This window comes from Molothrus aeneus, chromosome 11 (genome assembly GCF_037042795.1).
Source record: "Molothrus aeneus isolate 106 chromosome 11, BPBGC_Maene_1.0, whole genome shotgun sequence".
Classification (NCBI taxonomy): Eukaryota; Metazoa; Chordata; class Aves; order Passeriformes; family Icteridae; genus Molothrus; species Molothrus aeneus.
The window spans coordinates 8,909,868-9,012,500 of NC_089656.1; the positions used below are offsets into that span (position 1 = coordinate 8,909,868).

General features: G+C 39.8%; 2 protein-coding genes across 4 annotated transcripts; one reads left to right on the forward strand and one right to left on the reverse strand.

Annotated features, from left to right (window-relative positions):
- Positions 1-6,352: 6,352 nt before the first annotated feature.
- ADCY7 (adenylate cyclase 7) lies at positions 6,353-66,619 on the forward strand. 2 transcript variants are annotated; one of them, XM_066557349.1, is made up of 28 exons: positions 6,353-6,453; positions 24,190-24,341; positions 33,273-33,817; positions 35,600-35,800; positions 37,851-38,012; positions 38,781-38,930; positions 41,189-41,337; positions 41,658-41,769; positions 44,043-44,170; positions 44,388-44,546; positions 48,016-48,148; positions 49,420-49,605; positions 50,732-50,775; positions 51,341-51,421; positions 52,320-52,392; positions 53,190-53,287; positions 53,915-53,999; positions 55,562-55,699; positions 56,816-56,878; positions 57,523-57,561; positions 58,779-58,936; positions 60,080-60,161; positions 60,726-60,881; positions 61,542-61,688; positions 62,128-62,235; positions 62,995-63,109; positions 63,600-63,724; positions 63,842-66,619. In XM_066557349.1, exons 3-28 carry the CDS (start codon positions 33,647-33,649, stop codon positions 63,986-63,988), a joined length of 3,210 nt encoding a protein of 1,069 aa, XP_066413446.1. In that variant the 5' UTR covers positions 6,353-6,453; positions 24,190-24,341; positions 33,273-33,646; the 3' UTR covers positions 63,989-66,619. The 2 variants fall into 2 exon arrangements, with proteins under 2 accessions (XP_066413446.1, XP_066413447.1); XM_066557350.1 differs by lacking the exon at positions 6,353-6,453 and adding an exon at positions 7,853-8,066.
- A 1,184-nt stretch (positions 66,620-67,803) lies between these two features.
- BRD7 (bromodomain containing 7) lies at positions 67,804-81,266 on the reverse strand. Of its 2 annotated transcripts, none has more exons than XM_066557194.1 (17): positions 81,150-81,266; positions 80,589-80,797; positions 80,013-80,142; positions 79,577-79,634; positions 78,314-78,458; positions 77,062-77,172; positions 76,552-76,736; positions 75,672-75,795; positions 74,986-75,061; positions 74,362-74,469; positions 73,619-73,751; positions 72,752-72,863; positions 71,548-71,604; positions 70,630-70,741; positions 70,342-70,485; positions 69,134-69,277; positions 67,804-68,317 (listed from the first exon to the last, which is right to left on the reverse strand). In XM_066557194.1, the coding sequence occupies exons 1-17, from the start codon at positions 81,196-81,198 to the stop codon at positions 68,253-68,255; spliced, it is 1,962 nt and encodes a 653-aa protein (XP_066413291.1). In that variant the 5' UTR covers positions 81,199-81,266; the 3' UTR covers positions 67,804-68,252. The 2 variants fall into 2 exon arrangements, with proteins under 2 accessions (XP_066413291.1, XP_066413292.1); XM_066557195.1 differs by having other exon boundaries at positions 80,589-80,788; positions 81,150-81,260.
- Positions 81,267-102,633: the final 21,367 nt, after the last annotated feature.

The following is a 102,633-nucleotide window of genomic DNA, read 5'->3' on the forward strand; positions in this document are numbered from 1 at the left end:
ATTAATTTTCATTTCTTCATTAGGGTCTTCATCAGTGTCTCAGTTTTTACAGGCCTTTTCTACCATGGTGCCTCATCTGGCCTGCACAGCACAGCACATCACAGCTGTCCTCTATCCCAAACTGGCTGCTGGCCTCGTGGAGATTAAACTGCGTGGATTCTTTTTAAAGAACAAAGAGTATCCATTTTGGATACAGTCCTGTTAGAAGCTAGCCAGGTTTTTTTCCCAGTTCAGTAGTTTATCCACATTGAAAAAATTTATTGTAATGCCAGTACAACCAACTATCATGTGGACATTCTTAAGCACCAGACAATCCTTACCTCCTGAAATTAATCACTGCCCAGCTGATTTCAGTTAATAATATGCTGTACTGAAAACAAATGTAGTGAAGATGTAGAATGAACAATTTTAATGTTACTATATCAATAAATTCTAAGATTTTATTGCAAAGGAGAGAAACCTTTGCTGTTGGAAATTTGAGGTTACTCTTCTGCCTTACTCTCAGAATTACCACAGCCTGGTTTTGTTGAATTTAAGGGGAGTTCTTGCACTGATTTCACTGATAGCAAGCAGGAATCTGTGATTTCAGGATTTTAAGAAAGTATTTTCCAATTTAGCCCCTCTCAGGTTTGGGGCAGTTATTATATTGGTTTGTTTGAAAATACCAACTACTTTGAGGAAAACACACTCTGTTTCTCAGCATAGAGGAAAATAAAGGGAGGGCTATGTTTTTCTTTGTATTCTCTCTTTTAAAATCCCCATTGTGAACTAAATAAACTAATCTTCAAGAAGTAAGCTACTTCTGAAAGGTCAATGAGATAATATGAAAGGCTACATCCTCAGGTAATAGAAATAAATTTTATTTCATTCTCACTGTAATAGGGCTACATTGATTTAATCACATGAAGTTTGTCCACACACTTTTAAAATTGATTCGTAGCAGGGATGGGTAGGTTTGGGTTTGTTGGGTTGTTTTGGTTATTTTTTTTTTTGGTAAATCCATGTTTCCTAGTGGATTCTTTTAGAACTTTGTGTTCTACAATTGTATTACAATTTACATAAGAGCATTTTCTCCTAATAATAGGCATGGTCCATTTGTTCCTTACTGATTTTTTCCAAAGTATTGTCCTTTTCTTTCCAGTGTAGAAGTTATAGAAATGCAGGTTACTAATGCAGAGATACTGAAAGTGCAAATTGAAAACAGTTAGCTAAATAGTTTTATCATTTGCTGTGAACATAAAACGATCTGTTCTTTTCTGTGTTCTTCCAATCAATAACATCTTCCATTTTGTGACAAGATCCACCTGCAGCGTTAGGGCCCCTAATAGGGAAATGGCCTTCTTTTCATTTATTTTCCTTTCTTGTGTAACTTACCAATTAATAAAAAGAGTGACTCCTCAATAAAGACCATCTAACAGTTTTCTAGGAAGCCACAGATCAGGTCCTCTGTCGTTGTTGAGAGTAATTAAATTTCTAGAAGAAAATGTTCCATTTTATTACAGGTCAGCTTGAGTATACAGAAAGATTTAAAGCTCAGGCTGATGTATAGCCCTTGGTTCAGTACAAATCACACCTGCAAGTCAGGTAAAAAGGTTAAAGCAATTAACCAGCCACAGATTTTTCAAGGAATAGTGTATTTTCTTGTTCTGGAGATAGAATCTTAAGCATGAACAGGAGAGGAGATGCAAGTGGTTTTTTGGTTGTTTGTCCAAGAATTCAAACAAAACTTCCTAGCCCAGGTTCTGGAGCTGCAAGTGGTGGGACTTGTATTCCTAAGTCCTTCAGTTCCTCTAGGAAACTCTGCATAGGCTCCTCAGTCACACATTTTTTGCACTCTTGGTACCTTCCCTAATTAGCATTTCCCAGTGCTGTGAGCTTGAGCTAAACTGTTAGCTTGAGTCTTTCTCTCTTTGTTGTCCCACTAACTTTAATGAAGGCTGGAGTCTAGAAAGCATGATCATCTTTCCAAGTCAGCCAAGAGTCTTTGACAACTTTAAAACAAACAAAAGGGAGCTCAATAGCTTTTCACATCCCCAGAGAAATATGTATGACATCTATTGCTCTGCTTAGAGAAAGCAGCAAATTATTCCCCAAAGTTTGGTCAATTAATCCAAAAGCCAAAAGTGCAAACCACATAACAGCAGTGAAACTCTGCCTTCTCTTTGGCCAGGCTGATGCAGTGAGATGCTCATGCATTTAGCAGCATAAACCTTAGAGTCTTTAGCAATTGATTCTAATATTGCCCTGAAAATAAGGGTGACAGCAATGTAGCAGCTCAAAACAGTGTCTTGCTACATCCTTCCTAAGCATGTCGTGTCTAGCAGGTTGGGATTGTTCTATTATTAGATATCTTTACAGGAAATAGCAAATTATTTACTCAAGTTGTTTGTCTCATTCTCTAAATTGATCAGTAGCCAGAGAGTGGAGTGTGTGTGGATGCATACTGGTAAATAGATGCTAAATCTCATCCAAAACAAACAAACAAACAATACTCTAATAAATACTTCCTACTGTAGAGTTCATTTAAAACATTTCATTTTTGTCTTTCTGAATCAGAATCATAAAACTAGTGATGAAAAGCAGAAATTATGGTTGTCTTGGTCACTGTTTCTGGGTATTTGAGGAACTACAAAAAGGCAGCATGGTAAAAGCATGCTACCCTACCCATGCTGCAGTGTTGCAGGACCTCAAAGGAATATTTAAAAGGAGTGAATATATTAAAAGTCTACCTGCTAATTTTACAAGTACAACTCCAGATATTGTGATTTTCTATATAATGTCTAACCCACAAAAGAATCTGCTCTATATTAATTTTCAAATTTTTCCTAAAGGTTTAAAAGAATACTTTCTGAGCTTATAAATATATTTCTGATTTGCTTTTTTCACATATTTATTTGGTCAGCAACCCCTTTATGAGTCCTAACTGACTCATTTATGGGAACTTCTGAAAATCTGAGTGTTGAAACATTTTGCAAATAAAATTATTTAGAATCAAATAAATAATGAACACACAAACTGAAGGCAGGTTCAATCCACGGAGACTTACTAAGAAAAATGTAAACCCCTCACATGAGAATTATACTTGAAGTTTACTATGTTTTTCTATCTCTGCTTCTTTTTAAACTAGTGATCTTTCTCTGTCTCATAATGATTCATGACCCTGAATATTGTAGCAATTTACACTGAAGCACACATCTGAATTGTACAAAACAGGCTCCTGTGATGCTCTATAACTCACTTTGCAGCTACATTTGTTTTAAACATCCTATCTACAAATAGCATACGCAGAAAACTAAAAATTTTGTTTGATTAGATTTTTATCAGCAAATGTGTTGCATTTTAACAAAATCTCTAAAACTATTTATGATATTGCTATCCAGTTCAATCTTGAGAAAGATTAGACTTGTGTGTTTAATACTCTGACTTCATCCACTCAATATGTACATATCATTGTAGAGCTGTTGGATATTTTTCTAAGCAAGAGCTTGAAAATAATAATGGTTGCTTGTCTGTGAAGAAAACTTTCACAGAAGCAAATACAACCCTTTGCTGTACTCAAATTTGGACGTTTCAGAAGGACCTCCAATGAAGGGCTAAATATCCACAGTATCAGACATTTACAGCTACCACATATGCATAGGAAATTTATTTTGGATTAGTTTACAAGGGTAAAAAGTTAAGGCACTAAAAGCACAGGTGAGATGCTGTCACTGTGCTCACCCAGGACAGAGCCCTGTTCCTGGGTGGTGGCGTTAGCAGGCTCCCAGCAGTGCCAGCTGCTCTCCAGTAAGGGGTGGTAGCATCTGCTTGTGAGAGCCAGCCCTGGCTGTGCCTCGGCTGCCGGCGCTGAGAGAAACCTCAGCAGCACTAAAAAGAACGGGGAAAGTATGTATGTAACACGTGCAGGAGGCAGTGAGTTGGATATTAATTTCCATATATTGGGGTTTCCTTCTTTTACATTTTTTTTCTTTTTTTTTTTTTTTTCTAAAAATATGTTACAGTAATTGCTGATAGTTTAAGAGTAATCTACACAACAGTGTACATAAAGCACTTGGAATGCTTTGGAGCTGCTGCCATTAAAAAACTCCTACAACGTCAGCAGTCGTGTTGAATCATGCAGGAATTTTAGATCTTACTCTGGGATAGCAAATACTTTTTGTGGGTATACAGAATGATGTTAAGCAATCTGTGTACTCAGAAGGTCCACAAAATTCTGATGAAGTGATAAATTGAGTCCATCTGTTCTGAAACTACTCCATTTATGATCTCAGCAGAACAATGTATTTTCCATTTCCTGTAGTTTTTAAAATCTTATTATCTAATCCAACTTCCAGTGAAGACAATTCTTTTTAACAATAATTTTACTGGAAGATCCTTTTCCTTTCCCCTATGAAATGGTCTGAACAGCCTGTGCACTGCTTCTCTCTGAATGCTCCTCAAATTTCTGAGTGCTTTTGGACACTAGGTCCAAAACAGGAATGGGAGGACCAAGGTATGATTAGGTACCTTGCCCAAGACTGCACGTAGAAGCGTTGTAGGGCAGGGTTCAGAGGAGCAGAGTCCAGCTCTCCTGCTGCTCAGGCCTGTGCCTCAGGTACGTAACCACTTCTCCAGCTGTATTCCTTATCTATTGTCTCGCATAGCTGAAACTGGAGCTAAATTCCTTCCCAAAATTCAGCCTGAACTCATCCTAATAGCTGGGCAGTCTCAGACAACATAGCCTTTGCCATTTTCCCAGCAATGTTGGAACAGGAGCTCAGAGAGTCACAGAAAGCTGTCGTTGATATGTGCCCTGAGCTGCTGCTCCCTCTGAGAGTCACCTGCAGCACATCACTCGGGCCTACGGAGAGGGGAAAGCACCAGCTGGCTGGCAGGGCACAAATACAAACTGTATTTGGTTACTAAGGTATTGCTGCAGTCATGCTACGTCCATGGATGACTAACACACGGCTGTAGCTGCAGGTAGCCAGGCACACACCTGCCTGCCATGGGCTGTGTACAGTTGCCAGTGACTAACAGCTCACCAGATAAGCTTAATCCAAAAATCCATGGAAATCAGCATTTCTTTCTGCTGCCTCCAGTGAGCTGAGCATTGGACTTGAGGTGTGGTGGAGCCAGGCTCCATCTGAATTAGTGGCCATATGTTGGAGGCTTGATGCTCTGAGGCATCACTGCCAGCCTGGTGAGAGTCCCAGGGAACAGTCTGGGAGACCCAGTGGGGCACAGGGAGCCCGGCGCTGTGGGGTGGCAAGGCCAGGTCCCTCAGTGGGGCACAGGGAGCCCGGTGCCGTGGGGTGGCAAGGCCAGGTCCCTCAGTGGGGCACAGGGAGCCCGGTGCCGTGGGGTGGCAGGGCCAGGTCCCTCAGTGGGGCACAGGGAGCCCGGTGCCGTGGGGTGGCAAGGCCAGGTCCCTCAGTGGGGCACAGGGAGCCCGGCGCTGTGGGGTGGCAGGGCCAGGTCCCTCAGTGGGGCACAGGGAGCCCGGCGCTGTGGGGTGGCAAGGCCAGGTCCCTCAGTGGGGCACAGGGAGCCCGGCGCTGTGGGGTGGCAGGGCCAGGTCCCTCAGTGGGGCACAGGGAGCCCGGTGCCGTGGGGTGGCAGGGCCAGGTCCCTCAGTGGGGCACAGGGAGCCCGGTGCTGTGGGGTGGCAAGGCCAGGTCCCTCAGTGGGGCACAGGGAGCCCGGCGCTGTGGGGTGGCAGGGCCAGGTCCCTCAGTGGGGCACAGGGAGCCCGGTGCCGTGGGGTGGCAGGGCCAGGTCCCTCAGTGGGGCACAGGGAGCCCGGCGCTGTGGGGTGGCAGGGCCAGGTCCCTCAGTGGGGCACAGGGAGCCTGGCGCTGTGGGGTGGCAAGGCCAGGTCCCTCATGTTCAGCCCCGTCTGGTCCCTGGTTCCCGGGTGCTGCCTGCTTGTGACGAGGTGGGGAGCCCTGCCAGAACCACCACGGCAGTAGCCAGATGTAAAAAGTGGCTGTAAACTTTTGTATTTTTCAGAGTCCTGGACAGAATTTTGTTTCCACCGCTGCACATCGTGAACGCTGATGGGGGGACACACGGACCGCCCGGGCTGTGCGGGAATGGGCGCTGCAGACCCGGAGCCGGGCTGCGCTGACGGGGTAGCCCCTTACGACGGGGGAAGCCCCTCACGATGTGGGGAGCCCCTGACGATGGGGGAAGCCCCTCACGATGTGGGGAGCCCCTGACGATGTGGGGGAGCCCCTCGGGCCACCCCCCGGCGGTGCCGGCGGCGCTCCCGGAGCGGGAGGAGAGGCAGAGCAGGAGGGGCGATGCCGCCGCGGTCCCGCCCTCGCCGCGCCGGGGAGGCTCCGCGGGCCCCAGAGACACCTCGGGCGGCGGCGGCCGGAGGAGGAGGAGGAGGAGGAAGAAGAGGAAGAAGAGCATAGCCCGGTCCAGCCCCAGCCCCAGCCGCTGCCTGCTGCTCTGCGCCGGCCGCAGGTGAGAGCGCCCCGGGAGTGAGGGCTCGAGGGTCGCGCTGTGCGGCAGGAGGAGCCGAAGGCTCGATAGGTTTCCCGTGTAATGGTTATTTGCTACCTCGTATGGCACCACTTGATACACTTGGGAACGGCGAACAAATGTTGAGGCCCATAAACCTTTTCTCCAAGTTAATTTCGCTCAGAAAAGGCGGATTTGGCCTGAGTATTGGCGCATGAATGGAGAAGTTGGGGGTGGTCTTTGGCGCTAGGAAGGCAAAAGCTGGCTTGGTTTTAGTAGAAGGTATTTCAGATCCTTTTTGGATTGCACTTTTTAAACACAATAGGGCTTTAAACTGCTGAAGGAGGTACTTAAATACCAGTGAGAACTTGAAGTATCAGTAGTTTTGTTTTTGTCTTTTTTGCAGAAGTTTGGTTTGTGTCTTGTTTTACTGCTGAATAGGTGAGTTATTTCTAATCTCCATGGGATGTGTTATGGCATTTTTATAAGTAGCGTTAATAAAGGGGTTAAAACACTTCAAAACATGTAGAACAGTGTTGGGTCACTGTTGCTGGGCTCTGATGTTTGCCAGTGGCAGGTGAATGATATCTGGGACAGGGACATGTCATCAGCGACCCAGGACTGTACTCAAGTCTGTAAAGCCTGAGACTTCTGTCATAAGCAGTAAGGATGTGGTCAGCACAAGCGCTGAGGACTGGGCAGAGACACTTTGAAACCCTTTTTGGACACGCAAAGTAAATATGCAGTGTAGTGTTTGAATTTGGTTCAGCACAGAAGTCTGTTTTTCTCCTGTCATATGTCTTATATTTTATTTATATTACTGAGAGCCTGACACGCTTGGTTGTGGCCCAAGACCACGCTGTGATAAGTGCTGTGCAAATACCAGGTGGGGAAAATCCGCACAAATGTACCTAAAAACTTTGGATTTGATTCTGAAGTGGTTGAGATTTATTATAGGAAATAAAGCATCTAGGCACTGCAATATGAAAATTTCTTCATAGTGGGAAATAGGCTGTAAATGTACCTGCATTAGGGACCTTACAGCTTTTGGTTGAAATTCATGATGGAGAAGTTCAAAGGGTGGTGATTTTTTTTGTTTGTTTGTTTGTTTGGTGGGGAGGGGGGGATTGTTTTTTTTTTAATAGGAAAGAGTGACCTGGGAACTTCTAAAAGGAACTCATCTCAAGGGAAAAAAAAAAAAAAAGAAGAAGAAAGAAAAAAGAAAAAATAGGAGAACTTGTTTACTTGATGTCCTTATGTCTAAAAAGGAAAATTACTATAAAGAAATTCTGTAGCTATTATATATTTTGAAGACAAATAACAATACTTTCCAATACTATTTTTAAGCAGGATTCCAGGAGAGCAAGAGAAAAACTCCAGGAGGGTTTAATGCTTGTGTCTAGGTCAAAAATAAATAATTTGTTTGTTTGTTTGTTTAGGTATCCTGATCTTTCAAATGCCTAAGTCCTGATCTGGAAGGATTTTTATGATCCCCTGTAGGTGGAAAAAGAATGTCTTGAGGTGTATTTGCCAAAGTGACCACACCTGGACAGTCTCCCCTCTCCAGAAGTGTGGAACAGAAGCAGAGGGGTGTGTGGAATACCTCTCCAAAAACAGTAAGCCAGTACGGATTTCTGATGCCCACTATGGCATGTTAGTTTTGCTTCCAGAAGCCATTAGTAAGAGCAGTTAGGGTCATTGGGGGCTCTTGTAAAGCAGCCATTAAACTTCTTAAATTTTTCTTAATGAAGATAATGTCAACTCCCGTTAAAAGTAAACAAGGGAGAGACTTCATTCCCTAATGTATGTGGGTATTCCCTAATGTGTGTCGGTATTTGTGCCCTCACGGCCGGCCGGTGCTAAGTGAAAGAGCAGGTGCTGGTGCACAGCTAATTAATTTAAGGAGTAAGCCTAGGGATAATGATCGCTGTTTCATGTCAAGGTGGGTGTTTGTGTAATTGCCAGTTGCTCTTAGATTAAAATAATAGAAAAAGACAGTCCTCCCCATGGAATTAAAATAAAATCTCTAAATTGAAACCTTAGATTTATTCTTGTGTTCCACCTTCGACTTGGGTTTAACGTTACAGAACTTATCAAAATTACTTGTTCTAACTTATTATGGAGTTTGTAAATTACAGGGTGAAATACTTCACCCAGTTATTGTCCCCTCAGTCTTACAGTTTGTGCTGAAGCTACATTTTATCTTTCTAAGGATAAAAAGGAAAAAGGATCCAGACTACTTGGATTTGTTCCAGATTAATACAATGCACTCAGCATCTGCAAAGCTTCTGTATTGCAAGTGTTACTTGGGATTTTTCTGTGTAGAAACATCCACTCTTTTGTGTAAATCGAGGAGCGTTTTACTGCCCTGGAGGTCCGGCTGGGGGCTGAGGTGTGCAGGGGCAGCAGAGGGAGGGTGTCAGGGAGGCTCGGGGGCGCTGGGGAGCTCTGCCCTCCCCTGCTCTTCGCTCTCCGCCACCGGCAGCTGAGCCCGCGGGCAGCTCTGGGCACCGCCAAAGCCTCACAGCCCTTCCTTAAACCAGCGAGGCTCTCCAGGTGAAAGCCGGCACCTGCCTGAGCCAAAGAGCTCTCTCCTTCCCTAGTAAAACCCGGTCAATATTCAAATTGTGCAGGGTAGGGTCTAAAATGCCGTTTGAGGAGTTAACTGGTTCTGTAAAAGGCTGAGTACCTTAAATAAAGAGGGGGATAATCTGTTAAACTAGCATCTGCAAAGTTTCAGGATGATTGTTGCTGAACTGACAGGATGTTACAGTGTGAAATAGTTTGTAAGCACTGTGCACAGATCATCTTGTATTACAATAAGGAAGTGCAACTTCTTCCTCAAGCCGTTACAGCAGACTTCACCAAGAGTCTGTCTTGTGCTTGCAAAAAAAATTGAGTTTTATATTTTGCATTTTGAGAATAGTAAAGATATAGATCTTGGATTTCCTCCTACTCTTACAAAACCAGAACAGTTTCATCCGGAAGAAAACACTGCCTTAAAAAATTAGGAGTTTTACAACACTCTTATCTCATAATAAAAACCATTATCATTGTTATCTCCAGAGACTTGGAAATCACTTTAAATAACTGTTGTTTGTCTTTCACCTCTGACACCATCCTATCTTCCTGAGGCTCCTCAGATAGGATCCAGGCTCTGTCTCGTGGTGCTGAGCAGCAGGGTGCTCCATATACGCAGGCAGAGGGACAAGCCATACAGTGGATTTTTCCTTTGGAAGTGTTTTTCTTTGCTTAATAACAACATATGATAGTATAAATGTGCTGTAATGATATGATATTTCCTGCCCACCATGTGTAGGTTGCTACTGCTGAACGTTACCTCTTCAGTTAATAAAATAAGGGTGTAAAAGGTGGAATGATTCTGTCTAGATTACTCAAAGATAAACAGCAGAATTTAAGTAGAACTGTTGTTCCTTTTCCAGCCAAAGCATTGCTTTACCTCAGTACCTTGGAATTATGACATGTGTCAAAATGTGCCCTTCATCAGCTTTGTTTTGTGTAGTCTCTTTTCAGTAGCACTTTTATAAAAAATAAACAAACCTCCTCATCTGTAGCAGCCAAGCTGCTGGTTTGATTTCTCCAGCACAGGCCCTGCAGTTCAGAGGCTTCAAGTCTGTTGGTGCTTTAAAGAAGAAACAAAGTCAAAGCTGGCTCTCCTGTGACAGCAGGGCTGTATGCACAGTTTTTCCTAAGAGCTTCCTTCACAGCTAATGGCCAAAACGTTCCTCTCTTAGCAGCTGTTCTGTAATCCTCTTTTCAGCATTTAAAAGTGGCTTCTGGTCTGTAATTAGAGAGAGGGAACCAACAGGGTGTGTTTAGCTTCTGTCTGTGGGCACAAAATTAAAGTGAATGAGCAATGATTCTAGTTAAACACGAAATAACAGAGATTACCAAGGCTGCACCTGGTGTAAGTCAGAGAAAGAGGACAAGTTTCTTTGAGCAGAGCTGGCTGTTTCTGGCAGCTTCTCCCTCAAGTGCCCCTGTGTGCTGTGTTCACGCCGTGTCTGGGTGTTTGCTCTGCCCAGGTTGCTGCTGGCGCCTTCTGGCCAAGTGAAGTGAAGGGAAGGAGGTGAATTTCAGGCTCATTCTCCAGTGTCCCTTAAGGGCTTTGTCCCACCTTTGGTCCCACCTTCTGTTCTGTGGGATGCACAGACAAGTAATATTTGTCATGCAAGTTGTCATTCAGCACACAACAAAAGGAATGTATTTTTTGAGGTGTTCAGCAAGAATAGCTGTAATTTTTTTTTAATAATGCTGCCTTGTAAATGGCTTGTTATAAAGCCACAAGCTTAGTCTCAGAATCAATGCAAAAATGCTTTAAAGGGCCTTAATAAAGTTGTCAGGTCTTGAGACTGCATGCTTTATTTCAAGGGAAGAGACAACATAGTAAGTGGTTTATAGGTAGACAAATGTAGAAATAGTTTACTTGTGATTGTATAATTTTGGGTTTAGGTTGTTACTTTTCACTCCATGAATTTTTGTAATGACTAATAATGATAAGTTAGCATTTCAATGAATTGAATTGAAATATTGCAGTAAGATGCTCTTCATTTATAATATAGCCTGAGTTTCAATATTCACTTATTTACTTAATGTCCAGTCTGGGACATTTTCTGTCATTTATGTAAAAATATACATTTACTCAGGGGGTTTTTGAAAGAACTAGTTGATGATCAAACCATCTAGCAGTGACTAATTACTGGAATACTCTTTTCCACCCAAGTAACCAAAATGGTGAGGGAACAAGCATTCCAGCAGGATGACAGAGCAGATGGAAGGGCTGGGCAAGGAGTGCAGCTGAGAAGGATCTCACAAAGGTGGATTGGGACAGACTGAGCTCACTGGGGTTTATTTAAACTCAGCTGAAATTATTGGAAATGGTGATAAAGCCCTGATCACTTAAATGGCAGATATTCTTAGCACCTGGCTCAGGTCAACCTGAGGCCATCTGCTGCGGTATGTCAGGCAGGACCTGCTTGCTCAAACAAGCTCAGGCTTAGTCAGGCTGTGGGGAAAAACCCAGACTGGGTCAAGTTGAGAGAGGATGAACTTTGTGCTGGAGCTTTTCTGTGTGTCTTTCTCTTTTACCCTGTTATTGCTACTGAGCACATGTGGGAATAAATCAAAAAACTAAATTGCAGTAGCAGAAGAGAATTTTTGGTTTCAATTTTCTCATTTGAAAGGAAGTTGCTATCAGAAGTTTCTCACTTCCTGACGCTCTTTGCCTGACCTGCTGCTCCTCCTTTGCTGGCAGTTCCAGCCATGAAGATGACAGGTACGTCAATGCTAAGGAAACAAACATTTATATATTTGTGAGAAACATGTTTGTTGCAAGAAACTAAGATAACAGAAAATGTGTTAGATATATGTCAGCATTACTAATACATTTTAATCAGGAACTGGGTTTTGAGGTTAAAAATTTATCTTCCTCTAGATTTGACATAACTACCAATCACTTTGTAGTCTTGTGAGCAGATTGAGTTTTGGGGGTTTTGGGCCCAGTTTTGCTCTCATATGAAGTATCCACCTTGTTAATGATTTTTCTTTTTTTTTTTTTTTCCTGGTAAGGTCTTATGTATATACAGGAGGGAACAGCCTCTTTTGGGAACATCCTGGGAGCTCTAAATCCCTTTCTGCTCACTTGTTATGTATCAGTGACTGATGATGTTTGGGTAAAAAAGTGGTTTTTTCCTAGAAATATATGGTTTTGAACATGAACACAGAAGTGCACAGAAGGCTGTGATTTTTAGGGTTCAGCTAAGATGGCTCAAGGAGCAGCTGTCACTAAAAGCCAGCAGCTCTGTTCACTTCCTGCCCCTGTGCTTCCACCCCACCCTGGAGTCAGCCCTGGTGCTCTTCTGACCTGCTGCAGAGATGATTCATGAAGCTAAATGGACAAAATGCAGGTTTTTTCATAGGATAAGCATTTTTTAAGTATGATTTTTTTTTCCTCTGTAGGAACAGAACAGCCAGGCAGAGGAAGTGGCCAGAACATATTGTTGAACTTCTAGAGAGTCAGACAGGGACAATTCCCTCCTTGTCAGTGGTGGCTGTGCTGTGTAATTGGGCTCCTGGTTATCCAAATAGTAAGTTATACTTCTGAAACATGCTGGAAAAGTGACCTGGACTCTGTTTTGGTTGAAGGTATTGCCAGCTGAATTGTTATCCCAATTTCGGTATTTCTTAAGAGTGAGCTCTGTTCCTCTGTTTTACTTGCAAAGCAGGAAATGAACATAAAATATTTCACAGTAGTACTTTTTAAAAATAATCTAATTTTTTGTCAAGTTCCTGAGCAGTATCCTGTTTTGAATGTAGTACTTTTTACTTATTATTTTTAGATTGTTAATTGTAACAATTACAAGCCCCATCCTCCCTCGGGATGCTGCACTTATAAAATAGGGCAGAAGATGCTTTGCAGGGCTACAGCAACAGTTGAGCTGATGTATATTGTGGTTTGCTTGGGACTGTGCAGTGTTGTTGCACATTAGATAACACAGAATTCACATTGGAAGGTACTCAAAGATAGGAGTTGCTCTGAGAAAGTGAGAACTTGATTTGAAAACAGTAGGAACCACCATGATTATATCTCAAAGAAATAGGAAACCCCAGTGTAGTTGGTAAGAACAGTTTGATGCAGTTTATACAGTGCCACAAAAGGCAAAATTCCACACAGCCTGTTTAATTTTCCCCAGTGAGCTGATGTGTTGATTGCTTGCATGTTCAGAGCTCACTTGTGGAGTTGTTGAACACGATTCAGTGCCACAGGTTGTCAGTCTGAGCAGAGCTGCATGTGGGTGTCAATTGCTTCTGGTCAGGTGCAGACCAATTAAATAACGATCTTTTAGATAAAGGAGATTAAATTGCAATTAATGAATAGTATATTGGGAGTACAAAGGGGAAAGTTTTGCTTTTCAAAATTCTGGACAAATTTAAGCAAGAAATAAGAGTTGCTCTTTTCTTATATTAATTCTGTATTCCATAACCATTTGTCAAGCATGTTTACACAGGGAATTTGGATGTAGTTGTAGCTAAACTGGTTTATCAGAGTAGCATGAAACACTTGTTTTACATGTTGAATTAATTTCTGTCCTGCTTTTGTGCAGGCAACTGTACTTGGAAATAGATTCTCCTCTACTTGTTTTAAACTGGATTTTTTGTGGTTAGGCTTTTCCTGGAGCTCTCTGCTGCCAATAAAAATGTATATGTGTGAAGATACATAAACATCTGTTGGTATAAATAAAGAAAACTAAAGCATCAGTTCTGAAGGCCACAGAATCCAAAATAATGTGCTTGTTTGTTTTTATCTTTCTGAATGGCAGCTCCATCATATTCTGTGTATCAGTATCCCAAGCATCATTCTTTGGGCTTGTGCATTTACAAACAGCCAATTTTTTAAGAAGCAGTGGCCAAAAAAAACCCTGAACAACCAAACTTACTGCTTGCCATTAAGTCTGAGGAGTGTTGGTTGTAGACAGTATGGGAACTCTGGGAGTTGGAAAGCCATGAATCAGTTGTTGCAGTTTTTACATGCTATAAAAATGCTCTCATTAAAAACAAAAGGATTTTCAAGAGGTGAAAAAAGTGAGATCGGGGGAGAAGGAAGGATTTCTTTAAGTGTGCACTGCCCTCACAGAAATGGGATGGGTTACAGGCAGAGGAGACCTGAATATATTGTATTATTATTGCATAATGATACTGCAGTGGGCTTGAGAAGAACTTTCCCTGATCCAGAGTCAGGCTTGGGTGAGTGCCCTTGATGGGAGGGGACTCTGGAGATACAGAAGGAAGAAGGCAGTGTATGTCTTCTGAAACCTTGTGTATTTTAAAAGCACTTCTGAAGCAGCTGCCTAACACATTGGAAATCAGGTTATCCAGAAATACTTTTAAATTGCTGTAACCTGAACTGTGCTGTCAGAGCAGAGGCCTGGCAGTGGACAGGGGAAGTGTGCCAGTTCTGAGGGGGGAACAGCTCCACCACTCTTTCCAGCCTCGTGGTTGAATTTTAATAAGTTCTCTTTTTGTATGCAGCTTAGTGATGCTATCACCCTGATTTGTGCCTTCTTTGCAAGACACCAGCCAGCTGTATTTGTGTCCACCCTATGTGCAAGTGCTTTAAGCACCTCAGGATTCTGGGTGCTGCCTCTCTGCACTCACTCACTGAGCCTGGACCTTGGGAACAAATGCCCTGGACATTAAAATCAGTTCTGACTCTGTTGTTTTGAAGTAAACAAACTTCTGGAGTCCCATGAGCTAGAAATACTTAACTCTTGGAGGCATGAGGTAGCTGACAGTCACAAAGACATAGAGCTAGTAGTGGGGGGAATTTTTAGAGAAGTTTTCCAGGTGATGCTAGTGATTGCCTGTCAGTGCAAAACAAACCATACAGCATACTGTTTGCTGAATCTTCCCTCTTTGAAGTGTTTAGGATTTGGTCAATGCTTCCCAGGGTTCCCATATCCCTGTTCCTGTACTTGACACCCTCAGCAAAGGCTTTTCTTTGCTCTGTGAGAGGAATCAAGCAGCCTTTGATTCCTGTTCCCTGTGCTGCTGTGTGACCCTCGGGCCAGTCACAGACCCTCGGGTGGTCTGTTGCATGGTTACCATACAGTTTGAGTTCAGACCTGAAAAACTGGTTTTTAAATGCACCAACCACCTGTTCTGCTAGGGAACAGCCAGGTGATTGTGGATGATCTTTGTTGGTGTCTTATTCAGCACAGGAGGCTGAGTGCTGCTCCTGCCTCAGTGCAGTGCCATAGCCAGCCCTCCCTGTGTCCCCGTGTCACATCAAGGACTGTTAGCTTAAAGAGCTTTAGTAATGTCCAGGCAAACTCCAGATATGTGTCAGACCCTGTGACAGCCAGGAGGAATTTGTGATTGCAGAGTAGAGCTTCCTCAGCTCCCCCAGCAGTGCACACAGGCTGCACAAATGTCTTCTAACATAAATGTATGTTCTTACACCAGGGGAGCAACATGGTGATTATGGCCACACTCATTTTTAGACAATAACCTGAGAGTGGCTGCACAAAATGTTGTCAGAGGGTAAATTAAAATGCCTTAGTTATTACCTGTGTATACTATTATCCAACATAAAGTAAATATGGGACAAATTGTTCTGCTTTTCTTTACAGGAGTCTGTGAGTTTGTATATTAGCAGTTACTATGAGAAATTTTACATGCTATTAATCCTCATGTTTTAATTGATCTGCTGATAATTTGTGTAACAAGCTAGGCAGTTTTCTTTGCCATGGTAGCCTTTAAAAAAGTCTTTGATAATTTGGGCACATCATTTGTAGCACACAAACTATATTATGTACCTTTTTATTGGAAGTAAAACTTGAGTCAGAATGATCTCAAGATGTAGTTTTCTCTAGTTCTAACCTGCTTGGGGTGATTGCTTGTATTGCTAAAAACTATTCATTAATTATTTTTTCCTTTTGATGTTGCTATATAGCTAACAGCATGAAACATAGGCAGCAGTGAGTTTTTAATAACGTGATGGTAACCTGAGGGGTCACTGCACCTTCCTTGCCAAACATAGCTTTTGCTTATGAATTGTTTACAAAAAGAAAAAAGGCTTTCAGAACTCTATGCTGATTTCTCACTTGTCTTATGAATTTTTATCACCTTTCACCTAAGGCAAGTTCTCCTTTGCAGTTAAATGCTAAAAGCTTTGCTTAAAACAGTTTTGTGATTTAGGGTTCACTAAAAAAGTCTGCTAACATTAATATTCTGATAAAACACTAATGCTGTGTCAGTGGGCCTAAACATTCTTATAACTTCCTTCCTGTCTTAATGGAGAAGTCAGCAAACTTTTCAAGACTTTCTTAGGACCTTGAGTTTTTTACATATATTTCCCAATAATTTCAAGCATACTAGTTGAAGAAATATATTGTGAACATTATACGCTCTGTTTCTGGACTCTGCCACAGGGTTTTGTATTGATGCAGTTACCTTGGGTTTGTACTGTAGCTTGCTTGTGCAAGAGATTAATTTCAGGCCAGAACTAGACATACTGCTCAGAGCCAGAGAACTGACACAAAAATCTGCCTTTATTGATGAACTTCCTGGCTGTTCTTTTGTTTGACTGCTGCCAGAATGAGAATCTGCCTTTTCTTCTTTGGGAGTTCTTGACCCGCAGTCTGAGTTTGTTGCTGCGTCATTCACTGAATCCCTGTTCCTCAGACTGACCTCCTCCTGATCCTTTCTGCAGGGTCATAAAACCAGGGCAAACTGGGAGAATCACCCAAGGGCTCAGAGGAGGAGCCAAGTGCTGCTCCCTGGCTGCAGGGGACAGCTCCTCTGGTGTCTGGAGAGGTCACTCATGCCTGGCCCTGTCAGCCTCCCCTGGGAACCACAGTTTGTGCTAACATCCACATTCATCTCAGCCAAAGGAGGAAACATTAAAGGAAATTGATAAAATCTAACACCACTTAGAAAAATTGATGTATTACTTACTATATTTGCTGCCATGAATATATGTTTTTGCAAGATCTTAAACTTTGTTTATTGTGGCTGATTTGAGTCCTTGCTTTATGTTCACAGTACAGATTTGTTTCCAGCCATGATGTTGGTGAAGTGGACATCTAGTATTCATAGTACATGTAAAATCTCTCTTTTTTGTAGTTTGTTTGATGTGCAGCTTTGATTTTACTTTTACTTCTTTTGTTTGTCATCCTGTCTAGAAAATCAGGATTTCATAAGTCAGTGGTGTGGGTGGAGAGTTCAGTGAGTGTTGGTTTCCATGTCCATCGTATTTAGACACTAGCTAGTGTCTGAATATAAAAACTTGTCTTAATGCTTTCTGAATTTGTGCTTGACGTCTACAACTGACAGTGTGCAGTATGTTTCCCAATGGGACACTTTTTTCTTGTACCCCACTGGTTTTCTTTGAACGTCACTGGAACTTTTGCACATTTCTTGCAGATCTGCTGCCTCCCCCACACACATTTTTTTGAACTCCATCTAAAGCTGAGAGCTCGTGTGAAAGACTTAGAAAGCCTTTTTCTATGCTTGCCACTGAACACTTGCAGTGTCTTTCTGTAAATATGCTGTGGAGCAATTGGTGTTTTGAGACCTTAGTTTTGACTGTTTGCTTATCATTAATGTCAGCTTATTTTATCATCTGGGGTGTCTTTGTGGTTGTATATGCTTAGAAGTATATTAAACAATTAGACAGTGAGGAAATTACTGGTATAGTCCAATGTATATGGATATGCCTGAATAAAGTAACTTCTAACAGTCATTTCAAGGAGTGGATTTAAACAAAAATTCCTACCAGACACTTACACTTACATTTTATTCCTTCTCTTCCTTGTTTTAGGTTTGTATGCTTAGACTTAGCATGGTGATCAAGAAGTTTGGGTGTAAACCATTGTTTTATGATTTAAATGAATGTTACAGCATTTTTATGTCAGTGTGTAATACATAGAGTAGCTAGAAATGTAGATTTGCCTGTTTCATTCACAGGTAAGGTCACTGAAGGGTTGCATATGGCTTATGATTTTCCTTACCCTGAAACACTTGGATTTTAGTTCCTGGATGAAGTGGGCTGACTCAGTGATAAATATGAATATGGGATTTGTCATATTGTGCATTATATTGTATTTTAGTGGTTTCTGCTTCATTTATTGAAATTAATTTATAACCAACAAAAAGAAATTAAGTGTTAGTGTGTGGGGTTTGGATTTATAAATATTTGCAGATTGTGTTACATCAGAAACACTCTAAAAATGTAAATGTTTGGCTTTTTCCTTTTCAGTGTGAACTCATATGTCTTTTGAGGCTGTAGTCAAATGCAAAAAATAGTTTGGAGATTAGCCTCTAGAAGGTGTGCAAGATAAAAAACATATTAGAAGCTGCAAATTGGTCACAAATGATTGATATTTTTTCTGTTTGTGTGCTTAACTCGCTTCTGTCTAAAAGAGTGAGCTAAGCTTTTCCTTTTGGTGTATTTCTTGCCATGCAAAAATTGTAAGTTGGAAGGGAAGAACATCTATTTTTCTCTGTGTTAAATGACTGGATTTTTAGGTAGCAGACTTGAAGTGTGTTTACTGGTGGAAGCAAAAACCTGGCACTCAAAAGATGTGAGTGGTGCTCACAGGGTGATTCTAGCAAGTCTGATTTATTTCTGGCTTTTTCATTCTGTGAAATGTTGATAGAAATAAGAGTACATGAGGTCTTATTTACTCATCCTGGAAGCTCCCAGACAAAAGTGGAAAGTGTTCTGGACATTAACAGTAATTTGGCTGCTGGAAGTTGCCCAAAGTACTGGCAGTGTGTTCTTGCTCTTACAGAAAAATAAAGTAGCAGCTCTTCTTTGTCTCCTAAGCGTATTTGTGTCTGGATCCTGCTCAGCAGCCTGTTGTGAAAGTCATCACTTCCAATAGCTCCGTGCCCCAGGGACCTCCACAGGGCATTGACGGGCTCAGCACTGACTCAGAGCCCAAGCTGTTGACACTGCTCATCTAGAAAAATGATGCAATTACAGCTCTCCTCCCTGCTCTGGGAAAGCATCTTGGATCTCCTCATTCAGTTTTCAGAGGTGGGGTGAGCCAATCTCACTGCAGTGAGTCTTCCCTGCTGGCATATATTTATCTGTCCCTGTTTTTTACAGTCTTGAATATTTCCTGCAGGTCACAGACTGTGCATAACAGAGCTGTTAATGGCTTTTGTCATGTGTTAAAATAGAGAATTTCAGACCACCCTGACTACTTGCTTGGTGCCAAAGGCATTGAGAGGTCTGTTTTCTCCTGAGGAGCTGATCTCTTCTGTTCCTGGCTCTTGCCTAGCATCTCTCTGGGTTGTTCCTCATCTTGGGGCACATGTGGGACCACAGTTCCTCCCTCTGACTTAGGTTAAGGAGCACATTCCTGCTGTCACCTCGTTGTTCTGCCTCTGCAGCCAACTGCTCTCAGCTGTGCTGGCTGAGCTGCCCTCCAAGCTGCTGTGCACCATCACTGATCCTGTCTGCCTCTTGGGCAGAAAGGAACAAAACCTAGGAGAGACAAATGATTATTTTTGTGTTGGTCTGTAGTCCTAGAAACAGTGGCATGCACATACTGAAAGAATGGTGTGGCAACAAGATAGGAATAAGTGGTGGGGAGGAAGAGGGAAGAGGAGGAGAAACTTGCTGAGCAAATATTACTGTAGACACCCCTGTTGTGGAGCCAGAGCCAGGATCTGTGATAATTTTATTTCTTTAAAATGAACAGCAAAACTTCCTGTTTCAGTTCATTAAACTGACCTAAACCCTGTGTGTAGGGAGGATGGTGATTTATGAATAGGTGTGAAGGTGTTTGCAGCTGAGCACATCCCAGACACCACCTGTTCCACACGTGGGCCCCCTTGTGTGTCAGGTTTGCTGCTCAGGCAGGTACCCATCTGTACCTGGGCAATAAGGCAGTGACAGCTTCAGCTGCACCTCAGAAACACTGCTGGTGTTTCAGCCACGTGAAAGGGATGAAAGGAACCTCGTGATTCCATCCCCTGTTCTGTCACCATTGCTCAGAGGGGCTGATTCCATTTGCTGCTGAAAAGCTGGTGTTAAGGGATCCCCCCGAGTTTCTGTAAGTGAATTTACAGCTCTGGTTGCTGTGTTGTTTTTGTAACCACCATGTCTGACAGTGGGAGCTGAAGCATGGGCATTCTGCTATCCTCAACATTATGCATTCTTATCTAATTATATATTTATTTTTGAAAATATAATGCTATTACACAATAACTTAATTATTATTTTATGTGATATTTAAAGCCCAGCATTGTGCTTCCTGCCACAGCTGAACAGACATTCTCCTCCAGGAATTATGTTTCTGGAAGCATGAGAATAAAGTCCAGCAAATATTTAAGTGCCAGCAAAGATGTTTGCTGTAATAACTTTTTATAGTCCAAAATTATCTGCATCTTATAAGCTTGGAACTATTCCTTGGAAATATTCCTAAAATGTCTTGTGAATATTCATTTATTTTGTTTGCACCTTTTGTGGGTGGATATTGGTATTAGGTCAGTTCCTTTAGGAGAGAAGAAAGGGGATACCACACACTTGGAGTCTGCCAGGAGAAAATCCATAGGAGGGAGGAAAGAAATGAATTTGAGTTCTTTCCTTTAAACACATCAGCTGTCCTTCTCACACAGGGGCTAAGGGCTTCAGAAGGTTTTGAGAATTTTTATTTTCACAAGATGGAAATATGGGATTACAAGGGAGAAAAATAGCTCTGGAATTTACTGTGTTTTAACTACAGGATGTGGTTATTGAAATAATGTTCTTGTGCTTTTGGCAATAGTTGACTCTCAGGCCTGCTCTTAAATTGTGCTGAACAACTTCAGTGAGAGTTAGAAGTAATTTTGAATGGCTGACACTAATTAAATGGGTGATTTGTGCTTCTACAGGAGCTCCCTGATCTACCAGGGAGGAATTGACAGTGAACTCTCAACTTTGGCTGCTCTTCCCAGACCTGCTCCTGAGGTGCTTCATAGCATGGGTTTTGATTGAGCACTTCCCGTGCATGTAGCTGCTGGCTTTCTCCTCGGGGCTCTGTGCAGAATGCAAGCTCTGTGAATCAGAGTTGTCTTTAATAAACCACCAGCAGGTTGGATCTTTAGGCTATGGCTTATGGCCATTAGTAGTTTGTATTTTGTTGAGGCATAGTATTAATGAAAATTTGTTTTTTCCTTCCTCAGCATCTAAAGATAAACTTGGGATGGATGAGTTGTGCAGTTCAATTACATTCTCATTGAAAGATATTACTTTTTCTTAGTTTTGAATTGTTACTTCCTAGATTGTAATTTCTCAATTTTTGGCACTTTTTAAAAAATCTCATTATGCCATTTGATCTGATGGTGAATAGTTGATGTGGCATTTTTATTTTGGTATATTTTTTGTCTCCTTTGGTTAAGTCTCCCTAACATTAATCAAGGACTGCACTTGTTACATACACAACTGTTGTTGTGTTCTTCTCTGTACTCTAATACTCCAAACTTCAAACGAAGGAAACATCTGGAAAGTAATAGGGGTGTTACAAAGTAACTAAGTTACCTTTTTTTAATACTGTAAGGTTTTGGGTTTTTATTTTCACTTTTGACCAGTTTTAGCTTGATAAAGTTCAGATAGTCAAAAAAACAAAAAAAAGACCCCAAACCACCAAAAAATGATAAAGCAAATCTGTGCTGCAGGTGCAGCATTGATCCAGCAGCTCACTGCCACACAAAGAACAATTTGGTAGGTGTGAAAAGCAACTGCTGCTGTAGCAGCAAGGTGCAGGGCTCATAATGTAACTGGTTAAATGTTCTTCAGTCAAAATGAAAGCGCCCCATAAGCTGTTGCTAGGGAAATAGGTGCCTGTGGTGAGTGTTGAATGCAGAGAGGCTTGTCTGTCTTGCAGATCAAAAATTGGCTCCAAGTACTTTGTGTATCACTTTACTGCCGGAAACTTGCTGCTTATCAGCAGACTGGTCTCTGTGCCTCTGAGGAACTTCAGTTACAAACACAGAGAGAACCTTTTTCTTTTTTAACTCTCTTCTCTTTACATTTTGATGTGAAGTATTTCTCCTGTGCGTTATCTTCGTTTATAATTTCTGTGTAGGACAGGAATATCCCCAGGACCTGATCCTGAGGACACTTCTAGGGAGCAGCACCTTCATCCCTCTGTAACTAAAAGGAATCTTGCATACAACTGTTTATCAGGGGCTCTGGACAAAATAATGTTTCTAGGCATAGCTTTAAAAAAAAGAAAAAAAGTTGAAGTCAGTGAAACTGTCAGCTTGGTATAGTCATTATATTAATTCTCTAAATTGCATTGTAATTCTCTAAGGTGTGTTATGAGTATGAATTACAACTAAGCACCTTCATAAACATGGGGTGATTTTTAAAAACTGTCACAGTTTATTTTTCTAAAAGGCACTCTGATATTTCTGGGATGCTCTAACTATTCAGCACCCTCCCCATGTGCTGCTCTCCACATGACACTGCTCCATTTCAAAGGAACACAAGGTATCTCTTGTGATTATCAGAGACTCATCCTTACTACTGGATACGTGACACAGTGAAAGTAAAGCAGCAGCCTATTTAGGCATTCCAATTGTACATGTAACAGGTTTAACAAAGTCTTATTTTTATCTGCTGTTATGCATGCACAGACACAGCAGATTCATATCTGCCTTTTCAGATGAGTTCTCTGAGATCTCCTGTGGCTTTTCTTCTCATCTCTCTCCAAGGCTCCCAAAAGCCTTTGTCAGGGTTTTGACCTTTTACATAACAATCTTTTCCATCTTTCACCCAACTTTTATGAATGCTGATGCATGTAGGTCTTGGCTAGGTACAGCTAAATCTAATGGAAATGGCCACAGCTGTCCCAGGACTTAGGTATGGGCTGGACATTTAACCCACTGTGAGAGAGTGGAGTGCCTATTTTGAGTGGTGGTTCAAGTAGTTTGTATATTTTAGCAAAAATTAACAGAAAATGGTAGTAGATTTACTTCAATTCTTGTTGTGATAAAATACTTTGCATCCACTTTGTTTTTGTGCCAGATTATTTGGCAGTTTCCTTTGCCTTCTGCTTTCCAGAGTGGGTCCCTGGGGACAGAGCTTTGGGACGAGCAGTGATATAGATGCTGATACTTTCTCTTTCCAGCACAGCTGTTTAACTTGAATCAGACTCCTCAGTGCCATCTTAATTCTGATTTCCTGCTCTGGGCCTCTCTTTGGGTCGTTGTTTCAACATTTCTGTGTAACCATTTACTCCTCTTGGTTTGTGCCCCTGGTGAATGCACTGGATTCCAACAAGGAACGGTGAGGAGTGAGGGCTCTTGCCAGAGCCTGGTACTATGCTGAGGTGTTGAACTTTGGCATTTTCTCACATCTGAAGAGCTGTTCCCAGATTGTGTATGAAGAGGATAAAGCAGGAAGAGAGTGAGACAAAGCCAGGAGCTGTTATGTGTGATATGAATTCCCCTACCAGATACCTGGTGCACTGGGTTCAAGGATGATACTTAACCATGTCTTTGTCATCTGCCTAACTGGAGACACAATTTTCTGCTCACAGCATCCTAGGAATATGCACTTCTGCCCTTTGGTACTCCAAGACAAGCAGATTTAGTGTCAGAATCTCTTCATTTCCACACTAGCACTAGACAAGTCTCTATCCAGAGTTACAAGGTCCAGGGAAGGAATGTTTTGCTGGTGTGCTTTTGGGGTTTTTTTCCCAGCTGCTTTCCTGCCATATTGTCATATTTGCTGATCTGCAATATTTTAAATTGTTTTTAATTATATAGTTTTTAATTTAAGTTACCTTTTATGCACTGGTTTTTTTTAATTGCTGCTATTTGGTCTTATGTGTAACAAAACTCACTGGAAAAGTAGAACTTTCATTATCTATGATGCTGTGAAAGTCATTAAAACATTCTTATCCTATTTTAGCAGAGTTCCCTTTGCTGTCATGCAGGCCTTGCTTGAAAAAACGTTGGGGTCAGTTAGCATAAAGACAATGCCTCTCATCACTCTTGAGCCTTTTTAGACGTTTCCAGCTGTGATTGTTTCAATCAGCTTATATTCATGTCACAATACAGTTAACTACTTTTTCTTCTACTGATTGTCTGAGTAAAGGTTCATAAAATGTATGATGGAGATAGAGTAGATTTTTCTTCCTTTAACTATGAAGGGAAGAAATAAAGCATTATTAATACCTACAGTGGTCCTTGGAGTAAAGATTCCCTGTCTTGTTGCAGGTTCCCATGTGTGGTACATCAAAGATTTAGTGTCAAGGATTTAACCTGAATGGGCTGCACTCACTCTCCTGTAGGAATTTCAAAATGATGGAACAGACCATGATGGAGTGGAGAAATATGGATTTTGCCAATGAATCCTGTGGCCTGTAATGGTAAGCAAACAACAAGCATGTTTTTGTTAGAGGTCCCAGTAAATAAAAGCCTGGATAGTCTGCTGTGCACAGCTCAGCACTGCAGAGCAGGTGGAAATGCTTTCTCAGTGCTGCTGGGGTGGGTGAACACCCAGCCCTGGGGCTGGCTGGGCACTGAGCAGGGCAGCCTTCACTCAGTGTTAAAGAGGCCTCAGTTTGGAAGGTTCTTCTGTAAACCTCCTGGAGCTGTGAGGCACCAGCTGCAGGCTGTTCTGAGAGGTGACTTTTGCCACTTCCTGAAGATTTGCCATGTCTGCGGTATTGTTTCAGGTCTGGAATTAACTAGTTCTGCTTTAATACTCATTAACTGGCTTTAGTATCAGCAAATGCAAAGGATAAAGCTGCTTCAGGAGAATTTAATTTACAAGTGCCTGCTTTGTTTTAGCTGTGCCAGGTGAGATATCCCTGTTCCCCCTGGTGAGTCAGTGCTTTGCATGGTGCAAGTTTCCAGTGGCCTCTTGGCATTGGGGATGGCTGTCAAACAAATCTTTGGAAATGGCAAGATGAAAGATAAGATGAAACAAGAAGAGTGATTGTGATTAGATCTGTGTTCAGACATTTTAGTATCTTAGTAGACAATCAAAACTTAGTGTGGAAACAAAATTCCCTGAAGCATGTTTGTTGTCACTGGAAAGCTCTCGCTGTTTCTCATGGTTCTCTCTTTGTGATCCAAAGCACCTTACCAGGCCCTTGTGAATGTTTGGCTCCTGTGGCCCTTTGCCTGCATCAATGAAAAATATGTGTACAACTCTGAACATTTTTTTAGTGTGTTGCTATCAAGTGAGACTGAAAATAGAAGATATGTGAGGTTTTCAGTGATTTATCATTGTTTTATTTCAGAATGACTCCACAAAGTACCTTTCCAAAACCAGGTACTGCATTTTGGAACAGTTTCTAAAAAAGAAATGTGGGTGTTTGACAGCTTTGTGTCCTGAGGTTGGGTATGATTCTAGAAATAATGCTTCCATCAGAAATATCTGTCTCTTTGGTGGTGTTTTTAGTATTTAACCTCCAAGGGAGGGAACTTCCTTATTGCAAGTGTTACTTTTAGTTTTTTTGGCTGTGAAGTACGGATGTGGTGGTGTAACAAATGTTGCATGGTTAGTTTGGGGAATGTTAAAATTCCCCTGTACTGAATGTATAGAGAAATAAGATTTTTAAAACAGGTATTTGATAGGACTTGGTCTTGAAGTAATCGCCATTAAATAAAGGGGGATTGAATTTAATCTGTCTCCTTACCTTCCCCCTTCTTCCTTAAATAGTATGAAGACTTTGGTTTAGTAAAGGACATTTTATACATTAACAAAAATATTTGTGCTGCAGGAGCACCCTGCAGTGCCCTGCTCCAGGTTCTGAGGCACAGTCACATTCTTACTGTGTCCATCTCTTGGGCTGAGAGAGGTGAGTAAGCAGAAACTCAGCTAGAAACAACCATGTTTGACAAAAACATTAAAAAAAATACTTTGTAAAAATTAGAGACTGGGACAAACAAAGTTGTTGTTGATATCAATGCATTGTTTGAATTTCAGATCCCAGTTTGTATTTCTAGTCACTTCAGTGGGGTGGGAATATTGTAGGTAGGAGAGAGAGGAACCTCCTTCTCTGTTTTACTGGTTTTAGATAGACTTGACTGAAATGGGAAGTGATTTCTTATCTTACTCAGGGCAGGTGTTATCTTTTTCCTGCCTTCTCCCTGTCATATTGTGATTGCACCTGCTCTGTGCAAATACACTATTTACCCTAGACATGGGTAAATAGTACTGGGTTTCTGTATTGAACTGTACATTCCCCTCAAATAACTTGGTGGGACAGGAAAAAAATGAGAGCAATGTGTGATACCCATTACTCTCTTGTTCACAGTGATTTTTAAAAAATATTTTGTAATTTTTTACTTTTTGCATATCTGTGCTATCTAGTGATAGAAGAGTCCAGTTACACCCTGGTAGTCTGACTCTGCCACATCTCTGCTTCTTCACTGCTTTATTGAAATAGATTACCTGAGCCATATTCAAAATTTTGCCAAACAGGTGACAGAGAATTCACTCTAGGTGTAATTAATTATATTGAGCTTAGAAATCTTGTCAGCCTGAGCTTTTTGTTTGCTATTTGTTATAATTCTGTAACCTAAAGGAGATAATGCCTGAAAAAAAAAGACCATTCAAACACATCTTTCTTGAATTTTTGTTTTATTGCTGATTTCAGTAAAGGCTCAGTATTACCTAGTGTGATGCCTTTTTTTTTTTCCCTTAAAAAACAGATCCTCTGAAAATGTCAGGAGTTTCACTTTCTGTGGAAATCAGGGATATTCTTGTAGAAATTATTGGGGCTTAGACACACAGAGACTCTGTCCCTGTTGCTGTCTTAGCTGAAAATATTTTTCTGCATGGTGTTGAAGTTTATTGTTCTGTGTTTTAGGGGTTTTTCTGCAGTTTATATAGCTCAACATTACAGGTTTTAGTACTTTCAGCAATGGCACAAGCACACTGCTTTTGACCTAACTAAACTGAAATTACTCAATGAAAAGCTATTCTGGCTTCTGAGGACAGTGTGTTCAAAGACATGAATTTTAAATAGATATGAAAACTGAAAGTGTAAGGGGAATATTGACTTGTGAAGTGGTAAGTTCAATTTTAGATCAGCTAAAGTCAAAAAGTCTATCTGTAAGATGTGACAGGGGGTCGGGAAGTCAAGAAATAATCACACACCTTGGTTTTGAAAGATGCAAAGCACAGCTCAATTCCCCTCTGGTGTGATGTATCTTTTTACACCCTGGAGTTTGCTGCTTATGAAAACCAGTATTATAAAAGGGCTGCTTCCTCCCCCACCCTGCTGAGCCAGACCCAGCACTTAATTATAAGGCTTAATAGATTTGTTGGTTGAACCATTATGTGTTTTCTCCATAAAAAGTTTCTTAGAACAGTAGTAAACTCTCCTGTGTAGTTCAGTTGCAGCAGTCTGGTTATATGGACTCTTCTTTCTTTTTTACTGACTTAGTTTGTGAGCTGGTCTTAAATTACCAATAGGTTTTCTGAGCCATACTCTGTCACCATTTTCTGTCCTACCAGGATCAGTAGCACAGGGTTTTTTTTCTGTGACTGTACTCTTTTTCTTCAAAGCACATCCTGTAATAATAGTGGTATTTAAAAATTAGCAACAAGCACCCTCCCCCTGCCCCCAGCTTTAGCAGTGGTATTCTTCATGTTCTTTCCTTAGGCTGTGGACCTGTGAGAAGTGATGAGTCAGTTTAAGAGCTCACTGCTGTGCTTGCTTTCCTACTTGTGGTTTGCTTTTCCTTTCCAAACCCAGGGCCAGCTGTGGAGCTCATCTGTGCCTCTGCTACCTGCTGCACTCCCCCACCCCACAGGGAAGTAACCTGCCAAAGCTGGCTTTCCATGCTGTGCTTGGTGAGCGGGCTCTGCAGAGAGCCCAGCAGGAGCTTGGTGCAGGGCCTGGGACAGGATGGGGGCTCTGGCTGGGTGAGACCTCCTCCTCCTCCTCCTCCTCTTCCTCCTCCTCCTCCTCCTCCTCCGTCTGGCCAGAGCTGGCTGGTGGTGCTTATGAAACCACAGCCTCTGTTATTTCACATCTTCCACTTGTACAAGAGACTGAAAAACTGTTTCCAAATTAAACAGCTCGTTACTTATTCCTACTTTAAATAGCCCTGGAGAACAAATATTATGAGAAGAAGCAATCTACTGAAATAAGAATGTGAATTAAAAAGTTCATTTTCACTGCTTTCTTTGCAGCACATTTAACACTATCATTGCTGTGGCTTTCAACGTTCAAGGGCAAACCCTAAGTGATGTAGTGTCACTGATTGCTCTGATATGTCATGGGGTATTTTTTTTTAAATGACAGACTACTTTTTGTATTGATTTGGTGTTTTAATGTAAATATAGTTCTGAGTGCTGTTGTGTTGAAGTATGCTCACTCTTTGTGAGAAAATAGAAGGTGAATATAGGTAAGATTTTTTTTTTCTGTATTGCAGAAGTCCTTCAACAATTAAATGTAACTAAGGAAGGTGAAATTTCACATGAAAAACTTCAAAATATGTACAGAAAAAGGTTTGCCTTTATAGAGAAACTCTATAGCATACAGATCATTAAAAACACACCTGCTCTCCACTCAGTATTTTTTTATGGGTAGAAGAAGCTAAGGTGCCTGCAGGCTAGTGTTTGAAAACAAAGTCTAAAAGGAAGAAGTGTTGTCTTTAACATGAATGGTAGTTCCTGTGCTGTGTGTTCGGATTGCTAAAGTTCGTTTCCTAACTGAACTAGTCATGGAGTCTGCTAAGATGGAGATTATTTTTGCCTGAGATTCATAATTCATCCACTAATCTCCTTCAATTATTCTATTGCGTGTTTATAGATTCCTGATTCCCTTTTAGTATCTGCTAATGGGTAATTAGAGTCAGCAATCATTCTTGTCATGGAAATTGCTAAGGTAATTTCAGAAACACTGTTGTTATTTGTGTGAAACAAAAGATGGAATGGAAATCAAAACTGTAATGTCTGCCTGGTTCTGCTGTAGTTAAAGATAAAAAAAGTGGTTCTACTTGCTTTTATACAGAAGTTATTGAGAGGAATAAGGCAATTTATATAGATTCATTTGGTTCTTGCTATTAGGGTTTGTTTTAATATTTCAGACACTGCTCTTTGGTTACCAGGCAGCTCTGGGTGATCAAGTCTTGAGTTCTTGGCAAATGAACAACTAAGAGGAAAAATACTTTATAAATTATCCAGGTGGTTACTGTGGTTGTGTTCACTTGTGTATATATCAGGAGTTTTGAAATTAAAATCAGAACTCCAACATACCTGGATTCTGTTTGGAAAGGCTTTAACTTGGTCAGGAGCTGCTGTGAATAATTCTCCCAAAAGAGAGGGAATAGGTTCTGATCACTGGCTGTCTGTCCATCCTGGTGTGTGAGTGAGAGGGTGGAAGGAGGGTGCAGAGAGTGAAAGAAGCCATCCCAAGAGCTGTTCTGTCGTTATCAGTCTGACTTCTGTCATTCTTTCTGTTGCTCCACTGTGCAGTGCTGAGGGCAGGGCTGCTCTTTGTGCCAGAGCTCCAGAGATCTCCCTGGGATGTGACTCTGTGCTCTGCTCTCTCCATGTCTTGGATGCTCTCCCCTTTTTCCTCCCCCAGCTGCCCTCACACTGCTCCATGCAGACAATTTCTGGGGAGGAAGGGGCTGAAATTACCCCATGCATCAACACCGTTGGGCTGGTGTGTGTTCTTTAAAACACTTGGGCTCTACAGGCTCTGTACAGACCATGCTATTCTGTTGAGCCTTCAGAAAAGGTGTGTGTCTTCAGCCAGCTCTTCAGAAAATGTGGGAGATTGACAAAAAGCCTGGTGGAGAGTTTTAACTAGCCTGGGAGAACAAAAGAGCCTCAGTCCAAGCCTGGTAGGCTAATGAAATAATAATTGCTTTTTGTATTTTTGTGTCAGTAGGAGACTGGAGAGTTTAGCAGTGCTTGAAAGTTCCCATCTAAGGGGAGGAAAGCATAGGACAATACCTAGATTTGTGGGAGATAGAAATATTGTCTTTTTTGGTTGCAGGTGAAAGGTGGCTGTGCTTTTGTTAGGTCTTGCCCAGCACTCTACCTAGAAGAGGTTCTGGTGCTGAACCTGAGCACATCCTTGTTCCCACTGAAACACAGGAGGTTTGGAAGGTAATAGGTATTTTGGTTCATTTTCTGGAAGGTATTCTGTTGTCCAGTTTTTTTACCTCTCACATATCCAGTGTTCTTACATATTCACTGGGCAAAAAGTCTTCATGTTAATTGGCTTGCAAATGAAGCTCACACAGATGTGACTAAATCATATTGGTGTGTTTGGTGGTTGCTCCCATAGGCTCTCAGTGCAGTTTCTAACCCACAGTGACAGGGCTGTTTCTTGTAGATCCTGACCTGGGTGACAATTCCTTCTCTTTTTCATCCAAACACAATTAAGGCCTCTAAAGAAATGAGGTTTTTTCTTGATAAGCTGCTGATCAGAGCTCTGTGGCTTTATGGCAACAACCCAGATCCAGTCCCTGTTTGGCTCAGTGTGTTTGCCACCGGTGCTTCTGGGAGTGTTCTTTGGTTTTTGTGGCTTGTTGCTGTTTCAGGGTTACACCTCTCCTGGTGTGTCATAACAGCAAATCTTCCAGGAACAATGACCAAAAAGAGTAAAAGTGATGCTGTGATGCACAGTGCTCACATGATCCTTAAATGTATAAACAGAAGCATGTTGAGCTGATGTTTTTCCCGGTGTGTGATACCACCCATGATAGAATCTTTCTCTCTCTCAAATCTACCTTCTACATTTCCAAAAGGTTGATGGAAAAATTCAAAGGAGAAAAGACACAAAAAGTGGGGACTTTTTTAAAAGGGAGGTGGTAGTGTCAGTGGGACATGGGATGCAAATTGAAACTAATTTGGAGTGGAATTATTCACCTCAAAGTAGCATTTATGTGGTGCATTATGGGTTCTTGGTAAATCAATAAAGTACTGTTGGGGAGCTTCTTTGCCTGGTAGAATTCTGAGAAGAAAATTGTATGACCCAGGGGTCATTCATAATTACTTGCAGTGCATATCTACAGAGATCAGCCAGGAAGAAACAAATCAATGAGATATCAATCTCTTTTTAATTAAAATGGGTTAGGCTATTGAAAAGACATGTCTCTTCAATCTTCTGTCCTGTAAAACTCTTCAATAATATTCAGAGAGAGTGCCAAGCTGACGTTGCACCCATTTTTCATTTTTTGAGCATCAGATAACTGAACCACAGCCACCCAGTATAATCCTGTAGAATAGATGTAGTTCTTGGTACTGTTTTTTCATTCACATAGTCAGGAGAAGTTACAGAAAGCAAGCTGTGAAGTAATTTTTCCTGGACTTTAATATTAAAGTAGCCCAAGACAGGATAATTTGTTCCACATATTTGTGAATGTATTGCTGCTTAGCAATTAATAGTTATTTTTTGAAAATGGATTCTGCTAATTGGAAAAATAGTTCCCTCTCAAAATACATCTATATAATAAAGATTACCACTAAAATCATATTTCTGGAAGTATATTAAAGATGATCTTCATTGTTTTTGATCTGAAATACACTTTTAGAAGGAACTGGGACAGCAAGCCTGTCATCTCTTTCATGCAGTTGTTCACATCAGGCAGAGTGAGTTCCTGCACCCCCAGCCCCATGGTAAAGGATTTCCTCAGGATGTTTCATGAGCTGTCTGCCTCTCTGCTGCATCAGAGGCCAAACCTTCCCACTGTCTGGAGTGTGTTGTATTTGTTACTGAAAGACAAATTCAGATTGAAATACTTGCCCCTGTGCACACTTTCTGAGAGTTTCTTCTTCAGGAAAAACTGGCTTACACCCAAGTGAAGTAATTGTGCAGTTACCTTTGACTTGGAAAATGCAGTAAAACATGATGCAAATGTTTCAGTTTCTTCTTCATCTCTCCTTTAAGTGTCAGTGGTTTCTGAGATTCACACTTCTTTTCAAGAGCATTACTGTGCACATGCAAATGGTGTGAGTACCAAAAGAATTTTTTAAAGTGAAAACTGGGAGGACTTTATGATGAAGAACTCAGTAATAACCAGTACAGGTGAGACATTAGGTATACCGTTAACTATAAATGGGAAAGATTCAATTTTATTTGTTTATTATACATATTGATATGTTCATATATATGTCAGTTTATTCTGGGTATTACTGAGTAAGAGTGATACAATATGGGGTTTTTTTGTGATTAATCCAAGTTTGGGGGGTACTCTGGAAAGAAGTTCTAGTTTTTCATTTTGCAAAAGTACCCTTTTTTTTTGGTTCAGTCTCACTGTTGATATATCTGGTTTTGCCTGCTTGATCATTAATAATTGGATAGGATGTTAGTGTTTGGCTCTATTTACCAGAGGCAGAATTTCTCACTATGGTTTCTGAAACTTTTTCCTGCTTTTAGTGTGAAAGCAGTCCGAATGTGTGCAGTTAAGCATTTGGTTTTTGAAAGTAACTGGCTGGGATTTGGCTTTTCTGAGGAAAAAAAAGTGAGGTTTAGTGGGTTCTCTCTCCCTGGAGCAATGGCCTTGGGCACCATGGTGACAGCAGTCAAGTGGCAAAGAAGCTGTGGTCCTGTTGTCAAGTTTTAATAAGACTTACAAAATCCTGTTTTTCATGCTTCCCTCCATCAGATCCCTGTGCTTCTTTTTTATGGCTCTTGGCATTGAACGAACTATATTAATGAACCTATTTGAAAAACACTGGTCATTAGAAATGAACAATACAGTTTATTCCTTAATGTTCATTGTTAGCAGAACACATGTATTGCTTTGGAAACAGTATTACTTAAAGTGGAATGAAATGTACAGAACTAGATGTTAAGTATCTTTAAATAAAAGTTTAATGAATTTTGGCTTAGACAGCTGTATTCTTTTCTCAGTTTTCTATGCCTTAATTGAAGTCTGAAATTAATAAAAGAGGATTTCTTAATTTTTAAGATCCATGTTTTGAGAAAGAATACCAAGTGTATTGTGATTGAAGATTATATACACACACACACACACACAGATGCACTCAACTTCCAAAGAGCTGTGAGCATTCAGTTACACGCTCACAGGAGCAGTGTCGTTTGCTCAGAAGGAAAAAGCCCCATGTAGCACTCTTGTACATGAAAATGTTTGAGCTGCCAGAGCAGGGTGAGCAGAGCAGCCCTTGGGGAGTGCTGCCCACGCATGAGGCTCCTGGGCTCCCACCCACCAGCAGCACGCTGCTCTTGCTCACTGGTCACAGCATGCAGGTGGAAAGTTCACGGAAAGTTTAAGGAATCAACTGTTTTTATTCCCTCCCCCCCTGGGGAACATTGTGTATGATTAACTATGAATTTACTAATCCTGTCTCTCTGCAGGATTCATCCCAGGAAGTGAGATTCAAGCTTATGGAAAGGAGTTTGAGACTTGCAAAGTAATAATTAAAAAAACCTCATGCCAAAAACACCTGTCTGCACCAATGCAAGTTGACCTGGAGCTTCATGCTTAGTGCTGATGATGAATTGCCTGTGGTTTTGGGGAGGCTAATTCTTGCTTTTGATTGCATTGGGAATCTGAAGTCACTGCTCATGAGATGTAAAATCAGAGAATGTGGGTTACTCAGTGTGCCTGAAGATCACAGAGGCAGCAGCCAAACGACAAAACTTCTCTTTGAAGCGGTGGCTTCAGTTGTGTCATTGTGTGCACTGGGAACGGAGAGAAATAGCAGAAATAGCAGCCAGCCTGGGAGAAGATGCCAGCTAAAGGGAAATACTTCTTCAACGAGGGCGATGAGGGCAGGATATCAGACCCGCTCTACGAGAAGTACCGCTACACCAGCCAGCAGCATCCCCTCCTGCTGCTGCTGCTCTTCATCGCCATCCTCTTCTGGACTACCCTAATCATCATCTTCTTCGTTACTGCTGTGAGTAAACTTCTTTTGTGTGTGTTCACTTTTGCAGAGAGGATAAGGAGTTGCTCTGACAGCACACTGAATCTTTTTGGCTATATAATATTTTGAGCCACATGGTGTCAAAATTGCGGTGCTGAAAGATATCAAGTAACTGTGCATGCATTACTGTGATATGATTTTGAAACAGATGGGAAGAGAGGAGAGATTGTCAGGCACCTGCACAATTACTATAAGGAATTTTTTTCCTTTCTATACATTAGGAACCAAATCCTGATCTCTATTGAATGCTAGCTATGATAGTAAGTACTAAAAGGGCCAAGGAAGGAGCAAGAACAGAAGTTAAAATGTCCTGCATTTCTCATATTACGGTGACTTGTTGGTTTTTCATCAGGTTATTCCTGAGGTGATTTTTTTTTCTTAAAAGATTTGCAGATTGTTAATTTCTTTTTTTTTAAATATTTTTCTTTTTTTTTTGGTTATTAAAAACACAACAGGAACCTCCCAGTACAATGGGTTATCCGTGGAATCAATATTTAGTTAGCAAAAAGTGGTGATCCTATAGGCAGAGAAAAGATGCAGCTTAAAGATTTTTTTGTTATGTAGTGTAATTTGATTTTTTATAAAGAAATTTAGTGCTGTACAAGCCCAGTTGACAGCTGGTAAGAAGAGGAGTTGATTTAAAGATAATGATGTAAAAAGGTAGTAAAGTAGCTGTTATAATCCTTCATTGCCTTTTAACTCTGCTTTCCTAACAACTTTATGATAAAGAATCTTCAAGTCTCTCTTTAGCAGCAAATCAAATCTTACCAATTGCATTTGTATCCCTTTTATTTCTTAGGAAGGGAAGAAAAGCAGGAACACTATTTTAAACAATTTATCTTCTGTGAAAATTAGAGCACTGTTACACTCCTCTTTAGCAAAGTTTGAACTCTAAATCCATTTCTTTGGGTACATCTGCATTATAGACACAGTGTAGTTAGAAGTTAGTAGTTTGGGGTTTGCCTTTTAAGCTAGTTTGGAAAACAACAGCAGTGGAGCTGGGGTGGTGTCTCAATAGGGCATGAAATGAATGACATGCACAAGCTGAGATGTCCAAGGCAAGAAGAGGGCAGTTTATTTCCAAACTCCAATATTTATAGACTTTCAAAAGTGACCATGGATTGGGGGATGAAATTGCTACCTCTCTAGCTACACTGGTTAAACCAAGAGTCCATCAATTTTCTCCTCCTCCAGAAAGGAAGGCAAAACAATCATTATTTACATGAGAAATGCGTGAGAAACTCCATTACAAAAATGTAAACATCAGAAGGCTTAGAAGAACAGGACGACAGGGTAGAATGAGTGTCTATAATAGTATTTGTTATATTTGCTCTGTATGTGTGAATATCAGAAAGTGTTCATGCTGCCACAGCTAGTCTACTTAAAAACCCAGGTTAACTTATTTCAAAGGCATCCAAGCTGTTTCCAGGGCAGTATAGATGCATCTTTCATTGTTCTGAAGGGGATATTTGTAGCAGCTGTCACCCTTGCTTTGCCTTTGCAGGAAGCTCATTCCCACCTTGCCTATAATAGTATTTACTGTATTAGCTCTCTATGTGTGAATATCAGAAAGTCTTCATGCTGCCATAGCTAGTCTACCTAGTCTACCGAAAAACCCAGGTTAACTTATTTCAAAGGCGTCCAAGCTGTTTCCAGGGCAGTATAGATTTTCCTTTTTCCTGAAGGGAACATTTGCATTTTTCCTTTTTCTGAAGGGGACATTTGTAGCAGCTGTAATCCAGTTTTGCCTTGCAGGAAGCTCGCTCCCACCTGCCGTTCCTGGTGGCGGTGTGCGCGGCCCTGGCGGTGTTCGCGCTCACGTACCTGCTGCTCTGCATGGAGTCCCTGCTCCGCCGCTGCCTGGCGCTCTTCGGCCTCGTGGCCTGGCTCTGCTTCCTCACCGTGGGATACGTTTCCCTCTTTGAAACGGGGAGTGATTATCAGCTGTGGGAGCAGGTGGGTATGCTGTGCTCATTCAGGTTCTTGCATAGGGCTGGTGGTCAGCTGGGGATGTTTTTCTGTGCTTCAGTCTTTCAGGATGTTGTAACTGTGTAATAACTCTTCTGAGATTTAGGTTAACTTCTAAAAACTGGCTTCGCTGATTTGTTGCAGCAAATTGTAGTTGGCATTCTGGATTATAGTGAAAATACATTTCAGTGAAAAAATTGGATAATTGCATAAACCTATGTGGGAATTGCATCTTTAGTAGTGAATTGGATTTTTGTAATTAAATTGGATTTTTTAGGATTTTTACTAAATCTTAATTACTATGAATTCATCTCTGATTTTTTTTTTGTTTTGTTAATAATACTTGTTTTGTTAACTTATTTGGGTCAGAGAAGTGTTCAAGAAATGTATAAAGGACTCCAGAGCTGGGTGTGCCCTAGGGAGCAGGTTTTTAAGTCAGTGTGAGAGGTGAAGTGAACAATAAGGATTAATGACACATCCTGGCATTGCTGGGTGTGGCTAAACTTTGTTGCTTGCTATCTCTGATCAGAAGATGGGTGATTTCATGAAGCCAAAAATATCATAATTTGTAGGAAACTCCTCCTAAGATCTCATAATGCAAGCAGAAGAGCTTTAATTAAATGAAAATGACTTTTTATCTTGTTTTATGAGCTCTGCCCCTTCCCTTCTTTATTTGAATAAAGAAAGATATCAATTATCAGTTAACCCAAATCTGATTTGTATTATGGCCTGGATCCAGCACTGTATGTTTAGAGTTGCTGTCCAGTATTTTTTAACTTAAGGAAGTGCCTATTACCTTGGAACCACGCCCCCTGCCCTCAAATGTATTGATCTTAACTATAAATGCAAATATGTAACAAAGCACGATTTGGTTTAGCTGCTTTCAATGCTGCAAGCCAATGTGGTAATAATTCATTCATATTGATTTTAAGTCTAAAATATAAGGATGCCCTACTCTGTAAATGAATAGATTTATTTCAGAATTTCAGCTCAAGTTATGAATTTATCACTAATTAAAGCTACTGTTTAAATGCAGGTATGGCCTTTGCTTGTCCATCCTTTTCTTGTGCTTATAAAACTATCACACAGCATTCAGAACATTGTGTGATGAGGGTTGCAATTATGGCAGAAAAAATGTCTTTACTCCAGTTAAAGTAGTAAGATATACACGGGAAAACATTTTTGTTGAATGAAATCTTTTATTTGCCTGTTTGTCTGATTACTGCTGTCCCAGTCAAACTATCTGTTCTGGGAAAATATTTAAGGGCAGACTGGCCCTTGAGACTTCCTCGAAGGAAGCTCTTGTCTGGAATGGCACAATTTAGTTGCTGTGATGAGATGGAGCTGAGCCAGGAATGCTGCAATAATATTCCTGTGATCAGGGCTGTTAGTTTCCCTAGATATATATAAGCTGACAATTGTAATAAGTGTATAAATATGAATTTAAGTTTTACAAACCTTCCCACTGATCTGGAGCAGTTCAGTAGTGCATTTTATAAAAGGTGTGCAGCTAAATATATGGTTAGTGGTAATAAAGGTTATTCTCTTGTGGGAGGACCAGGAAGTATTGGTTGGATTTTTGGTTTTTATCAAACACAAAGCAAACATACACATGTGACTGGGTGATGTTAAAATTAGAAAAATATCTTCCAACAGGTGAGAAATCTGATTCTATTCAGTATTGCTAGCCTTGCAACACACTGTTCCTGATGTGTGAGTACAAAGTGCAGCCAAAGTGCATCTCCAGCTGTAAAGGATAAGTTCAGGATAAAGGGCAAGGACAACTGAAAAAATTATGGGTGATATGTCATATTAACCCATTTTGTCTATGAAACTAGAACTGTTAATCCCTCAAACTCTTAGAACTACCACTGTCCTTCTGGCTTTAACTGTCTTTTGAAACATCAATATCTAATTGTTCAGCCTTAAATTGAGTAAAAATCCCACTGCTTTGCTCCTGTTTCTGTAGTGATTTATGGCATTTACTTAATAATATGTATGTGTGATTCTTTCTTATTTTTTCTTTTTCTTTCCAAAGGTGCCATTCTTTCTGTTCATAATCTTCACAGTTTATACCATGCTACCCTTTGGGATGAGAGGTGCTGTCATAATTAGTGTTGTTTCTGCTCTCTCCCACATTGTTGTTCTAACTGTGGTAAGTGTAACATCTCAAGGAAACAAGGAACGCATTCCATTTCAGGTAAGGAAATAACCGGGTTACATAATGCAATACTCTAGTCAAGCTTCTCTTTGCTTTTGGCATAACTATTCTATTAAGAAAAGTTCCATTGATGTTTCAAGTTTGTGGATTTGGAGCTTGAGCCCAAAAACCCTTGGGCTTTTTGTAAAATTGCAAATTTTTAAATCTACAGTGCAATTTTGTTTTTCTGGCCTAAGTGGAAAAAGCAGGGCTGTTAATTTTTAAACTAAGCTGTTAAAAACATGCCTAGGTTAGTCATAGTCACTCTTCCCAACCTGTGCTCCTTCAGGTGGGTCTACCCACCTTCACCAGGCACTGCCCACAGGGTGGATCAAAAGGGCCACTGCTGCCCCGGGGTGTCAGAGGGGCTGGGAGTGCAGCCTGCTGCGTTCAGGGCTCCAGCACTCATTAACAGGGTGTGTTCATTAACAGGAGCACCCCAGCTCCTTCATGCAGGCATGTGCCAGGCTCCACACAGCATGCTGATGCAGGAGTTTGTGCACTGCTTTTCCACAAACCAAACACTGGTGCCTGCAAATAAATGTTGAATGATAGCATAGCATTTTCTCTTTCACTATTGTGACTGTGAAAGTCAGATTACATCTGCCAGGTCCATCCTGGGTAATAGCAACAATGATTTGTTATGGGATGGGGTAAGAGGAAATGAGACATGGTCTGGGATTTGCTGTGTTTTATGGGACTAATATGTGTGTTAGTGAAGTATCAGTGACTGCCCTGCAGCAGGTAAATATTTTTCTTCTCGTGCAGCTCCTTGCCAATGCTGTAATTTTCCTCTGTGGCAACTTGATGGGTGCGTTTCACAAACGCCAAATGCAGGTTGCTTCGTGGGATTTGTACAGATACACCTTAAAGTGCATTCAGGTCCGAATGAAACTGAAGATTGAAAAGAGGCAGCAAGTGAGTGAGCTACTTCATGTTATTAATTGCTTGTTTTCATTTCCAAAGTCTGCATAAATTCATAAAGTTGGTGACTAATCCATGTTGAAAGGTTTGGTCCAACCTTTGAGATACCCACCTAGTGTCAAAAGTAGAAGTTGTGCCATTTGTAACAAAAGAAGGAAGTTAAAGGGAGGAAGCTATTTTCTGGGGCTTGTCTACATGAAAATCACAGTATTTGTAACGGGAATGTAATTGCCAGTCATTTTTAGTTCCTTTTTTCCTAGAATAAACTGTTCCTGGGACTGGCTAAGATAACTTAAGAGGACATATCCTTAATGCCCTGAAATTTCTTGTAAGGTAATTTTAGCAGTTAGTTTTGTGGTTCCCTTGGTCACATTTTTTGCATTGCATTCTAAAGTATTATTTATTCTTATATCTTATTGTCTCACAAACTGTTTTTCTTTTGCTAGAAGGAGAAAATTAGATGTGAAGGGAGAAAAAGAAATAATATATTAGATTAAAATATTTATTCCCATAAACTCCAGTGGTATTCAAAGAATAAACAAGCATGAATTTCTTACTGAGGAAGGTTTGTAGAGGGATACCAAAGATGAAACTGGGGCACCTTTCCTGGTATAAATAGGGTTAAGAAGTGCTCTACAAGGCTGATGTGTATCGTGTTCTCTGCCCACCAGTTATTAGATAAAAAGAAGAGGCTGAAAAGTGACTGCCCTGATCAAACCGGGAAGCAGAAAATGCCACACTGCTAGTGCGATCTGTTCTCTGATGCTAATCTTGTGAGATGAGATTACAAATCTGCATGAAAGCCCTGCCAGAATTTCCCCACGCAGCTGCTGGGGAAGCCTCTGATCACCTTACACGGGCAGTGTGCTCTCATTTCCTGGGCAATATGCTCACTTCCATGGGTGTTCAGGATTTTGGTTTCGGGATTGTTGTTTTTAATGGTTATGGTTGCTTGTTTGAAGTGTAAATGTGCTTAAGTCTACGGAGGGCTTTCTTTTCAACCATGTTGCAGTTTGTCAGGCAATTCTGAGTATCCTTTCTGCCACCCACTTCTCTGTGAAAAAGATGTGGGAATTGCAGTTGTGGGCTCCTCACTGCTTCCTTGAACACTGTGTGATGTGTCAGCATCCCAACGGCCTGTTATATTCCCTGGGATTTGTCTGTCAGTTTAAGTTCTTTCCCAGGGCTGACTCTCCTAGTACCAAAACAGTAGGTGAAGGAAAGGAGGTGTTTCTAGTTCTGGCATCAGTCTCAAGCTAAGCTGCTGCCCATACCTTGTGCAGACAAGTTCTTGATGCTCAAGGACTATCTCTTGCCACTGTGATCCCAGGGTATTTCTTCCTGGGGGCAGGCACTGGTTAAACAACCCTGGCAGCTCACTGCTGCCTGACCAGGGCTGCGTTGGGCAGCCAGGGAAAGGGGACGAGGGCTTGGTCCCAGGGGACAGCCTTTAGCATTTTTCTTGGCTGCACAATTTGCTAATCTTGCTGTTGATATTGTCTGAAAAAGTTCCTGCTTGTAGCTGCTCCACACAGCATTTCCTCTTCCATCTCTGCGGTGGGAGAGCCCTTCCTCACTCAAAGTATTCTTTTTGTCATTGTCTTCTGCCCAGCAACTTACCAGGGTCTTCTTTGAAGAATGGGCTTTTTGAGTGAGAGCCAGTGTAAAAAGGTGCCCTGAATAGTCAAACAATGGAAGTGGGTTTGGAGGAGTCTGTTTCTCTCAGTTCAAAAGGCTTCATTTCAGTGGCATTGCTTCAGGTTAGCTATAGCAGCATGCAGCTGACACTTTTGTATCTGTTGCTGCTTTTCCAGCATTTGAGAATTTACAATTTTTTTTAATACTGAATAGATTGTTAGGTACAAAACATAAGCTTTTACAGAACCTTTATCAGACAATGCCAACATAATACTGACATCAGAGGACAAAATAAAATGTAATTTATCCAGAAAATGTAGTACTGAATACTGACATTTTTTGTGTGTGTGTTTCATGGTTACAATGGAATGTCACATCTAGGCCACAAGGAACAAAAGAAAAAATATGCAACATAATTGTGAAATCAATAATTTGGAGAACAGCAATGTAAAAATGTCTTCTGGAAAACCTGACATGCATTTCTCAAAAACTATTTGAATAAAGACATTTTTGTTTTGGTTTTTTTAATGCCTTCTTGCAGTCAGCAGAATTCTTCAGTTTCATACTTACTGTGTTAATAATTTTGCACAATTATTCCTCTCCCCACTTTTTAGGAAAATTTGCTTTTATCCATCCTGCCTGCTCATATCTCTATGGAAATGAAGTTGGCAATCATTGAGCGACTGAAGGAAACTAATGATAACAGGCAGATGCATGACAACAACTTCCACAGCCTATATGTAAAAAGGCACCAAAATGTTAGGTAAGTGGAAGCCCCAGAAATAATTGTATTGATTTAAACTTCTGATTCTTATCAGTACATATGGTCCAGTGAAATTAAAATTTGAAGGCAGACTTCGAGGCTGAAGTGAGCTTCTTTCCTGCTATGGGAAGATAACATGTGTTGAACTCATGCACTGTCTTTTAAATCAGAGGAGATACTTGAACCCTTTTTGCTGGAGCTGTTTCCCAAAGAGGAGGGAGGTGTTTTCTGTTAAGTGCATTTCAATAGTTATGCTGACTGTGGAATTGATGTATTTTCATATTTCACTTTCCCTGCATTTTCCTTTTGCTCCTGTCTAGCATTCTTTATGCAGACATCGTAGGATTCACTCGCCTTGCCAGTGATTGCTCTCCTAAGGAACTCGTAGTGATGCTGAATGAACTCTTTGGAAAGTTTGATCAGATTGCAAAGGTAGGTTTACAGTTTGTGCTGTAGGATAAAGGCCTTTGGAAAAAGAAGTCTTTTTGCACAACAGGAGGCAGTTGGGTGTTAGTCCTCAAAGTCAGGAAGGCAAGACTGCTGTTGCTTTAAAGCTAACTGGAAAAATCACATTAAAACAAAATGTAAATCAAAAAAGGGAAATGTAGCAAGTTGCTACTGTAATTCCAGTTCTTGGGTGTGGAAGTTTATCTGTATCATTTAGGAAATTGTCTGATGGTGGTAAGTGATTGCAGCAGGGCTGTGGGAGGTTCTGTGTACAAACTCCACTGAGGAGCTTTGCTGTGTTCAGCTGGAAGGTTTGTTTGACTCCACAAGTGGAGAACTCTCAGACACACACTTAAATTCATAAATTCAGAGGCATCAGGCAGAGAGTTCTTTAGCTCAGGAGTGAACTAAAGAAAGCTTCCTGTTACTAATGGATACTGACAAAAAAGTGCAAGGCTGGGGAGTAGTTTAAAATGGTCCCTGTTAAGACATCTCCTCAATACTGACCCTTCAGCCTGGCAGGAATTGTTACCACTTCCAGGTGCTGCTTGAGGTTAATTTTTTGCAGTAGTAATCACAAACTCAGGTTTTTATTTCTCACATTAGAGGGACTGTATCACCTACATGTTTGTGTGTTGTTTGTGAAATCCTAAAAATTCAGAAAAAATTGGAAAACTCTAAAATTATTAATGTAGCAGAGGAGTGAAATTGATGTAATTAAACCCTTGTGGATATAATTGAATAAATTCTTAAATATACCACTGATTAAAACCTGACTAAGATGCTGGTAATATTTTTGACTGAATTACATGGCTAATTTTTGCATTTATCTGAATTCAGTTGCTGTTAAGTGTTCAGGTGTTTATTTGAGAAATAAAAGTTATACTCTAGCTATTGCAATTGTATTGTTGTGAAGCAGCTATAAAGACAGAGTAAGTTATGTCATCTTAGTTGCCAAATGGCAAAATTTCCTTTAATGCTGAAGTACAAGCTGAGGTTAAACACACTTGGTAAGGTTTTGTAACTGTTTTGCAGACAGAAACATAGAAAAAATCTAGATTTTGAGTGATGAGTTTTAATTTCTCACTGCTGTATGCAAATTGCACTGAAATGTCTGGATTTAGTGAGTCAAGGTCTTTTGCAACTCTGTGGTTGAGCTGTGAGAAGAGGTTCCTGCTTTTTGTGCTATTTTTGTTCTGCCAGGGAGTACTCTGTCATCTTTTCCATAATGTACAAATCTTGCAAGCTCCAATTTACCTAATAAAAATTGATGGCTAAGCTGGACACTGAGCTGGATGCTGAAGTGCAGCAGCTCTAATCCAGGGCTAGTTTTCCCTGCTGATCCCTCTGAGCTTGTCACTTGTGGCACTGCTCAGAGCCCACTGGGGTGGATTAAGAGGTGGAGAATGATGGATGTTCCCTAAAGGCTTTAACTGATGAGGGAGAACAGCTCCGTTTGGGAAATTGCCACATATTTGGGCTGATTTTGGAGTTGATTTAGGAACTGTGTTCCCACAGCATGTAGTGTTGAACAGCTGGAGCTACTGGCTGGCCCAAATTAAGCCATCTCTGCTCGTCAGTCAAACATAACACAGCCTTGCAGAATTAGCCCTGGCTTGCTTGCAACCTTTGTAGTTAAAATTCTTCAGTAAAGTCTTCACAAAAGATAGTATCAGAGACTTTTTGCTCTCTCCTGCCAGACACTGGCAGCAGTATCCTCGGTTGCACAGTTAGGAAAAATTATTTTTGCTACTATTTAGTATTGTGGGATTTTTATTAGCAATAGCAAACAGTAGTGTGTGCCAGCTTCCTCTTCAGTCATGTTTGAAATAACAAAACAACCCCATTTTGGTTGGGCATCTGAATTTCTAAGTTTTCCCTCAGTGCTGGGAGGTTTTATGACACCTCATACTGTTACTTATGAGGCTGCCGTGTAAAAGTAGAGGGAAAATTGCCGATAATTCAGACGAAGATTAAAAGATAAGTAGATTTCATCTTTTAGATGGTGTTTTATTTATAGATTTTTCAATTTCACACAGTTTCAAGAAAAAGGCAAGAAACTAACAAGATGGTTTTATTTCAGAAATGCTTGAAGTGGTCATTTTTGTTCTCTCCAGTGAGAAATGTCCAGGCATTCAAATGTAGGGCAGAAGAAGTAAGCTTTGTTTCAACAAGGAGTTAGCAAAGCCTGACTTTCTGAAACCAGAACCTTTGGAGTTAATTTTTTCCCGTTAAAAATGTTTGGTGTAATTTTACAGGAGAATGAATGCATGAGAATAAAAATCCTGGGAGACTGTTACTACTGTGTGTCAGGCCTGCCTGTGTCCTTACCCGTTCATGCCAGGAACTGTGTTAAAATGGGGCTCGACATGTGTGAAGCAATAAAGTAAGTGTTACACAGAAGGCCGTTTAAAATATAGATACTGTGCAGATATTGAGATTTGAGATATTGAATTAAGTATTTCGTTTTCTTGTCAACATTCCAAGTGTATTTATTAGCTGTAGTTGCATAGTTCTGATCACAAGTTTTGCACCAAGTGTATGATGAGACCGGAGGAGGAGATGAAATGTCAAGTCTGCTCTAACCCCCGATGCCTCCCCAGGCAGGTGAGAGAAGCCACAGGTGTGGACATCAACATGAGGGTCGGGATCCACTCCGGGAACGTGCTGTGCGGGGTCATCGGCCTCAGGAAGTGGCAGTACGACGTGTGGTCACACGACGTGTCCCTTGCCAACCGCATGGAGTCTGCCGGAGTGCCGGGGTGAGCGAGAGCCCTCCGTGCGGGGCCGGGGCCGGGTCCCCTCCGTGCGGGGCCGGGGCCGGGCTGTCCCCTCCGTGCCGGGCTGTCCCCTCCGTGCCGGGCTGGCACGGCCCCGGCTCTGTCACTTCCTCACCTGGGGTGGTGGAAATAGAACAGATGTGTGCTTAGCAGAGCTGTAAAATGTTCGCGTTTTCTGATAGCGTTTTCAGCGAGCAATAAAATTCTATTCTTGGGCAAGACGTTGCTTCTTGACCTTCCCTTCATGGGAGAAACATGTGCATTATGTTGACTTAGTTAATCCATGCTGTACACAGGGGTAATTCTACCTTTGTGAGTTTAGTCAGAGCACAGTTGGGCTCCTTAGGTCAACAAGGCCAAGCTGTCTTTACCCAGTGTTTCTGCTAATGCATCGATCAGCTCCACTTGATTTATGTCAGCTCTATATTCACCACTCAAACCCTCATAAGCAACTCAGAAATTAAAATGCACCCTGATGGGGAGTACCCCAGCAAGGAGAGTCTGGAGCTGTTGTTTGTTGTGCATTTGCCATGGGCAGAAGGAAGGGAAGGGAGTGGTGCTGAATGGGAGGATTGAGGCTGAGCAGGGATATAATTTGCCATGTGCTGCTGCTCAGTGATACAAGGATTAGGGCTGAGGTTGGTCTCTTGTAGCCTTTTTAAGACACTCATTGAACAGAACAAATATAAATGTTTTTCAAAACCACCAACATTTGCATTTTCTTTGTTTAGGAAAGTACATTATTTTCCTGTTTTCTAAGTAAAATTTAAGGATTAGAAACAATCTAAGAAACCCTCTTTTTTGTCTTTCTTATTTTGGTAGTTTACACTAACAAAGGCCATTATAGGACTTTTTCTTTTTTCATTCCGAAATCAGAGCATGATTTTTTTTTTTTGTTTTTGTGTCGTGATAGTCTGTGCCAATTGGTTTCTTTTAGTAAGTGTTTCTAACCAGTGACATTATAGCTTTTCTTATTACTTCTGTACCTCAGACAGCTTTTAGGTATATGCTTGTGACTTAAAAATTAAAGTGGTTTATTAAGTGATAAGAGGTTATGAATATCAAAATACTTTGTTGCATTGGTCACTGAAACAGAAAGAAAACTACTTGGAGCTTGGTTAACAGTTACACCACCAGCCAGGCTGAAGGGTTTAATGTGTTGATTCAGCGTGATTAAACAAGAATACAGAGTTGTAAATTTTCTTTTGTTGGTAAAACAAACAGCATGACTCTGAATATGGCACAAACTCACACTTTGTTAGTCATGTTTAGGACCTCTGCCTAATCTTGAAAGCTCTGATTATTCCTGTATGGTTGTCAGGTTTATCGTTGATAAGCTGGTAAGGAATTAAGCTGGTTTAGTTTGTCATGCTGATCCGGAAACATTTTCCTTATTACTTCCTCTACCTATAGCTGCGTAGTACTCACTATCTTCTGTTCCAAAACTGGCCAGGGGAAACACCTTCCACCTGTGGAAGACTGAGCCTGACAGGGTGGAAGGGGTATTATTCACTATGCAAGTGTTATGCTGTATTATTTTCCTACTCTGCAAGGAATTATTTTTTGGGGATTCCTCGGTCCAATGTCAGCTAGTCCTGCTCCTTTGGAAGCAGTTTTGCCATTAGGAGCCAGCCAGAGGTTTTGTTTAAAATAGGAAGCATATATATTTTGAGTTTCTGTGAATGAAGGAATTCTAAAGACTTTTGAAGGGATGCAGGAAAGCTTCTAGCTTTCTAAGTACTTTCTGTCCAGTGTCAGAGTAACCTTGTTCATCTTCCTTGTGATTAAAAAAAATTACTTACATTCATAACAGTGTAATACACTGCTAAAGCATAAAACCAAAACTAAAAATGCATTTATGACCAATTCTCTCTGATGTGTAAATGCCTGAAAGCTCAGCACGTGTTATTCTGCTGTCAGCATGGGAAGCTGGGCACAGCGTGCTGGGTGTTCTGTCCTGGCACAGCAAGGGCAGCAGTGCGTGCTCCAGCTTGCCTGGGAGAGCAGCTCTTGGTGATGTGCTTATCCTGGAACCCAGGGAGCAATTAGTAACTGCTGAGAGATCACTGGCACCTAACTGGAAGAGAAGTTTGCAGTAAGATCAGAAATGTCCTATGCAGTGTGTGCTTTGAGGGAGAGGGGAGAGGAAGCTTGGTAAAATGCAAAATGGTGGGCAGTGAACAAATGTGCTGCTTTTTGGAGGAAAGGGAAAAGCACAGCAAACTTGCTGCAGCACATGGCTATGTTTTAAGGCTCAGGCCACAGACATCACCCAGAATGCCCCAGTCTCTGTGGAAGAAAATTATGCTTCAAAATTTCAGATTTGAAGGTTCACTTAATTGCAAAAGTATGTAGTCAAGGTAACAATTAAACATTTTTTTGAGGAAAATTACTAGTAAATGGATAAAAGCAGTCACCCTCTGCAATTCAGCTCTTACTTTGGCTTCAAAAGTACTGAGGCAGTTTTTATTCCTCCTTAGAAGCTACAGCCAGTAGTTTTCAGGTCTTGGACACATTACCTTCATGCAAACCTATGTCCAGCTTTAGGAAGGAGAGGTGGATGGAGGAGTGATTCCCTTGCTCTCTGTAGTTAGGCAGCAGTGCTGCACACTGCCAGCTTCCATTCTGGAGTTGGGCTTTTCCCAGCCCTGAGCTAATGGGCTGTAGGACAGTGTCTAATCCCTCTGTGCCAAAGGAAAGTGAGAAAAGCATGGGAAGATGAACAATGAGAAAGTAGAACTTAAGAAATGCTATTTTATTAACTCCCTCCAGCCTCTTGTTGGGAAATTATATGGAAAGCTATTACTCATAACTTATGTGGAAATACATGATTTGAGATACTGAGTGAAATAACATTTAAGGGGAAGTGTGAATAGGTACAGAGAAATACTGGCTGCTCTCCTCAGAAGTGCATTGCTGTTGTTGCTGTGTTGCCTTTTCCTTGGATTGTTTCAGTCAGAAAAGGCAGACTTTCAGAATTCTCCTTAGAGTTAACAAAAAACCTTCCCCAGTTTTCTTTTCCCAGACTCTGTGTCTCCCCCCGCCCTCATGCATTTCTAGCACAAAGCAATCCTTGCTTCTGTTTTGTTCCTGAGTTTTCCCTGCAGCTCTCACAACCTGCCTGTGAGCCTGCCTGTCCTGTGAGTCATCAGATCTCCTTTGATCACATTTCTTCTTGTTTCATTTACTTCCCTGCTTATTCCAATTTAATTTTATACCAATACTATTTCATTATGGGAAGTGTTTTTAAGGACACTTGCTATGAATGATGTACTATAGTAAAAGATTGCAAATATAATTTTAAGTACTGGCAGGATTTTTCAGTTGGCTGCCAAAGCAGGGGATGTCTGAAAAGCAGAAATGTCAGCAGGGGCCATTGAAATGTAAATGAAATGCTTAATGTGACCTTTCTGTGAGTGTTTGGGTCTCTTGTTCTTTCTCCCGTTCTCAGCCGTGTGCACATCACTGAAGCAACATTAAATCACCTAGGCAAGGCTTATGAAGTAGAAGAAGGGAATGGACACCTGAGGGATCCTTACCTTGAATCCATGAATATCAAAACCTACTTAGTGGTTGATCCAAGGGTATGTATTTGTTTTTAAACATATATATTTATTCAAGTGTATACACACATAAGTACATAGGTTTCTGTGGTGCATACAGCTTTTTCATTCAGGAGCAGAATTAGAGCATGGTGTGAGTCACCTGAGTAGCTTGGATTCGGGAGTTCAGATATGAAAGCACATCCTGCATTTTTATGACATGCCTATTACATTGAAGGTAATAAGTGTTATGCTGAAACCTCGTATGTGACCCACTTAGAGTAAAACCACATATTTGACTATGTATTTGTGTGAAGTGTCTCAAAAACCCAGGTCAATAGACGAGGAATGAAAGAATACCTGTACTATGTGGCCACTTCCAGCTAAAACATTCCCTGTAAAATAGCATCAAACATCTTCCTCCCTATCTGAAAAGGAAGACTCACCTTCTATTCAGGGTGTGAAGTTAGCAACTGTGGGTTGCTCCCTTAAAGCTTGCTAACTACAAACACCTGGATTATTGCTATTTGGAATTGGCTTGTGGTTGATGAGTAAAATGTTTCAAATGAAAAAAGAATGCAGATGGGAAACTTCTTTCCTTTCTGAGCTCTACAGGAAGGAACAGCATAGAGCCACTTTTAATTAGCAAGAACTCAATCTTATCTTGGTTATATTTTTCAATACTGCAGTCCCCCTCTAGCTGCACACAGCACATATTCTCAGAACGAGGACCTATGAATATTATAATGGTCTCTGCTCCCTTGAAGATACTTGTGAAATGTTAGAGAATTATCAGTCATTGATGTCTTGGTTTATCCTGTAGTTCTGCAAGGGTATTGCTGTACACACTGTCTGTACTGCCTGACTCAGCACCTGTGACACAGATATAATCTAATGTGGAGTCTGCAATTTGTGGGATCATCTAACCACTGTTTTGATACACCCCAGCAGCTCAGGAGTTTGGCACCTTTTTTCCCTGCTGTAGTGCTGACTGCAAGGGAACTGTATCTGTTCCTAAGATCCTGTGAGCCCTTGCATCAGTCTACATAAACGTGGAGTTTGTTGCAGTGTTGCAAGCCAAGTCTGGTGAAGGCAGCTGAGTCAATTCATTTTGTGTGTGCTGTGATTTGCTTTAGCTCACCTTAATTAAACAAGATAAAGGAATTGAGGTTGGTGGACGTGTTGCTGATGTGTCCAGAGCCCTACAAAACGGCGAGATTTGTGTTATCTTACTTAAACTACTACAGAGCTTCAGTATTTTGTAATTTGCCTGAATTTCTGTTTTGTCCATGAGCGTGTTTTCTTTCTGCTAGTCCAAGCAATGCCTGTCAAACAGCCACGTCCCCAAAGCGCGGGTGAACGACGGGCTGAAGATGCGCGCCTCGGTGCGCATGACGCGGTACCTGGAGTCCTGGGGGGCGGCGCGGCCCTTCGCGCACCTGAGCCACCGCGAGAGCGTCAGCAGCGACTGCTCGGGCTCGCAGGGCCGCCGCAGGAAGGTCAGTGATGCTGGGGTGATGGGCAGCCTGCAGCTCAAACTGCTCCAGTGCCACTGCACACCTGCCTGTGGTGGCTGCGTGGCTGCTCTGACCCTTGGTGTGCAGTGCACCCAGCTGAGAGGGGCCTGTGCCTTGCTCTCTGTAGTTAGGCAGCAGTGCTGCATGCTGCCAGCTTCCATTCTGGAGTTGGGCTTTTCCCAGCCCTGAGCTAATGGAACGTAGGACAGTGTCTAACCCCTCTGTGCCAAAGGAAAGTGAGAAAAGCATGGGCAGATGAACAATGAGAAAGTAGAAGTTAAGAAATGCTATTTTATTAACTCCCTCCAGCCTCTTGTTGGGAAATTATATGGAAAGCTATTACTCATAACTTATGTGGAAATACATGATTTGAGATACTGAGTGAAATAACATTTAAGGGGAAGTGTGAATAGGTACAGAGAAATACTGGCTGCTCTCCTCAGAAGTGCATTGCTGTTGTTGCTGTGTTGCCTTTTCCTTGGATTGTTTCAGTCAGAAAAGGCAGACTTTCTGACTTTCTCCTTCTGTCAGACCTTCCCCATTCTCACACTGCCTGTCTCTCTAGCATACTATAATCATAGTATATCCTTATCATAGTATATCCTCAAAGCAAAACTATCTATTTTCCCTATTATTTTTTCCATCTTGAGGTCCTGCCTGGTGCATGTGGTTTTGTAAAAAAAAAACAAAAACAGATAGATGCACTCAATCCTTAATTGAAATGTATAGAAAATAAGTAATCCCTCCACATGCTCTCCTGGCAACTGCATTTTATCAGTAAAGAATTTTTAAGATCAAGAATTCTTTATATTTTTAAGATTTTAAAATATAAGAAAACTATTTTTTCCTTCCATCTTCCCTTTCTGAAAGTTGGAAGCAGGAGATGTGCATGCTGTCAGGTGTGGTCCTGGAGCCACAGCTGTAGTAAATTTTAATTAAAACGTTGCTGGAAAGGATTGGTTTTTAGAAACATTTCTGTTTGAGAATGGTTATTGATTTCTTTTATTTCTGAATAAAAATGGTTTTGGCAGTTTCTTGATGTTTGTTCCTCATAGTTGTTTGCTAATCAAAGATTGTGTAACTTATTCTGAATTCCTGTTTTATTTAGGAAATACCTTTGTGTTCTACTGGGCGCCAGAGAACTTCTGATAGGTTTGTCAAGTACCTTTTCTCTTTTTTGTGGACCTGTGCTCCTCTTGCAGTTCAGTGTGCTGTAAGGATCTGATCGTTTGGTTGATTAATCACCATGTGTATGGTAGTCCTGCCTTAGAAAGGTTAAGCTAAAGCTTTGGCCTTTGGAAGATTTCTCAGCTCATGTTTGTTATTGTTAGCAGACTCTAAAAGGAGATTCTTGTCTTACGGTCCCTCCCAGTCATTCAAATTCCATTTTGCTTGCTAGGTTGCAGCAAGCAAATTTGTATTACAATGTGATAAGAATTGTCAATGGTACCCATAGCACTGAGGTAAATGAGAAGCTGATTTTCACTTGTGGAGCATTCCCTCAGTTTGTCAAAATGCTGTCTTGAAAAGTGCATGATTTGGGTAACTAGAGAAATGCTTAGTAAAGTGCTCATGGGTGTGTTTTTTAATCACTTTGGAGCATTCTGGTTTAACTTTTCCCTGGAGGCTTGCCCCACTGTGTGGTGACAAAGTGTGCTCTGTACCCATTACCTGTTTCTGAGTAGCATTTGTCACACAGACTTCTTTTCATCCTCAGAAATTCATCTCAGAAGGGAAGGATAGAGGAAGATATTTATGATGAAATGATGTCAACCATTGAAGGCCTCAGTTCAACTACGTATGCAGTACTTTCATTTATTCTTCATCTTTTCTTTGAGATTACCCTGCATTCTCAAATTAACCCTAGATATAAAATATATGTATAAAGTTATCAGGATTTTTGTCTTGCCCTTTTTTTGGTCGTTGTTTTTATTTAGTTTCTGTTTTATTTTTGATTTGAATATGAAAGTGTTACTGCATTATTTAGCAAGAAGCCAGTGATCAGTCTTGCTGTTCAAAGTTTTCTTTATTAAAAGAAGTGTCATGAGATGGGGTGCTGTTCTGAACAAAAAACTATGTATAAAGTCAGAACAGTGTTGGGGGTAATAAAGTTGTTTTAGTGTCTGGTCCACTGAAGGCAAATGGTCTGTCAGGGGCAGGTAATTCCTTTGGCAGTGCATTTGCATTTAAAAGCAGACTAACACAGGCAGTGGTGGTGGTTTGAGTTTTCTTTTTTTCTGGTCTTGTTTTAATTTAAAATGCAATATTTACATTCCTAACAAATTCCTCAAACACTGAATTGAAGAAAAACTCTTTCTTCCATCTAAATTCTAGGAATGCTGTACCTCAGGTATTCCTAATAGGAGTCTGACATTATTTAGGGGATGTTTTTGGAGGCTGTGAGCCCTCTCTAACAACTGCTGTTACACTTTCCTATTCTTTAGCCTTCAGAAAGGTTTGGAGCTACATTTTGCATATAGCTTAGGCAGATGTTGCTGTCCATGAGTGTTGTGGATCTGCCTGTCAGATGAGTAAAAATGTTATGTTTTTACTGCTTTGTTTTGCTATGAAGCATAAAGACCTTGCAGAAGCATCAGTGTGTTGGGAGTGGCTGTGGGTCTCAGGTGCAGGATGATTTTGTGTCCTGTCCCTGGCCCTGTGTGCTCCTGGTGACCCCTGTCTCTCTCTGGCTGCAGTCCCTGGTGTGGCAGGTCAGATGACTTCTGTGGATTCTCACTGATCTTTGCAGAACCTGGTCTTGAAAAAGAGGTTGGTAAGAACAAAATAATCCTTTCTGGTCTTTGATTTGCCCTTTGGAGCAGCATAAGAATATGTTTGAAATTTTTCATTCTGAAACTGGATTCTGGAGGTGACTGCACATCCTAAGAGGTTTCTGGTAACTAATGGAAAGCAGATTTCAGGAGTGTTTGAACTGGTCAGTGTTCCTTGAGAATGAAAATTCTGAGCTTAAATAAGATTGTCTCTAATCTGTGGTCAAATTCTTGCTATAAGGGAGTTAGTGGGAGTTTGATAATTTTTTTATTTAAACGTCTTCCCTCAAAAGTAATAAGATTTAAAGAAGGAAAGAAAAAAAAAAGATTTCTGAATCCATAATGAAAACACTTTGTTTGCTGTGGCTGTTCCATTGTAGATATAATGCTGATATTTGTTAGGTGCAGTGTAGTTTTTATGTTTGAATAACTGCTGTTAAATGTACTGTGCTGTGGATGTAGTTACTGGTGTGGGTCTGTACATACACTTTAGGTTTACTTCTGTGTATGTCCTTTCCTGAGGAAAAGGATTTTGACCATGGGCATCTGTGGAGAGCTGTTTTACATACTGCCTAGCTTGGAAATTTGGAAATTATCCTTTGGCCTGGGCTGTTTTCTTGAATGATTGGGTTTCAAGTGATTGGGGTTTTTTTTGGTGATGGTCTTCTTTTGTTCTGCTTTAGTATATTTTTAATAATACAGTATAAACTTGTATATGTGTCATCACAAGAATGTAATAGAACTAAGAAGAAACACCCCTGAAATGGCCCTGATGCTTTGTTCTCTCTGTTTCAGTACCGCACCATTCCTATTCTGAAACTCAAGAGTTACTTTGCATGTGCCAGTTTTGTGTTCCTCTGTATATTTGTGATCCAGATGCTTATCATGCCAAAGTGAGTGCTGGTATTTTAATTATTTATAATTCAAATTAACCAACAGCCAAAGTGAACCTCATGTGCATGGAACTTTTTGGAGTTCTTGAGGGGTTAAATTTAAGAAATATACATTCATTTACCCCATGATAAGGGATTGCATTCATGTTGTTGGCATAAGAGCCAAGATATTAGTATGAAAATAAAATAGAAATATTTCTTTAATATTTTGTTTGCTTAGTACACACAGGGAGAGGGTCAGTTAAGAAATACTATTTTGTAAGAACAGTTGGCTGTAAGGCCATTGAGCAGTAGGAAAATGGGATTTAGCTGGTTAAACTGTGCTCAGTGATCCTTTTCTGTAGAGCTACAAGGAGGTAGCTTTGAGCTGCTAGTCACAGCTCCAGGAAAGCAGAGGATGGATAATTCTGAAGTGTATGGCACCTTTGTTTTTCATGGCTGTTGCAGTGCAGTTTCCATGTGGTTTATGCACAGGGCAGTGGCTCAGGGCATCAGAGCAGAATCTCTTAAAGCAGAGATTGTGCAACAGAGCAACCGTAACCTGTGTGATGTTACTGTTATTCAGTGCTATTTGAAGAAAAACCATATTTAAACTTGGTTTTTTTAGTGCTTTCTTCTTCTGTTTAGAACTGCAGAACTGGGAATTTCCTTTGGAGTTGTTGCCATCATCATTGCACTTATTTTGTTTGTGTGCTTTGCTGAGAAATGTCTGGTAAGTTTACTTTAAAAAGCACTTCCTGTTTTCAAAAGTGGATGGATATATTTCAGCAACTTGGTCTGTCTTTTAGGCTGATGAAATTTTAGTAATTTCAATAGGAGCTACAGGAGCCTTGAACCTCAGGTTACCAGAAGATTCCATTGCCTGAAACAGATTTTCATGTTTGAAAATTCTCACAGTAATTCAGAATTATTTGAGTGCAAGAGGGTAGGAGGGAGGACATGGGGTTGGTTTTCTAAAATGTATTTTTATGTTTGTCATTAATAGTAATTTTGGTTGTAAATAGTCTTATTCTCTATTCTGGAAACAATATTGAAATAAGTTGGAACAGAAGATCAGTTTTCATAATAATTTATGAAGTGTAATGAAAATTGCAAACATATGAATAATTTATTGGCAACAATTTCATGGCTGTTAGAATTCCAAATTCACCATTACATCAATTGAGACACTTTGCACTTGTAGTTCCCTTTTCTTTGCATTATTAAACACATGCAATTACTGTTTAAAAATATATAGTGACAGAGAGAGCCCATAGTGACAGAGTTCAATGATACAGAGTGAAAAAAAAAAGTCCTTCTCAGCTCAAGAACTGCCTGGGGGCAATGTGGGAAGAGGAAAGGGATTTTAGGGAAGGGATTCTAGAATGTTCCTTGTGCTCATCAAACCTGCACTGTGCCAGAGCAGGGACGTGCAGCAGCACTGCACTGCAGCACCCAGTGAGGGGATGGAGCTCTCCAGGGAAAGAGAATCTCTTCAGAGCCATGGTCAAGCTGTGTAAAGGGGAAAGAAAAAAATAAGAGAAAATTGCACTCAGGACATGGGATAAAGATTTACAACTCATTTAATTGTATGGTCAGACAGATTTATGGATTTTATGTATGTATGGTATTTATGTATAAACATGGATTTTTGCATATATGTCTATAGAGAGAGACAGGTGTGTGTATACGCATTCATGTGTTTTTTCTACATGTGTAGAAACACATGGAGAAAACAGAAAATTCCAGGAGTGGAATTACATAAGACTTGAGTTTTATGCTTGGAGTGTTTTGGTGTCGCCAAATAATGGAATAATGCTTGAAGTCATTAAAATTATATGCTTTAGTGGTTTTTTTTGTCTATAGCAACAATTAGAGGACATAGAGATGGCAAGAATGGGGCTGTCCAGAGTTGGTTTCAATTTATTAATCTGAAAATTTAGTTCCAAATATTATAGCTCTATGACTAAAAAAAAAAAAACCCACAGAATTTTCACTGCATTTTTATTAACTTTTCTCTAGAACTTTCAAACAGATCATAATTCTGTATTTTTAAAGCACAAATTCAGAAAATTTTAGCACCTAATGCCTTTGTAGAAAGGAAGCATTGTCTCTATTTTCAGCTGGGGAAAGGTGTTAGACATTGAATCAGAATAAGGAGATTCTAAATTAGAATTCCAGTAAAGGCTCGTGACACTCTCCTGCAGAAAAAAAGGTCAAATTTATTTTTAGAAATATTTCTTCCCCTGTATCAAAGTGTTATCTGTTACTGAAACTAATTAATTGTGTTTACAGAAGTGCTGCTCAGACCAATGGCCTCCCCTGCGCCATCTGTGTGCTGTCTCAGAAAAGGTGGAAACAATGCCTTTGCTTAGGCTGCCTCTAGCAGTCATCACTATAGCTGCCTTGCTGACTATAGCCATTTTTAACTTGGTAAGTAATCACATTAATTAATGAACTTATTGTAAAATCCACAGTTGAAGTAACTTCCTGCTTTCTTTTCATCAAATACCGGATTTCACTGCTTTTTCTAATGCCTGACTTACAGCTGAGTTGATTTACACAGGGAATAGTGCCTGATGTCAAGTAAAAGCATTAAAATAAAAGCTCCTAGTTTGTGGAACTGGAAGTACACTTGATAGGCTTCAGTTCTACAAACTTTTCTGGTTTTCAAGACAGCACTTATAACAGCTCTTGATTGTAACCCTCCTCACTAAGATGTTTTCCTGTTTTAATGTGGTTTGAAATGTTTGGCAGTGGCAGGCAGCACTTTAAGCAGTTCACTGTGGTATTTGCACTCACTGGTAGTATGTGGGTGAGGGAGGGAAGAATATAGCCTGGCTCTCTTCTAAAAGCCAAGGCATTGGGGATAGGTACTGCTGGAGTAAAGTGGAAATGGCATCTGTCTTTTGAATTTAGTTTGAATATTATATTGCACCCGGGGCATGTACGTTTGAACAACTGTCCTTTTTATTTTGTTAAGACAAGCTCTGTGTGTTAACAGTTCCACTAAACTGATAGTTAACTACTAAAACTGGTGTTCCTTTGCCTTGCCATTCTTCTGATTCCATGGGGAGTTCCTTCTGAGAGCAATACTGCAGAAAATGCTTAATTTTCTTTCATAGGCTATTTTTTGCTGGCTTAGGTCCTTGAATTGACTCACAGTGGTGTCATGTGAACACCACCAGAGACAGACTGAAAGAAAACAGGAACAGCAGCTGTGAAACTGGGGGGTGAGACAAAACCACATGTTTGTGCCAGATAGCTGCCAAATTAACATAGCCATAATGTAAACCTTTACCCCCAATTAGAAAATAAGTAAATTTTAACCTTCTTGCAGCTTGTGTGTGCATATATGTTTAGTACAACTACATGGGATGCAATTGTATTTCAAAATTTCTTCAGTAGCACTGAAAAGACAACCAGACCATCGCTCTTGTTAAAATATATAGGGAAAAAATCAGTGATTACCTGCTAATTAGTTTGTATGCTGGTTTTATTGATTTGTTTTGCTTTGTGTTTTTTTTTCTTCCCCTCCAATAAATCAAGACTACTGAAAAGAACAAACCTGCCAACTTTACTGGATCAAATGACCTGAATGCTACCACCTATGTGAGTAGAGTACCATCTTAATTTCTAGGATTGAAGTGAAATGAGTCTTGGATGGTGGGTATAGAATCATAGAACATCCTGAATTGGGTAGGATGATGTCATGATGGATGGCAATATTTTTATATTTTTTTCTTTTTATTTATAAAGATAGGGTTTTGGGTTTTTTTAACTATTGAACATGAAGTCTTGCTCATGGCACAAGGCAGTTTTAAGGGATATTTTGTATTTTTATATATAGCTTTCTTGTGCATCCTTTGGGGATTTTCAGAAGTCAGGAGTATTCATGTATAAAACTGAAGTTTTGGTTTATTTTGGTCTTTCAGCATCTTTGAAAGGTGTTCTCCAGCATTTCTGTAAGGGTAAATTCAGCACTTACTAGTGACACAAAAGTACTATTTCTGGGAGTTTCACTTTTTATATCTTTAATGCCAAAGTAGTGTTCTATTTTGAGTTCATCCAAATGTTTGGGATGCTCCTTTGTCACCTGGACACCTCTTTAGATGATGGATATGTTTTTGAATTATGTGCAGCAAGGTGTGTGAGGAGCCTTTCATTCAGGTGCTTATGACAAATGATAAGTTACAAATGAAATGCACATTGTGCTCACCTGGTGATTTTTTTTTTCTTGCATGTTTGTACATCAGGGCTTTGGAAACACAACTCATTCCTGCATAGAGGAAACTGTAAGTAGTGAATGCATCTTAGGCCTGATCTTTGAATGTGGTGTACATTACTGACAAATGACAGGTTCTGTTGTATAAAAGGAAGCTTTTCTAGATATATGACAGCAGAAAAATTGTTCATGAAATCAAAATAATTTAGCTGCTGTTGTTTTGCTAAGTAAAGTATGGCTTTGCAGTTTTTAGAGATTTCAGACTGAGAAGTAGGTCTAAATCTTTAAGGAAAAAACAGCAGAACAGGGTGATGATAATGTTTGAGTCTGAAGATGAGAGCTGTACTTGCTAGTGTCCCAGTAAAGTGTTTTTACAGAGTGAAAGGGCTTAAGTGGCTGACAGACCTCTCTTAGGATGACAGAGTTGGTGTAATGTGTAATATATGGACTCTGATTAGGAGTTGCTTCATAAATTGTTCTGGTTTCATTCACTTCAGTAGAAATGTTAATTATTTGGCCAAGAATCTCACAGTTCTGTAGTAGGCCTGTGCTATTACAGATGGGAAAACTGTGCTTTGTGCACTGAGGAGCAGAAGCTGAGGTGATTTTGGAGCTGCTTGTAGGCAGCTGACACCTGTGCCTGTGGCTGCAGGCAGCAGTCCTGTCTGCACCACACACCTGGTGCTGCCAGCTGCAGGCTGACCTTGGACACTCCCCCTGAGCTGGGACTCCCCTGGCAAAGTGCTCAGCAATTCCATCAAGGGGACAGTGGCCATAGCTTGGTAATGCTTCTTAGCATCAATCACAGCTCTTCTGAGGAGCTGTGTCTCAGGCTGGATAACCAGGCACAGTCTCCATGTGTTACTGGTGTGGGAGCTGGGAATGGGGCATCTGCTCTAGGTCACAGTGGGAAAGCACAGTCAGAACAGGATTAGAGTGCTGGATTTGCTGGTTCTATGGACTGTGAACCTACTTTAGATTACTCTCAGACTTTAAATAAATAATTGCTTAAATTAATAAACTTCAGAAGATAAATTCTCAACACTTCAGTTTTTATTTGGCATTGCTTACTTATGTTGATTTTTTTTGTTTAAATATTTTTGTTTACCCATAACAAATTATAAAAGTAAACGGAAATCAATATTAAGTTCATCCTTTTAGTGCCATTAAAAATAAAGTTTTAATTGCAGCGATCATGAACTCAAGAACTTGCTGCGGTTTGAACATTTCTTAGACATAAGTTCTGAATAATGCAAAGGCTCTTTACCTTTACATTTCTCTTTACAGTATTATGCTTACTGCTGTATACTGGGGTTCATTGCCTGCTCGGTATTTCTTCAAATGAGCTTCGAACTCAAAGTTCTCTTCCTGTCCATTGCTGTGACTGTCTACCTCATCATTTTTAATACCCTTCAGCACAAAGACAACTATGGCAACAGTACCAGGTGCACTGTAAAGTTTCTCATCCTTTTATGTTTCATTTAAGGAAGTGTTAGATTTTTGTGCACTTACTGGAATATTGAAATATCAAAATCACGTAAGCCAGACACTGCAAACCTTTCTGTAAAGTTAACAACATGGAAATCCTATTTGACCATGCCACCTTTTTTTACATATACTTTTTAAACAAAGTATATGTTCTCTGAAAAAATTCTGTCATGTGGCTTCTGAGATCCCTAGAAGCCTTGGATTACATTAAGGACTAGAGAGAAGAATATTTGTCATATTAAGGTTGATCTTATGTTATGAAGAAAAGCTAAAAGTCTGAGGGTCAAGCTTGGTAGTCAATAGGATGGTGAACTCTTACTGGTACTGTGAAAAATAACAGCAATTTACCTGATCCAATTGCAGAAACTGAAAATACTGAAGAGAAATCACATGCAAAGGCTTTACTGTTAGTTTTTAAGTCTTTCTCAGATTCCTCAGCATAGTCTCATAGTTGAAGATTAGAATAAATTTATTTTGCAGGGGCTGTAAGCTGTCAGCACACCTTAAAAAAGCTTGAGTGAACTTAATCATTCATATGATGAGAATTTAATTTGCATTTGTAGAAAGTAATAGATGTGGTAAGACTGATCTTACTATGAAATATGAGTGGTGATTCAGATACAGATATAATTTAACTGCTGTCTTTGTCTTAGGAATTCAGGTTTTTAATTTGTTATTGTCTTTCCTTCCACAAATAAGAAAGTTTATTTTACTACTCAAGGTTTTGTTGGCTGTGTTTTTGTAGGGTGGTGTGGGGTGGGAGCTGAAACTCAGTCTGGTGGAAATTAAGATAGCTCCATTAAGATAAAGCCCTGTTTACTTGAGCATCTCACTCAGCATCTCACAACAGCTACTGAACAAGGTTTCAACACCCAGTGTGTTGTGATGTGCAATGCATCATTCCATGTGTTGGACTGGCTGATAACCCTTTCTGGTTGTTGGGACAGGACCCGTCCCCAGCCAGCCAATGGCACAAATGAACAGTGAGCCTGTGGTGCAAGTCTGGACAGACACCCTCTTCCCCTCACCTCCCACCCCAACCCTCCAGCGTGCAGATTTTCTTAAAGCATACAGATGACTTTGTATTGCTTTATTTTCAGGTTTTTCATCAAAGAGCCAAGGATAATGACTAATTTGTATCTGGTTCTGTTTTACATAACCCTAGTTTTACTTGCAAAACAGGTATGTATTTAAAATGCAATCCTGTATAATTCCTTTACTTGCAGCAAGTTGATTTAAATAAAATGCAAAAGTGTTGTTCCTTGAAATTGTGCTTTTAATAAGTATATATTTTTTGTCTTTTTTTAGTATTCTGGTCTTGCAGATAACACGCATGTAATTAGGTTTTGGTAATGAAAGAATTTTTACTGTGGAAGGATGGGAACATTTTTCTAGTTTTCAACAGTGTTTGCATCACAATCATGAGAACTTCCTGGTTCTTCCAGTTTTGATCTATCTATATTTATATACCAGTATTCCTTCTAAATCAACATAGCAATTCAAGATAAAAATAATTATATTAGTAAAGTGTCATTTTGGTAAATACACCTGATGGTATCAAATGACATTTGGTCTTAGTGGCTGCTTCATATTTTTCTGACCTTTGCTCTCAAAGCACATTTTTCATAACTATATAGACTCAAAAGGCCTTGAATAAATTGCTACTACACTTCTTCAGAAAATTGCCTAATATTTTTCAGTGAGTTATTTTATGGATTAAATTTGTCATATTTGCTCTCTTTGCAGATTGACTATTACTGTCGACTGGATTGTCTGTGGAAGAATAAGTTTAAAAAGGAACATGAACAATTTGAAACTATGGAGAATGTTAACAGGCTTTTGCTGGAAAATGTTCTTCCAGCACATGTTGCTGCATATTTCATTGGAGAAAAACGAAATGAGGTGTGTTGAGCCTCCCCTATGTGAAGGATAGCAAATTGGGTTTCTGTGATATATAGTACACATGATGTGAAAAATAACTGTAAACTTCTGCAATCTTTGCCTCTTGTTTGTATTCCAAGACCCTTGTAAACCCAAGAACCTGTTAACCAGATAGCTTCAAAAAAAAGAAAACTTCTAGTGTCAGTCCCTGAAATCTGTTCTCGGAATTAGTAGTTCAGCTTCAGGACACAGTTTAAGTTTGGCAAATATTTAAATGAGATTTACTGCTTTCCAAAGACTGTATTTTACCAGAGAGGATACGTCATAGTATTTAGAGATATGAGTTGAGGAGCAGATAGTGTCTCCCAGAGAAAAGTTCATTGATAATGATTTTTTTTAAAAGAAATCTCATTCTGCCAGCATGTCATAAGAGAGAACAATGCTGTGTCTCAGAAGAGTGACAGTGTCCAAGTGGATGAAAATGTTGAAGGTATCTTTAAGGAATCTCAGCTTTTCCTTAGGAAAATCCACTTTGTTAATGTTTCTGATAGAATAAGAGATGTGGTTGACTTCATAGGAAAGCTGTAATTTGATTACTGGTTACAAACAAGTATCATGAGTGTGAGTAGCTGTGGGGGAATGTGGCTGCTGACAATGTGTGGGTTTATTGCTTTCCTTTAGGACTGGTACCATCAATCCTACGACTGTGTCTGTGTCATGTTTGCATCAGTACCAGATTTTAAGGTGTTTTACACTGAATGTGATGTCAATAAAGAAGGCTTGGAATGCTTGAGGCTGTTAAATGAAATCATTGCTGATTTTGATGAGGTAATTAAGCTTCTGTCATTAATGCACTGGATTACATATTTACTGCAAAATGAATGTTTCACTAGATCTGTGAGCATTAGAGGGGGAAAAACCATTTTTTTGCTGTACTAATATTCTGACTTCAGCCTTGCAACCTTGAAAGATATTTTCTCATCTGGTTGGGATTTTCAAGTACATCATCCAATCTATTAGAAGTATGGTTTGAAAGTCCTGACTTTAGGGACTTTATTTCAGTACTTCAGTACTTTAATTTCTCCTGTGAGTGGGTAGAGCAAGACTGTGAAACTAATCCTCAGTGTTTTATCTAATCTTCATGTGAGTGATAGTATTGCTAGAGATGTTTAATGCTTATGGTAGACAGTATAAGATTTCTGGTTAAATACTACACTGAAATGAGGTATTAAAGTCTCAAGTTTTTGTTTTCTTTCCATTCAAACAGCTCTTGTTAAAACCTAAATTTAGTGGTGTTGAAAAAATAAAAACAATTGGAAGCACTTACATGGCAGCAGCTGGTCTCAGTGTTACACCAGGCCAGGAGAACAACCAGGTATGTTGGCTCTGAATCTGCCTTCAGTATTCTGTGGCTGCATAGGTGTGTTCAAAGTAACAAAATGTAACATGATATGAAAAAGTAAAACATGAGTGGTGACTTCCTGAAATGTGGAAAAAGAAGACAATATTGTATTGTCTCCTGTTGAATTCACTATTTATCTCCTAGTTCTATTTTATTTCTGAATTAAGGTATTCAGTCTGTAATCCCAGCATAATTTTTACATCTTTCATCTTTGATTCCAGTAGTTTGACATTCCTAGATGCATAAGAGAAGGGCTCTAATAATAAGGGAGTCAAAGAATGGGAGCCAAAGAAAAGGCAATTTCAGAACTGGGCAGTAGGCTTTTTGTGATACCTGAGAACTGGCACAGAAAGAGAATCTTCAAGTGCCACATTAGGTCTGTCACCCAGAAGAATTAATACCAATTTCTCTGGCTCATTTTCAGTATAGCAGGTTTGTGTATGACATTAAGATGTATATAATAATATGCCCAAAACATGTAAAATTAAAGGTGAAACTCTAAAGGACAGGCAATAATTTGTTAAAAAATTTAATCATATCATGCTTGTTGCCTCACAGACATCCCAGCTCTACTTAGTGGAGTTTTGAAATTCTGCAGTTCTGCATTGACAAGGATGAGTGGTCTCATCCTTATAAACACTCCAGTCGCTTCTAGTACTGCTTTGGAGTAGCAGCCTGACACAGCCTTTCGTGTTCTAATTTGGTCATTAATCTGTGTTATGACTTGCACAGGATAGGGAAAGGCAGCACGCTCACATTGGGATTATGGTGGAGTATGGAATTGCCCTCATGAGTAAACTGGATGGCATCAACCGACATTCCTTCAACAACTTCCGCCTACGTGTGGGTGAGTTCTGTTTGTGGGGTGTGAGCCCCACAGCTCAGACAAGGGAGGAATGGCAGGATGAGGTAGGTCCAAGTGCTGAATAGCCAAAGGCAATATTGTCTGGTCAGCTCCTTTAGACAGGCCAAGTTCCTCCACAGACGGGCTTTTTCTCATTACTGGAGGGAGCAGCAGGAAGAGTGCAGCTGGATGACTTTGGAGGAAATGAAAGATACAGATGAAGAGTGAAGTACCCTGTTAGTGACTGTTGACTAAAGACAGTATTGTCATTACAATGCTCATTTCTGTATATTAAAAGTAGAAGAGGAAGAATTTTGCTTTGTGCCCTAGATCTCCTGAGCCTCAGTATGAATACTTATAGAACAGCACTAATACTGATTGCTAGAAAGGTTTGCAGAGTTAAGTTTTGGGATGTTTTTTTCCCCTGAAGCTACAGCTAACACAATCACATCCCTTTCTACCTCAGTAATGACACCTGTCTGTGTTTCTGCAGGGATTAATCATGGCCCTGTGATTGCTGGAGTGATTGGAGCCCGGAAGCCTCAGTATGACATCTGGGGCAACACTGTTAATGTTGCCAGCCGAATGGAGAGCACAGGGGAGCTTGGCAAGATCCAGGTAAAACTATGAGCCTTGCAGTGTCCAAGGCATTATTTCTAATTGGTTGTGGAATTTTGCTTCAATGTGAATAATCAGAAGAATTTCACAGGAGTTTCTAATTCTTTTCACACAAAGGTCACTGAAGAAACAAGCAAAATACTACAGGAGCTGGGATACTCATGTGAATGTAGGGGACTCATTAATGTCAAAGGCAAGGGAGAACTGAGGACTTACTTTGTTTGCACTGAGACAGCCAAATTCCAAGGCATGGGACTGAACTGAGGCTACAATGAAGTTAATCAAAATAGACTTAGATCTGCCTCCCTTCTGTGAAGACATAGAATTTCCCTCCTTATGTGAAGGACTTTATTCTAAAAACATGTATATACTGTTCCTATCTCTTCTACATCTCAAGATGAGAGATTTTTTTTTTTAATAAAGAAGAATTCTGAGAAGTTCCTAGAAGATACACAACCATCAGTCTGAAAAAGGCTACTTTTTCCTGAAGTAATTTGAGGATTTACCTGGAATTGCCATGAGGCCTTTTCAGTTAGTTGCTTTCCTTACCTGCACTGGGAGTCTTAACAGCTCCGGTGACAACTAGTGTGGATGCACTGTAGAACTCATTCCCATGTTAAAACATTCCATTGCCTGCTTGACACACACCTGCTTCCAGTATTGTGTTTGTCCTGATGTGTGTGCTGATACTGAGGGCACTGCTATCCTGCTTTTAATGCTGAACACACTGCACAGCACAAGACAGCTGAGTAATGGCAAGAGGAATGCAAGGAAACTCAAGTGTATCACATGATAACTGTGCTGAGCTCTTTTGGGAAAAAACCTGAATTGCACAGGATGAGGTCACTTCACCACCCTGCCTCCTCCACAGCAGTACCTTGTGTTCTGCAGATATTTCCATGACCAAGAGCTGATCAGAAATAACTTTAATCTAGTTCAGTGTGTTTACATTATATTACATGTTCTCCTTTGTATTTCTCTGCAATTAGTGTCTGTATGTGCATTTTGTTCTGTCACGGTAAACATTTAATTTTTTACTTTAAATTTCAAAAAGTACAACTGATGGTGAGGAGCACAGGGATCAGGCTCTGACAGCAGCTGGTGTTGCTGATCCCAGCAGGAATTCTGATTCTATGCTGTGTTCTTGAGGGCACTTAGGAAAGAAAAAAAAACTGTTCTGAATTGCTGGGAAGCTGAAGAACAGAATTACTGAAATAGTATTAGAAACAGTAGCAGATACTGTATAAACAGAACTGTGTCTGTGGTGGGGTTTGCTTTTTTTTTGTGTTCTTATTTCTAAGATTTGACCAGCCACTGGCTGGTTTCTACGCCTTTCACAGGCAGTGCAGTTTTTTTCATAAACCGTTTTTGAGGTTACAAAAGGATGTATGGAAAAAATGTGTTCATAATGAAATGTTTCAGCAGAGCCCCAGTACTGGAAGTACGAGTAGAACATTCATAAGATCATTGCGGACATTGTGTAAATTAGTTTAGTTTGTAAGGTTTTTAAGCTGTTAGTGTCCTTTGCTAATTTCTACATTGGCATTTTTTACCCACTGCAACCTCCTCACCTGTTTGCTGTTGGTGGAGATGACAGTAGTTTGTAAGGCTGGCATCTTGTGCCCTTACCAAGGATGGGTTCCCCCTTTCCCCATACACCAGGTTAGGGCTGGACAGCAGCAGTGACTGGGGAGTACAACACCTGTTTGGTTGAGCCTTCCTCCTCTACAACCAGCACTTCCTAATGCTTCTGGGTTTAGTACCAACCCATCCTGGACAAGTGTTTCAGCAGTCCTGTGCTTCACTGCTGCTTTCTAATTACTGTGTAATTTCTTTAGAAGAGGAAGGGACTGTATTTCAAGACAGGAACAAACCTAAATATTGTCCAGCTGTGGATTAAAAATCATATGTGTACTCTTTGTCAATTTTGTAGATCAAATCTATGTGTGTAGTAGGTCTCCAACAGAAAACAGCATGTAAGAAAACCTGAATTTGAGGTTGTAAGTTCAGGCATGGGCTCTGCTGAAGAAAGAAGTGACATACTGTTGTGTTAGTGCAAGTCAGTGTTGTGGCTGAGTAAACCTTCAAACAGCTTTTACTACTCTTGTATGTTGTGTATTTGTAGTTACAGGTGTTTAGCAAGCATTTCTTTAGAGGTATTTATTGTTTTACAGGACCATGCATGTGTCAAAGGCTCCTTTCAGCAGTCTTTGATGTCATGTTAGGTAAAGTGACCATGTGTCTCATGTATCTATTTTGAAAAGTGCATTATGCCTATAAATAGAGCTGGCTCTGAAGTGCTCCTGTTCACAGACCTAGTAGACTGTAGATGTAGGTTATCTATGAGAGAACATTTGCTGTCTGTTACAGCATTTTGAAATGCTTTTGTTTACATGATGTTGCCTGTAAGGCTGGTAACTTACTTGGGTGTAACTTCAACTCAACCTCATTTGCAGAAGTGGCAGGAAGAGCTGCAGCTTCCAAAGGGGAAGGAGTTGGGTTTGGTTGCAGGTTTAAAAAGAATGCTCACTTGGTGTGCTGTGCACAGCCTTCTTGGGGAAGTTAGAAACTGTGTGTAATGAAAAAGAGGATGACTAATTTCTCACCAGAATTGGAACTGTATAATATGAGCGCTATATTCAACCACAGAAAAAGTGCAACTTAACAAGCAACTGTATTGAAATAATTGTTTTCAGCAGTCCTGAGATTGAACTGTGAAACATTGAAGAAACAATCTTGGTGGAAAAATCTTCCTTGCAGCATTATTTTTTTTTCTTAAGTGGAAAAAATGGCACTGTATCAAATTTGAAGAGCTAATAACATCTGGAACTAGGAATCTGGTTTAAAGAACAAACTTTTGTTTTTACTAAGAAATAAAAAGCTTATTGAAACATGTCTGGTTTTGTAATTATTTTGATGGAGATACCCATGAAAAGGAGGTATGTTTTTTATAGTGCTGCACACTTAATGGAAATGTTTTTACTGATAAACTAAACTCAGTATTTATCTTTCTAAAAAATGTTGCCAGTAGAAAATGCTTAGAGTGATATCCACGTGTTCAACAGCTGATGAGAAATCCTTCTGTCACTGGCAGCCACCTCCTGCACCATCCAAAAGGTGAGTGATGGGCAATGAGATGCTAGGGAAGGAGCCAGGAAGGATTTGGCTGGCACATTTGCCCTGAATCTTGTAGCATGAAAATGATTTATATGGTAATAGAAGAATTCATTCCCTGGGGTAATAATTCAGCTGCTATTACCTAGAACTGAAAAAACTCCAGTGGTGACTATTAAGTCTTCTGGGACAATTGAAACTACTGGAGAAAAACCCAGGCTGACAGTTAAAAATTTTGCAATATATTTTAGTAATTGTGAAAGTTTAAAAAGAAATCTTTCTGCAGCATTTTCAGAGAGGAAGGAAGGGAGGAAGGAAGCAAGGATGATGTTGGCCAGAAGACTAAGGGGAGAGGGAATTCACAATGCTGTTTGGCCTGTAGGTTACCTCTTAGTTCAGTTCCCAGCCACTGCACACATCAGCAATGGCTGGAACCCTGCAGCTCATTCCTCTTGACTCCAGGGTTCTACTGGAATTGGGGATTAAAAAAAGCAACATTTGAAAACAATTCAGGATGCCTATGGTAGAAGCCATGTGTGCAGCACTGTGTGACAGTGTGAGAGCAAATGGGGAGCACAGGGAAAAAGCCTACTTGGGTGTGCCACTGGCTGCACCTGTACCCAGGCCATGCTGCAGCTCTCTGTGCCTGAGGGCTGTGCTGCTGGTCTGCACCTCTGGTGAACAGGGAGCTGTCCCTTCATGTGAGAAGGCTTTGTGATAAGCAGGCCTAGAACCATTATCCAGGCATAATAAGAACTGTCAGGCTGCATGTCTCAGAGATGTGTACCACATCCAGGGGTACTTGTACTTGCTGACACTAAGTGTTATTCTCACTTCTGGTCATGGGTCTGAGCTTGCCCTCCAGTTTAGGATACTGTAAGTACACAGCAAGGTTTCTCTAAGAGGAGATTAATCCACATTCAAAGTATCACAAAGCTGAGCTTTTGTTAATTCATCACACTGCATCAGTTTTGTATAAAAAGTTTATTTCTCTTCCTCATGTCCATGAGAGTTGCACAGTAATTTTAAAAAGGGGGAGTTGTAGACACTAAGGATGTTTGCACTAACCAGACTCAGAGACAAGTCTATACATTACTTCTAGAAACTTTTGGTTGAGTCCCTGCACCATATATAGGCACATTGTCATTATGCTTTGACTTTTCCAGACACTTGGTAATTTAGGAAAACTTAAATGCGGCAGAGGAGCTTAAAAACATTAGAGAATGCAAAAAGAATAATTTAGTGCATTTACATAGCAGAAGTAACTAATACAAACCCTTTAAAAGCCATCAGCTCCAAAATTTAATAAACAAAAGTAGTTTAACACACAAACACACATGGTGAATGCACCTGAAGGACGTTTACCTGGTTCTTAAACAGAATTAAACAAACAACTGTAAGCTGAACAGAATCTTCAGCTTGTAACTGCACCACACTCATTTTCAGGAACAGTGATGGTCTTTTTAGGCTCTTCAAAGTCTGAAAGTTTACAACAGGTAGCAGGTCACTGACCACAGAATGCTCAAGTGGAGACATGCATATACAGCAGAGAAGCCTGTGTTTCATTTGGTTCTATTACAAAGCCTCTATGTAATGTTATGAAAAAGAAAAGGCTCAATAATTTTGAAATTGAAATTTCTTGAGCAGTTTCTTTAAAAATAGGAATGAGCTCCTGAATTAATCCTGCTCTTTCAGTTAAAATGTTATTTAGTGAAAACTTTCATAAACCACGGATTGAGTATTTTTGTTGTGCATGTTATAAATGGGGGAGGAGAGGGTCTGGCACTGAGACTCCACTGACCAGACTCCCTAATCCAGCAAAAACAGCCATTACTTTTGGCTGGATGGGGTGAGCTGAACTCACACTGTCAGGTTCCAAAGCATGACAGCTGGCCAAACTAAGCAAAAGGAGTGCGCAGCCAAAAGCCTGGAGAAGAAGGAGTCACAATGTTCTCATTTTAGCAAGTGAGGAATTTTAACTCCTCTCTTGCAACCTCACGCAAAATGGAAAAACTAAAATTAAATGAATTATTGAGATTTAAAATCTGGCAGTGCTGTAAGATGGATTGTAAAGTAACCATGTAGCTGAACCAAAGTTCCATACACACAAAAGATTCAATTTGGACTGAGACCAAAGGCAGCAACTTTCCATTTGAAACAGAATTTAAAATGGAGAGAAGAACTGAAAATTGGAACCACACTACTGCCAAGTTTTACCATAAGCCAGTCTAAGGATTTGCAGATGTGGTTTTGTTCCAGCTGAACAGATGCTACAAGATGTTTTCATATACTCACCCTCTGTCAAATCTACCCAGCTGTCTTCTGTCTCAGGCAGAGGGACCGAGATTCCCATTGCTTTCCGGATTCCGTAGGTACTGACAATGTCACCTGGAGTCACTTGCTGGGCAAGTTCCTTCAGGTTATTGGTTACTCTCTCCGCTGGGAAAGATAAGAGGATGTGTTTATATGCTAGATATAGACACCAAATTGCTGAATCACCCTGCATACAGTTCAATTATTTAGTACAAAGGCAACTATGTTAAATAATATTTCTAGACCAGAAGATCTGTGCTGTGCTGTGTGCAGCCATGCAAGACATCCTGGGAACCAAGAGACAAAGTGAGAAGAACAGGAGGAATGAAACAGCTGCTGCCCAAGGCTTGCTGCCATCAGGAAAACACCAGAAGTTAAAGAGTAAGTTAATGAAACCTGGGCCACACATGCAGCAGCTGGGAGAGGGCTGGTGGCACCCACACAGGACTGCTGTTAGTAATGGCTGGAATCTGGGATTCAGCACGAAGCTTTGGATATAAAGAGAGACTGTTCTTGTTGCTACAAATGTGGTTTTCCCTCAAGAAGGAAGCCATAAGTAATGAAACATAAAAAAGATAGTCTTTGATCTGGTTTAGACTTGGTCATATTTCTTAAGTAATGGGGAGTTTATCTAATCACATCAATGTGGTCTAGTTTAGACCATGAACAGTCTTGCAGAAGTCAGTTTTACTTGCCAAACAGGCACTCTGCACACAGTCCTGTCTTAGAGGGCTGCCATTAACAAAAGCTGTGTAGCTGATCTGTGAGACAAGCAGGTTTCAAATAACTAAAGAATGTATGACTGGTATTAATTAGTGTAACTCAACAGACTGATAACCAGATCCATCCTGGACCAAAGCTGGCCTTGCAATAATAACCTGGTAATACTTAAGCAGACCTGTTCAAAGACACTGCAGAACTCATGGAGTTATTGGTACTTGGCTATGTCTGCCCCATGGCATACAGAAACTTCAATCACTTCTAGGGACATTTAGGAATAAAGAGGGAATACTTGTAATTACTATTCAAGATTTTCATCTGGTTTTACATCCAAAGAAGTTTAAGTTAATCCTCTAGGCCTAACAGAGCATATAATCTATACTACAGCCCTAAAGATTTTTTTGTCTTGGAGTTGATACCGGTTGGGACTTCATCAATTCTGCAAGAATGATCAGAAAAAGTGTATTTACCCAAGTGCATTTCTCTGTAAGATGGACCCAGAAGACAAATCATATTAGGGGGTGGTTTTGTGCTCAGTCGTTCATTTTGAGCGTCCTGGAGTTCTCTGAGCAGCTTTGTTGTTTCATCAAGTTTCCTTTGGAAGATTTCAGCCTCTGTTTAAAGAGAAAAAGAAAGTCCTCACTAATAAGATCTAAGTAATGTCTATTTACTGACTTTATGATACAAAATACTGTAAGGGACTGAGAAACTAAAAGAGTTACAGACATATCAGAACTTGGGCTACCAGGAAGACTCACCTTCAGAATCAAACTCTTCTATAGGCATGCCAAAGTTTGTAACTGCCTTTAGGGCTGTAAGTCTGTCACTATTAGCAGCATCCAACCTGGCAGCAATATCAATTTCCATAATCTGAAAAAAAAACCCCAGCAAGTAATAATTTAGATTATACTTAGCTCAGCCTTGAAACAACAAAATTGTCTGGGGAAGATCAGAACACAAAGGTAAAGAGAGCCTACTCTACGAAAGTAAGTGAACATACAGAGGGGAAGCTGAAAAGACAACCTGTATAACTTACTGTTCTACAGTTAGTGTTTACTCATTCTATTTCATATGCAAATAGAAAACAGCATCTGCCAAAACCATTGGGGATATGCACAAATGATGGGGTAACTTAAGACCAGCATCCCAATTAAAAAACAGTTTTAGAATTCCTTCAGCTCACCTAAAGGAGATTTTATCAAAGATCTGGTTGCAGATGAAGAGATGCTTCAGGAGAGCACCCTGGCCCTAGAACTGCTTTCTCTAGCTGAGCAAAGTTTGGGGGGAATGATTTGAGATATCAGTAATGTATTGTCTATAAGGGGCATAAAGTGAGAACTTCTCAAAGACTGCTACGTATCATGTGGCATCCTACACTCACACTACAAATTCAAGTTAAACAAAACCAGATTAATTTAGAAACAAAGCTATAGCTCCAAACAACCACAAACAAAAACCCCATAAGCATTTTCTTCTAGCTCTCTTAAAATATAGGTAAGATGTAATGTTTTGGAGAACCTTACTGTCCTCATGCCTACAAAGGGACACACCATTTTTACAAGATTTACAGCTTGTCCAAGTCTCAGGGCTGTTGTACAGCCCTGAAAGTTTTAGGCCATTTTATAACTGTGAGCTTGGACAGGTTGGTTGGAGAAGTTAATAAAGAAAAATTTTACCTTTACATCTTTCATTGCATCACTTCTTTCCTGTGGGCCTTCAGCTTCCTCACATGGCTGAATAAAGAAAGGATTTTGAAAGAAGGAGTTAAAATTACTCTCTTAAATTCGAAGTAAAATCTTAAAACATGCCATTTTTAGGTAAGTATGCAATGTCATAATGTGCTTTCACTGTAAAGTAAGTTATGAAGCAGCTATTTTTTAGGGTCCTTCTTGGGGTACTGATGTTTACTGAAATACATTTTTTTCAGCTCAGGTTTTATTTCTCTTTGCAAAGTTCACAGTGATGTCACATCAGAGACTATTTACTGGGGTGCAGGAAGAAGAGGAAGGGTGGTTATTAGAGGCTGAAATGTTTTCTGTTTCTCTATGCAATTGTATTTCTCTTAATACTGCCAAGAGTAAGAGGCCAGACCCTGACAGTCAGTGCCACTACTGGGTACAAGAAAAGAGATAATGTGTAATGCTAAGGAAAGGTGTGAGCTGAGCTGAGGCAAAAAGGTCCATGAACTTTCTCTAGGATTAACTTAGGTAATATTTGACCCATTCAGGCTACAATCTGTTTATTTCAATAAACAGTTGGCATTGATTTGAAACTCAAAGGAAGACTTTTAGTTAACAGGAAAAGCTCTGAGGAGATTCTCAAATAATTTTTTGGATTGTCAATTAAGTTAAGGTTATCAAATGAGCTCCTTTGATTCCAGTTGTATTTAGCACAGACAGGACTGGAATTTCCTAAGAACCTGAAGTCACTGTTCAGTATTTTTACACAGCAGTATTTTTACATGTTTGATTTTAAAAGCATGGTACCAAGTAAAGGGAAAAACTACATATTAATTCACCTGAACTAAACAGTGGCAGCTAGAAATGTGATAAAATTTTCATGAAAAAAAAGCCTGTCAATGATCACCTTATTTTTAAACAACTGCTTATTGGTCTTGAAACAAGAGTTAGTGATAATGGGAATGGGATAATGGACAAAGAATGGGTAATTATATCTCTGTACAATATGTTAATATTCACTAATTAACAATACAATAATTCCTTTCCAGAAAATCCTGCCACTGGAGGCAAAGGCCAGTCTTTACCTTCCAATTCTATTGGTTAAAATGAAGCCCATCAATAGGATCAGCATAATCTATCTCTTGCTTTAGAGCTTGTGTGCTAAAACCAAAGACCAGATAATACACAAATCCACTCTTACCATTTCTAGTTCTCTGAGAGCTCTAGAATGTCCTCCTTTAGTCAGAACATCCAGCAAACTATCAGCCATTAAGAGAGGATAATCCTGGGATTTCATAAAAATATCTTGAATACTGAAAAAATAAAGATAGTTAAGGTAACTACTTTCATATCAAACATTTAATGTAAAAACGTTACATAAGGTCAAACCAATATGTAGAGCACAGAAAACACAAAAAGTAGCACAGGATCTGATCAAAATAGATTACTTTAGTTTAATCATGCCTGCCTTGTGTAGCTGAGGAATCCATTCTGCATGGGACACTGGAAAAGTTGGAAAAGTGTAGTGTCTCAGGCAGCTGCATCAACACAAAAGCAAACTTGCACAGGCCCTTCACATTTACACTGTACTAAAGCATTGCTCCCCTTCCTAAAAATTTATATCACTGTGCCTGCTCCTTGTGAAATTCTCACAAAACAAAGGGACTTTGAAATTTTTACAATCAAAAACAAGAAACCAATAGAATTCTTTTTACAAAGCTGTAAAAAGCTTTGCATTCATTCAAGGCAGTAAATAATGTGATAAACCCCCACCAGTTTATACAAACATTTGTACAACTCAATATTCTTCTGGCTTGGAACATGAGTCTTTCAGTTAAAAATACATTTACGTTTAGACACTGTACTCCTAGGAATCAGCAGCATCAAAACTCTTCCATCTTGGCTAATTTCACTTTAGAGGCAGATTCTTCTCCTGAAGTGTTTGTTGCTAACACAAACAAACCCCTGTGAGCTCTAAAGACAGTGGGGCCATCACTCCACAGCAAAGCCAGCCCTGCAGAGAGCTGTCCATGGGAGCTGTACTGTGCACCCTGCTTGCTGGATTTACCTGGAAGATCCTTGGTTAGAGTCTTCCCCATATGTTGAATAGATCAGGTCAGAATCTTCTTTGCTTATGTTGGCAAACGTTGAATCATACGTTGGTGCATAGGAACTGAAGGGTCCATAATTCAAGTATGTCACTAATGAATAACAATAGTATTAATTATTACCCTGCTTTGTATGCTTCAGATAGAAATGAGAAGACAATCCCCACGAAAAGTTTTTGAGGGAATGTATTTCTTAAGGTGAAAACAAGCTTTCACAGAACGCCGTCTGTTCACAAGGGAACAATTTAGTAAGATCAAAATCAAATGCATTTGTATTTGCAAATATGTCATTAACACCACTGTGTGCCTTAGCACAACATGAAGAGTCTGATGCTGGAAAAAGGTTCTCAGGCTGACCCCTGCTCTTTTAAAGCCATCAAAAACCTTTCCCTATCAGATTGTTTCTCTTCTCAATGTAGATAAAAAGTAAATCTCTTGCCCCTTTTGTATGTGACTTAAGCCGGACTCTGTGATATGTTGTTTAATTGTGCACTGGATACAAAGAATCACAGAATGGTTTGGGTTGGGAAGGTCCTTAAGGATCATCTAGTTCCAACCCCTCAGCCATGGGCAAGGACATCTAATAATGTGCTTTATTTTTAGAAGTCCTTAGTTCCAAATTTATGTGCTAGTTACAAGATCAATACACTTTGTTTATATAAGAAGAAAGATTTGTATTTTTTTAAAAAAAATCAGAACTTACCTGGAGTAACCTTGTTTCTTTTATCTTCTTTGAACCCCTGTAATGTATTAACTCCTGACTGAAGCCTTCCTGCTGTCATTCCCAGCTTTACAGGGCAGTAACCTGGCTCTGCAATAGGACATACCAAAATACAGAAACAGAGAAGGCCATAGGAAGATGACCAAACTCATTTAATTCTCACAGCTAAGAACTCAAAATAAACAGGACATGGCTCCCAAAGTGTGCTTTCCTATCCAAATGCTTCATGCTAATGATCTGGGACCCAGACAGTTCCTAATTCTAAACATCTGTGACCTTCTGGGTCAGCAGACACTGCACTCTGTACATGAACCAGAAATAAGAGGATCCCAAGAAATTCTCCAGCAGCAGAAGTGTTCTTTTGCAGCTTCCACAAACAGCTGACACAAATCAGAGAAGCAACAGCACTGAGGGCATCCACCAGCTGCTCCTAACAATAGCCACAGCTGAGGCCCATCTATGTGATCTCTCAGCTGCAGCTTTTCCAATCCAGATCTTTATCAGGCTGGAAAGAGGCATTCAGTTCTTGGCCAGGATTTGCTCATCTGCCCCTGCAAAATGCCAGGTACGTGGAAGTCACTTGTTACCTGAACCGTGCCAACTCACCTCCTGCAGCGAGGTCAACGGGATTAAGAAGGCCCAGAGTTGTTGTACCATCTGGTTTCCTTCGTTCAAATTCACACTGAAATAAGATTGGACTATTAGACTATAGTACTTGAAATTCATGGTCCTTAAACTAATGAAAACATTTAATGAAACTGTCCTATCTGCAGGAATAAGAAGGAAATCAGTCACTCAAAATTGAGTGCTGCTCTAAGTTTTTACTTTCATCAGATACATTTATAATTGGTATAGGCACAAAGAATTAAGATATTATGATAAATATTAATGTTTCTGCAGAGGCCAAGTGACAAAAAATGTAGAAAATGAAACAGGCATAGTATTACCAATCTGAGTTTCTTCTGTAATATTAATAACCTTTGGTCAGGTATGTGTCTGTTTCAAAACTATGAGGTTTTTTGCAGGTCAGATTTAGTTTCTTGAGCTTTCTATTATTCATCTTTTTCTATTACTTTATTGAATATTTTAGCTCAACTTGCTCTGCTGATGAAATTCAGCATGCATTCAAATTGCACTTTTTTTTCAACCTTATGATGTTACATAGATGATCAATGGTGTAAAATGGTGTAAGCTGCAGTAAAAGCAGATATAAGGTTTCAACTGGTGTAAGAGGTCAAGGAAACCTGGTTTATAGAAAAGGGAAAGGAGCTAACAAATCCCTCAGTGCTTACCTGGCTGTTTGCAAGGCGTCTGGTTAACTTCCCTCCAGACTCCTTCACAATCCGATCAATCTGCTCTTGTTCCCTTTCCAAGCTGCTGCTCCGTAATTTGTCTTCAAGCAGGTCTTTATCCTTCCTGTGAATGTACCCACACAGCTTAGGGACTACTGGACACCAATTGCTAAATAACACAGCAGGATACTCTGACAATAGTTTTAGCCAACTCTGGTTTTGTAGACAAAACAACTAAGAACAAAAAAGAGTGTTATTGAACGTGACTGTATTTAATACAGCTGGGGAAGGCATGTGACAAATACAGTTAATAACTGTAAAGGTCTCTGTAAAGGTCTCCTACAAAACTAAGATACTCTTGGAATATTGGATGCTCTTAATTTTAGTATCCAGCATTTATTTACCTAAATATTTACCATCTTCATATCTGGTATTTCTAGAAATGAACAGCTATTTCAGAAAGTACACTTTCTGTAGCTAGGCAGCTCCATGTTTCAAATACAACTACTATGCAAACAAACAAAAAGTAACCAAAATTGGCTATGTAGCTTTTTGTACCAAAATGTTTAAAAGCACATGTTTGCAAGCTTTCTCCAAAACTACACAGTGTCTGTGAAATAGACACTAAACCAGAAAATAATTGAAGGAATGGAGTTGATGAACAGTACATGGTTACCTGCACTCAAAAATGACCGTATCAAAAATGATTCTAAACTTATTTGGTTTTAATAGATGAGGATGCTTTATGTAAGTTTTGATCCCTTAAGATGCAAATGTCTAAGCAGTACCAGAGAAAAACCCACATCCACTCTACCCTAAGTCCTCTTGTTTCTGCAGCATTTAAAAGGTGTATCCTACAATGACTCAGATAATACTTCACTTTTTGTGCTCTTTGCTGGGTGTTTTGAATGCTTTGGTGTCACCATCCATAGGTTCTCCTCTGTCTTTCCCAGGACCATTTTCCTCTTCCCCAGTTTGCTGCACATCTGTCTTGTCCTTCTGCTTCCTTGTCTTCTGCAGGTCAGCCATGAATTCTATACTTTGTTTCAGGCTCTGAATTCTCTCCTGAATAACATCAAAATCCTTTTATTTGCTGCTTCAATTATTCTTTTTGTAACCTACCCATAGAAACTCATTTTATCTGAGTTCTTTCTTACACTAGCAAACAAACAGAATCTAGAAGGTGAAATACTAAATGCAATTGTTTCTATAATGACTGATCTGGCAACACTACTAAAACAATGTACTATTTATATTCCAATATACAAGCATTTGACAAATACCATGCAAGGTTTTATTAATTTTCAAGAGATCCCTGTAAAAGGGACAAACAGAGATCAAAAAAAGAAATAGTATACTTTTGAATATTTTGTTTGGTGTTTTTTGTTACCTGGCTAAGTATCTTCATCCCTGAGTGCAGCAGTTTTTTTGCAGCTTTGTAGTAAATGGTGTCTGGTTTGTTGTAAATCATTGCATTATTACACATCAGTTTGAAGTTATCCTGTTCAAACATGAATAATTTTGGAATGAAAGTTAATTTTACAGTGTACTATACTGATATTGTTGTTGCAAATGGGGTGTCTTGAGCTTTAGGGAAAAAAGCTTAGAAGAATACTTTTAATTAATGAATTTAAGAAATCTATTGAAAATGTAAACAGGGAAAAGTATGTAACTTTGCTTTAAGACTTGAATCTATCAACCCAAAAAACATCCTTAAAGTATTCTAAAGTGTTCAGTACTGTTTGTAGTTTTTAAAGTTTTAAGGAAACCCTCTTAACTACAACTACCCACCTCCTGGCCACTCAGCAGTCATTAAAACAAAGTGAAGCAACATAACAAAGAAAAAAACAGCTGCAGTGCCAAGTTAAATTATTACAAAGACTATCCCAAAGTTTTAGTTACAATGAAGAAATGTATGCTTGTTTGAAACTCAAGTGAGCTAGAAACTGCATTCTTAGCTCACTGCAGCCTCTGCAGGTGAATATGTTTTATAACATCCTCATCACTTACAAAGTTAAAATTAAAAGCTAACCAGAAAAAGCTGTTACAACAGGGAATGCTCTTCTTAAGTTTTGGTGATCTAAAGAATGTGCAAGAAAATAAAACCAATGCTATTAACTAACATCTGCCTAATTGATAATTACACACAATCTAGCCCAGTAAAGAACTAGAGTATTTCTGATGAAGAAAACAAAACAAAACTAGGCCCCACATCTCTTAGAAGTTCAAGGAGGTTTTCAAACCAGGCCCTTGAATCCATTAGGCACACTACAGCACCAGGACAAGTGGTTGCTGTCAACAGGACCAAGCTCACAGTGCCTTTACTCATTGATCTCCATGACCAGACCAGCCTGGGAAAAGTAACACATCTAAAATATGCTGAAGGACAGATGGACAGATTCCATGCAATCCTGCACAAAACCTGGAACCATCTCCATCTTGTTGAGATGCACATTTACAAACCAGAAGTGCTTTCTCTTTTACGCTCAGAACTTACTTGCTCACAAAAATTCAAGAAGAAACATTCCTTGAGGCAGAAGTACTGATTCATTCTGGCATCTTTCTATTCCCATAAAATACAAGCCTTCAAATCAATTGAGCATAATACACCTCTGTAGTCAAAACAAAACTCAAAACATTACCTTTAATTCTTCTATGGACTGGTACCCATTGTTCTTGATCTTCTCTTTCATGGTACTAAAATCCATTGGGTTTTTAATGATCATGGAATAGCCAGGGGCAATAAAGTCAGTCACAGGAAATGAAAAGAAAGAACTTGGATCCTTTCTGTTAAGAAATGAAAGACATTTTTTTGTTTCAACTTATAACAAAGAACTGAGTTTAGAATTAAATAGAAAGGAAATAACTAAGCTGAAAAGAAATTAGAACTATAAAGAGAGAAACAGCTTATGTCAGCATAATCTTTCCCTTTTAAGGTTAAAAAGATCTCATATGCAGATCCATGTACCAAAAAAGTACTACAAATATATTTCAGAACTTCTTTCTATATTTTGATAATTATCTGTATACCCCAGAAAATGAAAAAAAAACCCAAATTTTTTTAAAGGTTTTACATTTTAACAAGGGTGTTTTGTACCATATTAGAAATAATTAAAAGTAAAAGAAATATACAGAATGTAAGAATATTCTTGTGTTTCATCCCTTGCTCAGAAATTGTCAGAAGGGAAGAGACAGAGTTCAAAATCACAAGTGCTGCTTTTTGTATGCACAGAAAGGGAGCCAAAACTAACACAGGCATCTTTTGATAGTTAAAGGTTCTTGAAACGGACATCACATCTAGGTCTTGAAAATTTATGGATAAGAGAAAACTTGCAAACAAAGTTTCAAGCCTAGCGAGACAGCTAAAGTGAAAGATCTTTCAACCACACTTGCACAAGATGCAGATAGTCTTAAAGTGAAGAAATATTATCTTAAATAGGAGACTATTTGAAAAAACTGCAGACTTGATTGTTTTAACCAAAAGACATGTGGTTAGTAAAACAGTAAGAGAACATAAGTTCTCAAGTGCATACTTCCCTTTCATAGGAAATAACGCTAAAATGGGAGAATTCAAGGTAAAAGAAACTTTGGCAAGTTAATTATAATCTCTTGTGCCTTCCTTTCAAAAGGTTCCTCTAAAGCAAGCGTCACATTATTGGAAAACTTTCCTGGTTTTGAAAGCTTTTTAAAACTACAATGAACTTGAAACTGGAAGTGTTCACAAGAAGCCTAAGCTGAAGAGAAGTTCTAATTACACTTTCTTAAACTAGCACTTAAATTCCTACAACAGCCCTCTTAGCAATATATTTACCAATTATATTTTCACTCAGCTTTGTGTGTGCCCCTTCCCTTACTGGATATTATTTTCCCTTCACAGCTCTGCAAGCCTGTAGCACAGACATTACCTCTGCAGCTGTCTCATGAGTTGATTCAGAGCCTCCTGAAGTGGTGTCTGCTCCACCTCTAGACCAAAAACAAGGGGGGGGGAGAAACAGTGTGAGGCAGAACTGACTGCACTCCCAAGATATCAGAAATCAACCAAACAAAACTGATGCCCCTTGAGAATTCAGTACAAAGAAAAGAATACCATGGCAAACCCCACAATACCTACAGGGGATCTACTTTTCCCATTACCCTTACTTGACATTCTGCTCACTCTGACAGAAATACCAAAGGAAGTATACAGAAATCTAATTCCAAACTTTTGTACAAGATGGAGAAAAACACTGAGATGGCACAAAATGCCAAGTCACTTACTACAAAAGTAAACAAAGAACAATAAAACATGAGTCAATTACAGAAAACATGAATTAGCAAAAGAAATTTCTTTTTTCTCCCTACCCTCCTGCTTGGATAAAGTGCTGGTCAGTGGTTTCTCTGGTGACAATTCCATTCTGACGGGGGTCTGACATTTCAGTTCCTGCTCTCCCTCACTGTCTCCATGGTCTCGATCTCGTTTCTTTTTATCCTCCTGGAAAGATTGTTATGGAAATTTAAGAACACCTGCATTATTAATGTACATAATGCTCTCTAGATTGTTGCAGTGTGATGTAACATTGTCATTGGGGATATTAAACACACACCACTAGATTTTTCAAAATATATCTTAAAAGATAAGAATAGTTTGTAAGTGCTTAAAAATTCTGTATTCTTTATGTACTGTCTCCATCTGCTGGACACTGAAATAATCCAGCCATACAATGCAATGTATCACTGAATTAGGTTTTTAGAAAATGTGACAGCTGTGTGGTGTGTATCCTTTAAAAATGAGACAGGAACGCCTCAAACACCGAGGCTGAATGTATTCCAGCTTAAGGATACAAGTTACAGTCATATCTGCTGACTTTTTGCTGTGAAACCTAGAGAAAGTCAATTTTTTTTTTTTTTTTGCTAAAATGCAGTAGCATGAACACATACCTTAACTTTTCTCCTTCTTTTCTCCTTTTCTTCGCCAGGAACTTGTTTTTCTCCTTTCTTTCTCTTTTTCCTTTTTCTGTCCTTGTGTTTTTCATGTTCAGATTTGTCTTCGTAGAGGCTGGAATCAAGTCCTGCATTTCCAGTGGACAGCTCAGCAACTTCATTTCCTCCAACTTTCAGCACCAGCTTCAGTGGCTTTTCTACATATTCTTAAACCGGCAGAGAAACAGGCTGTGTGAGTACCAGACAAAACAGTCCCGTCCTCAGTAACCCCCGCGATCGCTCCTCTTCCTCACCGCACCATTTCCTCATTTCCAGTCCCTGCAGCTGCTTCTCCCCCGCGCAGAGGCGAGCCCGCCGCCCATCGCCCATCTCCCGTCCCCGGGCCCGCGGGCGGAGCGAGGGCCCCGCTCCCCGCAGCCTCAGCCCGGAGCGTCCGAACAGCCCCGGCGCTGGGCCCGGCGGGGCGGAGCGGGCGCCGCTGGGGGCTCCGGGGCCCGCGTCCGCTTCGGGCCGCGCTGCCCGGCGGCCTCTGCCCGCCCACCCCCGGAGGGGACCCACCCTCGTAGGGATGTTTGTCCGACTTGTGCTTCTTGTGTTTCTTCCCCATGGCCCCGGCCCGGCCCGCCCGGGAGAGGCCGCGCTGTTGAGGCGGAGCCCGGCCCGGCTCCGCGCGGCCCGCAGCGGGCGGTGGCGGCGGCAGCGCCCCCTGGCGCGCCGGAGGTCTGGCGCAGGGCAGCGGTGGGCGGGTGAGCGGCGGCGGGGCCGGGCAGCGGCGGGGTCGGGATCCGCCATCCCCGAGCCGCGGTCGGCCCGCGCCTGTACGGGGCGAGTTCGGGGCATTTCCCCTTGTGAGCAGCCCCCTCCGCTCCCCGGGCAGCGTCGCCTTTCCAGAGCCCTCACGGCATCCTACCGAATCAGAGAATGCTCAAGGCTGGAAGAGACCTTTAAAATCATCAAGTCCCGCTGTCAAGCCAACACTACCCCTAAAGCGCATCACCCTGAGCCAGATGCACGCACCTCTAAAATACCTCTAGGGATGGTGACTCCACCACCAGATCACCCGAATAGTGATTTTTTTTTTTCCCTAATATCTATCTGATCTCGCCTGTCGTGTGCCTGCCCGCAGCCTCCCGCGCCCTCTCCCCTCACGCAGCCGCCGGGAGCTCCTCGCTGCTGCCCCGGGGGTGCCCCTTGCTCCCGGCCTGAGGCGCTCCGGGCCCGCGTCCCTGCCCCTCTGATCCCACCCTCGGGAACCCGGGCCAGGGCAGCGCTTCAGAGACTTGGACAGGATTCACGGAGTCACAGAATCACTGAGGCTGGAAGGGAGCCCCGCGGCCACCCAGTCACTCCTGTGACCGGTCACCACCGTGCCAACCAGACCCTGGCACTGAGGGCCGTGTCCGGTCTGTCCCTGAACACCCGCAGGGACTGTGACTCCACCACCCGAGTACTCAGCTGAGTCCCGCTTGTTGGCAGAACCCGGTGCCACAGAATGTCCCCTGCCGTGACTGCGTGTTCCAGGGGCTGAAGGTGACAGCAGCGGGCGGGGTGCTGTGGCAGTCTGTCCTTCTGACAGCAGAGTTTACTCTGCTCCCGGCTGGGTGCCCAGGGGCCTGCGAGGTTTGCCGGCTTCTCGGCTGCGATGTGGCCACGACCTGGCTGCTGCTGCCGGCCGGGCTCGTCAGGCGAGAGCTCCAGCTTGCCACAGACCCTCAGTCCGGGACAATGGCTCGCTGTTCCTGGAGTTTGAGAACCCGTGCCTAAATTTGAACCAGTGAGGAGAGCAGAGGATGTACCCACCCGAGGAAGGGTTGGCAGAGGTGTGTTGAGCCTGTACCCATCCAAGGGACAGGTCTCTCCTGTGCCCTGGCAAACAGCAGCGATGGCTGTGCCTGTCCTGCACAGGCTGGGACAGGCTCTGCCTGCTGGCTGAGTGCCTAAACCTGCTTACTAGTTTTGAAAGCAAATACTTTACAATCAGGTTAAAACTCTAAGGAAAGTATATATATTGTCCATTACAGGTCAAAAATAAGAAATTCTGATCTCCTAAAAATGCTGAAAGTCACCCATTTGCCTTGTGTGAGAGTGCTCCCAGAGCAAGCAACTGGTTTTCAAAATTAAATGCAATGCTGATAGTATAGTCTTCCAAAGTTAATAGTGTATTTATTGCTATTGCTTAAGCTGCAGTCATTGCTGTTTCAACAGCACTGTGTACGTATTGTTTTCTGCCAAGACCTCTTCAATAGGGCATCTTGAAATTTCACTTCTCTGAAGTTTGGAGTGCAAAAATAAACTCTTTCTATTTCAAAAGAGAAGCTTTAATTTATTCCCACACAATTGCCCTGTAAGTATTCCTCAAGTTTGTTGAATCATAAGTGATGTTTTATAGCCAAAAAGAAAAAAAAAAGTTGTTAATTAGAAAATTTATGATATGTATGGCTGTACAGCGATACAAGGTTTATTTTGAGAGGTTGTGAAGATTGAGAAAATCTCTTATCTGCTGTCCATTCAGTCACTGGGAATGTAATCAGATGTGACAGCTTTGTTTTGCATTTTGCTGGTTACATTACTGTCATTTGGTGTCCTACTCAGAGAATTGTGTGGGTGGTGCTCTGGAATAAACCACAGCTTTCCTGCTTGATCTTACTCCAGTAGTTTGAAATTCAGTTATAATGGACGCAGTTGTTTTTCTAATTCACATCTGGATCCTTTAAAACTCTTATTGCATATGCAGTGAATGTTCTTAAGCATACTTTACTGAGAGGTAGAGGGCTTTTGCTTGGGATATGGCCATATGTAGAAAATACAAGACTAGTAAATATTTAAAGGACATGTTTTATAGAATGAAAAAAATGTTGCTATATCCTCTGTTCCCACAAGAAGATTGGCAGAGTTTCTAAGGTTTTTTCTTTTAGATATCATATGGTAAGATCATTTGTTCAATTGTTATTCTGAAATTTCCTGACTAATCTTCTCTTGAATTTAATAAAATCTTAGGGAATTACACACAAACAAGTAACGTGAAACCTGGCCAATACTGAGAGCTGCTAGGTGTGTCCTTCAACAGCATCCTCTGGGTCAGAGAAGGATATTTCTGAACAGTTAGTCCTCACACACACCTAGAATACACACTGGCTTTGCCACCCTTGTCTCTAGCTGTGCTTTCCCATTAGGAGATCAGCATTTCTTCCTGCTCCAAACCCTTCTTACCCTAGCTGGACATAGTGGCTGAAACACCATTTGTAAGCCTATGAAGAGTTATCATTGTTTGATAATAGAAAGGTGAAGTCTCATTCTTGTTGGTTGAATGTGCAGAATTAATAATTTCAACTCATTACATATTTTCTGAGGGTCATATTAATCTGTGTCAAGTTTCTAAAGCACAAATTTTAACTCAAGAGTGAGAGACAATGATATGTGTTATCACTGTGAGCCACTAACAGAGAAAGCATTCAAAAATAGATCATTGACTCATGAATGGTTTGGGTTGGAAAGGACCTTAAAGACCACCTAGTTCCAACCCCTCTGCCATGGACAGGGACACTTTCAGTAGACCAGGTTACTCAGAGCTCCAGCCAGTCTAACCTTCAACACTTCCAAGATGTCCAAGTGTTTGCACATATACCTTTTCCATCTCATAAAGAACTTTTATTGAGACCCATGGAAAGCATAAGATCATATTAGTGTATATCATTTAGCTAGACATCAAATACCATAATTATTTAAATTGGTAATGTGGATTTTTTTGTTTGTTTTGGTTTCTGCTTCAGGAGGAAGAGGTAGATCCTGGTAACTGCAGAAAGGTGCAGGGGCTGCTGCAAGGTACAGGAGGAGAGTGTGCCAGTCTTTGGAAGCAGGTTTCTGTGGATGCACAAGCATATAGAAACCTGGGATGCTAAAGCCACTGGGAGGTTTTCATAAGTGGGTTTGGTTTGTAGTCTGTGACACATGGAAACATTGGAATAAAGTTTTTGTGACAGACATTCATTTTAAACCAATATTTTACCCCAACACACCTTTCTAAAAATACCTGAACACACGTGGCTGAAGTAAAGAATGCAGTCAATATTTTATTGTTGAGTTATTCATATGACTTTTTACTCATTAGCTGAAAATGTGATCAATATAAATATTTTCTTGATTCTGTGAGTATTAAAGGGACATTGTCATTTTCCATGTCCTGATAAAATCCACTGTGACAGATGGAATTTTTCCCTTAATTTGAATAGACAGTCTCATCATTATGATGCATTTGCTCTTTTTTCAGTTTAGCACTGAAGTGTCTAATTCATTTACTCATGAAAATAGGCAATTATGTGTTTCTACCCAAGATCCTTATGACTGTAATAAACTTTATAGTAAGGTTGTAATTCAGTCATAGGGATGATTATCTTATTGTCCATAAAGCACTCACATGGATCATGCTCTAAGATCTGTGTGTGTATATATTTGTACAAGTCTGTGTTTTGTAAATATCCTTCCTGTGACCTTGCCCAAATTCTGCTGGCACCTCTTTTAATAACTCTCTTTTGAAGTGATTTTGTGCACCTGAAGAAATACCTTGTTGCACACCTCTGAATTAAAATAGCAAAATTTTTGCTAGACATGCATGAAATTGCATGAAATTTAAACATTTATGACCTTGGTTCTTGGCTGCTATTGCTGCACAGGTAGGGAAAATTCAACAGGATTCATCTGGATCCTCATGAGAGAGGATTGATGGACAAATGGGATTTATCCATCATCCCTGCTTTTCCCTAGTCAACTGCATTATTTGGAGCAAAAGAAGGGAGAAACCTGAACAGCAAGGAAGTTGGAACTGAAGCCTGTCTTAGCAATTGCAGCAGGTAATTTCTTTGGGGAGGAGAGATGTTACTGGCAGAGGCCAGTAGGTTATATGTATATATATTTTTTTGTTGGTCAAAATATGGAATGGATATCCAGATAAAACCACACCATCTGCTAGCAGCATAGGGCTGGCCATTGGAATTGAGGATGAAAAGTTTGAACTCTAGGTTGAACTGATAGGTCCTTTGAGATGTAACCAAATTATATTTACTCATGATTCTCAGCCTGATCCCATTGCCCTCACTCATGTGTGTAGTCCTGCTTGTTTTGAATACATGCAAGATTTGTCTGTTTGTTTGTTCAATTAAGATTAAGATATTAAAAGCCAGTTCTGAACTTCCTTGATTCACATACTTGGCCAGACTTTAGTTAAATTACTAAACATTTGTTTTCCCTATGTATTTTAATTACTTTTTGTCATATTTTGAATTGAATAAAATATCTGAAAATGCCTGTGCTCATAGCAGGCACATCACAATGCTCCATTAGATATATGTATTACCCAAATAATGTGGAGAGAAACCTTTTCCTAATAAATTTAAGTGCTGTAAGAGGAAAAATGATGATGAAATTTGTACTTGTATTAAATTTGCACTTGTAAGCTATAATAGGAGAAAGTTTAAAACAAGTGTCTAGCTGAATGTCTTAGATGATATTCCAGTTAATTTTTTTTTGTTTAGGTAGCAATTCATCTTCTTAAATTAAATTTTGTTTTGTGTAGTGGTGTCTCTAGAGGAAACACATTGAACAAAAAATAAGAGCATTATGCCACTTGGTGGTGTAATATGCAAAGGAAAAGCAACTTGTCTTCAAGAGAAGGAAATTTACATAATAGACAATTTTTGTTTTCTTATTATCTGATTAAGCACAGTGTAAGACATTACACGAATGGTTACTTTTTAAAGACCTTTAATTTCATGCAAGTAGTCAAGCAAATTTTGTAGGATAAATTCTGGGTTTAGCTCAGCTCTTTCTGAAGGTGTTTGCATTCAAGCTATTAATGGTCTGTTAGTTGGTTCAGAAATCCTGGTACAGTTCTCTGTGGGAAATGTATAATTTAAAACTGGAGAGGGCCACATGAGATCTGCAGTGTCCCCCCTTTGTAACAGCTTTGGTTTGCATCTGCTGGAGTCTGGTGTCCTTCATTCCCATTGCCAACAGGTGCAGGAGCTTCTCCCCAGGTGTTTGTGTTTTGTGCACTGACTGAGGAGCTGGGAGGAGGCACTGCAGTGCTTTGGGGGTGGCTGGAGCTGCACGGGCTATGACCAGAAAGAGGAGATGGCCACCAAGAGCCCTGTGCAGGTGAAACACATGGACACGTGTGCAGGGAGCACCAAAGGGGAGGGGCATGTGTGCAAGGGCATCTTGGTGGGGCCCATTTATATTTCGCCATGCAACAAGAAGAATTAAAGGTCCAGCCTTCTGTCACCTTTAGTTTAAACTTCTTTAAGGAAGGTGTTTGGGCTCAGCAGGGTCTGCAGAACAGTGTGTGCAGAGACTAAATTTTATATTGCATGCACTGGTGTTCATGTGAAGGGAGAAAAATGAAGTTAAAAGAATCAGTAGGATGCCACTCTGCAAATTCTAGCAGAAGTAAACAGTTTCTGTGTTAAATGGGGTCCACTAAGGAACATCAATGTTAGTCAAACTATTGCTCTGAAGCAGTAATCAGAACTTTCTTTTCTGAGGGAAATGAAAAATGAGGGAAAAAAGAAGAAGTTTCCATTCCTGTTTGACAGAAACATCAAACTAACAGTTAGGTTTTATTTTCAGATTGAGGAAGGAAAAAATAAAGATGTTTTGACTGGTTTTTGGCATGAGTTTGGTTTGGCTTTTTAGTCTACAACCTAGAAAAAAAAATTTTAGAACAACTTCAGCTTGGGCTGAATAAACTGAAGATTTGAGGTAGCTTTCTCCTTGATGACTGTACCATATTTAGGTACTAAAAGAAGTAGCAGTAGTAGTTAAGTAGTAGTAGTTGCTCATGCTAAGAACAAGGAACCAGCACAGTCCCAGTAGGTACCAATGTACCTGGGACCTTGTCCTAGGTTTTGCTACATTTCCCTGGCAATCCAGAATGTGTAGTAAAAGTGAGACCTTTACATGTCGTCTGTAAGGAGGGGCTGAATCTAAATTTGTGCAGGCTGTACTCTGGTGCTTCAGAAGACAGCCAACACCAGTGATGGTTATCTACTGCTTGTAATGCTGGTTCTTAAGGATGATGACATCCTGGATCACATTCTCCTGGAAAACCTTCTGCACTCCACAAAGTTTTGCATAAATTAGGGCTGGAATATTTTTAACTTTCCCACCACTAGCCAGGTGGCAGATAACTGATTTTCTTACGTTACACATTCTGTCTCCTGAAACTTTCCAGTGCTACTGATACCCAAAGATATGGTGTGGATGGGAACTTACAATTTGTAACATGCTTCTATAGCTCCTGTGATATGCTCTGCAATTTTGTTCTCTGAGTAAAAGCTTGGAGGAGAGCAGCATAAAAAGAATGTACTGTAAAGTCACTTGACCCTTTAGATTACTGATTGTATGTAACAAAATAATATTATTTCTATATCCAGATGTTTAGGACCTGGTGCAAACCACAAATCTCTTAGAAATTACTAAGAATTTTTGGTTTAAGCTTCTTTTTTTCTTGTTTGTTTGTTTGTTCTAAACCATGTGGCAGAATACAGTCTTTAGAAAAGACTGGCTCAGGTCAGAAAATGACAATTGCACAGAAAATGAAATCAAATGAAAACTGTGAGAGATTTGTCTGGCTGGGTTGGTTTACTAAAACTCTGAAGCAATTTTAGTTCTTTCAAAGTCTCTGTGGATAACTAGCCTGATGTGGAATGAGAGGGGAGGTGCATGCAGTCTGTGAGGAGGAACATGGCTCTGCTGAGGCCTAATTAGGTTTCTGTTTATTATACTGCACTTCTATTGAGGGGGTTTGCTGAAAAAAGGTATGAAATGACAATGAAATGACGGCTATATGATCATTTTTTTTTCACCTTTAAAGAAAGAACCCTAATTTGCTTAAGGGAGATGGGGAAGAAGTTTAAGGGTTTAAGCATGAAACTGTTCAGATGGAGTCTGTTTGGTTAGACCAAAATTCCTTATGTCATCACTCATTAGTGTTGTTGTAGCAAGTGTTTATGCATGAGTGTCTGAGAAGAACTGGGTGTGATCAATTCAAAATGGCCTTGTCAGACTGCATGAAGTATTCTCTCTGAGATATATAGGGAAATGCATATTTTATAATTTATTCTGACAGGGTATTCACGTGGCTGCTTTAAGTATTTCTCCAGATCTTTTCACAGTAGATGATCAATTAGTGCTTTACTTGTTCTTTCTATTAATTTAAAACATGGAAATGACAATATGGCTGCTTCTTGTAGGACTTTTGTGTATGCTGTGAAATGAAATCAATCAGGTCAGTGATCTGTCTGGTTCTGTCACCAACAGGTTCTTCGAGAGCTGCCTCTGATTGCAGTGCCTCCCTTCTCCCCACTCTGGTAGAAGGTCAGCTGAACCACAGTCCTCTGGAGGCCCCAGGGCAAGAATCAGAATCTGATCCTGGAACTGGAATGGGCTTTTCATGTAGGTTTTTGTAAACTCATCTTTCCCTTCTGTGGTCATTGTGTCTCCAAAGGAGACTAAAAATTCTAAAAATTGCTTAGCATTTTATGCAAGTTTACATAGAGTTGCATTAGGCAATTTAAATGTGTGGTGGCATGGTCTGGATGTTACAGCCCAATGTTGGGCATTTATTTCTTGAAGGGCTTTGTCTTGCATGCTGAGAATGAAATGATCACCGGTGTCTGAAATTTTTAGCTCATGATTTGTTTTTCACCATATCTCATGTCAGGTTGTTCCTCAGGCTGATTGAACAAGTGTGTGTTTTCACATTTATCAGGGTTTTATGCTTTTGTCCATTTCATTCACGTCCCTGTTTTTCTATACAGGAAAGCCTGCATTTCAGTCATAGTTACATTCATGCCAAATTTTCTCAGAAAACCAAAACTGATTTTATTTAACCTTATAGCAAGCTAGCCAGTGTTTTTATCCTAAAACCAATGTATTTTTACTCATATAACTTCTTGCCTTCAGTACTTCTTGTTTTGTTTCTTTGTTTTTTAAAGGAGCAATTCTTCATCCTTGTTGATACAGGCTATAAGGTGAAAGTGTGCATCCCAGAGAGTAAATTCACAGAAAATGGAAGTATACCACTTGTTTTAAGGTAATGTGGTTATTCTAGTGGATAAAGTCAAACTTGTTACATTTTGAATGTTTGTATATCTATCTTTTTTTTTTCTTTTAAACATTGTCTACATTGACATGTCTGAACATCAGAGGTATTGCTAAATGTGGTTTCTGATCCCAAGCTACTCCTAAATACTGTTGTTCATAGGAAGCAGTTCAGGAGAAAGTGCTACCCATATCTTAGATGGTACTTTCAGAATCCTTGCTGGACCAACAATATTGCTGTATTTTAGATAATCTGTAATGGGAAAATGTTTTTCTGCTTCTTGTAGAAACTGTTTCTCATATTGCAAGTGGATGGTAGGTAAAAAGGGAATACAACTTCAGAAAAATAATTTAATATATTTTTGTTTGATTTAATTGGAGGCATAAATATAAGAATCAGTTATTCAACTGAAACCTTATATTTATTGCTACCTACCAGGAATTTGTACACTTCACATACACTGAGTTCCACTGGAGATGAAGTGATAATTTCTGGCTGTAAGTTGTAAATTGCTTTGGGATAAAAGGTACTGCATAAATGTAAATCATTACCTTATTAAATGCAAGTCTAGCATAGCATGGTTTTCAAATTACTAATGAGTATTTCTTTGCAAGTCTGATCTCTTTTTAAAGATAAAATAGCACTAGGTTTATTTAATCATCCCAAAATGTTCTTATCTAGCACATTGTAATAGTTATTTTTATAGCTATAAACAAACATTATTGAGAAGAATTGCAGGATGAAATAAGAAAGTTTACAGTGTTTTTCATAATCTTAATGTTTTGATTGCCAGTCAGGTTGCTTTTTTTTTTAAATTCAAATATTCAAATCAATATTTTATGATAAAATTTACTGAAACACTTTTTTTTTTTTGCTTGTTGTTGTTTTTAACAAAATACTGAAGTCAAAATGTCATAGAATCTCTTTTGGATATGCGAAATGATTAAAGATGGTAACATCAAAAACACTCTGAATGATTGTTTGGGGATATTTAACTGAAGTACTGATGAAGACCATTAAACATATCTCTGTATAATTTGTATTACTTCATTTCCTTCCCCCCATTTATATGTTTGGCTTTTACCTGAGTGAAGGAAGAAAAGTTAACAAGACTGTAATTTAAATGAGAGTTTTCACCAGTACATTTCAAGATCATTAATTTCTTATCAGTGTAATTGTAGTTTTTAGTCAGTGCTGGGATCTCATTTCTACCTGACTCAATTTACCCCTCATTTGAGCAACCATGAGAAGACAAATACATGTTTACATAGCAATCACTGAAACTTGACAGTTAATATGCTTAAAATGACCTTGTTTCACGGACTTTATTCGAGGAAGAAATGGATGAAAATAACAAGGTTTTAAGAAAACATTGCTTAGGAAGAAGGCCACAGCTGATCATGTCCTGGTACATAGAGCAAATGGAGCAAAATTCCAGATAATTGGAAAATTTGGAGTTCTATTAACAGTTGAGAGAAAACCATTGAGAAAAGCTTGATGAGGAATGATATGACAAAATAGAAAAAAAAAATCCATAAGGTTTCAACTATAATGCAAGAGCCTCCCAAAACATGTAAAAGCTAATTTTTGTTGGACACTGAACTTGTAGCAGATCCAGCATGGTTTCATTTTGTGCTGAACTACACTTTGTTCATAATATGTACTTACATATTTTTAAGAACACTGGATGATGTATATAAAAGATGAGAGTTTTATGCATGTACATTTTAGCAAGTCTAATTTCACTCTCAGAGCATGTTCACATCAGGTAAACACTGTGATTCTGTGTTTTGATTTGATTCATTATTATTCTGACATAATTTGTGATGTAAAACATGGGAAGGGAATAATTCTGGCACAGCAGAACGTAATATGGTGAAAACTAGAACATTTTCCTGAGGTCTATTGCTAAGCCAACCTCATGGCTAAGAAGGAACAAAAATCAGGAGCTTTGTGCTTGATATGAGTACACATAGATGAGACAGAGTGAAGGGATATTAAATATCAATAGTGATCTGTACCAAAGTGGTGTTTTGGTCCTGTATTGGTGCATCTAACAGAGCAGCAGTGGAGACAGAAATGATGTGGACACTATTAACTCACAGTCTCTGCAGAACTTTTTCTTGGTCTGTGTTGCAGTCACATATTTGGTTTGCTCTATTACCACAGCAGCAGTAGAAGCCACTCTGCCTAAGATTTACAAAAGCTTCTGTTCAAACAGGTTTCTACCAATCTCCTGGTGGTAAAATACAAGCTGCCATGGTGCCTTGGGAATAAACAGTGAAAGAGTACAGACAAAAATAGTAATAGTTAATTTAGAAACTCTATTCCCAGCTCTTTAGGAGTCAGGGTTCAGAATTCAAATGCAGAATTGTACATGCAATGTTGGCTGTGATGTTTGCTTTTACGTTGCTGGGGTAGGAGGAGAAAGGAGTATGTGCAATTTTGTTGTGCAATTTTTGAAATTTCTTGCATGAAATTCTTTATGGTTTTAATATACTAGAATATTTAATAGTATTTCTTACATATGGTTTAGCTATTTTAATTTGTATTTTTATATACTGTACAATAAAGATGAAGTTAGTAGATGCAGTAGTCCATTAAGATGCTCTATATTTAATCAGCTTTGCCAAGGAGTAGTGGAATGAGGAGTTAATGTGAGAGCTAAGGCAGAGAGGCCCACTATGGACAGGGCGCCAGGGTAGGGTAGAACCTCTCAAATTATACAGGTGCCTTGTCTAGGCACACATTACATGTTGGGCCTGCAGGTCTGTTGAGAAAAAACAGTCAAAGGAGAGGTAGAGTCTGACCTCAAATCTCACCTAAAACTTTAGTTTAAAATCAGTTACACTGATTTTTTCCTCCCTCTGATCTCACAAACTCTTTATTTTATAACAAGTATTACACCATATTGCCTCTTCATTATTTTTGTTTTCTTTCATCTCTTGCTGAGTGTATTAATTTATTTTATATTGTTGCTCAGTACATGATCTTGAAAGATGTATAACACTAAATATAAACAAAAAGTAACAGCCTGTTCTGTGAAATGATAATATCTGCTAAAAACTGAAGGATGTGAAGTAGAACAGCTTTATTCTCCTTGATTTGAAATGATTTTCTGCTTTTACTACAGTTTCCCATGTAGGCAAATACAGAAATAATACAGAAAAAACTGCTGGGTAGAGAAATCATCATTTCTTGGTTTATCCTGTTCTTTGGATATATAAAGATTATGAAAGGCTCTGGTCTTCAACACTAACATGCAGATGTTCTGCAGCTGCTTGTTGATGCCTGACTCAGCAATGCCTGATCACCTTTATACCCGCCTAGAGGTGTCATGGTGTATTTAACTGAAGTGATTAAAATAATCCTTATTTTGTGAAAAAACTGTAACTCATGAAGTGAATCTGAGCATTTATTAAGGATGAAGATACCATGAAGTAAACAGCTTTCTCAAAAGGGAGACAACATTTATTTACCTTAGGCTCTCTTGGTCCTGTCAATATCACTGTATTAAAGCACTTCACAAAAGTACAGCACTTCCTTAGCACAGTGATGTATTGAATAGTCTCCCCAGGCTATTGCAGACTGTCAGAACTTTATCATTCTATCAAGGATGCTTATTTATACAATTCACAAACTGATTTAATAAACTAGAGTAGTTGTTTTTGTAGAGTAAATTTGGGATTGAAATCCAGATGACAGTCCCACTATTTTCACCTGGTTTACAGAGGTGAATAATTGCCTTGAATATGCTTCAAGTACATTTCATTTTTTAGTAAAAAAGTTTTATGAGCTTAAATATTCTTAAATATTGACAACATTTTTTCCTTAAGTTCTTTGGCAGCTATTCACGGACAGAGTTCTGCCTCTTGCTGTATAGGCTACTAGATACCTGCAGGTACCCAATTTGTGGTATTTGGGAGTGGATCCCATCCCCAATGGGCTCCAGCTGTGAGCAGCACTGACAGCAATGAGCCATGGAGTGCCCAGGGGCACTGACCAACACCAAAGGGAGCAGAGGGCACACAGGTGCAGGGCATGGACCATGAGGGGCACACAGGGGCAGGGCATTAACAATGAGGGGCACCCAGGGGCAGGGCATTAACAGTGAGGGGCACAAAGGGGCAGTGCATGAACCATGAGGGGCACACAGGGGCAGGGCATTAACAGGAGGGGTATAAAAGGTTGGGATAAAGAACAAGAAGGGTAGATGTTTGCAATCTCCTGAAGCACCATGATGCTACTCTGGATAAGCAAGCACCTGAAACCTTCTGATGAGGTAAGGTGTTCCTCTGTTTGGGGGAATGCTTAAAACCTTCTGAAATTGTATGATGGCCCTCTGTGCATTGTGGCCATCTTGGCTGTGGCATGTGCTGTGACAGATATCCACTGATTTTACAATTATAACCAAAGAAAAAAGCACCTGACTTGATTTGGCTAAATTAGAGAGCAAGGGTGTAAATGTGATGACTTCTTTTAGCCAAAAGACAGCTGATTAAATCTATTCAGTTACAGTCAGAAAGAGACTCTGCTAATAGATTACAAACCCCTTTGTTGTAGAAACAGCATTGACCACAGGCTGTTATTTTCCTTATACAAAGAAAGTTTATTCTCTGAATATGAGATTCCAGGAGCTTTTCAGCCAGGATGAGCTTCTGTTTTTGTTATGCCACCATCTTGGCTACCTTGTAAGAGAACCGAGATCACATTTTACAAAGGGTAAAAATATTTGAATCTTTGTCAGTGTTGGTGGTTGGGGATATCCCAGCCCACACCAACATGTTCTAGAGATCACAAGTTGATAGAAGTACTTGCTGGTCACCAAATGAGAAGAGCAAAACAGGCTAGATTGTTTCTCCTCAGCAATGCTATACCTCATAAATGGTTAAGTGCTTCCTCCTTGGAAGAGTATAGCTTGGCCCACAACGGGAAAAAAGACTATTTCACTATTTTACAGTTAATTGTTACCACAACTCCTGGAGTATTTTAGACAAAATTCAATCAAAACTCAATTTTGTTTTAGAAATCAAGTTACTTTGGGATTACTTCACTGCAAACAACAGAAGAATTTGAGCTCTCTGTTGGCTTTTGTTAAAAATAAATCTGAGTTCTGTGCTGTAGCCTTCATTTGCCAATGAGTGATACAGAGCTTCAGCTGCTGAAAGCTCACAACAAATAAGGAGATATGTTTTGTGTCAGCTGTGAGAATATGCTGTTAGAGGGGCACCTGTGCAATCAGTAAGTTAACAGCAGAATCAAGTTTATTATTTAGGTCCCAAGGAAGGCCAAACCTGAGGCACTGCAGCCACACTTCTGAATGATTTGTACTGCTCACATCCAAATCCATCTGCGTAAAGAGGCTTCCTTGCAGAATTTAGATGAATAGAAATGCCTCCTCTTTGGCTTTATTAATGTCATCTATTTTTAATAGAGGGGAAAATTGAAATAAGTTCTTTATGTGAAGTCTGTTGAGGAAAGGAATCTAGGGAAAAAACTTAAAAGTTAATTTTTTTTTAATCTTGAAATCTTGTGCTTAGTAAGTGTTTAAAAATTTCTGGCAGTCCTGTTAGTAAAAATAATTATTCACAGCCTTCTGGGTGTTGTGGATCTTTTCATTTTATATGTTCAAAAGAAAGGGGGATTCTTCCAAATTCTCAAATGTACAAAAGTACATTAATTCCATTTTCATCACATTTCTTCATTGCATTAGATTTGCATGGATTTTTAACCCAGAGATTTAGCAGTAGTGTGGGAAGACAAGTTCCTCCCCCAACTTTTTTTTATTTTCCTTTTTTTTCCAGGAGGGCATTTTGGGTCATTTTAGATGAAAGAAACCTCAGTTCATGCTATTATCTTGGCTTCCTAGTTCAGTTATGGGTCATTCTCTACAGGACACACAAAAGAGAAAAATGTTGGCAACTATATTGGACTTCTGGGTTGCTGTGTTCCTTTTCATTTTAGCACAGATTCTAGTTAATACATTAGAATAACATGAGAATTTCCTTCTCAGGTTAGTCCTGCTAACTGATTATCCTTTGGTGGAAGGGTATTTATTAGTGAACACTGGTTACGTGTAACTGGAAGTGATGGATCTTGTTTGTTTGGCCAGGGAAATGTGGTTCCCTAAGAATACAGAAGACTCACACAATTTATCTAAATGCAAGATAACACTGCAATTTAGAAGAACAGTTCCAGGTGCTCCAAACGGCTCTAGGTGCTTTCATGATGCAGAGGCTGTGAGAATGTCCACCCAGCAAGGATTTTTTGTCATGAGGCCTTTGCTTTAGAGCTCAGTGTAATGTGAAGGCACAGGAGGGAAGATTGGGAAGTGTTTGCGGGAAAGGGAAATTCTGGTAGATTCCACTGCTAGTGAGTAGTACCTAAAATATCTTACTTATTAGAATGAATGATTCATATCTTCTGGGTAAAAGAGTTTTTCTGAAGGAAAATACTAAAATGACCTCTCAGTGTGAATTCTGTGTTGCATCTACTGCAGGTGCTATGGAAAAGCACATTACTCTTTTAAAATAAATTATCTAATTTCATTAGAACATGATATTCTAAAAGAATATAAACAATGGTTTACATGGGTTCTTAGGAAGAACATATTCTAAAAGAGAAATGTAGAAATTTTTGGTGTCCATAACAAATTTGGTCATATTCCTTCTTCCCTATTTATTTTTAGCCAAATGTTTATGTTTCACTGCCCTTTACTATTCACACAACCACTTGCTGGATATTTAATGATGGGTCTGTGACTCTGGGAGTGACTGGCACACTGAGTATTCTCAATGACAACTGGTACTTCATAAATGTAAGGCTATTAATAGCCAAAGGGCTTTATTACTTGTTCAGAGTTTTACAGACTGTTTCTGCTAAGAGAAGAAATTTTGATATGGTAAGACATAAAAAAGCTGTTCCTTATTCAGAAAGGAAAATACCTGTAGTACTGCTTAGCTAAACGTGGCTGGGATCAAACTACAGCAAATAATTTCTTGGCTTGTGGTTCCTAGCCCTTTGTTTCAGGGAGTGCACTTGCTCTCATACTTTCTTGCAGGGATGTATTACCATGCCTGTCTTCCTGTGCCCTTGACTTTCCAGCCGCCTACTATTTTTCTTGCCTTTGGCTGCTTCAAGTTGCCTTTATATAGTTGGATGTGACTGCCAAAAATCTTCAGGCTGATTTTAGCATTGAAACGTGAAGGAAAACTTCAGCCCACCTGGCCCAGCTCCTAGAACTTTAGGGCTGTTGGACATGGCGTCTGCCTTTCTTGGCTGTTACCATAAAAAAAGGCTGTTGAGCTGCTCTCATAGTGTCACATATTTCTGGTACCTGCCAGCCTGCAGACAGTATAGAAGACCACCACTAAGTCAATTCCCCCTCCTAGAGAGCTGCCTGATCTTCAGTAGAACATGAGTTTATCCATGAGGCCATTGAGGAGCTCAAATGCCTGCTCATGCACCTAAGGACCTTGGGAAGATGACTGGGCGGCTTTTGTGTACAGGGAATGTCAGGATTGTGCTAGCCCCTTTTTTACTAATTTTGTTTGAGAACAATATTCAACATTTAGGTCAGCATTGGTTCTCCAGAACTGCTGAGATTTGGATATAAATTCAAGGATATCAGACATAATTTCAAATTTGATAATATAGCAACTACTGCTTTTAATGAAAACTTGGTTGATGAAGGTGGAAGGCACAAACATAAAGTACCATGAAGGTGGAAGTACAAACATAAAGTGGAGCTGAAGTTCCATATTTCATTGTTGTAGTTCGCAGTCAGATGCACATTTTCTTAGTAGTTGGGAGAATATACTTTGTGGATCTGTATTCACACACTATCATCTAGAATTTACAATTTCTTAATCTTAGTGATTATTGGACCAAATTAGCAGCATGTTGGACCTCATCTCCATGTGACAACTCTCAGTTATTTTTTATGGCTTTTGATATCCCTAGTCCTATTGTTTTGCTTCAGATAACATTAGAATATAACAACTAAAAGGTTGTCTGTCTGATGTGTGCTCTGGTAGCTGCTTTGTAACTATAGAAGTCAAGGGCTCAATGTGCTAAGTGTTATAATTACCCACAGAAAGGTGGTCCTTATCCAAAATATCTTGCCATCTAAAGCAAATAAGAGTGGAGCTACAACTTTTTATATTTTGAGTTGTTATCACTTAGAATATTTTCCTGTACCTTTACCTAATTGTATTTTCAGTTATTCAAAATGTGATTTACATCAGTTCCCAGTAGAAATCTAAAGCTTTTATCACTTAGATGGCTTTGTTTGTCCATAGATTTGGGTGTGTGATATGTCATGTGCCTGGGTTAAAAATAAATGAAATACAGAGTAAATAGAAAGTGCAGCTCTGCATGGGTTGCTGTTGTGTTTATGTGCAGTGACACAGGTGCTTTCAGGGACCACCAGTTCCCTGAGACTGTCACTGTGCCCAGCAGATCCAGTATTTCTGAGGGACAATTAATATGTTTATTTTGTGCTTATACAGATTAAAGAGTTCAGGGTGATGAGGCAGACTAAGACTGAGCTGATGGTGTTAGAGTGTTTACCAGCCAATGACTAGCAGTCCCCTTTCTTAGATGTTTCTGGGGGAACAAAATCATATCAGTATTTTATTTACATTGTTTATATTCTTTTAGAATATCATATGCCAGCCCTTCTTTGGATGCGATTACACTGAGGTAATTTGAACATTTATTTTAATTATTTAATTATTTCAGACTTTTTGTTGAAAATTTTTATCTCTCATCAGTGCTAATTATTGATGCTTTAATCTTGATATAATACACTGAACTGTGAAGCAGTCATTGAAAAATTATTTCATGCAGTGAAGAAAAGAATGAAGGTCTAGTGAGAAATGAATATTTAACGAAGGGAGAGTGTTACAATTCAGATGAACATAGTGGGTGATTTCATATACATGAGAAGTGAATATGATCTTATTTGTATATCTGCTGTCATATAAGCCAGCAAAAAATAATAGCTTTAAAAAGAGTGGGTAATCTTACTAAATAAGTGGAAAGTATGTGCATGGTCAGTAATTGCTATTCTCATCATAGCAGCAAGTTAAAATATGTAGTATTACTTTGGGGATGCTGTTTTGGATGAAAGAATGCTGTGTTTCAAGGCTCGCAGAAAGTATGATTAATGCTGTAGAAATGAAGTATTTTGATGTTTTTATGTGTGGAGTTACTGCCATACCACTATAAAGACTTAGTCCTGGGTTGTAAATGAGCTTGAGCTCGACAGCTCCTTGTATAAAATCCTTAAAGGTCATATCCCTTTTAGAAGTTTTATTTCTAAAAGTAATGGAGCAGAAATAGCTTCCTATTTCAAATCTTTCAAACAGAGGCAAATGCTAGATGCAGATGAGGCTGGGCTCTGCAGCTGCTCTGTTTTTACTGACACAGTTTGCTCTGGGGCCCTTGCCTGTTTGTTTCCTGATGCCCGCCCTCTTTAGTTGCTGGTTTACCACTGCTGCCCCAGCTACTTACAAGCAGATGGCTGTGCACAGCTGATGTGGAGAAATGGCAAATAGTTTCAGTTTAAACTGTGGTGTTTTATCAAGTGATCTGCTGGTTTCTGGATTTCTTCCCTTTGGGAAGAATGATGGAATCATTGAAAATTAACTTTCCATTCAAAAGGAAGGGCCACACTTTGAGCTAGTTTCTACTGGAAGGCTTTTAGTGCAGCAGGGTTCTGATGAAGTCAGAATGGGGTGATGCAGAGATAAAAGATTTGCAATCCAAAAGCACAAGATAGAAAACAAAAGATAATGACACTGTCATTATCAGAAATGAAATGAAAGAAGTAGTTCAATTGAGGGGTTTTATGAGAGAAAGCAAGAACAGGCATTCCTGTTAGGAACAGAAGACCAGTAAGGCATGACTTTGGACTGCAAGCAAGACCAAGTTTAACTACCTGAGATGAGGGGATATAGAAAGTTGACTTGATCATTCCTTGTTCTTAGTGATTTTTTTTTTGTCTGAGATGCTGTTGTGAATACATTTGTCAATTACACAGCTTGTTTTGAGAGATTAGAGTGATATTTCATAGTGATATCTTCCCATTTTTTATCAAACTTTTAAAAAAATCACGCTTAATGCTGAAAATTAAGTGGGTAGCAATTGAAAAGAAATATTTCTTGAAAGATGCAAGACATTCAGGACACCAGATGTGAACAGTGGTGTGTAGCAATCTTTCTTTTTTCCTGTGAAAGATGTTGGAAATCTTCCCCACAGTGGGGTAGTTCAAAGTCCCAGTTTATAAAGCTATTGTTTGCAATGCAAATGTGGAAACCAACCTTGTCAGTTTTCACTCCAGTTCTGCTCTGCAGCATAGAATGCAGGAGAGCTTTGGAAACCCATAGCTAACATTGTAATGGTGTATGGCTTTACCACAGTGTGAATTCCTTTTAATGTCAGTTTCTCTATGGGGGATTAGCCACCACAGATGTCACAGATCCTGGGAATATCTTCCATGATAAAAAAAGGAAAGCTGGCATCTCAACTGTCATTTAATAATCTACAGACTCGTTAATTTATGTTTTATGATATTTGATACCTACAGATACAACAAACCTGTTCTTCAAGTGCTTGCTGGTTTGATTGCAAAATGTGTGTTAATTTATGTGCTTGTAGAACAATAAACTGCCATATTGTCCTTGCTTTGAATTTTTTAACATACCAGTGGATAAATCGGGAGTGATCTTCCCATTGTATATATGTATATATAATTGAGTATATAAGCAAGCCTCTTTGACTAATAACTTCTCCCCACCTTTTCTCTCTTTGCCCTGTGTAGTGTTAGTCTAAAATGCTGGTTAAGGTCAAAACAAGTTTATGCCAGTTAAAAACAGCCATATGGAAAGTTCCAGCACTGAGCCCCATAAGCTATGAGGGAGGAATTTATGGCCTCGCAATGCTCCCAGTGCTTCTCTTTAATTAACTACTCTAAGCATCCTAAAATTCTCAACAGCAATCTGCCTGACAACAGGGAGCCCTCTGGATCTGTATATAGTAGGAATCACTCTGCCCAACAGTATCCTATATAGATGAGTCTATCAGGTGTTGTGACCTCCAGCAAACTGTCACACTTCTTTGTTCAGCACTGAAGACGTGAAAAACAAGTTGGTTCAATTGTTTTGTTGTTATTTAAGGAAAACATATCCCACATTCTGCTTTACTAATTTTACTTGTAGAAGCATGTTTGTTTCTCTGTTTTTAAGAAACTGTCAAAAAGACAGAATTCCACAATCCTTTTGGGAGTGTAAGCACATGTATTTCTCTTTTATGAAATGTTTTTCCTTTCTATTGAGTTTCGATTTTCTTGCTTCAAAAGAAGGACACTCAGATATCCTCTGGAGGAAGAGAGACAAGTGTGACACCAGACAGTATTTAATCCTGTCAAAAAGGAGGTGCTCAAGATCTGTGATTTGGCTTTCTTTATATCTGTTCTTTTATTATAAATGACTGGGTCTTATGATGCAGTTCTTCATGTATTGCTACCTGCAAACTTTATCAGTATTTATGTATTTTCTTTGTTAGTGTTGAAAACGTGAAAAACCATTAACACAGATTGATCTCATCTTAATAATGACTCAGATTTTAATTCACTTATGTTTGCTTGTTTAGTTCTATTATTGATTGGAATTAAGAACAGTTATTAATCAAAAATCTTACAGCAATTGAAGTACTTTATGTTTGTGCCTTCCACCTTCATCAACCAAGTTTTCATTAAAAAAAAGACATTAAGTAAATCTCATGTAACCTTTATGACTTCTTCAAGCTGCCTTTGATTAGGAGATATTAATGCCCTGTAAACTTCTAAAAATTATCTTCATTAAATCTTTAAAGTTCTGGTAAAATCTTATTGGGTGAGACAATGTTTCTTGTTTAAAGAGATGGGTAAAAAACAGTATCTGACTTACAATTCATGTTACTTTAAAATCTTTGTCTTGTTAGCTCGTATTTCTTTCCTTTTGAAAATAAATCCCAAGTCATCTGCTTATTTATTCTTTTACCTCTGTGCTGACCCTGTCATTACACTGATGAACCCCCTGATGTATCTGGTACATTTTTTGATAATGGCCAGAAGGGGTCAGACTCTCAGGCGAGGATGGAATCACAGAATCATGAACCATCTCAATTTGAAGTGACCCAAAAGCATCGTCAAGTCCAACTCCCTGCTCCTCACAGGACTACCTAAATATGTATGAGAGAATTTCTGAGGCTACAAAGGCAGTTAGACATCTGACTGAAAATCGGTATTAACTGAATACTTCACTCCCTTTCCACCTTTGAAAATCTCACTGTATAATAATATTTCCCTCTGGAGCTGTCTGAATAAGAAAGATAACAGATGTCTATGTATTGTGATTGCTTACCCAAGACATTGCTGTGTAAATCTAGTAAGTGAGGATCAAGATGCTTTGTGATATGCCGTACCATGTCAAAACAGTGGCTAAATCTTTTCACTGAAGTGGTGATTAAGAAATTTATATTTAATCCAAAGAGTCCCCAAGTGCCACTACAAAGAAGTAAGACTTAATTGCATTATTGTTTGTGACACACAGTGTATGCAGTACAAGTCAGAATAACATGCATTGTATAAAGTTTTTCAGTATCAGCTTTTATTAACCGAGAATTGAAAAATTCTGGTGTATTAACATGCTAAATACATTTCTGATTCTGAACTCCCATGTACTTTAATAGTGACTCTAACAAGGGTGGTGTTAATAGAAGCACTGTTTAGCTGGTTTCCAAACTTCCAAGTATATACAACCACTGTTTCTGCTTGCTTCAACAAAGAAGTAGGACAGGTTCAGTAAAACATGTTGTGTCTAGGGAAAATGAAAAATGCAGACTGGTTGTATGAACAGAAATTTGCTGAAATGCTCACATGTCCCAGTGGCTTTCAAGGAA

Coding starts and splice junctions, on each gene's coding strand:
- ADCY7 (XM_066557349.1), top strand. CDS start 33,647: ATGCCAGCTAAAGGGAAATACTTCTTCAACGAGGGCGATGAGGGCAGG. Junction 33,818..35,599: donor TCATCTTCTTCGTTACTGCT/GTGAGTAAACTT, acceptor TTTGCCTTGCAG/GAAGCTCGCTCCCACCTGCC. Junction 52,393..53,189: donor AACCTGGTCTTGAAAAAGAG/GTTGGTAAGAAC, acceptor TCTCTGTTTCAG/TACCGCACCATTCCTATTCT.
- BRD7 (XM_066557194.1), bottom strand. CDS start 81,198: ATGGGGAAGAAACACAAGAAGCACAAGTCGGACAAACATCCCTACGAG. Junction 75,796..76,551: donor CCCAGCAAAGAGCACAAAAA/GTGAAGTATTAT, acceptor GTACATTCACAG/GAAGGATAAAGACCTGCTTG. Junction 69,278..70,341: donor TTACAGAGAAATGCACTTGG/GTAAATACACTT, acceptor TATCTTTCCCAG/CGGAGAGAGTAACCAATAAC.